The sequence below is a fragment of the Adiantum capillus-veneris genome, chromosome 15 (genome assembly GCF_014529385.1).
Source record: "Adiantum capillus-veneris isolate H3 chromosome 15, ASM1452938v2, whole genome shotgun sequence".
Taxonomy (NCBI): Eukaryota; Viridiplantae; Streptophyta; class Polypodiopsida; order Polypodiales; family Pteridaceae; genus Adiantum; species Adiantum capillus-veneris.
The window spans coordinates 94,520,618-94,664,796 of record NC_140945.1 but is presented as its reverse complement, the minus strand read 5'-3'; the positions used below and the strand labels follow the sequence as shown (position 1 = coordinate 94,664,796).

At 45.7% G+C, this 144,179-nt stretch overlaps 1 protein-coding gene across 10 annotated transcripts; it reads right to left on the bottom strand.

Moving 5' to 3' along the window:
- Nucleotides 1–36,031: 36,031 nt before the first annotated feature.
- On the bottom strand, nt 36,032–116,834 carry LOC147441099 (GDP-mannose transporter GONST1-like). 10 transcript variants are annotated; one of them, XR_015184302.1, is made up of 13 exons: nt 116,677–116,831; nt 116,406–116,592; nt 116,152–116,321; nt 115,907–116,065; nt 99,697–99,913; nt 99,347–99,486; nt 99,123–99,252; nt 46,119–46,217; nt 45,784–45,938; nt 44,801–44,917; nt 36,795–36,892; nt 36,418–36,700; nt 36,032–36,323 (listed from the first exon to the last, which is right to left on the bottom strand). XR_015184302.1 is itself a non-coding variant. In XM_086482817.1 (12 exons), the coding sequence occupies exons 3-12, from the start codon at nt 116,160–116,162 to the stop codon at nt 36,657–36,659; spliced, it is 1,170 nt and encodes a 389-aa protein (XP_086338943.1). In that variant the 5' UTR covers nt 116,163–116,321; nt 116,406–116,505; nt 116,677–116,834; the 3' UTR covers nt 36,032–36,656. The 10 variants fall into 10 exon arrangements, 9 of the variants coding, with proteins under 9 accessions (XP_086338943.1, XP_086338947.1, XP_086338942.1 ...); XM_086482817.1 differs by having other exon boundaries at nt 36,032–36,700; nt 116,406–116,505; nt 116,677–116,834; XM_086482821.1 differs by having other exon boundaries at nt 36,032–36,700; nt 116,152–116,230; nt 116,406–116,505; nt 116,677–116,834.
- Between the last annotated feature and the right edge of the window lie 27,345 nt (nt 116,835–144,179).

Below are 144,179 nucleotides of genomic sequence, written 5' to 3'. Positions count from 1 at the left end.
GGTCATGACCATGTAGTCAACATACTTCAAATGTCACCATCTAGGGCAATAAAGTTCTCAAACCATGAAGTTTACTGCATTTGGCATATTCTATCTATCATCAATTGTCATAATAACTAATATCTAATTCTCCTAAATGATTTTCTCATGTTAAACTGATCATTTAATATGGAAAAGTACAAGGGGAGAAAAAGCTAGAATATTGGTTAAGTTGGCAGACCGATCATAGTAGGGATCCAAAGGAGGGAAAATAGGGATCCAAAGGGTGGGCCATCTGCAAAAGAGCAATGTGCAACAATGGGCTTCAAAGACCCTAAGGTTCAGCCCATTAAGACTTCCAAAATGTTAAGGTTCCAAAATTCAAAGGTTATGTTCAATGGTCAAACTCTAGGTAAATTGGATGCTTGTGGGAAGACTCAAAAGTCTTCCCACATCCCTATCCTTGAGGGGGCAAGCCCTTTTAGTAGGGGATGAGAGAGAAACACACACACACTCTTGCAAGATTCCTTTACACAAAGGGCATAGTGGCCACATGTCAGCTCCCTAGGCCAATTGTCCCCAAGGTGCATTCAAATCCTATTGGATTGCCATAGAGGTGGACCAATGAGAATTAGGCTAGAGTACATTTAGTTTAATTCATTTAAAAGCACTTGATAAAAGAACCAATAGAAATTAAGCTCTCTAGAAGACTATTGGACAGTCTCCCAAGGGATCCAATGAGCATTGAGCAGCCCAATGGCTTGCCTGATTCCTATTGGCCAGAAGACTAAGGGGTCCAATGAGAATTTAATTACATTATTTAAATACCTAAATCTCTCACAAAAGGGGAAAGGGAGACACATGTCACAAGGCTATCACTTATGCTTCTTAATTATCATTGGCTAAGCTTTGCAGGGTCCAATAGGATGCTAGCATGAGTAAAAAGCAAGAGGGGTCGACCAAGAGAGAGAGGGGGCTGATTTTGGCAAGGATTATCACAAACACACTCACACAATCTCATGTGTGGAGTAAAGAAGACTATCTCCTTCTCAAGCTTTAATGGAAATCTCATCATCTACTCCAAGCTTCTAAGAAAGGAGACCTACACCAACAACTCTTGGCTTTGTGATGCAAATCCAACCAAGAGCCAAGCTCTAATGCATGCTCATCTACTCTGCCATGCTAATTACTAAGCTATGCTAAGCCATTATAAGTGATTATGGGAGGAGACATACTTTTTTCTCATAAGAATACTCCTTCTTCCTCTCGATCTAATCTCATACCCCGCTAGCTCTCACCATCTTTGAATGTGTGTGAGGTCTTGGGTTTGAGAATGTGAGGGAATGATCTTGTGTTTAACAAGTGTGAGCTTGGTGCTTGAAGCTTCCATCTTCATTTCATCAGTAAGTTATTGAAGGAACACAAAGTATTATATTGTAAAATGTCTCCCTTGATGGGGGAAACCTATAATACAAAGCCTTTTGGAGGGGGGACCGGCTCCATGTAAATCCGGTCCTGAACTGTTGTCAATAGCTATAATTTCTCTCTCTTTTTGAAGTATTATTCATGCCTCTCTAGCTAGGTGTTATGCTTTTGTTGCTCTCTCCATCCAAGCACTATTGCTATGCTCATTAGGAATCTATTCTAATGAAATGCTCACTATGTCTATGTTATTTTTCGTTACACAAGTTATTAGACCATTAAATGTTACATCAATGGTACTTCAGAACACCACTTTGAAAACTCGACATGCTTTCGCCCAAAAACCTAAAAGAATCATATCTATATTGTGCTTTTCTCCTAGTAAATGCAAAGCATCACAACATCCACCCCCTCTGAACCTGCACATCCTCCGATATGTTCTAACCATCTTCAAAAGTCTGCAAGCATAAAATCTAACACTGTCCACTGTAAGCATGTTGTGAATAACCTCTCAAGAATTTGACTTCAGGTAGACATAAACCTCCAAGATCGAAGGGAAAACTCAAAATTTTTCCATCAATGCAGTGTAACCATCCATCATTGTAAAACCTGTAAACCAACTGCCATAATCTGTTAGCATCTCGAACTCTACCAGGATCATGCGGCATATAGATCAATTTCCATAGGGGAGATACATAACCATGTCCTCCTGGATCAAATGGCTTCAAATCCTTCTTAAACATGCTGATCATATCTTTGTAGCATCCCATATAACCACATGTATCACTGCTTGATAGGAGATCAAAACTACTATCCATGGCATAAATGGTACTAAATTGACATCATCCCCTCTAGCATGGGAGGTATAAGCATGTAATAAGAAACCATCTCTATCCATACCATTCGTATGTATCTGCAAAATTGTAGGTATGTCATCTCCAGTAAGCTTGAAATCCTCTAGAGCTTAATCAAGTATATTCACAAGTTCTCTATCATCTGCTTCTTTTTGTTGATCCATGCCTTTTTGGTCATGACCGTGTAGTCAACATACTTCAAATGTCACCATCCGGGGCAATAAAGTTCTCAAACCATGAAGTTTATTGCATTTGGCATACTCTATCTATCATTAATGGTACTTGAGAACACCACCTTGAAAACTCGACATGCTTTCGCCCTAAAAACTTAAAGAATTTTATCTATATTGTGCTTTTCTCCTAATAAACGCAAAGCATCACGACAATGTAATGCATGATATCCTCAAGCTCTGACATAGTATCAACATAAGAAATCTCTTCAAAGATTCCTAAAATCACATCATCTGATTCAAGCACATCACATCCTTGCAATTCACTTTGAATACTTGAAACGTATTGTTAGGTAAATTATTAAATTTTCAATAAGATACTGAACCCTCAGATGTCAATCCCAAAAAACCTGAAGATAAGGTTTATCTTGCGAGAACTTCTCCTCACTTGTGCCACCATAGTCTCACTGCTTTATAGTGGCACGCCAAGAACATCCTGAGCAAATCTGTGTTCTTTGAACTCTTTGCGTATCTTTGGCATTGGACGATCACGTAAACTGTCTTTGTTCCTGGCATGGTCAACACATATAGTTAAAAATTGAACCGCTTTCTTACCATCTCGGCTCCAAAGCATGGCATAGGCCGAGCCATCATCTAGCACCTTGGTTTCCATTCACACAACCATAATGTAGGGCTGTCCCAAAATCAGTGGGTAGGAGGAATGCTCCTGTATAAAGAAGTTTTTCTCATCATAGACATCCCCAATAGTTACTTTGACATTTGCACATGCACCGTAAAGATCGCTTGGAAGCATGTTGGCAACTCGAATCTGCCACCCATGGTCCACATCAATAGGCCACTTCCACTTCTTGTGCAAATTCTTCGCCATCAGATTGATTTTCGAACCATGGTCTATAAGGGCTAAGACCGGCTCCTCAATGTCTCCAAGCTTTACCACAATTTCAATCGTTGCTCTTGCCCAATGAGTCCTTGAAAAGTGACTTTTGGGTATAGTTTCTTCGTCTTCCCCGTCATTAAAATGCATGTTTCTTACCTTGGGTACAATCGGGTTTGAAACGACCATAGGCTTTGACTCTTCTTCTTCAAGATCTGCCAAACATTCTTCATAATCATCCAGAATTGCTTCAATGTGTTGAACCACTTGGCTCTTAACTGATTCTGGCTCTTGCTCACTCGGTATCTGTCGCTTTCTTTTTATAAAATCGATGATCTCCTCATGGAACTCGCACTTGGCAATCCCCAGAATATCCCCCAATGTGAGCTCCACTTTACTATTGCGGATACGCTCTTCAAAAACCTTCTTCAAATCTGTAGCCAATTCAATATCAGATTTAAGTTTAAACGACGGTCCCTTAGGCTTATCTTGCTTTGTCCTGTCGAGTCCTCCAGTAATTACACCAAATTCTTTTGAAATCATGGATTAACAGCGTGAATAACAATTCCACCTTCTGATCCTTCAAGGAACGTTGTTCTGTTGATAAAAACTGATCAAACTTCTTTTCAAATTCTCGTAACGGCTCTCGTGCAGATAAATTTTTACTCTTCTTCTGCACCCACTGTCATAAAACTCTGTCTGGTCACCCTTTGAGAATCTTCAAGGAAATATTCCTGTTGCAACGCCTTCTTGAAGTCCTGCCAATTTGGTCTTTGAGCTGCTTGAATTTCTTTAATCCCGGCCCTAAGTTCTAGCACTGCAATCAGATGAAACCCTTCCATTGAGTTTTGGTCTTCAATTCCATTATCTTCCATAGACTGCTCATAAAGATTGCAAAATTTTGAAATATCTCGGCCTTCAAACCGCTGCAACTTATCTATAACAGTTTACCGAGCTTTACGTTGCAGATTATGTTGTTGTTGGGCAGCCTGTTGCTGCTGCATGTACGCTGCAAACTACTGCATCATTTGCTGCATGGCTGCCTCTTGTGGTGTAGACATAGCCTTTAACTATTTTCCCACCCCGGCTCAGTTTTGAGTCAGGTTCACCAGGTTGTCGAGGGATATGGGTTTGAAATGTGAGCCAGGTCAGTGTCAGGCTACTGGCTGTGGGAAAATTGAGAGCCAAGAATTGTTGGGGGATATGGGTTTGAAACGTGAGCCAGGTCAACACCGGGCTACTATGTGTGGGAAAATTGAGAGCCAAGAATTGCCGCACCGCATAATATGGTAGTATGGTAGTTATAATTTACTTGGTAATGCTAACGATGCACAACAATCGCTTGTTGAAAATTGATAACACTGACAAAATTGATGCACAATTATTGAGGCACCTGTTACTTAATTCAAATGATGGTTTATGAGTTTAAACTCCTCTTACAATTTTCCCTGGGCTGTTAACGGCTCCGTGATTCTCCAAAACAGGTTATTTAAATCTAAGTTGATGTTGATGATCAATATTTCTCCTATGTTGGGCTTCTAGATTCAGTCCGCTTAACTTCGTCCCGTCTTCTTGAGTCCTGGCTTATCGAGCTCCCTTCAATTTGCTTCTTCAACTGAGTGCCCTTCCAATTGCTTCTTTAACTCTCCTTGCTTAGATCCGAAAGTGAGATCGAGAGAGAGAGAACTCCCTGATTAATTTTGAGAATGAGAGAAAGAGTCTCCCACTTGCCCCCTCTTCTCCGACTCCTTGCACCTTGAGATGGAGAGATAGAGTTTCTTGCTTGTATTCGAGAGCAAGAGAGATAGAGGTTTCTTGCTTGTATGTGAGAGCAAGAGAGAAAGAGTGTCTTCCCCTTGCTCATGCACGCCCCTTTTGTCTTCTCCTCCTTTATGTCTTGCCATTCCTCTCATTCTTGCTCAAGCACAAGAGAGATAGAGTTCCCTTTCCTCCCTTGCTCGTCCGAGAACAAGAGAGAGAGCGTGGCTTCCCCTTCCTTCTTCAAGCACGAGAGAGATAGAGATTTCCCGTCTTGCCCAAACAACAACTCATTGAGTTCTTTTTTCTCCTCAATAATCCCTCACAATACTCTTGGCTCCTTCCCCATATTCACTGCTATATATATCCCCCCCTAAGATTATCTTTCCCCCCTCCCTTAGCAACAATGGCACCGTCGTTGCTAGGGAGCATAAAAACCATCCCTCGATGATGTGGCAGCAAGTCAGGTGAGCAGCACGAAACCGGCCGGGGACAGGGTCCAAAAGGGGGCGCAATGGGGTGTTGGCGACTTCACGCTTCTTGGGCGACGTCAATGGAGCAGCACAACGCCCAACGCGAGCTCATCACTCCCCCTCCACACTGCCTACGCGTTGGTTGACGGCATAGCTTGTTTTTTCTTCCCTTCTTTCACAGTAAAAACCCTTCCTTTTAATTGGGTGGGCGGCCACTTTCTTAGGGCGGCCGTTTGGCCTTGGGCATCCTTTGGGTATGGGCTTCGACCAAGGCATTTCTCTGCTTAAAAGAAGCATCACATTTGGCATTCATAGTAACCAAGTCAATGCCTCGCATGACATCCTTCTCGAGCATCCCCTGTTGAGCAATCTCATCAGGAATTCTCTCACCCACAGCCTATTGGGTAAATCCCGCAATCAACACGCTCTAGGAGACGAAATTTCAGACAAAGAGCTCATCAAGAACTTTTTGTGCTTTCGTAAATAACCACTTCATTTGACATGCGAACAATCTCAGCATGAATTTTACTACGCATATCAGCATCTCGTATAATGCCATAGGCTTTTAAGATACATGTATAGGTGATGCATTTGTCGGAAGGCATTCCCTTCGCATTTGGTTAATTTCCCTAGAGCTTCCTTACCGCAACCAGGTTGGGTATATCTTGCAATCATTGTTCTGCATAAGATGACATTCTGAACAAACCTCACCGTTAGTCATTGTCGCCGAATTCAAGCATCAATTTCTTACAACTCCGGACTCCGATTGGCAATCTGTAAATTCCTTTAGCCTTCACTCATCATATAGTCTCCATAAAACCCCTTGCTAGGCTGTAAAATTCCCAGATGGCACACCGGCCAAGGCATCTGACCTAGCACGGAACTAGCCCTCGGGGAAACTTAAACTGGTAATAACTTGGCGACCACATCTCCGATTGCTGATCTGAAAAGACCGACGTGCTCCACAAAGTGAGCACCTCAGGCCCATGCATTCACTTCATCTCTGATCCTTTAGTTGCACTTGCCCAATCTGGTACGGATCTACATCAACTTAAACTTCAAACTGCAATAAGTTTTTCACCGTAGCTCCAATCGACAAGCCGTAAAGATAGGTTAGTAGAGCACTCCAAGCATTTCAGTTCTAGATTATAAACTCCCATATGTGCTTACTTTTGAAGGAGTACTAGCGGAGGTGCGACGCGAGAGAGAGAGAGTGCGAGAAGAAGAGCACGACGATATGGTGAACTCGCTCTACTGTTATGTGTAGAGCATAGTGAGTTCTTATTAGGTTTTTACAAAAGAATATGTGTACATACCTGGCGGCCCGCCCACTTACCTGGGCGACCACATTGGGCTTTATACCCCAACAACCTCCCACTTAAAGTCCAATGTGGTACTTTAAGTGTGAGAGAAGCTACTATACAAGCTAATATACAAGAGATGTAGAGAAGTGATGTACTACCCTACACCTAACTGCTTGCGAAAATGCGCAAAGCTCTCTAAGGGAAGTCCTTTTGTAAGTAGATCAACAAGATTTTCTGTGGTGTGAACTTTGACAAGCTGAAGTTGCTTATCCTCGAGCATTTCCCTGATGAAATGATGTTGGGGTATAGGCGCCTGTGCCTTGCCCGGCCGCCCAGAGTCTGGGCGCCCACTGACTTGTATACCTTATACATAGCATAAGTGTATAGGGGGCTGCTCACTCTTTTGAGTCTCCCCACCCATATCTGTGTGTCGTGTGTCTCCTTCTCTCGCTCACTCTCAGTCTGTGGTGCTCCCCGATCCCCTTCAATTGGTATCAGGGCTTCGCGACAGATGGAGTGCTATAGAGAAGTGAGCTTTCGGCTATGGTGAGCTCGCTTTTGGTGGAAGCTTGAGATCGGTGAGCAAACACCAGATATGTGCTCATGGAAGCTTGAGGGGAATTCCCAAGGTTGAGGGAAGAGTGTATTGCAAGTGTGTATGGTTATTTGCAGCCATACTTGTAGGAAGAATGCAGATTTTCATTTCCGCAGGTCATTTTTCGGGCCCCAAAAACAGTGTTTTTTGCATAACTTTTGCATACGGAATGCGATTTATGTGTGCGCTCCTTGCCGCACTGTCGAAGCAAGGGACTTGCCAATGCACCGTGTGCGAGCCACAAACGGCTCCAAGCACACAACAAGCCTAAACTAGCAAGCTCAAGGAAACAAAGGGTGTGTCACTCACCGCTCTACGCTCGCCTTCGTGGTGGATTCCTCGCCGCGATGAAGAAGAAGCTGCAGTCGTGCCGCGCTCAACCGCTTCGCCGCCGTCGTGCCTTCGTAATGCTCGATCGCACACACACTCTCCCTCTCTCTCTCTCTCACACACACACACACAAGGAGGTGAAGAAGAAGAAGATGGAGATGGAGCAAGAGCACTCTTCTATTGCACAAATGAGAGAATGAGTAAAAATTAGGTTTAGTTGGCTTTTATAGGAGCTCACCCCATTCACACTTGGGCGCCCATGCTTAACCAACTAATCCCTTGAATGTCCAAGTTAAAGTGCGCCTCTCATCGACGATCACTCTACCTTTCCCTATTGGTCCGACAAGCCCGGTACCTGACTCTAAATAATACAACGTTTATAGATCATAGGGTGTCCGTGTGCCGTGAGGGTTAACATGCCCCCCTTCTTGATGTAGATTCCGTCCTCGGAAGCTATTGAGTTGAAGCTGGTTCGTCGAGGTGGAAGAGCATTTGAGATGAATGCCCTTAGCCTGCTTTAGTCACTGCAAAATCAAACAACATTGGCACAGTAATTGCATTCTCTTAAAAAGCATATGCAGTTTTAGGTAGACAAATTGATTGGTCAAAGAATTTCAAACAATTTGTTAGCAATGAACATTAAATTGCAATCAAATGCATAAACAGATGTAAAGGTACTAAGAAAATTAAACAAGTCTGGGGTCGCTAATTTGACGGTCGAAAGGCACTAGAGATCGAATATTAATACCATGGGTAAGCTTCTTAATTTTCTGTGGTCAATTAAGTTGTTTAATCGCGAGAGCCAAGTATTCATGTTCGAGGGCTGACTAGAGGCTATATCTAGAAAACCTTGTAGTTAAGCTACCATAAAAGGAATTTCTCATGAAATCATCACCTGACTGATTACTTTTTCTTTGACCCCTCAAAGTCTTTTCACATTGATTCAATTATGATGTGTGTGCTTATTTTGTATGCCTTGGGTTTTTTTGCTTTTCAAGGAAAAGCGCCCACACTGGGAACCTCTAGGGCTCTAGTACCATAGGCAATACATGTGAGTGAAGTACCAATTTAAGCAGGGATTTCTCTTCCAGCTTAAAATTTTACATTGTGGCACTATGATTTTTTGTTTGTTCATTTTCAACATTTTAATTTTGTAACTTTGGGGGGTCATATAACACTGTTACCCTCCCCAGGCTCATAACATTAGTAAACTCCCTTTATAATACTTAAGATAAAGGTCAATAGGGTTAAGCCCACTAGAAAGCCCTAGTACATTTCATACAATGCTGCCTAAATCGGATTAAGAACCTAAGTAACCATTGCTTATTAGGAAGGCATTCCCCATGGTATTAAGAGAAGATTTCTAATACCTAGCTTGGTCAAACTAGCTTAGTCGGACTGCTTGATTTTTAAACCTTGACAAGTGATTATGACAAAACATTACATTGAATTAAATGTTTGATAGTAAGCAAATGCGCTGAGTATTAGGCTACCAATCACAATCAAAGCAGACAAACATGGATGCAAAAAGATAAGGGCAATGCTAATGGACATAAAACACCTGTTTGTGTTGATGGTCGCGCTTGATTTGAAGGTTCCATGAAGGTCCAAATCCTAACCACAGCACGTTCCTGTACACACTATGAAACACAAACAATACCTCTAGGAGGAACATTAGTGGGAAAAGAGAACTTCGCTAATCTCTCGACTCTAAAACAGAAACACTCCTATCGTACTAATCTTACTTACCCTCCATCACTCAAGTGATGAGGATCAAAGGTGTTTTATGGCATAGGTTTCTGTTTCACTGTACCAGATGTGACATGTGTAGGTCTGAGTCAATGTTTTGACTTTAATGTGCATACTCGTTTGCTAATTGCTCTTGCTCTTTATTTTTTTATTAAATTTTTTTTTTGTGAGTATAAAGCTTTATATGTACATTCCCTAAGATCGGAGATTAAGAGGTCAGGGAGAAAGGTTGAGAGGGAAACAAATGAATGATGACAGTCAGCAAACACTCCCCCCTTCCTTGGGTAGATCATACCATTTGAAATGAGCTTGTCACCCTTTGAAACCAATTGTTCCAGTTGGTAATAGGTGAGGATTTTTGCCAGTAGTTTTCTATTACCCTAGGTGCCTCGTCAAGCTGCAAGGGTGGTAAGGTACTCTCCCAGGATTGAACTTGAAGTGGTTCATCAGGTGATTCTTGAACACTGGGAGGTGTGGATTCTTTTGTAGCTTCATGGAGGTCCACTACTATAGATGGAGGCTGTGTAGAAGCTTTTACCTCTATGGATGTATTACATGAGGAGCTAGAATCTTCATGGGACTCCCCCCTTCCTGAGCTAGGTGGAACAAATCGTTCTTTCTTATGTACCCAAACTAGCTCGGGAGCGGGTGTGTAGCATTCTGTGATTTTTTTCTTTCCACGATCCTTGATTCGTTTTGGAGCTACGGGATTGGGCTCACTTGGGTCAGGTGATAGGTAAGAGCACAATCTACGTTTTGGCACCCAGATTTGATCATTTCCTTGATAGTAGCCTTGGGCTTCCAATAGTCGTTTAGGGATCCATCGCAACATTTTCTTACTTTTCTTGGAGCGAGTGGTACGTTTCTTACAAGGCTTCTGTTTTTTTAGCACTAGATATGGTCGCTAAAGAAGCTTTAGGGACCCACTTGTATGTTTTCTTCGTTACATTAGGATGAGTCTTGTCGGAAGCGATATGCATTGCTTGTAGCATATTTAAGGGTATAGGCATTTCATCCCCCTCAGGTGTTACCCAGGTCGTCCCCCTATTTCCCCAAGTGTCTATGGTTGATGCTAGGTGGACCCAATCCACATTGTCCGACTCAGTCATCCCAGGTAGGATATCCATATAAGGAGAATCTTGGCCAATGTCTCTATCCTTCTTACAAGTGTAACAATATTGTAGTGGGGCCGAGTGAACTGTGGTGTCAGAGCGATGATCAATAATGGTTTTACTCCCTAAGGGGTGTACCTTACCAGTCACCAAATCCACTCTAAGGACAGAGTCTTGGAATTGCAAATAGACATGATTTTTAGACCAATCATGAACCATTTGTGCTTCCCTCATGAATGGTCGTCCTAAAATCATTTCATATGACATAAGGTGTTTAGAGAAATCCATTACAATGAACGTATGTCGTACCTTGTGTCCTAGAACTTTGATCTTAAGATCCTTGAGCATCCCCATAGGTTTGGCTATGGTACCATTTGCCATCTTTACCACAATGTTAGTAACACTGAGGCGGGGTTTTCCCATGGATTCCCAACAATCTTTTGTAACGATGCTAACTCCTGCACCACCATCAAGAATTCCCTTTATAGTTAATCCCTTGGTAGTGATGGGTAGGGTCGCATTAGACTCGTCGCCTTCAAAATACTGCCCTAATTCGTTAATGGGTACCTCGATCACAGACTCGTGTCCATCTAAGTCAAGTGATTGCACATGATTTTCCTCATCAATCATAATCGAGTCAGGCCTATTTGGTTGCGCAAACTGCGGTAATCCCGTTCGTAGCTCTCCGTTAAGGAATGCTCGAAGTGCAAGGAATAACTCAGGATCTCCATACAGCTTTGCTATGATCGTGGTTCGGACCTCAGCAGACATGAAGTCCACTAGTTTGGCAACATTCATTGGCGTTTTGCAGGGTGTAGGTCCTTGACTAGGAACTGGTGAGGATGGAATCTCATATTCCTCAATGGGATCAGGTATTCCTTCGTTAAACGTCCTTTCCAACAAGAAGGGTGTATGCTCACTTTCTGATGTCCCGTCCTCACTCCCTTCTTGGATGATACTAGATATGGCTAACGGTCTATGGTTCATGTGGGGTGGATGAACTTGCATGGGAAACACTGTGTCATGAATTTTGACATGCATGGGTTCTGGTTCTAGTTTCCTTTGAGTCTTCTCCACTAAACCTCTTAGATGTTTCACCTGCTCAATCTCGTCTACTGGGTTTGGGTACGTCCCAATCTTCTTTTTATGATTCTTCCCTTTTTGCCCCTGCGGTTTATCTTGGGGGTCTTGGATTGGATTTGGAAACACTTGTGGTGTTTTCAGAGGCTCTTTATGATTTTCTCTTATTCGGTTTTCATTTGGTTCCATGTTACGGTTTTCTTTTTCGGTCTTTCTCTTTGTGGTATTGGTTCTAGTCTCCATTGTCTCGATTGAATCTGAATCATCCTCGAGGTCATTCATATATAAGGGGTCATCTCCTGTTCCTATGTTTGTTTTGGAACTTGGCTTTGAATTTTCCGTATTCTGTGACTTCTTCCTTCGTGTCTTCTTTTTCTTTGCTTGGATAACTGACGCGGTATCTCTCTCTTCGAGGATATGGCCTGGCCCTTGAAGCATGGACCGTGTAATCGCATAAGCGGGTGCGACGGGTGGTATTGGCGATGTCACACTAGCAATTTCGACCAAATTCAGGGGTGTGATTTTAGGCGCATTTGGGTTATAGGGGCATTGGGCAATCAAGTGATCTATGCCACAACGATTACATGTGAGTATTGGCATTGCAGACGTGCTCCCTTGATTCATTTTCATCTGTGCAGCATTCTTTTGCAGCCTAATAGGGCACTCCGCTGCTCGATGTGGTCCACCACACTCGTAGCATTGAAGAGGTGGCCTCCTAGCCTGGGTGTTGATATTTTGACCTCTGGATGCGACAGCAGCAGCTTGATAAACCGGCTTGACTTGCCCCCAACAATCTTCCATGTAGTATATAGGACACTCTTCCAATGTATCAAGACCGTAGGCAATACTAGTGTCTATTTCCTCCTCACAGCCATCTGCATAAGCATTTGATGGCTCGCAACCCACTTGGTTCATAGGGGCGACTCTTGGATGCGGGGGCTGCGGTCCTAGCACAGGAGGTGGTAGCGGTGTAGCTTGTACAACATTTTGAGATCTAGGGACCATGTGTTGCGGTAGTTGCTCAACAGGTGGAGTAGGCATCAATACAGGAGCTCGAGGCGCATCCGTTCAGGCTACAGGTGGTCTATTTGCCATCATACGTTTGATCATTAAACAATCCTTAGCTTGGTGACCATACCTACCACATGCGTTGCAAGTTCCATTAAATTTTACTCTAAACGTAGGGTACTCACTAGTGGTATGTGGACCTAAGCAAATGGAACACCATTGTTGCTCCCTTCTTGGATACATGTGACTATTTTGAGGGGGTCGATTATCCTTAAGAGACTCTTGGATTGCCTTGGTGAGGTCTGTCAAGAATGTCTCAAATACCTTTGGCTCATTGGCAATGGGCTTTGCAGTCATGGGTTCATACTCAATGGCTTGTGAGCTAGTGGATCTCGTGTCAGTAGACACCCTCATGCCTGCTATCATCAAGTTGTCCTCTAATTGGATTGCATTGGCAGTGACATCTTCCCAGGTTGTGATACCTCTAATCACTAGTCCATTATAGATTCCTTCATTCCTCAACCCTCGAATGAATCGATCAAGCAGTTGGTTATTGTTGAAGCGCTCATTTACAGGGCAGCGAGAGTTTAAGTGCTTTAGACGACTAATGAAGTCCCTTACTGACTCTCCTTCCTTACGTTCGGCCTTCTGTAGCTGAGATGCTACACCCCAAAGCACACCTTCTCGTATGTACTCCTTTAGGAACAACCTTCGAAGGGTAGGGTAGATTGTTTTCTCGTCCACCCTTAGGGTCCTATACCAATCTCCAGCCTTCCCACTTAATGTCAAGCTTAAGGCATTGCACTTATGTAGTTCGTTGCGTTCCCCTAAGGAATCACATACTTGTTCAAACACTTCAATGTGTTTCCTAGCATCTTCGTCCCCATTGAATTTTTGCATGAGTTTGGCAATTTGTACTGCCTTACTTCTAGGCTCTCTATCAGATGCATGACGCATATTTTCCGCGATAGATCGACCTATGGTTTGAGCAAACGCTGCCAAGTCACCTATGTGAGGAGGCAGGGCAGGTGAAGGTTCTCTTGGAATCATATGTGGGAGAGGGACGGGTGCCGGTCTTGGCATATGTGTGGATGATGCAGGATATGGAATATAACCGGGCATAGGTCCACTCGGATAAGGGCTAGGGAGCGGCACTCGAGGAGCGTAAACAAGTGGTACAATTGGAGGTGTGGGGGCCATGTGTGCATAAGGGGCTAGAGGCACATATGGTCGAGGCCCCATATTAGGTACTACGACACTAGGTAGTGGCACTGCGCTAACCGTAGATGTCATCGGTAATTCTCTGTCAGACTTATCCCTGGAGTGAGCACTGTGTTTTCCTTAATAGAGGGTTGAGCCAAGTTAGGGAAGCTAAAGTTTTCGCTCGGAGGCTCAGATTGCATAGAGACCCCAGGTGAAATGACGTAAGATGGGTCCATGGGGCTCATTAGAGGAGTCTCCATTTGTGATAGAGTAGGCTGTTGAGCCTTGCTCGTATCCAGAAATCTCATGGGGCCAGTTGAGAGTATATTTACCCCTCGGTTTTGCCTTTCTGATTGAATAATGCCATGGATAACATTACAGATCATTTTCTGTTGATCTTCGATGCTCATGGCACTAGAGGTGGATTGTACAATCTCTATCCATCCTACATGGTAGGCGTGGCCAGAGTGTAGATCCGTCAACACCTCAGTGTGGAGGTCGTATGTCCAATGATCATTAATGAACAATCCTTCTAGAGTCGACGTGTTAACAGTTTCTTGTGAGGTAGAAGCAATGTTGCTCCCCGTGGTTTTACTTGTCACCAACGGTACTCTAGAGGGAACTTCTGAAGGAGGCAGCTCAACAGGGCCTTCTTGGTAAGAAGTTGGTAGGATATCCACATGGACACTCTTTGGGGGTGTGGGGTCCACGTGCGATGTGAAAGGAGAGTCCACTTCCCCACCCCCTTCGTGTGCTTCATTTGCATCAGGTTTCGAGCGAGTAGCTCTACCTAATGTTTCCATGAAACGGCTAAACATACTAGTACTAGGCTGTGGAGCTTCGGGAGGTGCATGGCCTTCTCTCTCAGTGTTTTGGGTAGGGTATGCTTCCATGATTTCTGAGTCGGAGGAGGAATCACTAGCGGCTATTTTAGGGTCTTGGGTGGTGCTACCTTGTGTCCCCGCTGAGGGTCTAGAGCTTATCGTGGATGGGTAATGGGTGTCCGTATGAACAGAGGCACTACCAATGTGATCGTGCTCTAACACTCGTCCAGAGCGTAAGTGCATGTGCTTTTGATACCCTAAGGTGTCAAAAAGCTGCTCTAGGAGGCCTTGTGACTAATTTTTAGCGTGTTTTTTGTTTTTTTTTTGCTAGATTTTTTAGAGCGTGTCGTGGAATGGGCCGTGTGATAGCTCAAAACGAGCGTATCGGTCAGCGGGTCGTGCTGTGCTTTACAGCCCTCCGTTTGGTCACTCTATGCCCTCGGAATCCCTAAAACTGTCAATTTCCAGTAGGGAACTAGGCCCAAACTAGAAAGTCTAAGGGTGCAAGTGGGAAGAGAAAGGAGGAGAGTGGAGGACTTGTCCCACATGCTCTCATTCTCTCTTGAGGGAGTAGGGTATATATATAAGAGTGAATCCAGTATATATCATAAGACTGAGGACTGAGGCTTGGGCTTGGGCTTGGCCGAGCTTGGGCTTGGGCTTGGGCTTGGGAAAATGATCTCGATCCCGATCTATCTTTTATACAAACCAACCCGGGCTTAGGCTTAGGCTTGGGAAAATGATCCTGATCCCGATCTATCTTTTATACAAACCAACCCCTCCGTTTTAAGAGTCACGTTTTTTATTTTCGAAAAATTTCGCCGCCCGCTCACTCGCGTTTTTAATTTTCGCTTTTTTTTCTCTTTTTTTTTAAAATTATTTTTTTTCCGATGCAGAAAATACAGAAATTGAAAACGCAGAAATTGAAAATGCAGAAATGCAGAAAATTGAAAAAACGCAGAAAAGCAGAAAATTGCAGAAATTGAAAACGCAGAAATGCAGAAAATTGCAGAAATTGAAAACGCCGAACTTGAAAATGCAAAAATTGCAGAAATTGAAAAAACGCAGACAATAGCAGAAATTGAAACTTGACATCAAATGCAGAAAACGCAAAAAACAGAAATCTCCATACACTCCTTCCCTGCCTTTCCTATGATAGAAATTGCACCACAAGAAAGCGTAAAGTGCTAACCGAGCTTAGTGTAGGGCATATCCCCGGCAGCGGCGCCAAAAATGTGCGCTCCTTGCCGCACTGTCGAAGCAAGGGACTTGCCAATGCACCGTGTGCGAGCCACAAACGGCTCCAAGCACACAACAAGCCTAAACTAGCAAGCTCAAGGAAACAAAGGGTGTGTCACTCACCGCTCTACGCTCGCCTTCGTGGTGGATTCCTCGACGCGATGAAGAAGAAGCTGCAGTCGTGCCGCGCTCAACCGCTTCGCCGCCGTCGTGCCTTCGTAATGCTCGATCGCACACACACTCTCCCTCTCTCTCTCTCTCTCTCACACACACACAAGGAGGTGAAGAAGAAGAAGATGGAGATGGAGCAAGAGCACTCTTCTATTGCACAAATGAGAGAATGAGTAAAAATTAGGTTTAGTTGGCTTTTATAGGAGCTCACCCCATTCACACTTGGGCGCCCATGCTTAACCAACTAATCCCTTGAATGTCCAAGTTAAAGTGCGCCTCTCATCGACGATCACTCTACCTTTCCCTATTGGTCCGACAAGCCCGGTACCTGACTCTAAATAATACAACGTTTATAGATCATAGGGTGTCCGTGTGCCGTGAGGGTTAACATTATGCAAGGTTAAGGTGTAACCTGGGGTTTTGGCACGCTCCGGACGCAATGGTGATGTCCATTTGAGCTGATTTTGACCTCTGAAATTTCTGCAGTAGCAGCAAGTTTTTGCTGCGTTTTTGGGCTGAAAACAGTGTTTTTGGCATATTTTGCACACTCGGACTCGGATACATGTGATCCAGGAGTCTACCTTGGGGTTTTGGCATGCTCTGGACGCGCTCGTCATATCAGAATTTTAAAATTCTGAACGCTGAATTTTCTACGGCAGCAGTTGTTTATTGTGTGTCGAGGATTTCACACATGGCTTGCTCTCAAATGTGAGAGTGATATTTGCTGCAAGTTTCCTCACAGGTGGGAGGATACGATGTATTCCTTATGTGGTTTGATGCTCAGGGAGACTAATGTGATTGCATTTTGAGCTCGACAATGTATGTCTCGAGCATGTTTTTTGGCAGTCATCACAGGTAGAGCAGATATTTGTGTACTAGATTTGCAGGTGTTTGCAATGATGTATGCAAAGTGTGGAGATTGGTGCATGCATTTGGAGTGCGGTTTGATGCGCTTTGGTTGCTCATGGTTTTGAGCGTGCAGTCAGTTTGGTTACTGGTTTTGTGGCCGTTTTACTGACGAAACTCTTGCGAAATTTTCCCAGGAGTTTTATGCGTATCATTTATGCGATCTAGGTAGAGATTGCGGGTTGCACTCAGCATTTGCATGCGGTGTTCTCTGCAGGTGGGAGATTTGTATGTGTGTATGCATCGATACCGCATAGTGTGGGCTTGGTGATTAGCTCACGGTTTGACAGGCGTACAGTTATCTTGGCACACTCACAGGAGTGAGTATTGTGATGTATGCTTGTGTGGCTACGAGCTAGGTAGCCGGATTTGAGCACTAATGGCTTGAGGTTTTTCAGCAGGTTTCAGCTACAGGTTTACAAGTTTACAGGCAGGTTTGAGGGCTTATTTGGGTGCTGAATTTTCAGCCATTGTTTTCTCTTTGCAGGTGTCCATGTATGGCTCAGTTGTAGGCTGATTTGGGACACATTTGTGACTTGTATATGCAGCTGTTTAAGAGCTGAATTTTGGGGCTGATTTGCAGCCATATTTGCAGACTTTTGTTGATGCGATTCGAGCCAGTTTAGGGCTGATTTGGTTGACATTTGCTACTCATTGTTGGTTGCTCTTTTGCGAGCATTATGGTTGATTTTTCATTTGACTTCCAGCGTTATGGTCTGACACAGTTTGATGGTGCAGATTTTGTTGCTTGGAAGGAACATATGCTTGTTGCATTGGCGGATTTGGGGCAGGATAAACCCTTGCATGGTTTATCGGCGAAGCCCAAGTCTATGCGTGATGATGATTGGCAGGATCTTGATGAGTTAGCAATGTCTACGATTCGTTTGCATCTGGTTGAGTCTGTTGACTGGCAGGTCTCGAGGGAGACTACAACTCATTCTTTATGGCAGAGTTTACTTGCTATGTACGCGACATCCATGTCTACAGGGGAGTCTAGTCCCACTTCTATGTCCATGGGAGAGATTGATCCCACACGCAAGTCTCGATGGCATAGAGACTTGACATGTTGTCATTGTGGACATAGAGGGCACATTAGGCGTCGATGTTTCAGGCGTTTGAGACAACGGAGGCGACAGATTCGTGATGCAGATTTGGGCATGACAGATGCTAGTGAGATCAGTACGGTGGTTACTGAGTATGCTTGTGACGGCGATGTCACATTTACATCTAGCTTGTCTTCAGACGATCTTATGTCTACGGATTGCATATCGGATTGCACATTGTCTTCACATTGGTTACTAGATTCAAATGCTACTTTCCATGTCACGTCGCATCGTGAGTGGTTTAGCACGTTTTCTAGTGGGAGACTTGGTTGTGTGCACATGGCTGATGGTGCTGTGTATGACATTGAGGGTACAGGAGACGTATGTTTGTCCTTGCCCAGTGGTATGAGATTTACCCTGCGTCATGTGCATTATGTGCCAGATCTGAGACGGGATTTGATCTCAGTCAGACAGTTACGGGATAGTGGATGTCAGATTTCGCTACGAGAGCGAGATTTTGTGATGCATTTGGGTTCGCTAGTGATTGCGAGAGGTGCCAGGAGTGGTACAGGTTACCCATTGCATGTGGATCACGCGAGAGACGGTGTTGTCTCTGTGATCATGCAGCCAGGTAGAGAGCGAGAGAGCAGGCGAGTCTCTTTTGCTTGTGGGTTGCAGGATGCTTTGCATGGAGTGCAGAGTAGTGAGATCGTTGTGCACACGGTTGGGGCACGACTTGAGCAGTCACACAGAGAGGTGACAGAGTCAGACATGCATGCTTTGCTAGTGACTGAGCAAAGCAGAGAGTCAGTTGTGCGAGATACTTCTATGCAGGATGGACAAGTAGAGCGGTCTTGCTCTAGTGAGTCACAACTGGAGGACGTTGTGCAAGAGTCTATGCATACGGAGTTAGAGCATGAGAGCTCTAGTGAGTCACAGCAGATTGAGTGGTCATGTTTGCAGTGGATGATTGCAGAGGAGACTGAGATGTCAGCGATTATGTAGTCATTCCTTTCTATGCTCGACAGTGAGCATGGGGATATAGTTGTGCAGGATATGTCTTCCAGCAGACACCTAGAGCAGTTGGTTTGCTCTGAGGTTGCACGACAGGTTGATGCGTCTTTTGCGGATAGTCAGGAGATGCATGTGGCTGACACACCTTGTTAGTCAGAGATGCCTATTGCCAGGGATATATATGTTGATGCATGCTCCGTAGAGCTAGCAGGGCCCGCTAGCATTGCATCGGCATTCGGTGGTCTAATGTATGAGATGCTGATCTTGAGACCAGATATCGCAGCTGCAGTGGGAGCATTTGCAGTTGGGGTTGTCAGTCGTCTGTTGACTGATGATGGCATAGTGCACGAGGGAGATATGCAGGTATTGCGTACATACTTGCAGTACGTGTGCGGTACGTCTGGTGGTGTATGGACTTACACGGGAGCAGGACAGCTGGATGCACACGATCACAGCCAGCCAGTGGGCATCGGTTGAGAGCGGTTTCTCTCGCCTTTTGTAGTCTTTAGACTGATTCTCTTGCTTAAAGGCACAATCGCCTTTAAGTGGGAGGTTGTTGGGGTATAGGCGCCTGTGCCTTGCCCGGCCGCCCAGAGTCTGGGCGCCCACTGACTTGTATACCTTATACATAGCATAAGTGTATAGGGGGCTGCTCACTCTTTTGAGTCTCCCCACCCATATCTGTGTGTCGTGTGTCTCCTTCTCTCGCTCACTCTCCGTCTGTGGTGTTCCCCGATCCCCTTCAAATGATACTTCACATCCACATGCTTTGTCTTTGAGTGATAAATTGGATTGCGAGCCAATTGTATAGCACTTTGACTATCACAATATAACACAGGCATCTCATCTCTTCTTTGATTCCCAAATCTGTTACTAGTCGATTAAGCCAAATTGATTCTTTGCATGCCTCTGATGCTACAACATATTTAGCCTCTGTAGTAGACTAAGTAACACAATCTTGTAATCTAGAACGCCATGATACTGCTCCACCAGCCAATGTAAAGACATACCCTGACGTAGACCTTCGGTTGTCTAAGTCACCTGCATAATCTGAGTCCGTAAAACCCTTTACACTTAGCTCCTGACTCCCATAGCATATACGCATACTCTTTGTAGCTTTCAGGTATCTCAATATTCCTTTCACTGCCTCCCAATGTTTCTTGCCTGGGTTTGACATGTATCAACTTACTACTCCCACTGCAAATGCAATGTCTGGGCGAGTAGCAATCATTGCATACATCAAACTACCCACTGCAGACGCATATAGAATCTTATCCATTTCAGCCTGTTCTTCCTCAGACACAGGACAATCTTGTTTGCTAAGTTTCACATATGGTGGCAATGGAACACTCAGTGCCTTTCCCTTCTCCATATTGAAACGTTGCAAAACCTTGTCAATATACTCTGTTTGAGATAACCAAATCAACTTCTTTGATCTGTCTCTCTCAATGCGCATACCAAGTATATGACTTGCCTCACCCATGTCTTTCATGTCAAACGATTTTGCCATCTTTGACTTCAAAGCTGAAATTTCTTCCAAGTGCTTGCCAGCAATCAGCATGTCATCCACATACAAAATAAGGATCAGCCAACTACCATCCTTAGCCTTCTTTGTATATAGACAGTGATCGAACTCACTACGTTTGTAGCCTTGAGAAAGCATAAACTTGTGGAATTTATGGTAACATGCCCTCGGTGATTTTTTTAAGCCATAAAGGCTCTTTAACAACTGGCATACCCAATCTTCCTTGCCTTTCTCAACAAACCCTTCTGGCTGCTGCATGTAAATTTCCACATCTAAATCACCATGCAAGAACGTTGTCTTGACATCCATTTCGTGCAACACCAAATCTAATATGGCAACCAATGCAAGAAAGCATCTCAATGTAGTCATCTTGACCACCAGAGAGAAGACTTCATCAAAGTCAATGCCTTGTTCTTGCTTAAAGCCCTTGGCAACAAGCCTTGCTTTGTACTTTGGCTGACTATCATGAGCGGTGATCTTATACCTGTAAACCCATTTACAAGGTAGAGCCTTTTTGCCCTGTGGTAATTTAACTAGCTTCCATGTCTTGTTTTTATGCAGAGCTGTCATCTCTGACTGCATGGCCAATTGCCAATTCCCGGAGTCCTTCATTTGCACTGCTTCCTTGTAACATGAAGGCTCATTGCAATCAGTCAACATGACATAGTTCATAGATGGAACAAACCTATCAGGAGGTCGCGTGACACGTCCAGATCTACGCACAATAGGTGGCTCAGGCTCAGCCACAACCTATGGTTCCACTCTATCTTGTCCTTGCTCCTCTTGAGCCCTGACATTTTGTCTTGCACGTGCAGGTCCATCTTCTTGGAAGACAACTCTTCTAATCTCCTCAACCCTCTCTGGTTTAGAATGATATTTGGATTCATTAAAGTGAACATCATTGCTGCGGACAACCTTTCTGGATTCGGGATCCCAAAGTCTGTACCCCATCTCACCAGAATTACCATAGCCTAGAAAGATGCACTTTCTACTCTTTGGCTCAAGTTTGTTCCTAGATTCCTTTGGAACGTGAGTATATGCCTCACAGCCAAAGACTCTGAGATGTTTGTATGAGGGCATTTTTCCTGACCATACCATCTATGGCACTGAATCCTTCTGCAAAACCTTGCTAGGAGATCTATTTACAAGATGAACAGCTACTGATACAGCTTCAGCCCAAAACCCATTTGGCAGCTGTGCATTAGACAACATACTTCTGACCTTCTCTTGTATGGTCCTATTCATCCTCTCAGCAACACCATTTTGAGGAGGATTGTAAGGAGCAGTAAGTTCACGTTTTATACCTTTTGACTCACAAAAGTCCTGAAAGGACTTTGAAACATACTCTCCACCATTGTCAGTGCGTAAGCATTTAAGCTTCTTGCCACTCTGATTCTCCACAAGTGTCACAAACGTTTTGAAAACACTAAACGCTTCATCCTTGTGCTTGAGAAAGTAAACCCATACTTTCCTCGAGTAATCATCTATAAATGTCATAAAGTAAGAAGCTCCCCCTAGAGATAGGTTAGGCATAGGTCCACACAAATCACTATGAACAAGTGCCAACTGTGTATCTCTTCTACTGCTTCTATGCTTATGTGGCTGCTGTGCTTTCTTACCATACAGACAATGTTCACAGAATTCAAAATCATTGAATGAAAAGCCAGGCAAATAACCAGAACGAGACAAGATTTCCATTCCCTTCTTGGACATATGTCCTAACCGGCTATGCCACAAAGAAACGTTCGGCTGCTCGGTTACATTGATTACATTTTTAGAGACATTTGATACATAAATCATGTAAAGTCCTCCCGACTTTACTCCATGTGCTACTGTCATAGAACCCTTGGATATCTTCCACATGTTCTGTCCAAAAGTGGTGACGTAGCCAGCATCATCAAGTAAACTTGTGCTGATCAAGCTCTTTGTAATTGCGGGAATATGTCTCACATTCTTCAGCATGAAAGAAGAGCCATTCTGAAACTTCAATTGAACATCTCCAACACCTAAGATCTCACATGTCTGCCCATTGCCTAGCCGAACATGATATTTAGTGGTCACATAAGACGTAAACCACTCCTTGTTTGGAGACACATGAAGTGATGCCCCTGAGTCTATAATCCAGTCACTCAGTGCATTTCCATGAGATGCTGTAAGAAGAGCTGAGTCCATTGTATTCTTCAAGAAGTAGATGTCTCCTGACACTAGACTGTCATCCTCTGCAACAGTGTTGGTCACATTTATTTCTTGGATCTTCACTGAGGACTTGTTCTTCTCACCATGGTCTTCAGCTTTCTCTTTGCCTTTTTCTGCTTTCCATTCTCTGCAGTCTCTTTTCATGTGACCCTTCTTGCCACAATGGTAGCATTCTATGTCACTCTTGCCTTTAGCACTGCGGGACTTGCTACGAGACTGATTCCTCTTTCCACCTTTGTACTTTTGTTTGGTCCTTCCCCTGACAACTAAGGTTGTTCCTTTGCCTTTGTCCATTTTCTTTCTATTGGTTTCTTCAGTAAGCAGACTTCCTTCTACACCTGCTATGTTCAAACCATCTGGAGGTGCAGAATTACTCAAAGCTGTGCGAAAAGTGTCCCAACTTTCCGGCAATGTGATCAACAGGAACATAGCTCTAACAGGTTCATCAAACTTGACACCTTGAGCTGACAACTGACTATAGATTGTGTTGAATTCATTCAGATGATTGGACATAGGTGTCCCTTCTTTCATCTTCAAGTCAACAAGCTTCTTAAGCCAGTATACCTGTGAAGCTGCACTATGCTTCTCATAAAGATCACTCAGCTTTAACCATGCTTGATAAGCCGACATCTCATCTGCTACATTGAAGTAAATGCTTTCTGCCAAAGTCAGCATAATGGTAGAAAGTGCCAATTCATCCATTTCTCTCCATTCATCTTCGTCCATATCTTCTGGTTTTATCCCCTTGAGCTTTATAGGTTTTATCTGCTTCTTTTGTACCAACACGTGCCAAATCTGCTTCTTCCACAATGGGAAATTGGTTCCATCCAGCTTCTTGATATTGTAAAGAGCAGTGTCCTGTGATCCAGCCATAGCTACGCTTCACAGTAGTTTACTTTCCTAGGAAAAATTCGGCAGAGTTTTCCCTGTAAACTGACCTGTGAACCAATATCAACCTGTCAAATGAACCAAGAAAGCTTCAGATTCTGCAGAAATTTTGGCAGAGTCTCCTTTGTAAAATGGCTCTGGTGTACTAAAAACAGACCAAAAAACAGCTCAAAAAAACCATTGTCTCTCTAACACTGTAAGCTGTGGGTAAACATGTCTTGCACCTGTACTGTCTCTGACTGTCCTGTCACTGTCCTGTAAGCATAGACTGCGACAATGCCTCAACGGCAGTAAAGCAAAGATGCAATCCCAACTGTCTAACTCACAGTCAATACATCCTAGCTGCCTATCTAAGGGTGCTCGAGGGATCGCTCCAAGACCTGTATCACCGAAAGGATCTCAACATTTGAGAATCCCCCAGCTCAATAAAACCTCACTCGACCCTCAACAAAGGCTGCAGTAAATCTGACAGTACATAGACTTCCCACAAAGTCATACATCCACAAATTTCCCACTGTATGCTGTAACCGCTGCGGCGGTTGTTTGCTGTGTGACTCACAGCCAGCAAACCCTCAACAGACATACATCATCTCTGACAATACATCCCATGTGGAAGTACCTGCAATGTCAGGATGAAATGTGAAATATCAAGCAGCAAACACAAGCTACCTGATGAACTAGTGGATGTCGCCTACAGTCTGTGTGTAGATGCGCCCGTGTCGTATGTGACACGCCTCCAAGAACTGTGAGCCGTCCTTCGATGTGTAGACAGCCACAAATCAACACTCTGGGAGTGTCGATATCCTCAGCACCTGCAGTCGTAGGCCGTAAACCCCAAATTTGCAGAGTCGGATTTGCACCCGCTGAGACCACGTAGTCGAAAATGGCCTGCGCAGACCTTTGTCGAAGCCGAACGGTGGCCGAGATGACCTCAGAATGAAATTCTGAGCACACCAAGCCTTACGGGATTGCCCACAAGATTTGGGGCCGTGTCTTTGCCTATCGAATTTCACTCCAATCTGAGTTGGTGACTCTAGCCTCCTGCAGTGCTGCCCCGAGCCTCGATTTGAGCTCTGATACCAGTTGAAGGAGTACGAGCGGAGGTGCGACACGAGAGAGAGTGCGAGAAAAAGAGCACGACGATATGGTGAACTCGCTCTACTGTAATGTGTAGAGCATAGTGAGTTCTTATTAGGTTTTTACAAAAGAATATGTGTACATACCTGGCGGCCCGCCCACTTACCTGGGCGACCACATTGGGCTTTATACCCCAACAACTTCAAGCATACTCTTTTTTAGCATCATTAAGGAATCTTTTGCTATTTAAGCCGCATCTGGTATACATTACTCATAAAGGTAGCTTGTCACTAAGCCTTGAACAGTGATTATCCATCAAGTAAGCTTCAAATAAGTTCGACGTGCATCTTTCTGGTATCTTTCCTAGCATGGGAGAGGAGCTGCACGACATCTAGATTTGACCTGCTACTCTGGAATCAATATTTACACACAAAGTGGCTACATTAGCTCTAAAAAATAACAGAGTACAAATATGGTGTTTGGTTACATGTCCAACGAGGTGGATGCCAGTTCGGTCAATCCACTAACATTCCCCCCTTCCTAGCTCATATTATCCCTTGGACACGATCATGTGCAGTCTTGCCTTTAGCTTTGTCTTCAAGGTTGATCTTTAGTTTGGGAAGTTCTTTGTTGTTGATGACGCTCCCCCCTTCTCCATGTAGGGAGAGCTCCCTCTACTTCATTGGGCTAGAGATGGGTGCCACCATGAAACCATTACACAGAGCAGGTTGAAATTCCATGTCCCTCCCAATCCCCAAGGGGAAAGGGGGGGAGAGAGGAGATGTAAGACTGCCACTTTCTAGAGAGTGAATGAGGTAGGATAAGGATAGAGAGTGGGGCGAGGAAGTCGAGGAGGCCGTATGAGGTCATAAACAAGGGACAGAGCCAAAAAATGCCAGTCCTTCCCCTTCCTCTTTCCTTTTACAAAGCACCTCTTACCTCTTCGTAGCATAGCTTGTTGTGGTGGATAGTGCTATGCTCTCTCCTGAGTCCTTTGACCTCTCTCTCCCTCTCGACTCTCTATTGTACACACCACATACTACCTACATAGTCCAAAAAAAGGACATATCTAAAGCCTCCCATTTTTTTAGTCAACATTTAAAGGATTTTTTTATTTTTGGCCTGCCCCAAAGGGGTAAGGCCTTAGTGATGTCTCCCCTTTTTGGTAATAAAAAAGGAGAGTTTTTTTAAAATGCAATTTTTTTTAAATCGGTGAATAACCTAGTGGACACTCATTGTTGTAAGAACGTTGTAAAGAAAATGATGAAGCATTGATCCGGACTCTAAAAATGATGCGAATGTGGAATTAGCAGAGAATTATGTGAACGTGGAATTATCCTGGTCACACTACGCGATGCAAATACCTCCCACTTCTTTTTTCATGCCCAGTGGCAATTGCGCGCGCACACACACACGCCTAAAATTGGAGCTCCACATGAACTAGAGGTCAACTCTATATTCTCTCTCTCTCTCTCTCTCTCTCTCTCTCTCTATATATATATATATATATATATATATATATATATATATAGATATAAAATAGTTAGGCGAGTGTATGCATGTGCGGTTAAGTCATCAGAGAAGTGAGGAGCACGAGTTTGATACGAAACACAAAAAAGCCGATACTTGTATGGTTGCTAATGTGAAATAACTTGTTTAGGGAGTAGCGATCCTTTAATAGACTTTTGAAAAGAGGAGATGTAGGGATAGGTACCAGCAAAAGGCAAATGTCCGGACTCTGAAAGAAGCCAATGTTGGACTTTTGGTGAGTTCACATCACCAATGCTACTTGCAATTACATAACCACTCTTTGACCTGTTATCATTCAAGGTAGTGATCCATCTTTTGGTGGTTTTAGAGGTCATGAAATTGGAATGAAGTTGCCTCCATTCACCAACTTTGGCATCACTATTGTGTACCAGCGTGGCTCCACACCGGCAGAATGATTGCAAGAGTTGCTGCGTTCTTTCATGGGCCACCCTCAACACTATCTCACACGCACGTGGGTTGGATGGGATCAATGGCCCATGCGTTTTTTGGGGAGCGCAAACATCGTGGACCGTTGATCTCGTGGCGCGTCCCGAATTTACCCATTTGCTTGAATTTACATAAGCCGCTTCGAATTTACACAAAGACGGGTTTATTATAAAACTCCCCCTTCTCCCATTGCTTGCAACGAGCACACGCATGTGAGGTGGTTAAGGTGATAGCCTTGCAAAGGTGGCATCCGGATGAGAGGGGGAGGGGGGGCGGAGGCGCCCGAATTGACAAGTTTTGGTGCGCTCGAATTTACCTGTTTTCTCGAATTTACATAAGTCGCATTGGACGGCTCATATCGCACCCGATCTCCGAAATGGGTGTGAGCCATTGATCCCATCTAGACCATGCCCGTATGAAATAGTGAGGAGGATGGGCCACCAACATTGAGGGAAGCTCTTGGAGATGAGCACCACCCTTTTGATGGCGGCGACGTTGATTTTGGGGGGGAGTTTTGGCCCGGAGGCAGGCTGACGTTGTGTTTTGTATCCAGAAAGTTGTTGAAGGTGGGCTTCCATGATTGCAGAGATGACTGTTGAAAAAGGGCGAAACCATGGTGGCTCATGTGCATGTGCGAATCCAAGGAGAGGAGTGGACGGCAAATGCTCGCCAGCTTGAGTCACTTAGTTAAAGTGAAAATCTCTCTACTAAGACCCCCCATCTATACTAATAGATAAAAGCAGAGGGGATTCCGCCCCCCCCCCCCCCCCGCCACGCGTCACTGTTTGCTTCATCCGGCGCCCTCGCGGCAGTGGCGTCTGAGCCAAACTGAGACAGCGGGATCGGCGCAGGCGGAGAGAGAGGAGAGAGAGAGAGGCGGCGAAGCCGCCGGCCACACTAGTGCTCTTAAAATTTTAGCGAATTTAAGGCTTAGCGTGTTTTCTTTCTTAGTCCCGTTATACTCTTGTGAAAACTAACACTCGATTTAAATAAAAACAAAGGAGAACGTGGGCTTTCACTTTTTCTTCAATTTAATGGGAATCACACTAGATCCCTTGAGTTTAGGCAAAGAGGAGAAGGTGTGCCTTGCGAGTTGGCATGCAAACAGAAAAGGGGATGGAGGCGCTCTCATGTGTCGTGCGAAGTTGGAATCGAAAAGGGTGATTTTTTTTCTATGCAGAGAGACTCGTGTAGGGTGCAAGGAGCTGAATGCGATGTGCGTGGGAGCATCACAATCTCTCTATTGCGCTCATCTTCAGAGGAATCTGCATATGCATGTGTGTCTGTCGCTCTCGTCTAGAGTAGCACAATCTCTCTCTCTCTCTCTCTCTCTCTCTCTCTCTCTCTCTCTCTCTCTTTTGCGAGGCAAAGTGCATCAACTATGGGAGTTGGATTTGATTTTGGGTTGCCAGTTATGGCAATTTTTGGGGAGGCGGTCGATTGCAGGAGATTGAGCCTACACGAGATTGAGCGTGCCCAAGTCGAGTGGAGTGCAAGTGGGATGGACTGCAAGGAGGAGGCGAAGACCAGAGAGAGAAGAATGATGGAGGGCAAGCGATGGTGGGTTGTATCTGCGACCAGGATTTCAAGCAAGCGATTGGGGAAGAAAGGCGCAGCTAGTGAATCAATGCTCCTTGAGGTCCAAGGACGAGGATAGACATGAGAAGGCGTGGAGGAATGGCTACATCCAAACGACTGAGGGTGTGAATGTTGTTGAAAACGGGGGACAAAGGGACTTTTGCTTTTAAAATTGTTAAGAGATATGGAATCTTTTTGTAACGTAATTAATTAATGGATTCAATGTAGACCAGTAGATAATCTTGGAGAGCTTTCAAGTTTCTAAATCTCATTGGTTGATCATGGTAGTATCTTTGATACAAAGAAAAATGTATTATATCACTACTATTTTCTAGGGTGTTGTCCCTTTCATATTAGTAATATCATAAGTAGGTGGTGACAATTTTGGACCTATTGCTACTATGTGGAATCTTAGAAGATATCTTAAGTTTTATGGAAGAGAAAGGATCATAAAAGCTTAGAAGATATCTTAAGTTTTTCTTGGGGTGCATTTGAAAGAAAAGTTAAGTTTTCCTTGGAGGTGCATTCAAAGGAAAGGAAAATACGTTGATTCAAGCACATAGTATATCTTTAGGATTTGCGTAGAGGTCTGGTCTACAGATGGGAGTGAGGTGGGGAGAGTCCCCTGCTATAGGGGTGCCCTCGAGGGAGGGAGCTTTTGTAAACGAGACACTACCATACACTACACACATACACACTACACTCACACACACACACACACACACACACTATACCCCATATGCACACTATCCCATACCGATACACCTACGATACACTACACACCTACACATACACACCCTTGTGTTACATGCTAGTAGCATGAACCCTAATCACATAATCACAACACCATCACCATCACCATGCACAAAAATGAGCACCATATCTCAACACACTTGTAATGAAGGATTGAAGGCACGATTTCAAGAAGAAGAATGATAGCTACACTCATGATATTCCTCGCCATCAACTCCCATCCCTCCATTATGCATCCTACGGTCTTGTCCCCTTCTCATCTTCTTGCCCATGCTACCTATTGTATTCATCTTTTGCAAGCAATCAACACACTCCATCTTGGTGCCATACCTTATGTCGTTTGGGATTCACTTCGTTGTGAGTATGGTTTATGCTTTTTCTTTCCATTTTGCTTATGTTGAGGTGTGCAAATTCTCCACTATACACGCACTCGCTCTCTCCCTCTCATATTCCTATCATCTTGCTACTTGCATCTTAAGGTGTGTAGATTTTCCACCTCTGGTATGAGAAGTGAGCATACTTGCATGTTTCCCTTACCTCATTATCTTCCTTACTACATGCACGAGTAGCAAGCCCATTCTCACTCACTCACCATTCCTTTCATTTTGTTTTCTGACCACCCCATCCTACACTTGGGCGTGGATCTTGAAATTGTTTTCCATGGCATGTTTGATTGCGTATATGTATGCGTCCTAACCGCATATCTTGCTAGGTGGTGCCTCTATTGTGTACCTCCCATAATGAGGCCATCGTGCATAGTCTTGGTGTAGAGGCCACCCGGTCTGTTTTGCACTTTCGCTTCTTAGCATCATTGATGCATTGGGGCTAACCATTGAATTCAAGAGCATCAATGATTAAAGCACAATCTTCAAAAAACATTACACATCAAAAGAAGTTTTTGACATTTCTCCATGTGGAAAAGGGTTTTTCCAATCACTTTTCCTTGAATGTTCACCATCATGAACAACTTCTTAGGATGGGCCGTATACCTAGTGAGTGCTTACCTAGGTGCCATTGGGATAGCCCCCCTCCAACATTGTAGATCTATGTGTTGGATCTCAAAAAATCAATTAGTGCTAAGTTTTGTTGAGGAGACAAGTTGGAAAATTTTGTTCAACTTACTAAGGGAGTAGGAATTATTGTTGGTTGTGAAGAAAGTCCAATGGATTTGCTCCTCGCTCATGAGGAGTGATGTTGAGTATGTGAGTGAGGAGAGAGTAGGCGTGCCCAATTTTGGAAAAGCGAGAATCTGGGGAGATCCTCTTGAGATGTTTGAGGAGAAAAGAGGAAGGGAGGACACCTGTGGAGAGAGAGAGAGAGAGAGAGAGAGAGAGAGAGAGAGAGAGGATTATATTTTTGGCATGTCGGCAGCGAAGGCGAGGGAGCGGGGATTTTTCCAAGTCTTCCTCCGTCGTCTGCGCAGAGAGGGACGCACTGTGCAGGTTCGGCAGTGTACAGAGGTGTATGCAGATGTGCAGAGCTGGTCTTGGGGGGGTGTCTGTCCTGCTCGCGATGGAGCTGCGCAGCACACGTGGAAAGAGAGAGAGGAGAGAGGCAGGGTATTTTAGCTTTGGCGAGGGTAGGGGGGATCTGCCAAGATTCAGGTTAATTCCGACGTAGACCCAGTAGATCGAGTATAATATGTTTGATAATACTACCTTTGCTATGTGAGTGAGGAGAGATTATGTGACGAGTGGACTTACAAAGACTCTTAGTAGTTTCTTGACTTTTGGACAATAAGAATTATGTAAAAGAAAAGTCAATGCCATTATGAACTGATAGCAATTGAATTCAAAATACAATGCAGCTTCCAATTTTGTCTCATTGCTTTTTGGCATACATTCACCTAGTACACCATTCAAGGAAGAGATAAGTATTATCCTCACACAAAGTCACAAAGAAGTAGGCCATCAAGGTAAATGTCAAATTTTATTTGAAATGCTTAAAGGAAGCTACTAATGGTCGTCTCTTGTTAGAGATGCCGTTCCGTTGGTTCAAAACCTATCACAAATGCCAAGCTTATGCAAATAGGAAGCTTAACTCAAAACCCCAGAGAAGTTTATGCTCTCTTTTGATGCTTTATTGACATGGGGAAAGGATACCATTGTCTAATTTCCAAGTCTAGTAATGGAAAAAGCATTAAATTGTTGTTATTGACGACGTTACCAAATGGCAAAAGACAAGGCCTTAAAGGAAATTATATTGAATAAAGTGGATTCTCTCCTCCTTGAGAATATCTATTGTAAATTTGGTGTGTTTATGGTGTAGGGAATGGTCGCCTACTGACCAGTCCCGTTAATCATGGACGATCGGCGGAGGCCGGGAGCCTAATTACGGGAATGGTCAGTAGGCGACCATTCCCGCCTGTCAAAGTCCAGGGGAGTAGGGGCCAGTAGGGATTCAACATATGGTAGGTATGAGAGTACTGATTGTGCAGACGATGTTGAGAGTGTTTGTGCAGGTGACAATACTGATTGTGCAGGCGATGTTGAGAGTGAGCACATTCGGGCTCGCTGCACTGATTGCATGCACCCTCTGCAAATTCTGCACGTTGATGTGTAACACGCTCGATGGAATTCCTGTTGCTGACATGCTCTGCTATCATTGGACAAAGCGAAAATTATTCTCCATGCTGATGTGTCACGCATCCAGGGCCTACAAACTCGAGTTCTGCAAAATAATGTGCAGTGGATGGACGACAGAGATTGCACGCCCCCCGACCCTGGACTTTGACGGTTATTATCTTTGATCTTGGTCTCAGTTTTTGCGAGGAATTCATGGAGACTTGCTTAAAACTATTAAAATTTGAACCCATATTTTCATCTCAATACTATCTTCATCATATTAATTTAGTGGAAAGTATAAATTTGAAGAAGCCACACGTTTTTTATTCTAACTATTGTGCTTTCATACATGGGTGCACAAAACCCGGTGCATGGGAGGCACTAGAATTTGCTAAAATATGTAACTCTCTAAGCTTACAAGATATTGCTAGTCTTGTGGATAGGATAGTAAAGCATAGTCACCAAATTCACTTCCATAAGATGTCACTAGTGTATATATAGGTGAAAAATAGCAAAAGTTATAAGTTCCTTACCTGAGCTTTATGAAAATCTTGTCACCTACACTACAAGAGGTAATCAAATCACTCTAGGAAGAAGAAAAGCTGAAAAAGAAAGCCACAATCAAGTTCAAGGGGAGGAGCACTAGTTACATCCACTTTATCACCAAGTGAAGACATTGCATCCTTATCTAGTGGGACTAGAAGCGTTATGAGTGCAGCTAGCAAGGACATCCTAGCAAAGTATTGTGCTAATAAGAATTGTAGTCGTTGGGCGACCGAGACCACCTAGCAACAAAATGTTAGTTCAAAGAAAAAGGACCTTGGAGTAGCCATAAAAACCAACAAAAAAAAAACAAGAAAAAGAAAAGAAAAATGACGACAACCATGTGTATGACAATAAAATGCTGTATTGTAAAAGACATCACCTAAGTGGTGGTTCTCTCTACCGCTTTTGGGAATCAATTTATAGCCACCCATTGTGTGTGTACGTGCTAGCCCATCTACATCCTTAGAATTTTTGGACAAGTTTTTCCACTTGGAATTTGAGAGAATGCCAGTCATAGATGCCCAACTCATCCTTATATGAGAAGGTTGTATGTACTCTTTTTTCAATGTTGCAGTATTATGCTCTCTTTGTACCAAGAATGCTTCACTTTGCTATCCACAACATGGCACCAATATGATGCATCATGTAAAAAAGTGTGGCTACCCAACCCTTGGATAGCCCCAAAGTCATTCTGTTTTGCTCAATTACAAGCTCCTCAATTTGGTTGGCATTTTGCATCTGATTTTCTAAGCCCCTCGCTTTTCTATCATTGCATGGATGTGTTTCAGTAACTGAATCTTCTTCAATCTATCCATCATTGATATACACTCTTCAGTTGGGCCTCTTTTGAAGGGAGTTACGATGAAATGAAAGTAAGGAAGCACTTCACTTAAAATCATTTCCATACAATTTGCAAAGGTTTACTACTAAAGACCACATCACTCAGATTTTGTCATTTCTTCTAACTACTTGGTGGATGTTGTCACTCATTTTGTCATTTGCTTTTAAGCTTTCAATTGGCTTGTGCTTAGTCAAGTTGCCTTTATCATTTCTTTGTTTTGTCTTCTATTATTGCTATTCTCTCTCTCTCTCTCTCTCTCTCTCTCTCTCTCTCTCTCTCTCACACACACACACACACACACACACACACAACAACAACAACAACAACAACAACAACATTTGGAAGATAATGCCTTACAAATTAATTATAAAAACACACATTGAGAGAGAGTAGAGAGCACATGGACATGCGCACCTCTGCAATTGGAGTGTTGTACATGTACGTGATGGAGGTGAGAGGTAAAGAAGATGAGGCCCAAGGGCTTAGTACAATCTCCCCTTTGTAGAAGTGAGATTCTTCCTTCTACGCATATTTGATTTACAATCAAATTTGGGTAGAATTAAAACTATGCTTGACTCTATTTACACCAGAAATATAACTTCATTTGGATTCATGATACAAAATGTCCAATGCGATAAAAGAAGAACTCGATACATGCATGTTCCAAATGTTACATTTTGTAGCGAGCCAAGTATGCTTATACTTAGCTACTAAATATATGCCCAAGGTGTGGTGTAGATACATATCACAAAGATCTTATATAGCTACATGCACTACACAAGATTTTCTGCGACTTTTCACTTGTCCCTTTCCTAAAACATGACACAACACAAATAATCTCCTCTATTATATGGCTAGAATTTACTCAAGAGCTTAGGAATTTTTAGCTTGGCTTGGTTGGGATTGGCTGCTATCAATCCATTCGGGCAATGATCCATATGTTACGATGTTTAGCCCATCATGGTTGTCAACCTCAACATTCTACTATGAAATGAAGAAAAGATAATATTCTTTAGCTTGCTCATGCCAAGTCGCAAAATATGGCTATCTGTCGTCTCCCTTTAGTAAAGGAGCTACAATAACTTTGGGAAGGATGTAGAAGGTTTAGATACAAGCCATCATGCAAGTTGACAGGTGGGTCTCATTTTAGGCATACTGCTCATGTGAATTAACATATCTTGAGATACTAAAAGTGCCTATGTAAAACATTAATACATCAAGGTTAAATGCGCATAATTAAGGATGTGGTTTTGTCTCTATGATTCGTAGTTAAGAACTTCAATGCGGTTTTTGCAGCAATGTTTGTTCTCCACAGATAAGACCCACGGTTGTTTCCACAAAAATTCTAGGCCATAAAGATAATGTGCACAGAGTCTCTAAGCCCTAAAGAATGTGGTCTATGAGGAAAATCATGCATTTCTTATAGAGTCCACCCTAGATTGCTGAATTTCTCCTTGTCACCCTTTTAAATGCTCAACAATGTCATGTCATAGATCCAATCAACTGTATGTGTCGACACTTGTATAGCGGCCCAATATCATCACTCTCGCTTACAACCAAGACCCCCATTGACACATACTCATCTTTGTACAATCCTCTTATGCTCCTGCAAATATCATCACAAAGGGTCAACCCTGCAAGGGACACCATAAGACACACCCATTAATACACCTGGATATCATTAAGTTGGAGGGTTTTTTTTTTAAATGATTGATCACAGGATGCATGAGGGTTACATAGAAAGTGTTGCTTGCTTCAATGCACAAGTTTTTTGGCATATCATTCTTGACTCTTGGAGAAGGAATCATAGCTATTGCTGTCAACCACTAGCTACCTCTCAACATTAGATAATGCATCGTATGCGTGACTACATGAAGCAAGGCAAACTCCGGAGTCTTCACATCACATGGGAGTAGCAACATTAGCTAGGTACCTTTGAGGAGGATTTTGAAAATGTGTTCTTGATCATCCACCAAATCAAAATCTCTCTCGCTCTCTCTCTCTCTCTCTCTCTCTCACACACACACATTTCTCGATGTCACAGATGAAGATCTAAGAGAGCAGCCACTGAGCTTATACGAAAACTATCTCTCTCTCTCTCTCTCTCTCTCTCTCTCTCTCTCTCTCTCTCTCTCTCACACACACACACACACACACACACACACACACACACACACATATTGTTCTTTGTCAAAATTCAGGTTTAAGAGGGCACTCGCAAGGCCGCAAGAACCCACTCGACACACATCTTGTGTATGAACACACTCGACACGGTACGACTAAGCTTATCTATCATCTCTATTTTCAGCTTTGCCTCCTTGTGCACGAAATGCCCAGATTACCCTGTTGATCGCCTTGTATGATTTAATAAGCCCTCTCTTCTCTACTTTTAAAGATGCACTACTTGTTCTTACACCAATATTCTTTTCACATGTCGGTTGGCCTTCTAGTCACCTCTACATGATTTTTAAAAGACACCCACGTTTTTTGTGTAAATTTCTAGAAATTTTGCGTCTGAATTTTCCAAAATATACTGGTATGAATTTTGATGAATTACTCAAGTTTGACATATTTTATTCTTTTTATAATAAAAAAAACTACCTTTAAGAGCATTAGATGAAAATGTTCACCAAGAAGCTCCCTAGTAGTGCCATTCGTCTCTAGTTTTAACAAAACCCCTTTTTCTTTTAAAGAGACAATACCATCCAAAATCATGATCTTATAATCTTCTATCAAGAGAAGAAAAGTTAACACACAATGTCTCAAGATAACTTTATGAGATTGACAAGTGGGCATTTTGGGAATGTTTGAAATTTGAGGAGTATTTTGGGAATTCCCACAAATTTCAAGGCCATTTTGGTAGCATATTGTAGGAATGAATTTTAATGCATTCAAAGACGATGTCTACGCAATAATTACTTCCCCATAAGTCACGGGATGACAAATACAATGCCATAGATTCCAATTAATGACAATCTCTATGCCACAATCTTAGTAAACCAACTGCCATCATTTTCCGTAAATATACTCTTGCAAACATAATCTCTTAGCTCTCGAGTATTAACCAAGAGAAAATATAGAATGAGTGAATGAGTTCTAATGTACATGACAATGCTCAAAATTAAGTGCATAGACCGAGATTCTCCCTTGCACCGCAATTGTTCCATAAGAATTTGTTTGTCAGTATAAGCTTTTAGAAGAGTAGAATTTGTTTCTCCAACGCTGGTTCATGGAAGTGTAAAAACCCTCCTGTAATCAAGATTTGGCTCAACTTGAACTACACAGCTTTCTGTGTAAAAAAATGCCAACATCGACACGTTTTACTCAAAATTGGAGGCGTCACCTTGACTCATGGTGATTGGTTTCGCCCAAATTTTGAGGGAACACCCTTGTTAATGGTTAGGGTATTCACTTAGAAGTTCAACCTCGAATATGAACATCAACATTGCAACATGCTGCAGTCCCCCATTCTGCAAAAAACTTGTCATGTACTGACAGTCAGCAGCTTTATGGCATACTGGATGATTACCCACAAGGCTTTGTTTTGACCATTGACAATTGAGCAAAAAGACTCGCCAAAAGTCAAGACATTTTTGCTTTGGCAAACATCACCCCCGCAAATAACCCTGGATATATTACAAAATTAAACTGACAAGTTTAGTTTACAGGCAAAAAAATAAAATGAGAGGGCAAAAAGCAAACAACTGTCAAGGCACTCACCAAAAAATATACTCAAAAGATTTGTTGAACTTGTTGGCACTTTAAACATGAGAATGCCAGCAACTGATATAGGGATTTTGTTTAAGGATCCAACCAAGCTGTGACACAAAGAAACAGGTTGTCGAATCACGTTAAGGAGAAAAATTTGATGATTTGTGATACACAATTAGGGCTCGGTTTACATGCAAATGATCGACATATGAAAGAAGAACTGTAAGCAACAGGTTGTAGTAACCTGTTTACATAAACCAATACGGTTCTTTATTTTGAAGATATATTTAAGAGCCCCTTAACAAAATATGAGTAAACACGCTCTAGGGCCATCGGCAATTCATCAGCAGATTGTGACTTTGACCATGCTTAAAGAGTTGATGTTTTCTTTGTCAGGAGTGACATCCAGCCAAATGGATGTCAATCATACTTTGGTTGTTGGACATTTGGGATGTGCTTTGCATGAGTCTACTCAAGGATTTCTACAGATTTTTTATGTTGAGATTATGCCATCGACATGTTCACGTATCTTGCTAATACCTAAAGGACTTCCATTCATGAGAGGCAACCTCAAAGGTACTGTCAACACCTCTGTTATGGAGCTCTCTCTCTTTCTTTTTTTGGTGGCTGTATACTGTGCACAAAAGAGACCTTTGCAGATGCTCAATGGCCTATTATCCAGAGGATGTACAAAACCGGGATCACAAAGTGCAGGCTAATAAAACCCTAAACCTGCCAAAAAATTACAGCAATCTGTAATTCTCTGTTTTGGGCTCCGTTTTGCATATTGAATGCACCTGTAGGAAGCCCTTGAGTTTCTGCACCTGTAGAGCTACTTGCCCTTTGATGTAGACGAGATTTCTCGGGAGAAATCTCTCTAAATCAACCTATACCTGCTTGGGATAAGCAGTTAGCTAATCCAGTACCTGTGCAAGAGGCTCTTGCCTCCATAACCGAGCATAATTCGCCCACAAGTGTACAAGAGGGTAGTTGACTTGGTGTGCGCACTTGACCACCTCGACATAAAGAAATCCTAGCATGGATATTTGCAGTCATAAATTCTTCGACAAGACAAATCGCATCATTGAAGACATGCACTGGAAACATGAAGATATTGCGGTTAAACATAATTGCTAGAAGCTCTGCTAGTAGATCTCTGGCATGCATGAAATGCTCAGCCACTAAGCCTTCATGATCATATGCTCTCCCAGTCCTCATCCTGTCAATGGCCTTCTTCACCATCTCAGCGGTGAAAAAAGCACGTGTGTGTGGACATGGATGGGGGGGGGGTTGGGAAGGGGCGGCTGTCCAGGGACTGTGTACAAAGATGATGCGTACTGACCCAAGGTCTCTGTAGAGGTAGTGGCGGGAGTGGGGGGGGGGAGGGACTGCTCATGAAAGAGCTGCCATGCCTCACGCGAGTCCTGACTCAAGAATAGCTGGTATAGATCTTGCTCTAGTCGAGCCAAAAATGCCCTCTTCTTCAGCCCCACTAGGCGTCAGAAGTCAAATTGTGACTGTCTGTGAGTGATGTTCCCCAAAAGCACCTCCCTCTGAAGTCTAGCTCTAGTCTGGCGACATTCCTCATCATACTAGATGTTCTGAGGCATGCCCCCAGAACGGCGTCTCTGCTCAGGCTGGGTGTGTGGGTATGCCTCTGCTGCTGCATCATGTAATGTCTGTGTCAGTATAGTAGTAAGCTCCTCCAGAGGTCGCCCTGGCTCCTCAGTGCATAGGCGTCTGTAGATCCCGTCTATGTATACAGAATCCGTCTCCCGCGTGAAGGTGTAGCGAGTAGGAGCTGCTACCAGTGGCCTATGTGCTACATTGAACTGGAAAGAGATGGTCAACGACACAAGAGCATGATCCACTGCCACTCCAACAGGTTTGGGCCCAACTATGAGATCCTCAATACTAGAGATGAGGCTCAGCTGTGCCATGACATAATCCACTGTGCAGGCTCCATGTCTGTGTGGAAAGCATGTGAAACCTCTCGCAGGGGGAAATCTCTGTAGGCCATTCAAGATGGCCAATCCATGTACAATCCCAATGTCTATCAAGTGTCGTTCATACTCTCAATATGTTCCCCATCCTGTGATAGTCTCGATAGGCCCATCTCTGCAACATCCAGCTCTCTCAGCATCTCCTCTGAAGTATCATAAAATACTGTCTAATGATGGGCAATCCTAGCATTGAAGTCCCCTAGAATGATAATGTCACCATCTCTAGAGAACTCACATATGTCATCATCCAAAATAGAGAAAGGGGACTGTCCTCTGCAGTGATCTTGCTTTCTTCGGCCAAAACGCGATCTCCGACCATTTTTATTGTCCCTAATAGGTTGCGGTTGATCTTGTTAATGGTTTCGGTCATTTCTTCTTTTCACTTTTGAACTGCATCTTGTAAGGGGTTGGGTTTATCATTCTGCTTCCTCATGTTTGGTGGCTGCCAAAAACTAGAGGAATTTTGCGGCAAAAGGAGACCACACTACACGCACAAGTGCTTCCACATTATGCATACATGTTCTCCCACATTAAGCATACATGGTATTTTCTGCAATTTCTGCAAATTACAAGAAATGCCCGCTTTCTACAATTTCTGCAATTCCTGGTGTGTGTGCCTTCTGTCGACTACATGTTCTCTGCACCCTACGCGCTCTGTTACTGTTGCGTGTTCTGCACAGGCTGGGAACCCTGCACCTCTTGCTCCTGCAGGAGCTGCCTTGTGCGTGCGTGTCAGCCCTTGCGCAGTCAACCGTCAGAGATTGCTCTCACAACGTAGCAAGTTGCCTTTGCACAGTCAACCAGCAGAGCGCGAGGGGGACGGGGCTGGGGGGCTGCAGCACAGAGAGAGAGAGAGAGAGAGAGAGAGAGAGAGAGAGAGAGAGAGAGAGAGAGGGGGATGGGGGGGGGCAGCGCGAGAGAGAAATGAAATGAAATGAAATGTTATATTAACGTCTTCAAAAGGCCATAATGACCTATGAGACCCGAAAGTTACAAAGTGGTGGATCTGATACAAAGTCAGAGTAACAAAATAACCTAACATCAGTACAAAACAAAGATATATACTATGGGGTCCTAAGTTGATCGATGTGAACCAAGCAAACGACTAAGCAAAAAATGGGCGGCTTGTTGGGATAGCTGAATCACAAGAGATCTAGCATCGGTCGTTGGCGAATCTCATCAATTTCCTCCATGGTTAGTAGTCTGACCGGGCGTCGTGCATGCCTGGCCAGTGTGCTCCGAATTTTTTGTCGTAGCCTCCGTCGATGCTGTGTAGTTCTTCGCAATCGCGGGCGCCTGGATTTCCCAGTTCAATCGCTCGGTCAATCAGTGTGCCTCTGGTGTGAGACGAGGGGGAGCTCTGCTGTGGGAGTGGCTCTTGTGGCTGTCCCGTGTCTGCTCTGAAGAAGTCTGTGATCCGTCTTTGAGACTGGCTAGCCTCGTCATTCATCAGGCTATCTCTGTGTCTGCGTAGCTCGAGCAAGAACAAACCCAGACATCTCTGATCTTCGTATCCCATGACTCTTGAGAGTGGTCCAAAACCTTCTCTGAACAAGCAATGGAAGCGGCCTCGTATCTCGTAGTAGACGGGGCAGCGACGTGTGTAGCTCTGTCTCAGGTTCCATGTTACACAAGGGGCATGTCCTGTCCTCTGCTGGTACTCCGCTGTACTCCCAGTCTCAATCCGCAACTAGTGAGAAGATGTGCATAACTGGCCAATAGCACATCGTATCCCATGAGACAAGTGGGTATCCATGTATCTGGGTCTCACCACAAAACCATCTTCCGTAAGCTGGAGAAGGTGGTCTTTGTAAAAAGCCATCTTCATGCCCAATTCCTGTGCTGGTTGTATCCATGTCCTTCTAGTGTCTAGCTGGGTCAGGTCTTGGCGTATGAGCTTGGTGATCTCTGAGTAAGGGTGAGAGATGGTGCATCCAATGAGTAATGGAATGGTGGCAGCCGGTCTATGCTGAACCCATGTGCCTGAAACCATGATGTCATCTCCCCATACCAGCATGTTGTATCTCCTTGTATGGCTAATTGTCGAGAGGATTCAAGTGCTATGCGAGCATATCTGTCTCTAGGAAGTGCCCATGTGCGGTTTATGAAGGAGACTGATCTGGTGAGCGCCTCCACCACAAGTGGGGGGGGTGCTAGCTCTGCTCGGATAATGGCCTGGTACTGATGCCTTGGCTCTAATGAGTTGCGAGATCATAGAGACGAGAGGTTTCTCCATGTTCCCCCATCCGTCTGAGCGACCCGTCCTCCCGTGGTGATCCAGTGAAGGTCCCCATATCTCGGTTCCATAGAGCAATGCTGAAGCCACCAAGGTGTCAAAGAGCCAGAGCTTCGTCCGGGGCTCCTGAAACTGAACCTGCGAACACATCCTCTCCAATCTACCCAATGCTGCGTGGGCTCTAGTAAGTCTGGTTTCTGCTGCTCTTCTGAGTGAGAATGTAGGTCCGCTAAAAACCACTCCAAGGTAAGTGTAAGCGTCTGTGTACTCCACAGTCTCCTGGCCGTATGTGAGTGTAGGTGCTAACCTCCTGATCCACTGTGGGGTGGTATTAAAGTTTAAACACCATAACCTTGGTTTTACCCAGGTTGACAGATAAACCACTTTCGTGGGCAAACGTATGCAGAGCATCCAATTGACGTTGCATTCCCTCTGGGGATTCGGAGATCAACACTATGTCATCAGCATATAACAAAAGTGGAATCCATGTCCCTGCCAACTGAGCACCTTTATCCCCATCGTTGTCAATGTAGTCAGAAATCTCATCCACATACATACCGAAAAGAGTGGGAGAGAGCGGGCAGCCCTGCTTCACCCACCCCAATAGTGGAGTGAACCGGTGTAGAAAGTCCCTCCGGGGTGAGTACATGCCCTACTACTGATCTGTAAAATGCCATGATCCCCCAAATGAGTTATGTGGGTACTCCCAGTTCCTGTAATCTGCGCATCAGTCTAGCTCTGGGTACCGTGTCGAAAGCTTTGCGGAAGTCCACAAAGCTACAATAGATCCGTCTCCCATGAGATCTCCCTTCCTCGATGATAGCCCTCAATGTTAGGATATGGTCAAGAGTAGAGAAGCCTCTCCTGAATCCTGCCTGCCCAGTTGCACGTATTCCTTCCCTCTCTGCCCATCTACTCAGCTGTTGCTCAAGAATGGATGCATACAACCGTGCCAATGTGTGCCCAATCATAATAGTGCGATAATTCCAGGCTCCATGGGGTCTCCTGATTTGAAGATAGATACGATTGTAGATAGGCTCCAAGTGTCCGGTAGGCCCTCACACATGGCACGGTTAAACATAACTGCTAGAAGCTCTGCTAGTAGGTCTTTGGCATGCATGAAATGCTCAGCTACTAGGCCCTCATGATCATATGCTCTCCCAGTCTTCATCCTATCAATGGATTTCTTCACCATCTCAGCAGTGAAAAAGACACATGTATGTGGGCATGGGTCGGGGGGGTTGGGGAGGGGCGGCTGTCCAGGTACTGTGTACAAAGATGATGCGTACTGACCCCAGGTCTCTGTGGAGGAAATAGCGGGGGGGGGGGGGGACTGCTCATGAAAGAGCCGCCACGCCTCACACGAGTCTTGACTCAAGAATAGCTAATATAGATCCTGCTCGAGTCTACCCAAAAAAGCCCTCTTCTTCCGCTGCACCAGGCGTTGGAAGTCCATCTGTGACTGTCTGTGAGTGACGTCCCCCAACAACACCTCCCTCTGAAGTCTGGCTCTAGTCTAGCGGCACTCCTCATCGTACGAGCTGTTCTGAGGCATGCTCCCAAATCGGCGGCTCTGCTCAGGCTGGGTGTGTGGGTATGCTTCAGCTGCTGCCTCATGTAATGTCTGTGTCAGTATAGTAGTTAGCTCCTCCAGAGGTCGCCCCGGGTCCTCAGTGCATAGGCGTCTGTAGATTCCGTCCATGTATACAGAGTCCGTCTCCCTTGTGAATGTGTAGCGAGTAGGGGCTGCTACTCGTGGCCTGTGTGCTGCACTGAAATGGAAGGAGATGGTCATTGACACCAGAGCATGATCCACCGCCACCCTGACCGGTCTGGGCGCAACTGTGAGATCCTCGATACTAGAGATGAGATTCGGTTGTGCCATGACATAGTCCACCGTGCTGGCTCCATGTCTGTGTGGGAAGCATGTATAGCCTCCCGCAGCAGGAAATCTCTGTAGGCCGTTCGAGATGGCCAATCCATGTGCAGTGCCCATGTCTATCAGGTGTCGCCCATACTCAGTATATTCCATATCGTGTGATAGTCTGGAAAGGCCCGTCTCTGCCACATCTATCTCTCTTAGCATCTCCTCTGAAGTATCATAAAACACTGCCTGGTGATGGGCAGTCCTAGCATTGAAGTCCCCGAGGATGATAATGTCACCGTCCCTAGAGAACTCCCATATGTCATCATCCAAAATAGAGAAAGGGGACTGTCCTCTGGGTGGTGCATAAACTGATGTACTCGGGGGAAAGTAACAAATAGCTAGATAGAGGTATCTGCCTGTCTCTGCTTTCAATCTCACCCACATGTACCTAGCCTACTCGTCCCACGGGCTATATGTATCAGTGGCTACAGATCCTCTCTAAATAACACTGCCACTCCTCCCGAGCCCCGCCCTCTGTGCTCTGAGCGTGTCTCCTGTCAGCAGGCTATCTCCCACCTATATCCACTGATGTGAGGCATGGATTGCCCAGGGGCCTGGTGTGTCTCAGAGTAGAAGATGATGTCTCTTCCAGTAAAGCTATCCTCAAAAGCACCCACATCAAGACGCATAGATCCATTGCAGTTCGAGGCAGCTACTTTGAGTGTGGTCCCATAAGTCTCGCACCGTCATGTGGAGCGTCGCTCAAGTATTACCACTTTTCCGTCTCGGTAAAAAGCGATCTTGCCTTTTTCCCTTGCCGCTCTAATCTCCGGCATTACTTCTTGCATATGAGCCATCTGCGAGAGGGTGAGATCGTCCCCAAGAAAGATGCCAGTCTCTTTAAGAGTTGGTCTTTTCTTCAAGAATGACTTCTTTGCTTCCATGGAGGGAAAACGGAGGATGAGTGCTCTTTCTTTTGAGGTTTCTCCACTGCCTCCATTTTTCTTTATGTTGCCCATTCTCCATGCCCTTGTGTGTGTCGGCTCATGAATCCCCATCAAGGCTGTGAGTTCTTTTACTTCTTCGTCCACATTGCCTTTGTCTTTAAGACCGCAAATTCTCACATGTAAAGCGCGCACCCTTCTCCTCTGCTCCTCCTCTAGTGTCTGGTTAATGATGTTGTTGGGTGTGGACGTGGGCGTTATCTCCTTGTCTTTTCCTTTCTTGGCCACCTTGATCCATTTCTCGGCTTCGTCCGCCTTCTGTTGGGTTTTGGTAAGAACATCCACCCAAGAAGTCGTCATTTCTTTGTGTTGTTCTTCTCCCTCTTTGATGGCCCGTACTTGTTCCTTGATCATGTTGATTTCTTCAATTACTGATGGTTGCAGTTCGCCCTCTTCCAGTGTGTTTCTTGATCGGGCTTCAGCGAGTTCTTTCTTGAGTGACGTGATCTCTTCCTCTTGGGTCGTCACTCGGTCTTCCAGCGTGCTTATCTTGCTCTCTTGGATGAGCACACCTCCTTCGAGAATGTTTATTGTGCCCCAGAGATTGCGGTTCATCTTGGTGATGGTCTCCGTCATTTCCTCTTTGCATTTTCGAATGGCATCCTCTAGGGGGTCGGCTTTTTCGTTCCTCTTCCTCATGTTTGATCGTCGTCCGCAAGGGGGTTAGATGCGCGTGTGCACCCACCCTAGCAGCGGGCGCGGCACTGGATGTACGTGTGCACCCACACTGGCGGCGATCGCGACGAGTGGCGGAGCGCGAGGCGGTGTGGCCAGGTGCCCTCAATATGTTCAGCTGTGTGTGTGTGCCTCGAAAACAAAAGTGAAGGAGAGAGAGAGAGAGAGAGAGAGAGAGAGAGAGAGAGAGAGAGAGAGAGAGAGAGAGGATCCAACAAACAAAATGTTACCTGTATGTGGTGGGACCTGTCTGATGTAGAAACCACATGGATGTGAAACTAATTGCAAGCCCAAACAATCCGCTCAGTGTTGACAGAACCCAAAACATTGGTAGCTTAAGGACAGGGCTGCTCATTGATCAGAAAAAATAACAATCATTAGCAAAGATAAGACATATCAGTTATTTTTACATGTCACAAGAACAAAATAGAAACGGAGGCAAGGGAAACCCAATCGTCAATAAATCAAAATGTTTCAGTCGATGCCCTTGCAGGTTGATGCAGTGTTGGCTTGACTTGACAAAAGTGCTATCTACATGCATTCTATAGCTGGATTCATTTAACAATACTCAACCAATCAGACATCAGCCAGCAGTCAACCTTTGGCAAGCAATAATCCAATGGCACATCTTGTTCACAGAAAGTACACTAACTTAGTCGAAAGGTTTATTTACTCGAGGGCACGGGCAAAAATCCAAATGTTCAAATCCAATCAAAGATCGCAAGTCTTGCCTCTGTGTTGCTACATTTGCAATTCCTAAATATAGCTAAATTGTTATGACAATATAATTGGTGGTATGGGCATATTGGAATTAATAGCTAAATTTGTGAATCAACAAGCACTAGAAGCCAAAGTTGCGGACTTGCTGGGAAATCGGGTGCTAAGAAAGTGTAGGTGAGGGGTGAAATGACAAGGAGGTAGTTTGCAGAAATAGGCACCAGGACAAAGAGGTCAATCTATGACCACATGCAAATGCAGAGGCAATATCATAAGCATTAGAACTGTAAAATTAAATGAGTAGTCCACTAATTACTGGCTTACGAAGGAACTGGATAAGAAGTGAGAGAAACCTTGCATAATTTAGTTAATAGCAAAACATCTTTGTATCGATGTACCTGAAATGCCTAGATATTTTAAGCGCAATGGGTTCAATAATGCTTTCAACTGGGAAAGAATAGCAGAGATCAGTTAAAAAGAAAATGTTGAAACCTACGAAGTACGCAGATAGTCTGTCTCTTTGAACAGCAAGATCAAGGCCAGTCCAAGTGGTAACGAGAGGGAATTGTTTAGCAGAACCATGGAGAACTCACTCAGAGTTCCTGATTTAGAGGCCTGCTTGGCTAGGTCCATCACTTTCCTCAATGTCAACTGTTCCAGAAAAGGAGCACAGTGTCACTCTAGAGATACCTTGCAAAACAATTTTTTCCACATGCCCAAACATAAACACACCCATAGACTACGTGCCTTTGCAACAGAACATTCAATGGTGAGAAAAGGTGAAGAAAAAAGTATTTAAGGAAATTACTGTGGCTTTGTATTTTCACCTACCGAGTAGGCTGCAGTTAGAAAACAATTCAGAATTTGCCATGTGTAGCCTGTACTGTGGAAGGAGAGATCCGTAAATCCTCCACATATTGCAGATACCACCTGCATTAAGACCAACAGTATCTTAACGCTCTTGAAATGATTACTCATTCGGTATATATACATATACCTTCATTATGTCAGAAAAATCTGAACTTAGAAATTATAAGAGTAATTAAAACACTTAACACAAAAGCAACACAAGCAAGAAAATGCATAACAAAGAAAAATTAAATCACCTTAATTTTTCACCAACAAAACAGATTTAAAAACACCATTTTTTACTTAAAAATTCTTTTAGAAAAGGCTTAGGCAAAATACATGAGAGGAGCTTATTTGATTGCAATTTGAAACAAGTGCTCATCTTTAAGGATAATCACAACCAGGATAAGCCAGCACCAAGACTCTATCCTACTGCATTTATTTTGCTCAGATCAAGAAGCGGCCATCCATGTCTTCCATGCACACTGTTTTCACTCTGGCACATCTAAAAGAAGTTAAATCATTTCTTGTGAACCAGAAAATTCTACAAACTCTTACTGAGCAGCTGATCAGAGAAGCCTAGCAAGAAATTTATGGGGGTTTCAGGAGACAGTCAGGCCACTTACTGGAGTGGTAAGATAGATTTTACATTGGCACCTGAGCAGCATCTCATGGTGCGACACTTACGATTCGGTCTGCCATAGTGCTCTCTGATCATGCCCGAGTTTCTTTGCATTTGAGACCACCTGAGACAGTTATGATTTTGCATGCCACAGTGCTCTCTGATCATGCCCAAGTTACTTTGCATTTGAGATTTGAGACTTCCTCTATGTCTAAACAATGGTCGTGCATCCCTGACTTGGTGTTACAGGATGGTCCTTCATCTCAAACAATTAAGGATGTTTAATCACACACTAGTTATGCACATCCAGCGACCCTTTCTACATGCATCTTCTCAAGTTTGTCGACGAGCAGCTGCAGAGAGGCAACAAGCTTGGTTTCGCACAGAACGAGAGTTACAAGATCAATTATGATGCATTCGCCATCAACTTGAGGAGTTCCCAAGAGACGAGTTCGGTGAGCGCAAGGTTGACACCAAAGAGACTCCTAATCACATTCTGACTGAGAAATCCGAATTCATCTGTCATACTTCGGTTTCGATATAGATATCCAAAACGGATATGATGAACAAGGATTTCTATGCACATTTCAGGAGCGTTCCAAGGGGACTTCCATTAGGACTTTACGAGATTTTGCAGATAGGTTGCACACAGATCTTAATGAGGTCCTTGACATAGCTGCACATTATTTTGAGCATTGTAGATCAACTAACTCGTGAAATTGTGCATGTCAAAGAGGAGGTTTGTCTCATGTTCAGCCTGTGGTTACAGAGAATGTGTGTCACACTTTACTTGCCCCCTTCACTTTGCTGGAGATGTGTGATGCTGTTGATGGCCTCAATGGTGCCTCTTGCCTTGGAGAGGATAGGTTAACTCAATAGTTTTTCTTTCAGTTTGGGATGTACTCAACCCAATTATTCTTTCTAGCTTACAACACATTTTTGGCACAGGAGAGCCCACCTAAGATCTCATGCCTTCCGTGTATAAGATCTTTGCCTGCATGATTAGTATGCATTTGAGACCTTTTATACCCGACCTCATCCATGCTTCTCATACAGGGTTTGTACAAGTTCGATGCATTGTGGACAACATCTTCACATTCTATCAGGCAGGTGAGTGGGCTCCCTAGTCAGAACAACCGATAGCTATCAGATTCTCGGCTTTCAGAAAGCTTATGATAGAGTAGATTGGGGTTTCCTAAAGGGGACTATCCAAAGGATGGGGTTCACCTTACAGTGGATCAGGGGTGTAGCTGCATTATATCATACTGCTTCCAATGCTCTCACTATTAGAGGACACAGTATTCATAGATCCAAAACGAGGAGAGGCACGTGACAACACATGGTGCAAAAACTGTTTCCAAAGCTCAGCCCCAGGAAACAATCTCCGAACCATGAGCTTAGCAAGCAATGCCTTGCTCTGCATCTCTGCATCAATGATCCCCAAGCCTCCTTCCTTTCTAGGCTATATAACCGTGTCCGAATGAACTCGTGGACGTGAGAGCCATCTAAGCCATCCCACAAAAAGTTGGGCACCAAGCGTTTCAATTGTGCCATGATGCCAGAGTGAAGAGTCATGCAAGCTGTGGTGAACCAAGGTATCGAAAGAACAAATGCAAGGAAGACCAATGGCAAAGTTTCCTCCTGATAGATTGTAAAAATGGCTCAAACTGTTGCTGAACTGATACATCAATGCCAACATGAAAACCTAAATATCTGCAAAGTTGTACTCTAGGTAGCCAAGAAAAATTATCCTGCACAACCCACTGACATTCCTTATCAAAAAAACCAAAAGACTTGTGCTAGTTGATGAGTGCACCATTGGCCAAGAAAAAGGTAGCGAGAGCATCCCGTAGATTGTCTAAAGTGTGTGTCTCATAGCGTATAAAGAGCATAGTATCATCTACATATTCCTGGATCCAAAGAGTCTAGCGTAATAGCTAAACTTCTCAATTGGTGTTGCAACGCAGAAGAGAGACAAGGCCTCAGCAAAAAAGAAGAAGTACGCTGCCAAGGGACATACTTGTCGGACTAACTGAGATAAATGAAAACTCCGTCCAATGTCCCGGTGTACGGTGCTCGACCATAACATTCATCTTCAATGATGCACCTTTGGAGATGGCTCATTTGTCACCTTTTATGTGCTGCTTGCTACGAATTTGGAAGGAATTACGCCTTTCTTGTATACAGAAGCTAGCAAGGTAGCCACTAGTTTGGAATGCTTATGTGACAGATTCACAGGGGCACAGCTAGGCGAGAGGACACACGTTGACTTGACTAGGCGGAATGATGGCTCGGCAAGGTCTTTATGTAGTTGGTCAAATGCTTCCTTGGTTGGTGCACAAATCATTCGTGTTACCTATGAGATCTGCAGGGAACTTTTGTATTTACCATTGCACAGACTGGCCATCATGAAAAGCACATCAGATTAGAGTTTCAGGGTGAGGTCTCCCATGATCAGCAGCTGGATTCTAACTTGCAGCTTGTTAAGAGTGGTAGGCTCTTTCGAGAGGCGCTCCTATGTTGCCCTGGTTTCACTTCAGCGGAGGCACCGCATTGGAGGTTGTGGATATAGTAGGGAGAGCCTTTGGTTGAGTTGGACTGGGATCTAGGTGAGCGGCAGTGGCCTTCCTTGCAAGTTGACAGGACCCCTCTTTCCTTTTTTGAGCATATTGCTTTATTACGCCTCCCACCTACACCAGTACACCTCATGTGTATTGATATATATGATACTCTTTAGTGTCAGAGTGGGCAACGGAAGGTGAGAGAGAGAGAGAGGAGACAGATGGTGGAAAGGCGGGCAGCCCAATAACTCCAGATGGCTACATGGTGTGAGACAATACAATGAGAAAGAGGGTGCCCCCCCCTCCTATATATAGGTGAATAGGGGCTGGTCGGGCAATAATCCTCAATATAGTCCAATGACCTAAAAATATGACCCTCCAATATAAATGGGGGAATATGTGACCAAAACAGGTATAAAGTGGGAAATGTGTTGAACAACCCTAAGTGTGCCTAGGATCCCTGTCTAGCAGGTGTACGGGTGGCCAACCCACAACCAAGGGCGAGTGCACGTGAGTGGAGAGGAGCCTGTAGACAATGTGCGAAGCATCTGGAGATGAAGAAAATCTAACACCCCCCCTCAACAACATATGCGGATAAGCTGTCGAGGAGAATGCAACACGCTTGGTAAATTTGGAGAAGATGTAAATCCCGGGAGGAAAGGATGAGGAGCGCCAGCCAAACAACACGACAATCCGTACAACACCAATGTGATGATGCCAAGGGTGAGGAAACTCCGATCAAGTCGCACAAGGAAGCTAATGGAGTCACTGAAGAGGATTTACATGAGGAAGTAACCTAAGATGAGCGTCCAACAGCCCATCGGTGATGATCACCACTGGGATGGAGGGACCCAAAGTAGCAACAGGAGACAAGACATGGGGACCCCACCTGAAGAGGAACACTTTGACCACGAGGAGCGGAAATTGCCGAGGTGGGAAACCGGTAGCATATCCAAGTCAAAGAAGCTCGAGCAGAAGAGGGAGGAAGAGCAGGAAGAAGAGGCTCAATAGAGAAGGCATCGTCCACCATAGTAGACAAGATGACAAGATAAGCAATCCATCCATGTAAAGACCGCAATATCTGCAATCTTCCGAGAGAAGAGTCGTCTTGGGAGTATAAGCCAGAGTTACCGGGGAACGCCCCCTAGCCCTCGTTCTGACGTTCCAGGGGGCAGTTCCCTTCCCGAACGTTCCGAAACGTCCCGGAACGTCTGATGTTCCGAGTGGCCAATTCAAACCGGAATGGCCGTTCCGGAACGTTCCAGAACGCCCCTGGAACGTTCCGGAACGCCCCTGGAATGACCAACGGGTACAAACAAATTTGGCAAAAATTGAAAAAATTGAAGTAAATGTTTGGGCTTCTTTTTGAAGTGTGCAAGGCCTCAAGGACTCATAAAATGCACCCCCCTCCCCCTTTCTCTCCACAAGCTAATCCTCAAGGCTCAAGCTCTCTCCCTCTCACACTCTCAAGATCTCTCCCTCTCAAGACTCACTCTCTCAAGGCTCAAGGCTTCAAGCCTTCAAGCTCTCTTCCTCTCCCTCCCACTCTCTCAAATCTCTCCCTCTCCCTCTCTCTCTCTCTCTCTCTCTCTCTCTCTCTCTCATCATCTAGTCATAGCAAGGTTGAATGGTCTTCAAAACGAGTTTTTTGTGAGTATTAGAGTCAAAGCACTCTAATACTCCTTGTATTTAAACACAAGGAGCTAAAAAATGCACTATTTGGGTGTTTTTTATACCTCCCGTTCCGCGCCGTTCCCGTTCCGGACCCCTAGCCATTCCCCCGTTCCGCGGGGATCCCGTCGCCGTTCCCGTTCCGCGTTCCGGGTAACTATGGTATAAGCTGCAATATGATCTGTCGTTTCATAGCAGACACACAATATCGGACAAAAGAGTCGGAGGAGATCCTACGGAAAGTCAACCTGTGGGAGCACATCCACCACCGGGGTCTGAACAAAAAATCCAAGAGAGAATCTGCAACTGCAAGTCGTGAAGACACGCAACATAGGAGCATTCCCCCCCGGGAAAGTAATGGACTGTGGTGAGGTAAAGGACGGCTGAGAGGATGCATCGGGAAGAATGACCAGTGTTGTAGAAGTCATAGCCTCGGCGTAAGTGACGGGAGACCTGAAGGGATGCTGAAGGGGCAAAGTAGAGGTGCTGTCCAAAACCTGAAAACACAGCAAAAGGGAGCTCGAAACACCGTGAGAACGCAGGGGTTTGAGCAAAAACGCCAGGTGATGAAATCACCGGATGCCGAGAGTGTAAGGTGAGGGCTGTAAACAAGCGGGAAGACCAAGGGGCAAGGAGCGGGGCTCCGGCTGTCCAAGATCGGCAAGGAGGAAAGGCTGAAGTCAATGGTAAAACGCTGGTCTATCTGCTGGCTGTCCTGCTGCCAAAAACGCTAGTGCAACTCGCTGCTATCCTGCCCAAAAAACGCTAGGGATTAGGGCTGAAAATTGCAGATCAGTGGCTGCCTTCCTGCAAAGAACGCAAGATCAGAAGCTGGCTGAAAAACGCTGATGCAAGGGGCTGAAAACGCAAGGTCAACACGTTGCCCTCCTGCAAAAACGCTGATCCAGATTTGGCTGAAAAATGCCAGGCAGATCATGTGTATTGATGTATATGATAAACTGTAGCTCTCATCTCCCCTACCCTGTTCACCATGTTTAATCTAATACGCCTCCCACCTACCTATCGACGCATGACATACCTAGACTTTAGATTTTCTGTTCATTTTCTATTTTCATAGCTTTTCAAACAAAGTATTAGATTCTATTGGGATGTAACTTTTGGTCTCATGCATCATTTTGACCTTTTGAAGACGATTAATATAACATTTCATATATATATATATATATATATATATATATATATATATATAGAGAGAGAGAGAGAGAGAGAGAGAGAGAGAGAGAGAGAGAGAGAAGGGGCTCTATTCTGTGTACATAAGAGACCTCGGGAGAGGCTCAATGCCCTATTACCCAAAAGTAGTACAAAAGAGAAGTTACAATGTGTAGACTATGTAAACATCAACAAGGTGGTCTGTACAATGAATATATAATGAGCCAGTTTGGAACCACCGCGCCCATGTGTGAAGAAAGATGCATCGACGTTGCTCCACTGCCCTCGAGGAGCCAGCTGAAGAATCCCACTCACTACGAAGAGTATGCAACAGCTCTCTCCAGATGGCTGTCAAAATGATGGACGTAGGGGAGGACTGTGAGCCCAGAATGTAGGCACATCGAGCCTTCCACATTTTCCAAAGCGTAATGCTGCATATCGTGGTGAAAATTGTGTCGCCGACAAAAATGCAACTGGTGACCTGCATCTGGAATCATCTGTAGAGTGCCCAGTCTATAACCGAAGGGAGTAAGCAGGAAGACTAGACCTATTGGCAAGCCCTGAAAAGAGGTGTGTTACCCTGGAAATTGCAAAAGTTATGATGCGGCAGCTGCCTCCCACGTCACAAACCCATCATGGATGCCCACTCTAATCAATAAACAACAAACTGCCATCCACAGACGCTGTGCTTAAGGACAAACCCACGACCAGTGCCTCAAGGACCCATGCTCTGAAGTACATCTGTGACAAGTTGGATCATGACGAGTGACCGCCAACCAATTACCAACAAGCAATCCTACATGTGCTATGATCCACATGAAAAAACATATCCTACAACTGATCTGGAGGGTCCATATGCATGACCAAAACTCTCTCTCAAAAGTGGGGTGGATTCATTGATCCTGCCATATCTCTGACTGGCGTGGACGGTGTAGAGGGTGGCGAGTCTGCAAAAGAAGCCTCCAAAAGACAGCGTACTCAAAAAAGGATAGAGGGGCTTTATCGTCGCTCAACGAAGGCCACTGCCACTCATTAGGATCCTAGTGGCTTTCCCTGCCAATCCATAGTCTTTAGAGTGTTGCCTCCTCAGTAGTGAAAACAGGGTCAACACATGACCTCCTCTGGAAAGAGCCTACCACTCTTAACAGACTACCAATGGGCAATCAATTGCTGATCCGACGAAACCTCACCTTGAAACTCTAGTCTGATGTGACGTCCATGATGGCTAGACGCCGCAATGCTAAGGACGAAAGTCCCCTACTAAATAACAATGAGGGCTCCCAAGTGAGGATCGAAGTAAACCAACCATCCGTAATGAGAAGGTAAGAGAGTCTGTCCCCTATTGAGGACATGACAGTCGAGTGAAATAGCCTCATCAATCTCTCTCATACCGACAACAGCACCTCTGCGGATCCCATAGGTAGCTCCAATCACCTGTGCCCCAACCAAGGAAGCATCTGACCCACAATGTAACGAACTTGTAGGCCAATCATCCCATCTAGCCCGTCAATGTGTGTCCTCTCACCTAGCTGGCGGCCTTCTGAATTTGTCACATATGCATTCCATACAGTTGGCTCCCTCGCTACCTCCTCATCACACGAAGGCGGGTGGAGAATCAAAGCAAGAGGTAATTCCTTCCAAATCCGCAACAAGCAACGCATAAAATGACAACAAATGGGTCGTATCAAAGGGTGCATCTGTGAAGATGAATCTGATGGGCGGGCGCCAAACACAGTAGTATCTAGAGATCCAAAACAAGGAGAGCCAGAGGTATGTGACAAAGCATGATGCAAAAACTGTTTCCAAGGCTCTGCCCCTAGAAAAGCATCCTATGAGCTTCACAAGCAATGCCTTGCTCTACATCTCTGGATCAATAATCCCCAATCCTCCCTCCTCTCGAGGCAGAATGACTGTGTCTCAATAGACTCGTGGTGGAGTGTCAGTAAAGCCATCTAGGCCACCCCACACGAAGTTGCCAACAAGGCGCCTCAAGCGTGCCACGATTCCCGAGGGAAGAGTCATGCAGGATGTGGTAAACCAAGCCATTGCAAGAACCTGATGGACCACAAGGGCTCTGCTAGCCAGAGGTAAATGCAAGGATGACCAATAAAACAGTTTCTTCCAGATAGACTGTAGTATGTGTGCAAACAATTGCTCAACTGACACATCGATGCTCACACTTCAACACGGAAACCAAAAGACTTGTGCAATTTATGAGAGCACCACTCGCCAAGCAAAAGGAAGTAAGAGCATCCCGTAGACTGTCCAAGGTGGGTGTGTCATATCGTACAAAGAGCATAGTGTCATCTACATACTTTTGATCTGGAAAATCTGGCAACGTCGGCCAAAGGCGTAGTAGGGCCTCTCAATTATGGTGTCCTCCAAAAAAACAGAAAGAAGTAGGCTGCCAAGGGACATTCCTATCGAACTGAACGAGATAGAGGAAAAGCGCCATCCAATGTGGCCTCTAACAATGACAGCGCTAGAAGAAGTATGGTATAAACTATACACATATGATCCACTGCAAGGGGGAACCCATCCTTCAAATAGTGCCCTCCAAGAAACCCCAATCTACTCTATTAGAAGTTTTCTCAAAATAAAGAAGCATGAATGCTATAGGCTAATCTATCTGACGAGCCCATTCAATTGCCTCATAGAAAGTGAAGAGGTTATCCAAATACGGTGGTCCTTCACAAAACCTATAAGGGAAGCATTGATGAGTTGGCATACCGATCATGCAAGCAAGGATCTTATACACGGAGGACATGAAATTGATCAATCTCCACTGTCGCAAGGACGATGTATCTCCGCCTTTCGGTATAATAGAAATAAGTCACGAACACATAGAGGCAGGCATCTCTTGTGTGTCAAATATGTGCTCTTAACCAGAAAGCATAGGGCAATTGAGAGCATCCCATAACTGCAAAAACAAGTGTCTAGTCAACCCACCCTCCCCAAGATAAGAGGCACAATCGGGGCCATGCATTGCATCATGCATCTCCTGCATAGAGAAAGGGGCTAGCCCCCAGACATCAGGATGGGCGCCTGCAGTATGTCGAACCAGTGAAATCCCGGCCCTTTGGTTATGAAGTGGTGTGAGCTTGGTGGTATGGGACATCGATCCTTGCGGACAGAGCTACCAAAATCCAAGTGTGATGATCACACAAGATGTCTCACAAATGTCACGTACACATCTAACCCTATGTGCATGTGGACAAGCTTCTTCAGGTCTAGGGTTCAGGTCAGCTTAGGAAGTGTTCTGGCACCTTTGTGGGCCTATGAGCAGGCCGTGCATGTCCAGGCACTTAGAGTAGTTTCGTATCCTCTGGTTGCACACAGCATGATCATCAACATGACATTCAGTACCCATCATGAGCATTTTACAGTGCATAGAACCCATTTTCCCAATTTACTCATTTTTCACTTATTATTTAATAAGTAACTTTGTTGGAAAAGTGAGTAGGGAAAATTTGCTAAGTACTATAAAAGAAACCTAGCGCTAGCACTTTCTAGCAAAAGAGGCAGAAGAAGTTCCAAACTTGCAGTGCATCTTCTCAGCAAGACCGACAGGAGGCCTAGCGTTTCCAACCAGCAAAGCATATAGCGTTTTTGCTACAGATCAGCCTAGCGTTCTCAGTTTGCACATTCAGCCTAGCATTTGCAGATTCCGGCGCCAGACCAGCCCCAGCACATCAACGTTTTCAATTTTCAGCACTTAAACACCGCAGATTCAGACATTAGCCTCACAGATCTCACCTACCTGCAACAGATCCTCGTCATACCGTCGAGTCAACCAGCGTTTCACATTCAGCCCGCTATCCGCAGATTTCAGCATCTGCATTTTCAAGGCATCATCGTCGCGTCGTCACCATCGCCGTCCTCGCTGGCACAGTGTCAGAGATCAGCAGAAAGTCAGCGTTTTGCAGATTTCAACAGTTCAGCCATAGCATTTTCACATTTCAGCCCGTCCTTGTCGTCGTCATCATTGTAGTCCACATCGTCGGCAAGCCCATTGCATCTAGACCATTGTACGAGATTTGTGCAATCAATAGCATAGACCTCTCTCGCCATAGAGAGGGGGGGGGCCCTTGGAGGAGGGTTTGAGAAACGTTTGGTGTCGTATTCAACTCCTCGTCGGCTACATTTTTAAGGTCTCTTGGGATAGTTTCCTACGACGTTAAAACTCTCTTCTTCTTCTTCTTCTCTCTCTCAATCTCAGCACCTTTATCCACAGTAGCATTCACTTTGTTTGTGATCATTGCACTCTCTCACTAAAGGAACGGAAGGCTCTCAGGAACCCTTCAGCACAATTCGGAGCACTCATCTTGAGCCAGATCAACATTCACTTCTGTTCCACCTTACATTAGTATCAGAGTTTTGGCGGTGGTCTGTATCACTCAAGGAAAGAACCGCAAGAAATATTTTGCTAGTTGCGGTCGCACGTAAACCAAATCCACTTGGGCGTGTCAATTCCTGATCGTGTTTTTGATGAGTGACACGTAACCCAAGAAAAAAGGGCTTGTCTAGCCACCCCTTGTTCCTCTTTTCACTCGTTGAGAGCGGACCGTGCACTTAGCGGCCGGCCAATCAACGTGAGGTTGGATATGACAGTAAGATGGATGCTAATGTTATTCATTCTTGGTTGCATCAATGTAATGTTTACTTTGCAACAACTAAGAAAACAGGAAATAGCAAAGTTTTGACGGTAGCCATGTATCTTGCCGGTGATGCCATTAATTGGTATCACGCATGGCAAGAGGCACAGTTGACCGCGCACCTAGAGGAAGCTGAAGAAGGCGTGCCCCTTTTCTTCAATTGGGCCGACTTCCAAGATAAGCTCAAGGCGCGGTTTATGCCACCTCAGTACTTAGCGCGGTTGAAAGAAGATTGGCGCAATCTCAAGCAAAAAGGTATGTCCGTCATGTCTTTTTCTAACCGTATTTTGCGGCTCAGCACTCAATTACGCAAATCGGATGATGAGCGCAAAGAGGCATTCCTTTTTGGATTGGACGAGTATATCAAGTTTGATATCGAAGTACTCGATCTAGTAGATCTCAACCAGGCGGTAGCGATTGCTCTCGCACAGGAGATGAAGCACAACAAAGGAAAGCCTAAGGAGAACAAGTCTTCTCACAGTACCTCTCAAACTCCACAGAACGGTAAGAACGGTAAGAATGGTAAGAACGGTAACTCTTCTAGCCAATCTTTCTCTAATCCTTCGAAAAAGAACTCTCAAAATGAATCTAAGGGTAAAGCTAAAGCACCTGCTAAACCTAAGCTAACCCAGGATGAAAAAGCCGCACAAGGAATTATAGGGAGATACATAACGGCAGAAGAACAAGTCATTTATGCTAAGGAAGGTCGATGTTATCAATGTCACGTCAAGGATCACATTAAGAAGGCTTGTCCTAAGACAGCACCACCTAAAGAACCCAAAGCACCAACAGCTACCACAAGCAGGTTAATGAACCAATCTGAGTCTCCACATGTTTCTGGCACACACATTGATGAGTCTCTCTTTAAATGTTATGGTCATGTGAAGGGTCAACCTTTTGTCAGATTGTTTGATTCATGCAATATGCATGATGTGATTGGTGCCTCTCTTGTAGAGAGAGCTCGCCTAGAGGTTAGCCAGACAACTCCTCTCGAGGTGTCAGGCTTCGCTTACGATATGGACTCTCTCATTACGAAAGAGTGCCTTGCTGTGTTATTCACTGTTCAACAAGCTTCCTTCCGCAAAAAATTTGTCGTGTCTCTTGTCTCAGGATGTGCTTTGATTTTGGGCATTAGATGGTTTCGTGAGCATAACCCTCTCATTAATTGGGCGGAAAATACTCTTCACTCTAAATGCCAAAAGTGACTCTCCCATGATCATTGGTGGTGAGAAGGGTCTACATTTTTTACCTCTCATTTCTTATGTGCAGGCGAAGCATGAATTACAAAGAGGAGCACAAGCGGCATTCATCTATGTCTCTCTAGTTACACTGAACATTCAACTCCAAACAGGTAATCAACTTTGTTTACCAAGTATGAGCACCTCTTTTGCAGGATGATCTTCCACCCCGTCTCCCTCCTGAGCGGCCGGAGGATCATCGCATTGAACTCACGGAGGGGGGCACAGCAAGTCAATAAGGCTCCCTACCGTTTGAACAAGACTCGAGAAGAAGAGTTAGAGCAGCAACTCACGGAGTTGGTGGCCAGAGGATTCATACGTCCTAGTGTAAGTCCTTTTGCTGCTCCTATTTTATTTGTCCGCAAGAAGGATCATTAGTCTCGTTTGTGTGTTGATTACAAGGCATTGAACAAGATGACCGTCAAGAATAAGTTTCCGATGCCTCGCAGCCTCTTGGGATGACTCCTTTGAGGTATGTACGGATGCGAGCAATGTCGCCATTGGTGCTGTGCTTCAGCAGCATGGCGGTCCAGTTGCATTCCTTAGTCGGAAGTTAAATAGTGCAGAAAAGAACTATTCGGTTTATGACAAATAACTTTGTCTGTCATTCACTCTCTTAAGCATTGGAAGCATTTTCTGTATGATAGAGAGTTCACAGTTCGCACAGATCACCAAGCCCTCAAGTGGCTCCAATCTATGCCTAGTGCACATTGGAGTGATCGCCCAAGCACGATGGTCACAATTTTTTGAGCAATTTGTAGGCTTGATTGAGTATGTGTCTGGTAAAGGTAACCCTATTGCAGATGCGTTAAGTCGCAAAGGACATATCCTGGCTCTTGAGTCAAGGTCCACAGTTTCTCTTCAAGGTGTGTCCTTCGACAGCATGAAGAACCATTACGTAGATTATGAGTTTGGTAAGCACTGGTTGCAGGCTCTTGCTTCCCAAGGGCCGAGCAACTATCTCATTCGTGATGGTTTGTTATATTTTCATCACCGTCTATTGCCCTCTCTCAGGTCAACCGTATTGCACGATGCACATGACTCTCTCACGGGTGGGCACAGGGGAATGAACACTCTGGAAAAAATAGATTATTATAGGTAATTGGCCTTGACCTTAGGTTAATGTAGGTTCATTTCTCATTAGTCCTAGACTCTTAGTGATAGTCTTAATACTCCATTCATTTTTAACATGACCTAGGGCTATGATTAGGCTTTAGTCCTTAAGTCCATTTGCCATTAGCATCTCATGTGGGAAGAAATAAAAAAGTGCTAAAAAATGAAACAATGAAGCAAAATAATGTCAAGAAAAAGTAGCAAAAATGCTACTAAACACATGAAAAGAGAATTTCTATGTTATATTGTGTCCATGTGAGGCCTAGCGCCTTATTGGCACTTTGGCACTTGGTAGGCGAGGGGAATCACCTTGGCTCGCTTGGTCAAGGCACTAAACCGATGCCTTGGGCTGATAGGGGTTAACCGTCGCCTTGGTAGGCTAGTAGATTCTTGGAACACCTTCTTGAGGGTTCAAGGAGCCGAGAGTCGTACCTAAACTTGCCTTGGGGTGGTAGCCTTGTATTGTGCTTTACTTTTTTCAATGAATTAACAAACACAAAACTTCCATGAGCTTCAAAAAGTTGTGACAATGTACTAATAGATTAGGAGCTTTTTTATAGCCTGTAGACATGATAGACTTGAATGCCTTATTAAGATTGTTCATATAGTTTTTAGGCTAGTAGATTTATGAACTTGCATTGGCCTAGGGTGACAATTGATGGCAGAGTGGTCGTTCAGAATGTATGGTCCATTTTTTGTCATTAAAAAGATCAATGAGGTTTCGATGAAATTGCAATTGCCTAACTCATGTCAATGCACAACGTTTTTCATGTTTCTTAGTTGAAAGTGTTTCAAGGTTCACCTCCAAAGGACATTTCCAAAGAAGAAGAGCCGGAGATCATCGATGAAGCTGAAGTCATGGAGCCGGAGCAAGCGTTGTTGCATCGGTTTCGCCATGGCTTAAAGAGGCAAGTCAGACAGTACTTTTTGAAGTTCAAAGATTGAGGAACCCACGATCAATAGTAGACCTAGACCACTCTCGCCATAGAGAGTGGGGCCTTCGGAGGAGGGTTTGACAACATTTTGGTGTCGTATTCTTCTCTCTCTATCTCTCAGTCTCAGCACCTTCATTCACAGTGTTTACCACTTTGTTTGTGATCATTTACACTCTCGCACTAAAGGTACGGAAGGCTCTCCCTTCCGTAAGTGAAAGGAACCTTGAGCACAATTCGGAGCACTCATCTTGAGCAAAGTTCAACATTCACTTCCGTTGCACCTTACATTGGTACAGAGCTTTGGCAGTGTTCTATATCACTCGAGGAAAGAACCACAAGAATTTTTTTTGCTTGTTGCGGTCGCGCGTAACCCAAGTTTACTTGGGCGTGTCGATTCCTAATCGTGTTTTTGAAAAGTGACAGGAAGCCCAAGAAAGAAGGGCTTGTCCAGCCTCCCCTTGTTTCTCTTTTCACTCATTGAGAGCGGACCGTGCACTTAGCGGGGCCGGCCAATCGATGTGAGGTGGGAAAAAGCAACCTTGGTGTGAGCGCAAGGCCGCCAAGGATGTGTCCGTGGGAAAGAGAAGAGCTCGGGTAAGAGAAGATCCTTATATTGCAAGCTAAAGAAGAACCTCAAGAACTCAAGACCCTCAAGAACCCAAGAACCACAAGAACCACAAGTTCCTCGTGAACTTAAGAACCCAAGACTTCAGTGTATGGTCATTACCCGAAGTGGAATGGATACTTTGCATGGAGGTGATGAGCATGAAAGTGGAGAAGAAGAATTTTCCCCACCAGGAGATTTTTCCGACCCTCCCCCTTCCCCATCTACGCCAAGGATTGCACCAAATCCTATGGAGGCTTTGGGCAACGATGATGGACAAGAAGAAGTTGACGCGAGGGCGAAGAAAGAAAAGCAGAAAGAAAGGCAGCATTTGATCGTGAACACAAAGAAAGAATGGCAGCCATAGCACGTGACCACGAAGAAAGAATGGCGGTCATAGAGCGTGAGCACAACGAAAGGAAAGCCGCATTGGTCCTACTATTTTCTAATGTGCAGGCGCAGATCGAAAAGAATAAAGAGAAGGAGACTCTCGGTCTTTTCTTCTCCCAAGCACGACACACATGATTTGCATGATGATTTGTATGATCAAGATGTGATTATTCACGAGCATGATGAATTGCATGATAAAGATGTGATTATTCACGAGCATGATGAATTGCATGATAATGATAAGCATGATGATTTGCATGATAAAGATGTGATTGTTCACAAGGATGATGGTTTAGTTGATACTTTTCCTAGTGAAGCTAACCTCATGGTAGATTCAATCGATCACGAAGAACCGATCTTGGCTCTCGAGTCGAGGTCCAAAGAACCCCCACAGAAAGTATTTTGTGTTCAAATGATTAGTCGGCATGCATTGTTCGAGTGTTTCATTCGTAATGCTTTCTTGTATTTAGTCACCGTCCTTATGTGATCCCTTTTCATAGGCATGCCATATTGCACAATGAACACGATTCACTCATGAATGAGCACGGATGTATGCAAATTACTCATGAAAAGATGAAATGTTTGCATTCAAGGAATTCACATTCCATGTCTCTTCCTTGGCAAGACACAGTATCCGAAAGAGCACAAGAAGGATTGAGCATCCGATGCATTGTGATTTGCCACAGTTGATAGATTTAGATCAGAAAGACAAGTTTCGATTCCATTGTTTGCGTGTGTTTGATGAACGGTTTGGCACTCTGTCTATATGTTCATCTACATTGCATGCACAATCTATAAAGAAGACTAGAATTTTTCCAGTCACTTTACATGGAATGGGTATGTTCATGTTTTTGTGTTGGAAGTGGTTTCAGGAATTTTCATCCTCGGAGATTCTTGAAGAAGGTAGACACATGACTATAGACGAAGTTGAAGCATTGAAGGAGCCACAAATGACTTTGTGTCGCTTTCGGCGCGGCTCAAAGAATCAAGCATTGCAGACCTTTAGGAAGTTCAAGTATCGCATGACCCACACATAAGAGTGGGCCGACGAAGAGTCCTTCCCAGGATTCATCCAGATGTTGGCGATCTCCCTCGACGCCATACAGTTCGGTACCAGTACCTCACTTTGAAAAGGAGGGGATGTCACGTACACATCTAACCCTATGTGTACGTGGACAAGCTACTTCATGAAGAGGGTTTAGTCAGTCTAGCTTAGGAAGTGTTCTGGCACTTTTGTGAGTTTGTTCGCAGACCATGCATGTCCAGGCACTTAGAGTAGATGCATATCCTCTAGTTGCACACAGCATGATCATCAGATTTCCATCAGAACCCATCAAGAGCATTTTTTACAGTACATAGACCTATTTTCCCTTTTTTAGCCAATTTTCACTTATTATTTTTAAGTGACTTTTGTTGGGAAACTGGATAGGGCAAATGAGTAAGGATGTATATAAGAAACCCTAGCGCTAGCACTTTCTGGCAGAAGAAGCAGAGGACCACCGTCAAGTGCAACTTCTCAGCAAGAACAGCAAGGAAACATTAGCGTTTTCAAGCAAGCAAGAGCAACCAACGTTTTGCTTTTGCAGATCCAAACCGGTGACACCATAGCAAAAACACCTAGCGTTTTGGCATCAGATCGCAGATCAGCCCTAGCGTTGGCAGAATCAGTCCTAGCGTTTTTGCATCAGCAGGACTCCTAGCGTTTTGCAGCTTCATAACGACATAGCCAGCAGATAGATCAGCGTTTTCAGTTTTCAGCGTATACACTCCGTACCGCAAGTCCCGAACCTCGTAGATCTCACCTTCCCGCAACAGATCCTCGCCGCACGGTCAGATCCACCGAAGTTTGCAGATTCAGCCCGGAAAATGCAGATTTCAGCATCTACGTTTTCAAAGCGTCGTCGTCGCATCGTCGTCATCCCCGTCATCGACATAGAGTCAGAATTCAGCAGATAAAGATTTGCAGATTTCAGCCCTTTGCGTTTCAAATTTCAGCCCGTCTTGTCGTCGTTGACATCGTCGGCAAGTCCATTGCATTGTAGAGATTGTTGGGTTAAAGGCCTAAATAACCCCTTTTTGTACATTTTTATACTTTGTCCAGGTTCAATATGAACCTGGACACATTTTTTAAAGGTCACTTATAATAAAAGTGGGAAAACCCAAAACTCACTTATTGAGTTTTCCTTAAAAACGTGAGCTCTCTCTCTCTCCCTCTTCGTTCTGCTAGCGCTTCCCTTCTGCAGCACAGTGCCTCCGCTTCAAGCCTTAAGGCCTGCACATCTTCGCGTGTTCTATCACTTGCACACACCGCCGCGCTCATCAACTGGTATCAGAGCCCAATTAGGGTTTGCTCCCAAACCTGCAAACGCTGATTTTCAGCCAAGGAGGTCAACTTTCACGCGAGATTTTGCAATTTCATCGCCAAAGGACTCGTCCTCGGACACTAGAAAGCTCCCGACAAGTCAAATTGACCTAAAACAGGCTGAAATTAGGTCAAAATCAAAAAATTACAGGTTATGACAGCAAAATACAAGTTTTGCAAATGATGTATTAAGGTGTGGGAACACTTTTGCTAAGTCCCCGCTACCCAAAAACACTTAAATTGCCGAAAAACAGGTCCTAAAACAGGTGTTTTCAGCAAATTTCAGATTTACGCAGGTTTTTGCAAGTATTCTTTTTATGCGACTACATTCGGGAAAGTGCAAATTAAAGCAATCTACGCACGTTTGACAAAGTTTGGCTATATATGACTATTTGTGGCTCAATTTCATACAATTTGATACTACAAATTGGGGCTTTTGCTCTTACATGCTTCTAAAGGCTGTGCATTAGCCTTATGTATGTTCTGCGAGGTTAAAAACAACTAAAATTGTTGTTTTTGAGCACAAATTCGCTCGCTGAAATTTCCTGCGCATAAATTTCAGAAATTGATTTTTGTGCCCAAATCGACCTATTTTGCCCCAAATTGCTCCTGTGACCACTTGGAGTTGTAGTGCATACTTCTGTGAGGCTATACTCCGGTTTTTGTGCATTTTGCCCAAAAAATTCAGCGTATTAGCCCTCTTATTCGTGCAACTATGGCCTCATCTTCTTCGGATGTGCAGAATCTCTTCGAGATTAGGAGGTTCGATGGAACAGGTTTTGACCTTTGGAAGACAGGATCCAGGGAATCCTATTTCTTAAGGATTGTGAAGGGGCACTTGAACAGGTAAAGCCACAGAATATGACGGATGAAGCATGGGTTAGTCTAAACAGGAAGACTCTTACATACATTAAAATGGCCATGACCAATGAGACAATCATTGATGTGAAAGGTCTCACAAGTGCTTTTGATGTGTGGGAGAAGTTAAAAGGGAATGTATGAGAATACAACGCCCGTCAACCAAGTGCATTTGATGCGAAAACTTGTTGGCATGCAACTAGATGAGTCCAAAAGCGCTGCAAAGCACTTGCGTTGTTCGCAGGTACTTTGTCGCAGTTACAGGATTCAGGCTTGCCTCCTTTTGATGATAAGTTGAAAGCTATCTTCTTGCTTATGACCTTACCCAAGTCATGGGAAACATTGGTGGTTTCATTGTCCAATAACCCCAATTTGACCTTTGATGGTGTTAGGGGTTCTATCTTGAATGAGGAAATCAGGAGGAAAGCAAGTGGAGAGGGAGACAGCTCTGCCGACATGGTTAGAGGCAGGACAGAAAAGAAGAATGCCTATGCACAAAGGAGTAAGGGTAAGAGTAAGGAAAGGGGAAATGCCAACAAAGGCAAGGGTGATGTGACTTGCTATCAGTGTGGCAGGAAAGACAAGAAACCCGATTGCAGATACTATAAAGCCGAGTTAGAACGGAAAAAGAATAGCGGAGACAAAAAGAAAGAGAAGAAGGAAGTCAAGACAGATGCACAGGATAGCTCAAAGGACAAAGAGAACGCCAATGTAGCTTCTAGTGTTGTGATTGAGGAGCTGTCAGATGTAGAGGACATCTCGTGTGCCACTTTGTCAGATGATGATGCTTATGACATTGATGCCTCTCTTAATGTTCATTCACAGGACATGCAGATCACCAAGAGTGATCTTATTGATGCTTTGTTGACTGTCAATGATGCATTATCCCAGACTTGGATTGTTGATTCCATCATTCCGGTCCTTCATTTCATGTGACTCCTATCAAGGAGTGTTTCTCTACTTTTGATGCAGGCAAGCGTGGCCATGTATACCTTGGAAACAATCATGCATGTTCCATCGAGGGTATTGGCACTGTGCATCTCTCCATTGATGACACAAATGAGCTTGTCTTGCATGATGTTAGATATATGTCAGGAATCAAGAAGAATCTGCTTTCTGTTGGTCAGATGGATATGCATGGTTATAGCATCTTGTTTGAGAGAGGATCATGGAAAATGACTAAAGGCTCAAGGTTGATTGTAAAGGGCACAAAGAAAGGGACACTTTACTGCATGCATGGAAAGGCCGTGTTGGGCAAGTTTATTGCATTGGCTGAAATTAACTCTCACATGGAGTTGTGGCACAAGAGGCTTGGCCATATGAGCCAAAAGGGTCTTTCTAAGCTTTGTACTTTGAACAAGCTTGATGCTAAAGACACAAAGCTTGACTTTTGTAATGAATGTCAATATGGCAAGCAAGTAAAGCGTTCTTATTACTCTGGTGTCTCTCGTAAATCTTGTGTGCTTGATCTTGTACATTCTGATGTATGTAGCCTGCCTACTAAGTCTATGGGAGGTGCATGCTATTTTGTCTCCTTTGTTGATGATCATTTTAGAAAAATTTGGGTTTATTTGCTTAAATCTAAGGATGAAGCCTTTGCTGCGTTTAAGAGATTTCATGCATTTGTGACCACCCAAACAGGTAGAAAGCTAAAATGCTTGCGTACGGACAATGGGGGGGAGTTCACAAGTGTTGAATTTAACAAATTTTGTGAAAATTTGGGCAATTAGAGGGAGCTTAATGTGCCATACAGCCCCTCTTCTAATGGTGTGGCTGAAAGATTCAATAGGACACGTTGTGAGAGGGTGAGATGCATGCTGTCCGCAGTTAATCTCTCTCATGGATTTTGGGGAGAAGCTTTGAAAACTGCAGTCCATATATGCAATCGATCCCCTCACATGTCTTTGAAAGGTGACATCCCTAAAGAGGTTTGGTCTGGCAAGCCTGCTTCATATGATCACTTACGCATTTTTGGTTGCGAGGCTTTTGTGCATGTCAGACCCGAGTTGAGGAGTAAACTAGATGCCAAATCCATTAAAGGCCTTTTCATGGGATATGGTGAAGAAGGCGAAATGGGTTACAGGATTTGGTTACCTCAGCTCAAAAGGGTTATACGCAGCTGGGATGTTGTTTTTAATGAGGCAATGCTGCTTCAAAACAATTGTGCCTCAAAGCATGACCATAAAAGGGTCAAATTTCAGCATGACCAGCCACCTGTTAGGCCTATTTTTGACCCTCAGGATACACCACATATGGCTGAAAATGTAGATGATCCAGTGGTGTTTGAGCCAGATGATGTTGGACAACAAATTGAGACTCCTGAAGGGTATTTGCAGCCACGAAACAATGCTGAAAATGGTGTACAGCAGCCCATTGTTGATGATTTTATTATGCCACCTGATGTAGACCCATTACCGTAGAATGTGGATCATTGGGTGAGGCGGTCTACTCGTCCAAGACGGACTGTGAGTAGATATAATCGATGAGGGAGAGCCTCTTACGTATAAAGAGGCAAAGACATGTGAGTCAAGCAGTAAGTGGGAGCTTGCAATGCAAGAGGAAATGAAATCCTTGTATGCAAATGATACTTGGTATCTTGTGCCATTGCCTAAAGGGAGAAAAGCTCTTCCTAACAAATGGGTATATAAGATTAAGAATGTGGATGACAAACCCAAGTACAAGGCAAGATTGGTTGCAAAAGGATATGCACAGAAAGAACGAATTGATTTTCAAGAAATCTTTTCTCCCGTTGTAAAGCTTACACCTTTACGTGTCCTTTTTGCTCTCGTTGCGGTGCTTGATTTGGAATTGAATCAAATGGATGTAAAGACAACGTTTTTGCATGGTGACATTGAAGAGGATATATACATAACTCTTTGACTCTGTATTGACTACAGAGGATTGAACCAGGTTACGGCGGTAAAGAACAAGTATCCGATCCCTCGCATCCGACGAATTACTAGATCAACTTCACGGAGCTGAAGTCTTTACAAAGATAGACCTAAGGTCAGGTTACTATGAGATTCATGTTAGGGAAGAAGACATTCCAAAGACAGCATTTAACACTCTCTATGGACATTACGAGTTCATTGTTATGTCCTTTGGATTGGCAAATGCCCCAACAACCTTCAATCGTCTTATGCAAGATATATTCAAAGAACACCTAGATGATTTTCTGATGTCCTCGTATTTTTTGATGATATTCTAGTTTACTCAAAGGACGAAGAGCAACATGAGGGTCATGTATGAAAAGTTCTAGATATCCTATGCCAGCATAAGCTATACGCTAAGGAGAGCAAGTGTATCTTTTCATCCCCAAAGATCAAATACTTGGGTTTTATATAGCATCAATTGATGGAATTTCAATGGATCCAGGCAAGGTCAAAGATATTGTGGATTGGCCACATCCCCGAAATGTTGGTGAAATTAGAGGATTTCTTGGTATAACAAGCTGGTATCGCAGCTTCATCAAAGATTATGGTGCAATTATTGCCCCCTTTGAATAATATTCTAAAGAAGGGAACAACAATTCAATGGAATGTTGAACACCACGAGAGTTTCAAAACTCTAAAACGGCAGGTAACCTCAGGTCCATGCTTAAAGTTACCTGACTTCACAAAGCCTTTTGAAGTGGTTACAAATGCCAATGGTATAGCAGTCGATGGAGTGCTTACACAAGAAGGAAGACCCGTTGCTTTTACCTCTTGAAAGCTGAAGATTCATGAACAAAATTATCCAGCTCATGATCTTGAATTATTAGTAGTCATTCATGCCTTAAATCTATGGAGGCATTATCTATTGGGCTAGAGATTTACTTTAGTGACTGATCACAAAATATTGAAGTGGATTTTTACTTAACCTCTACTCAATATGCGACAATGACGGTGGGTTGAATCACTCTAAGAGTTTGACTTTGCAATTGTCTATAGACTAGGCAAGGAGAATTCAATAGCGGATGCCTTGAGCCCTAAAACCTTTGTAAGCTTAATCTCTATGCCTAGTAACCCAGTTTTGGTCAAGGTAAGGGAAGCTACACAAATGGACCCCGATTATTAGAGGGAACCTGCTATCATGAAGGATAAGACACCTCAGAATGAAGCATCATTTACAACATTATGATGTTGAAGATGGGTGCTTATATTACAGACATACATTGTGTGTGCCGAAGAATACAACCTTAAGAAAAACTATCCTTTATGACGCTCATGATAGCCCAACATCTGGACATCCAGGCTATGCCAAAACTCTCTATGTAGTAAGGAAGAGCTTCTATTGGCAAGGAATGAAAGGAGATGTACTACGGTATGTTTACCAATGCTTAATCTGCCCGAAGAGTTAAAGCTGAAAGGGTTCCTAGGGAAACTTCAACCTCTGGATATACCTCAAATGAAGTGGGAGTGTATTAGTATGACTTTGTATCCGGCTTATCCAAAGTTCAGGGAGAATATGGCTCCGTAAAGGTAGTCGTGGATACTGACTAAAGTTTCCCACATCATCCCGGTAAAGACTATCTATACTACCTCACATGTAACCCGACTCTTTGTCAAGGAGATTTTTTGACTTCATGGACTTCCAAAATGGATAGTAAGCGACCGAGATACTAAGTTCACTTCCAACTTTTGGACTTCACTGTTTACAACCATTGGTACCACGATCAACAAAAGAAGTATGCAGACCAAAGCAGATCAGAAAGGACCTTTAAGCATGGAGATCAAGTTTTCTTAAGAGTAAAGCCAAAGAAAAGTAATCTATCTTTGGGCAAGAATAAGAAGCTTAGCTACAGATATTGTGGACCCTATCTGATAGAAAAGAAAATAGGGAGTCAAGCCTACAGACTCAAGCTACCCTCTCATCTCAAGGTTCATAATGTATTCCATGTTAATAAATTGAAGCAATACATCTCCAGCACAGATCATGTTCTTGATTATGAACAAATTGTAATGCTTGTATGCAAACTAAAAAGGGCTCTGTATGGTTTGAGACAATCATCACGGTAGTGGTATAAGAAGTTTGACACTTTTATGCTGTCTCAAGGCTTTAAACACAGCCATGCAGATCATTGTTTGTATACGAAAAGGGATGAAGATGGTAGTCCCATCATACTTGTTCTCTATGTTGATGACATGCTGCTTGCCGGGAAACATAAGACTAGTCTTGATGCTCTGAAACGTAAGCTAAATTCAACATTTGCTATGAAGGATTTGGGTGATGCAGAGCATATTTTGGGCATGTGTATTAAAAGAGATAGAAAGCTGAAATTGCAGTTTTTATCTCAAGAAAGGTACATTGCAAAAGTACTTGACAGGTTTAATATGGCTGATGCTAAGCCTCTTGGAGTACCTTTACCTCCATACACTAAGCTTAGCAAAGCAGATTGCCCAAAGGATGAGGTGGCATTGAAGGGAATCCCTTATGCATCAGCTTGTGGTTCTCTTATGTATGCTATGGTTGCCACTCGTCCCGACATTGCTTATGCAGTGGGAGTTGTTAGTCGATACATGTCGAATCCTGGCAAAGCGCATTGGGAAGCTGTCAAATGCATTCTGAGATATTTGAAAGGTACACAATCAAAGTGTATCTGTATGGCAAAAGTGACTTAAGGTTGCAGGGATATTGTGATGCAAACATGGCAGGTGACATGGATACCAGGAAATCTACCAGTGGATATGTATTTGCCATTGTTGGTGGTGCAGTCTCTTGGTGTTCTAGGTTACAGAAAATTGTGGCATTGAGTACTATTGAGGCTGAATATATTTCAGCCACAGAGGCTTCAAAAGAGGCCATTTGGTTGGGCAGACTTGCAAAAGAACTTGGCATGCCTGCTCATACACCCGTGTTGGGTTGTGATAGCCAGAGTGCTGTCTATTTAGCCAAAAATGCCATGTTTCATGCGCGTACCAAACACATAGATGTGCGGTACCACTTCATACGACAGGTATTGGAGGATGGTCGAGTCAGCTTAACTAAGATCCATACACGGGATAACGCTGCAGATGTTCTCACCAAGAGTCTTGCTAAGGCTCAACATGAGCATTGCATACAGCTGGTGGGAGTTGGTTAACTTAAAGGCGTCATTTATGCCTTTAAGTGGGAGGTTGTTGGGTTAAAGGCTTAAATTACCCCTTTTTGTACATTTTTATACTTTGTCCACCTTCATATTGAACCTGGACACATTTTTTAAAGGTCACTTATAATAAAAGTGGAAAAACCCAAAACTCACTTATTGAGTTTTCCCTAAAAACGTGAGCTCTCTCTCTCTCCGTCTTCGTTCTACTAGCACTTACCTTCTGCACCACAGTGCCTCCGATTCAAGCCTCAAGGCCTGCACATCTTCGCGTGCTCTATCACTTGCACACACCGCCGCGCTCATCAGAGATTTGTGCAATCAACAGTAGACCGCTCTCGCCATAGAGAGTGGGGCCTTCGGAGGAGGGTTTGACAACATTCTCGTGTCGTATTCTTCTCTCTCTATCTCTCAATCTCAACACCTTCATTCACAATGTTTACCACTTTGTTTGTGATCATTTGCACTATCTCACTAAAGGAATGGAAGGCTCCCCCTTCCGTAAATAAAAGGAACCTTGAGCACAGTTCGGAGCACTCATCTTGAGCAAAGTTCAACATTCACATCCGTTGCACCTTACATCAACACTCCGGGCCAAGCGGGTTCCAGCACACGACGATGACAATGCAAGTATTGCAATTTTCAGCTCAAGATTCGTGTCATCAAGTACTTGACACACATTGGCACGACCAATAATTGTGGAGGGTGCAAAATGGTACCAAAGCATATTAGGGACAAGCTGATTGCAGAGAATTATCCGGAAGTACTAGATGCTCTTCATGATGCTCTTATTGGGGAATTTGGTGGTTCACCTACCGAGGTTGAAGAGGAGCAACCCGTTGCTGGTTCTAGTAGAAAGAGGGCTCGAGCCTTGCAGGAGGAGGATGAAGGCGATATGCATGCACCTAGGCAAAGCACCTTGCCTTCGTGTGTGAACTCTCTCTTGGATGAAGGAGCGTCAAAAGGTGGTGGGATGGAGATTGATCAATGCCTGCACTCTTATCGAGTGCAACATCTCCTTCAATGTTTTGAGGACTGAGCAGTGGAAGATGATGGTCAAGGCTATAGCTGATGTTGGCCACACGGATTCATGGTTAGGGGTAGTATGGCAAGATATATTGTGGCTCTTGAAGATAGCTAAAGCTTAATGTTTTTTGCGGGAAAAGGTGGTCATCTTAGTGGCATTTGTAACAATAAGCAATACCCAAGGCAACTTGCCTATATCCTTCATGAGTAAGTTAGGACAATGCGTAGCACATGGAGTCCAAGAAATCCGAGGGTAAGCCCTCAAAGACGAGGTTTGCTTATATGTATTTCAAAAAACATCAAGATTTAGCTATCTTCAGTCCCTCGAAGACCGGGTTTGCTTATATGTATTTAGTGTAGCAGAGACTCTTCAAATTGAGGGATCCACTTCTTCAAACAGTCGTGTATCCGAAATGGAGATTGATGCTCCACCTGCAGACAAAGCCCACTAAATACATATAGCGACCAGTACTCGATGAGTCTTTTCGGACACAAGTTCAGAGTTTGAGAGTGGCATTGCAGCCAGTGTATGTGCTTCTATGAGTCACAGACATGGAGGGCTCTACATTGGGCTTAGTCTTTCATCTTTTCATGAAGATAAAGACACACATTAAAGAGTGCAAGTCTTTGACACATGACTAGTTAGTACTTGTCTTTTGAAATTCATTTCATTGCATTCTTTTTGTTGTCATTTCAATTTACGCCTTGACCCAATTCAACTTTTGTTTCATTGCTAAAATTTACAGCCAAGATCACATCTTGGCCATTGTAGAAAGGTGATGGACCTTTATGAGTCGTCCCAGTCATGGGATGGCTGCATTGCTTCATCCTTTCTTCAAGACGCCAGAGCTTTTCCATGAGAGGAGTTTGTTGAAGTTGAAGGATGATTACATCAATATCATCTTTGACATTGATGACTGGAGATTGATGCAGAGATGACATGAACAATCTAGGATGCTAGAGCTGTGGTGTTAAGGCAAGAGGCTACCAAGTTTCCTCTTACATGGTGGCAGAATTATGAAAGACAAGGTCTTCCAAAGCTTACGCATCTCGCTTTACGAGTACTTTCACAGGTAATTGAAGATCTTTTTTTTTTCGAGAAAAAGATCCTTTTAGTAGTTACTGAAATTGCCCATAGGGCTACAACCACATCTTCAAGACAGGGCTACAACAACCATGGTGGGAGACTCTCCCAATGAAAAAACCAGCATATGTACAATGGGGCTAAATCAAGAAATGGGGGGAGGGAAATGCCACACAAGTGGTCGGTAGTGCCATCGGAGTACACCCTAAACCATGGTGTAGAAAGGCCCAGGGCGCCAGAGTCGAAGGAAAGCCTCTCTGCGCTCCCGCATGCGGTCGGAGCTGCCCTGTAGTCCCTCGAGCTGTCCTCTGAGAGTGTGGATCAGCTCTAGCCAAAAATCGCGAACAGTCTCTGCTGGTGGCACAGGGCGAGCCTCAAAGATACGGAAGCAACAGGCCCGCCAGATGAACCAAAGTGTCAGGCCACTGATGAGCTCCCAACACTCCTCTCTCTCACTGCACCACTCCAGTAGAGTAAGCTTTGTAGCAGGCTGGAGTGTAGGTCGCCCCTCTTGCATCACTATCATCCTGCTGGTGGAAGATAGCTCGAACTGAAGTGCCGGGCCGGTGAGGGTGGACCAACCCGCTGCTCCCCAAGTGTATTGTCGAGCCGTGGAGAGAGCAGGCATCAGCCAAAGAACTCGAAGCCACACCTGTTGTGCCGAAGGACAGTCCCAAAGACAGTGACGCTGACTCTCCACAAGATGGTCACAAGCTGCACATGCGGCCGAGATACCACTATGCACTAGCCAGCTCCCAACTGCTGTAGCTCTATGTGCGACCAGCCACTGAAACAAGGTGACTCGCCTCGGCTGTCTGGAGTCCCACAACCTCTCCCAGAAGGCTGCCAAGAACTCAGTTGTGAGACCCTCCTCCTGCCAATGAGGTGTTGCAGCGAGGCGGGCCTCTCTCTGTGCTGCTAATATATGACGTCCCAGTCGAACAGTGTATTGAAAGAACGGGACGCCTGGGTGGTTTGCAGAAGAGAAAGGGTCCCTCCAGAGCCACTTACCAAGATCCCACTGTACTCGTGCCAGTGGACAGCACTTCCAAGCCCACAGCCTCTAGTGTCCAATCTCAAGAGTTGCTCGGTCAGGATCGATGACAAGTCCTCCCATAGTTGTCCACTACTCGGATCCTCTGAAAACAGCATTGTGCCACCTGCGGGGCCTCTACTGCAACTCGCTGTAAGCGTCCCCCACCCTGAAGCTCGAAGAAAAGGGATGGAACAGTCTCTGAACAGGCCCTGACTGAGATGAGAACCTCCAATCGTGTGAAGGCTCCCATCCACCTGGGTGCTACTGGCTCCAGAGGCATGAGCCACTCCGCTGGAACTGCCTCTGAGATGTCCTGACACATGCTCTGCACCCCTCTCATGCCCTGTAGCTGGAAACCCTACACCTCCTCTGACAAGCCTGTGAACTCTAACCAGTCACCTAAAGAGCGCACTGGACCCGCTGCCATGGGACCCCAGGAAACATGAGGCCGACTACCAACCAAGTGGCCTCTCTGAGTGCTAACCATGGGGTTCCAGACAAGGGGCTCCCGTAGGCGCTCCTCCGTGCAAGTAGGTTGTCTCTGCTCCAGGCCTCACCGCAAGAGCTCCCAAAATCGAAGCAAACTCAGAGCAAAGCGGTCCTCCAGTTTCCTGCTCAAACCAACTCTGCGCATCTCTGTGAAGATCCATCTAGTCGAAGGTCGCCAGGGGCCTCCAGCCTAAGACACCCTAGCACGAAGCCGCTGTAGCAAGAACTCCTTCCAGGGCTCCTCACTTGGAAGAAGTCCTCTGAATATGAACTTCCCAAGAAGGGCTCTGCTCTGCTGTGCTGGGTCAATGATCCCAAGCCCTCCCTGTGAACAAGGAAGAGTGATGACCTGCCAAGCCACTTTGGCTCGGGCTATCTGAGTGTCACGTCCTAGCCAAAGGAAGTTCCTGATCAGCCTCTCTACCTGGCTGATACAAGAACTCGAGAAGATCCAGCAAGAAGTGATGTACCACATTGTCGCTAACAGCACCTGGTTGGCCACTACTACTCTGCCAGCCAAAGAAAGTCGTGCTGAGCTCCAGTGTAACAACTTCCTCCTGATATACAGGAGGAGGGGAGCAATCTGCTGCTCGGGAGACAAGTCCAAACCAACCTCACAGCCCAAGTACCGAACTGCAGTCCTTGGGGGAATCCACCTAAAACCCTCTCCTGGCATCCAATCGGGCACAGCAGCACTACCAACCGAGAAAGCCACTGTCTTTCTCCAGTTGATCAGTGCGCCCGATGCACAATAGAAGGTCTCCAGAGCCTGCTCACACCTGTGAAGGTTGGCCTCCTGGCCATCTAAGTACAAGGCTGAGTCGTCGGCAAACTCAGCGTCCAGTAGCTCATCTCCCTGAATAGGGAGTGCTAAGCCCCATAGACCAACCTGCTGCAACACCAAAAACCTGCTCGTCGCCTCCGCATAGAACAAAAAGAGAAAGGGGGCAAGAGCACAGCCCTGTCTGATCGAACGTGTGAGCATGAAGTGATCACCTCTACCTCCTGCCAAAAGTACGTGACTGTGAGCCTGTCTGTACAAAGCTGACACCCCTCTGATACAAACATCTAAAAAGCCCATCCTGCGTAGAGTGCCCTCTAGAAAGTCTCAGTCAACTCTGTCGTATGCCTTCTCAAAATCGAGAAGAAGAATCACTAGGTCCTCACCACGAAGCCGTGCTAGGGCAGTAGCCTCCCAAAAAGTAAAGATGTTGTCAAGGATACTGCGTTCCTTGATAAAACCTGTCTGAGTCCCATGTATAAGGCTCTTTAGAAGTGGTTGAATCCTCAAACTCAGAACCTTGGCAAGAATTTTATAGGTTGAGTTGAGGATGGTGATGGGGCGCCACTGTCGAATCTCATCCAAGGAGCCACCCTCCTTAGGAATGAGGTAGATCAATCCCTCAGTCACGCTGTCAGACATCACTCCTGTGTGCAAAATGTATTGAAAAGCACTCCAGAGATATGGGCCAAGCAGGTCCCAGTACTCCAAGAAAAAACTGGGAGTCAACCCATCCTCACTTGGACAGCTACCATGAGGGAGGGCCCTAAGAGCCGTGTGCAACTCCTCAAGCTGAAGTGACAGCTCAAGTCTCTGACGCATCTCCTCAGTCACAAGACAAGGCATCTGTGCCCAAACCTGCTCCCTGTATGCATCCTGACGCTCTGACTGAGGCTCTGCAGACAGTAACTCATGGTAAAAGTCAGTAGCAACTGTACGCATATCACCAGGCTCAAAAGCAACTGACCCGTCGGGCCGCCGCAACTGACAGACCTTGGCATGCGAATGCCGAGGTCCCACTGCCTCAAAGAAAGCACCAATCACTCTGTCGCCCACCTGTGTCCACTGAGATGCCTGTCGATGGAAAGCAAACTCCTGTCGCCTCTCCTCTGTGCTAACAAGCTCCTGTGGAGCCTGCCCTGCAGTAGCTGCTCCTCCAACCAAGGACTGTCTGGATGCTGCTCCTGCATCCTTTGTAACAAAGCAATGCCCCGTCTAAGATGCTGCTCCTACTCTCTCTCTGCAGCCCGACGAGCCAAAGACTCCTCGAGAAAGAAACGGCTAATCTGAGCTAGTCCTGAGGCCACTCTGTCAGCATGAGAATCTTGCCTGTCCAAGCTCTCAGTCCAGAGAGCCTCTAACTCGCTCTTTGAGAGCAGAGTCCAACAAGACCCTCTCTGGGATACGAAGCATCGTGCTCCCTCTCCTCTGCCTGTCTGCCACTGTGAGGATCACTGGTGCATGATCCGAGAAGGAAGTCCTTGACAGAATGCCCACTGTCCCTCCCAAGTCACTGAAATGGTCCCTAGTGTAGAAGCGATCTATCCGCGATAGATTCACTCCTCCCACTCTGCAGTCCGAACGAGAGAAGGCAAGGCTGTCTGGGGGTCTCACAAAACCAGAGTGCTGTCAAACATCCGAGACCCTCAAAGTCATACAAAACCTCTCCCAAGCTGCCAGCTGAACTCCATGCACAGTAGCATGGCTACCACCAATCCTGTCAGAAGGGACCTCCAACATGTTGAAGTCCCCTCCTATGCACCAGTGTTCTGCCTACGGCAGAGACTCAACTATCTGTGACCAAAACTCTGCTCGAGCACTCGCCACATTGGACGCATAGATGTTCAGGAAGCCCACCAGGCAACCCTGAACCTGCATAGTAATCCATTGAACCCTGTCTGGCACAATAATCCCTCTGCCAACAATGGCCTGCTGCAAAGAGTCCGCAATAGTCATACATTACCCCTCCCTGGATGCCTCCAGGTCCAACAGCAGCTGGCCAAAAAGTATCATATCGTCCACGCAAGAGCTGACCACAACGTCTAATGCAGCTCTCACACAGATGGTGCTCCTAAAGCATAAGGAGATCAATCTCTCCTCCCACAAGGCAGCACTGAAGCTCCTGACGCAGTCGGCCCCGTTGATGCTGAAACTGGGGCCCACCAAGTCCCTGCACGTTCCATGAGACGATCCTCATGGGGAGCGAGAGAGAACAGATGATGCCGCAGCATCTAAACGGGCTATCTTCGAGGCTTGCTTGGATGGGGAGTAATCCGCATCCAAGCGTCCTCTAGATAGGCGTGACTGCAACGAGTGTCTGGCCCAAACCCAAGCAAAGCGAGCCGTACGCAAAGCAACCTCCTCTGTCCAAGAGTCCTCATGAATGTGCACATAGCATGGCAAGCACTGTGTATCGGCAAAGAAGTAAACCACAATGTGTCTACATCCTGCTGTATCTGGAGGTGTCACCGCAAACTTAGCCAATGGTCACAAAGTCTGAAGCATGTCTGTAACTCCTAGTTCTCCCATGTGGTGAGAGAACTCTAGGACCTATGTGTGCAACCATCCTCTCTCGAATAGGTGGGGTTAATACCACCTTCCTATCCTCTATTGTGAATTTCCTATAGTGACCCAACACTGAGTCGAGAGTCCACTCAGTCTGGTCCCTGCCCCGCAAAGGGGAAAGGAGAGTCCAAGGCCTCTGTCCCCCTAGCTGCAAGGAACACAACATGGACCCTGAAGCAGGCTGCCTCATGGTCTGCTGAGGGGTCGCGGAGAAAACGAGTGAAGTTGTAGTCGAAGAAGTCCCATCGGCGCCAGATTTTTCAAACCACGAGGGATAGCTGCAAGGCGAGATGTCTGTACCTGTAGAGGGGGTCGCAAGAAAGGTTGCCCTCTCTCGCCAAGCAACTCGTGGCAAAGGCGCTGCCAAGAGATATCCTAGCAGCCGGAGAAGGCCCTGCCCCCTAGGTCGATTGTGAAACAAAAGCGGGAGGGGGGGGAGTAGGAGCAAGGGGGAACGGTGGAGAAGAGGGGCGGGGGGGAGCGGCAGAGGTAGAGGGGCAGGGGGAAGAGGCGGTGGGAGCAGGAGGCGGGGGGGAGGATGATGAGGAGGGGAGGGAACTTTGGGGGGGGAGGGGCTGTCGAGGGTGAAGCTGGGATAGGGGCTGGAGCAGGGACCTCATCCTGCTCCAGAGGACCGAACAGGTTTCCCGTGGGAACCCACTGCTGCTGGGTAGGCGCTTGAGGACCACTCTTGAGTGCCAGGCTGTCGCTGTGGCCCCTGCCGTCGTCGACCACGGGCCTGGTGCCATCCCTCCTCCGCTAGAGCCCCAGGCTCAGAGGGTGGCTCTGCATGTGTGCGTTGTGTCTCTATCTATGGCTGCTGGCCAGCCCTTGCAGGCTGGGGCTGAGGCTGTGGTGTAGGTCGAGGCCTCCTCCGTGGACAGGCCTTCGCAAGATGGCCCATCTGTCGACAAATGAAGCACTGGTTCGGGAGGCCCGAATACTCCACACTCTGTCTAAACCAACCTCCACTCACCCGAGGCAGAAGAATGACCTTCGGGAGCGTGTGAGTGTCTCTGACCAAAACGCGAACTGAGGCTGCCGTGCGAGGTGTCTCTAGGACAGTCCCAATGGCTGAGCCGATCGTGGACAAAAGTGGTAAGTACTCCCTCCGCGAACCCGGAAAGCAGACGGAGATGGGGTTGTCTGTCTCCTCTACCAGAACATACGAAGTAGAGTCGAAACCATGTCTCCACTGTCTAAAGTAGGCTCGTGCTGCTCGGATGGTCAATGGACTCATGGCGATGACCTTGGACGCCATCTCGGAGGTCTCAAACTCGATCTGATAGTAACCTCGTCCGAGTATCTGTACGTCCAAGATCTTGCCCACCTCTGCGAGAAGGCGGGCCTGGAGAAAGTCACGCAGCTCTCCTCTGCTAGGTCGGGTGCCGAGAATCTTGCAGATGACAGAAGTCGCCTGCAAGCGCTCTACCTCTGCGACAGAGCAAGCGAGCCTAGCCGCAGAGGTAGAGCGCTTGCAGGCGACTTCTGTCATCTGCAAGATTCTCGGCACCCGACCTAGCAGAGGAGAGCTGCGTGACTTTCTCCAGGCCCGCCTTCTCGCAGAGGTGGGCAAGATCTTGGACGTACAGATACTCGGACGAGGTTACTATCAGATCGAGTTTGAGACCTCCGAGATGGCGTCCAAGGTCATCGCCACGAGTCCATTGACCATCCGAGCAGCACGAGCCCACTTTCGACAGTGGAGACATGGTTTCGACCCTACTTCGGATGTTCTAGTAGAGGAGGCAGACATCCCCATCTCCGTCTGCTTTCCGGGTTTGCGGAGGGAGTACTTACCACTTTTGTCCAGGATCGGCTCAGCCATTGGGACTTCCTGGAGACACCTCGCACGGCAGCCTCAGTAGCTGCCAAGGCAACTGGCATTCCCTCAGTTCGCGTTTTGGTTAGAGACACTCACACGCTCCCGAAGGTCGTTCTTCTGTCTCGGGTGAGTGGAGGTTGGTTTAGACAGAGTGTGAAGTATTCGGGCCTCCCGAACCAATGCTTCATTTGTCGACAGATAGGCCATCTTGCGAAGGCCTTTCCACGGAGGAGGCCTCGACCTACACCAGAGCCTCAGCCCCAGCCTGCAAGGGCTGGCCTGCAGCCACAGATAGAGACACGACGCACACATGCAAAGCCACCCTCTAACCTGGGGCTCCAGCTGAGGAGGGATGGCAGCAGGTCTGTGGTCGACGACGACAGGGGCCAGAGCGACAGCATGGCACTCAGAGTAGCCCTCAGGCGCCTACTCAGCATCAGTGGGTTCCCACGAGGAACCGGTTTGGTCCTCTTGAGCAGGATGAGGTCCCTGCTCCAGCCTCCACCCCAGTTTCACCCTCGACAGCCCCTCCCCCCCCCCCCCCCCAGAGTTCCCCCCCCTCTTCCTTATTCCCCCCCCCCCCCCCCCCCCCCTGCTCCCGCCGCCTCTTCCCCCCGCCCCTCTACCTCTGCCGCTGCCCCCCGCCCCTCTTCTCCACCGCTCCCCCCTGCTCCTCCACCCCCTCCCGTTTCAGTTCCACAGTCGTCCTAGGGGACAGGGCCTTCTCCGGCTGCTAGGAGATCTCTTAAGAGCGCCTTTGCCACGAGTCGCTTGGCGAGAGAGGGACAGCCTTTCTTGCGGTACCCTCTACAGGTACAGACGTCTCCCCTGGCAACTATCCCTCGTGGTTTGACGAGCATTAACATCCGGCACCGCTCGGACTTCTTCGACTACGACTTCACTCGTTTTCTCGGCGACCCCTCAGCAGACCATGAGGCAGCCTGCTTCAGGGTCCATGCTCTGTTCCTTGCAGCTAGGGGGACAGAGGCTTGGACTCAGCAGTTGGCTTCTCCTTTCCCCTTTGCGGCAGGGACCAGACAGAGTGGACTCTCGACTCAGTGTTGGGATGGTTGCACACACAGGTCCTAGAGTTCTCTCACCACATGGGAGAACTAGGAGTTACAGACATGCTTCAGACTTTGTGGCCATTGCCCAAGTTTGCGGTGACACCTCCAGATTCAGCAGGATGTAGACACATTGTGGTTTACTTCTTTGCCGATACACAGTGCTTGCCATGCTATGTATACATTCATGAGGACTCCTGGACAGAGGAGGTTGCTTTACGTACAGCTCCCTCTGCTTGGGCTTGGGCCAGGCACTCGTTGCAATCACGCCTATCTAGAGGACGCTCGGATGCCGATTACACCCCATCCAAGCCAGCCTCGAAGATAGCCCATGTAGCTGCTGCGGCAGCGCCTGTTCTCTCTCGCTCCCCATGAGGATCGTCTCATGCAACGTGCAGGGACTAGGTGGGCCCAAGTTTTAGAGTCAACGAGGCCGACTGCGTCAGGAGCTTCAGCGCTGTCTTCCGGGAGGAGAGATTGATCTCCTTATGCTTCAGGAGCACCATCTGTGTGAGAGCTGCATTAGACGTTGTGGTCAGCTCTTGCGTGGACGATATTATACTTTTTGGTCAGCTGCTTTTGGACCTGGAGGCATCCAAGGAGGGGTATGTATGACTATTGCGGACTCTTTGCAGCAGGCCATTGTGGGCAAAGGGATTATTGTGCCAAGGAGGGCTCAGTGGATTACTATGCAGGTTCAGAGTTGCCTGGTGGGCTTCCTGAACATCTATGCGTCCAATGTGGCGAGTGCTCAAGCAGAGTTTTGGTCACAGATAGTTGAGTCTCTGCTGTAGGCAGAACACTGGTGCATAGGAGGGGACTTCAACATGTTGGAGGACCCTTCTGACAGGATTGGTGGTAGCCATGCTACTGTGCATGGAGTTGAGTTGGCAGCTTGGGAGAGGGTTTGTATGACTCTGAGGGTCTCGGATGTTTGGAAGCACTATGGTTTTGTGAGGCCCCTAGACAACCTTGCCTTCTCTCGTTCGGACCGCAGAGTGGGAGGAGCGAATCTATCGCGGATAGATCGCTTCTACAATAGTGACCATTTCAGTGACTTGGGAGGGACAGTGGGCATTCTGGCAGGGACTTCCTTCTCGGACCATGCACCAGTGATCCTCACAGTGGCTGACAGGCAGAGGAGTGTGAGCACGATGCTTCGCATCCCAGAGAGGGTCTTGTTGGACTCAGCACTTAGAGAGCAGGTAGAGGCTCTTTGGACAGAGAGCTTGGACAGGCAGGATTCTCATGCTGACAGAGTGGCCTCAGGCCTAGCTCAGATTAGCCATTTTTTTCTCCAGGAGTCTCTGGCTCGCCGGGCTGCAGTGAGAGGAGGAGCAGCGTCTCAGATGGGGCATTGCTTCGCTACAGAGGATGCAGGAGCAGCATCCAGACAGTCCTTGGTTGGAGGAGCAGCTACAGCAGGCTGCACAGGAGCTTGTTAGCACAGAGGAGAGGCGACATGAGTTTGCTTTCCACCGACAGGCATCTCAGTGGACCCAAGTGGGCGACAGAGTGACTCGTGCTTTCTTTGAGGCAATGGGACCTCGGCATTTGCATGCCAAGGTCAGTCAATTGAGGAGGCCCGACAAGTCAGTTGCTTCTGAGCCCGAGGATATGCGTGCAGTTGCTACTGACTTCTACCGTGACTTACTGTCTGCAGAGTCCCGGTCAGAGCAAAGGGATGCATGCAGGGAGCAGGTTTGGGCACAGATGCCTTGTCTTGTGTCTGAGGAGATGCGTCAGAGGCTTGAGCTGCCGCTTCAGCTTGAGGAGCTGCACACGGCTCTTAGGGCCCTCCCTCGTGGTAGCTGTCCAAGTGAGGATGGGTTGACTCCCAGTTTTTTCTTGGAGTACTGGGACCTGCTTGGCCCAGATCTCTGTAGTGCTTTTCATTACATTTTGCACACAGGAGTGATGCCTGACAGCATGAATGAGGGCCTGATCTACCTCATTCCCAAGGAGGGTGGCTCCTTCGATGAGATTCGACAGTGGCGCCCCATCACCATTCTCAGCTCAGCCTACAAAACTCTTGCCAAGGCTTTGAGTTTGAGGATTCGGCCACTTCTAGAGAGCCTTATACATGGGACTCAGACAAGTTTTGTCAAGGAACGCAGTATCCTTGACAACATCTTTACTTTTTGGGAGGCTTCTGCCTTGGCACGGCTCCATGGTGAGGACCTAGTGATTCTTCTTCTCGACTTTGCGAAGGCATACGATAGAGTTGACTGAGACTTTCTAGAGGGCATGCAGGATGGGCTTTTCAGATGCTTGGATCAGAGGGGTGTCAGCTTTGTACAAACACGCTCAGAGTAAGGTACTTTTGGCAGGAGGTAGAGGAGACCGCTTCATGCTCAAACGTTCGGTCAGACAGGGCTGTCCTCTTGCCCCCTTGCTCTTTCTGTTCTATGCGGAGGCGATGAGCAGGTTTTTGGTGTCGCAGCAGGTTGGTCTGCGGGGCTTAGCACTCCCTATTCGGGGAGATGAGCTACTGGACGCTGAGTTTGCCGACGACTCAGCCTTGTACTTAGATGGCAAGGAGGCCAACCTTCACAGGTGTGAGCAGGTTCTGGAGACCTTCTGTTGTGTATCGGGCGCACTGATCAACTGGAGAAAGACAGTGGCTTTCTCGGTTGGTAGTGCTCCTGTGCCCGATTGGATGCCAAGAGAGGGTTTTAGTTGGATTCCCCCAGGGACTGCAGTTCGGTACTTGGGCTGTCAGGTTGGTTTGGACTTGTCTCTCGAGCAGCAGATTGCTCCCCTTCTCCTGTCTATCAGGAGAAAGTTGTTACATTGGAGCTCAGCACGACTTTCTTTGGCTGGCAGAGTAATAGTGGCCAACCAGGTGTTGTTGGCGACTATGTGGTGCATCACTTCTTGCTGGATCTTCTCGAGTTCTTGTATCAGCCAGGTAGAGAGGCTGATCAGGAACTTCCTTTGGTCAGGACGTGACACTCAGATAGCCCGAGCCAAAGTGGCTTGGCAGGTCATCACTCTTCCTTGTTCACATGGAGGGCTTGGGATCATTGACCCAACACAGCAGAGCAGAGCCCTTCTTGGGAAGTTCATCGTCAAAGGACTTCTTCCAGGTGAGGAGCCCTGGAAGGAGTTCTTGCTACAGCGGCTTCGTGCTAGGGTGCCTCAGGCAAGAGGCCCCTGGAAACCTTCGACCAGATGGATCTGCACAGAGATGCGCAGAGTTGGTTTGAGCAGGAGACTGAAGGACCGCTTCTTCTTTTTTTCCGAGAAAGAGATCCTTCTATTAGTTAATGAAAGCTGCCCATAGGGCTACATCCACCTCTGCAAGAGAGGGCTACAACAAACATGATGGAGAGACTCTCCCAATGAAAAAACAGCATATATACAATGGGGCTAAATCAAGAGATGGGAGGAGGGAAAAGCCACACAGGTGGACAGTAGTGCCATCTGAGCACCCCCTGGACCATGGAGTAAAACGGCCCAGGGCGCCAGAGACGAAGGAAAGCCTCGCGGCGCTCCCGCATGCGGTCGGAGCTGCCCTGTAGTCCCTCAAGCTGTCCTCTGAGAGTATGGATCAGCTCTAGCCAAAAGTCACGAACAGTCTCTGCTGGTGGTACAAGGCAAGCCTCAAAGATGCGGAAACAACGGGCCCGCCAGATGAACCAGAGAGCTAGGCCGCTGATGAGCTCCCAACACTCCTCTCTCTCACTGCTCCACTCCTGTGGAGTAAGGTCTGTAGCAGGCTGGAGTGTAGGTCGACCCCCCTGTATCACTATCATCCTGCTGGTGGAAGATAGCTCAAACTGAAGTGCCGGGCCCGTGAGGGTGGACCAAGCCGCCGCCCCCCAAGTGTACTGTCGAGCCGTGGAGAGGGCAGGCATCAGCCGAAGAACTCGTAGCCACACCTGCTGGGCCGAGGGACAGTCCCAAAGACAGTGTCGCTGACTCTCCACCAACTGGTCACAGGCTGTACATGCGGCCGAGAGACCACAATGTACAAGCCAGCTCCCTACTGCTGTGGCTCTGTGTGCAACCAACCACTGGAACAAGGTGACGCGCCTCGGCTGTCTGGAGTCCCACAACCTCTGCCAAAAAGCTGCCAAGAACTCAACTGTGAGACCCTCCTCCTGCCAATGACGTGCTGCAGCGGGGCGGGCCTCTCTCTGTGCTGCAAGTATATGACGTCCAAGCCGAACAGTGTACTGAAAGAAAGGGACTCCTGGGCGGTCTGCAGAAGAGAATGGGTCCCTCCATAGCCACTCACCAGGATCCCACTGTACTTGTGCCAGTGGACAGCACTCCCAAGCCCATAGCCTCCAGTGTCCTGTCTCAAGAGCTGCTGGGTCAGGGTCTATGACGCAAGTCCTCCCACAGATGCCCACAACTCGGATCCTCTGGAAACAACACTCTGCTACCTGCGGGGCCTCTACTGCAACTCTCTGTAAACGTCCCCCACCCTGAAGCTCGAAGAACAGGGCTGGGACAGTCTCTGAGCAAGCCCTGACTGAAATGAGAACCTCCAGTCGTGTGAAGGCTCCCATCCACCGGGGTGCTACTGGCTCGAGAGGCGTGAGCCAATCAGCTGGAACTGACTCTGAGATGTCCTGACACATGCTCTGAACCCCTCTCATGCCCTGTAGCTGGACAACCTGCACCTCCTCTGACAAACCTGTGAACTCTAGCCAGTCACCTAGAGAGCGCGCTGGACCTGCTGCCATGGGACCCCAAGAAACATGACGCCTACTCCCAACCAAGTGGCCTCTCCGAGTGCTAACCATGGGGTTCCAGACGAGGGGCTGCCGTAGGCGCTCCTCCGTGCACGTCGACTGTCGCTGCTCTAGGCCACGCCGCAATAGCTCCCAAGACCGAAGCAAACTCACAGCGAATCGGTCCTCCAATCTCCTGCTCAAACCAACTCGGCGCAACTCTGTAAAGATCCATCTGGTCGAAGGTTGCCAAGGGCCTCCTGCCTGAGGCACCCTGGCACGAAGCCTCTGCAACAAGAACTCCTTCCAGGGCTCCTCGCCTGGCAGAAGTCCTCTGACGACGAACTTCCCAAGAAGGGCTCTGACTGCTGTGCTGGATCAATGATCCCAAGCCCCCCCTAAGAAGAAGGAAGTGTGATGACCGACCAAGCCACCTTGGCTCGGGCAATCTGAGTGTCGCGACCAGACCAAAGGAAGTTCCTGATCAGCCTCTCTACCTGGCTGATACAAGAACTCCAGAAGATCCAGCAAGAAGTGATGTACCACATAGTCGCCAACAACACCTGGTTGGCAACTACTACTCTACCAGCCAGCGAAAGTCGTGCTGAGCTCCAATGTAGCAGCTTTCTCCTGATGGACAGGAGAAGAGGAGCAATCTGCTGCTCGGGGGACAAATCCAAACCAACCTGACAACCCAAGTACCGAACTGCAGTCCCTCGAGGAATCCACCTGAAACCCTCTCCTGGCATCCAATCTGGCACAGGAGCACTACCAACTGAGAAAGCCACTGTCTTTCTCCAGTTGATCAGTGCGCCCGATGCACAACAGAAGGTCTCCAAAGCCTGCCCACATCTGTGTAAATTGGCCTCCTGGCCCTCTAAGTATAAGGCTGAGTCGTCGGCAAACTCAGCGTCCAGAAGCTCATCTCCCCGTATAGGGAGTGCTAAGCCCCTCAAACCAACCTGCTGTGACACCAAAAATCTGCTCATCGCCTCCGCATAGAACAGAAAGAGAAAGGGGGCAAGAGGACAACCCTGTCTGACCGATCGTGTGAGCATGAAGCGCTCACCTCTACCTCCTGCCAAAAGCACCTGACTGTGGGCCTGTCTGTACAAAGCTGACACCCCTCTGATCCAAGCCTCTGAGAAGCCCATCCTACGTAGCGTGCCCTCTAGAAAGTCCCAGTCAACTCTGTCGTATGCCTTCTCAAAATCGAGAAGAAGAATCACAAGGTCCTCCCCACGGAGCCGTGCAAGGGCAGAAGCCTCCCAAAAAGTGAAGATGTTGTCAAGGATACTGCGTTCCTTGACAAAACCTGTCTGAGTCCCATGTATAAGGCTCTCCAAGAGTGGCTGAATCCTCAAACTCAGAGCCTTAGCAAGAATTTTGTAGGCTGAGTTGAGAATGGTGATGGGACGCCACTGTCGAATCTCATCCAAGGAGCCACCCTCCTTTGGAATGAGGTAAATCAGGCCCTCACTCATGCTATCCGGCATCACTCCTGTGTGCAGAATGTACTGAAAGGCACTACAAAGATTTGGGCCAAGCAGGTCCCAGTACTCCAAGAAGAAGCTGGGAGTCAGCCCATCCTCACCTGGACAGCTACCACGAGGGAGGGCCCTAAGAGCCGTGTGCAGCTCCTCAAGCTGAAGAGGCAAGTCAAGCCTCTGCCGCATCTCCTCAGTCACAAGACAAGGCATCTGTGCCCAAACCTGCTCCCTGCATGCATCCTGTCTCTCTGACTCTGGCTCAGCCGACAGTAGCTCACGGTAAAAGTCAGTAGCAACTGCACGCATATCCTCTGGCTCGCAAACAACTGACCCATCGGGTCTCCTCAACTGATTGACCTTGGCATGCGAGTGCCGAGGTCCCACTGTCTCAAAAAAAACATCTGTCACTCTGTCACCCACCTGAGTCCACTGAGATGCATGCCGGTGGAAGGCAAACTCATGGCGCCTCTCCTCTGTGCAAGCAAGCTCCTGTCGAGCCTGCTGGAGCTGCTCCTCCAACCATGGACTGTCTGGATGCTGCTCCTGCATCCTCTGTAGTGAAGCAATGCCTCGTCTGAGACGCTGCTCCTCCTCTCTCGCTGCAGCCCGTCGAGCCAAAGACTCCTGAAGAAAGAAGAGGTTGAGCTGAGCTAGGCCTGAGGCCACTCTGTCTGCAGGTGGAGCCTGGCTATCCATGCCCTCTGTCCATAGAGCCTCGACCCTCTCTCTGAGTACTGAGTCCAACAAGACCCGCTCTGGGATGCGAAGCATCGTGCTCCCACTCCTCTGCCTGTCTGCCACTGTGAGGATCACTGGTGCATGGTCCGAGAAGGATGTCCCTGCCAGGATGCCCACTGATCCCCCCAAGTCACTGAAGTGGTCACTAGTGTAGAAGCGATCTATGCGCGATAGATTCACTCCTCCCACTCGGCGGTCCGATCTAGAGAAGGTAAGACTCTCTGGAGGCCTCACAAAGCCAGAATGCTGCCATGTATCCGAGACCCTCAACGTCATACAAAAACTCTCCCAAGCTGCTAACTCGACTCCATGCACAGTAGCATGGCTACCTCCGATTCTGTCAGAAGGGTCCTCCAACATGTTGAAGTCCCCTCCTACACACCACTGGTCAACCTGTGGCAAAGACTCAACAATCTGTGACCAAAACTCTGCACGAGCACTCGCCACATTGGGCGCATAGATGTTCAGGAAACCCACAAGGCTACCCTGAACCTGCATAGTAATCCACTGAGCCCTGCCTGGTACAATAATCCCTCTGCCCACAATGGCCTGCTGTAATGAGTCCGCAATAGTCATACATACCCCACCCTGGATGCCTCCAGGTCCAAAAGCAGCTGACCAAAAGGTATCATAGCGTCCACGCAAAATCTGACCACATCGCCGAATGCGGCTCTCAGACAAATGGTGCTCCTGAAGCATAAGGAGATCAATCTCTCCTCCCACAAGGCATCGCTGAAGCTCCTGACGCAATCGGCCCCGCTGTCGCTGAAACTGGGGCCCACCTAGTCCCTGCACGTTCCACGAGACGATCCTCATGGGGAGCGAGAGAGAACAGATGCTGCCGCAGCAGCAAGACGAGCTATCTTCGAAGCAGGCTTGGATGGGGAGTAATCCGCATCCGAGCGTCCTCTAGATAGGCGAGACTGCAGTGAGTGCCTGGTCCAAGCCCAAGTAGAGCGAGCCGTGCGTAAAGCAACCTCCTCTGTCCAGGAGTCCTCATGAATGAATACATAGCAAGGCAAACACTGCGTATCAGCAAAAAAGTACACCACAATGTGTCTACATCCTGCTGAATCTAGGGGTGTCACCGCAAACTTGGCCAGTGGCCACAAAGTCTGCAGCAGATCTGTAACGCCAAGTTCTCCCATGTGGTGAGAGAACTCGAGAACCTGTGTATGCAACCATCCCACCACTGAGTCGAGGGACCACTCTGTCTCAGTCCTGCCACAGAGGGGGAAGGAGAAACCAACTGCTGAGTCCAAGGCCTCTGTCCCCCTAGCGGCGAGGAACAAAGCGTGGACTCTGAAGCAGGCTGCCTCGTGGTCTGCTGCGGAATCGCCAAGAAAACGAGTAAACCCGTAATCGAAGAAATCCCAGCGGCGTCGGAGGTCAAAGCTCGTCAAACCACGAGGGATAGCTGCAAGAGGAGATGTCTGAATCTGCAGTGGGGGCCGCAAGAAGGGCTGACCCTCTCTCGCTAGGCGACTCGTGGCGAAGGCGCTGCCAAGAGATCTCCTGGCCGCCGGCAAGGGTCCAGTCTCCAGAGCCGACTGTGGTACTGAAGCAGGAGGAGGGGGAGAAGGGGCTGGGGGGGGGCGGGGGAGAGGAGAATCGGGGTGGGGCGGCAGAGACATGGGGGGGGCGAGGTGGGGAGTGAGCGGTAGCAGAGGGCGGGGGAGGGCATGAGGAGGAGGAGGGGAGATCGGAAGGCGGAGCGGCTGACGAGGGTGAAGCGGAGGTGGAGGCTGGCGTAGGGGGCTCCTCCTGCTCAAGAGGACCAAAGCGGTTCCCCGTGGGAACCCACTGCTGCTGAGTAGGCACCTGGGGGCCACTCTGAGTGCCAGGCTGTCGCTGTGGCCCCTGGCGTCGACGGCCACGGGCCTGCTGCCACCCCTCCTCCGCTGGAGCCCCAGGCTCGGAGGGTGGCGCTGGATCTGTGCTCTGCGTCGCTGGCTGTGGCTGCGGCCCAGCCTTGGCAGGCTGGGGCTGAGGCTGCGGTGCGGGTCGTGGTCTCCTCCGTGGACAGGCCTTCGCTAGGTGGCCCATCTGTCTGCAAATGAAACACTGGTTCGGGAGACCCGAGTACTCCACACTCTGTCTAAACCAACCCCCACTCACCCGAGGCAGAAGGATGACCTTCGAGAGCGTGTGGGTATCTCTGACCAAAACTCGAACTGAAGGGATGCCAGCCGCCTTGGCAGCTACTGATGCTGCCGTACGAGGTGTCTCCAGGACAGTTCCGATGGCGGAGCCAATCCTCGAGAGAAGTGGAAGGTACTCCCTCCGTAAACCCGGAAAGCAGACTGAAATGGGGATGTCCGCCTCCTCTACTAGCACATCCGAAGACGGGTCAAAACCATGTCGCCACTGTCGAAAGTGGGCGCGTGCTGCTCGGATGGCCAATGGACTCATAGCTATGACCTTGGAGGCCATCTCGGAAGTCTCGAACTCAATCTGGTAGTACCCCCGTCCGAGAATCTGGACATCCAAGATCTTGCCCACCTCTGCGAGGAGGCGGGCCTGGAGAAGATCTCGCAGCTCTCCTCTGCTGGGACGAGTGCCGAGAACCTTGCAGATGACAGAAGTCGCCTGCAAGCGTTCTACCTCTGTGGCAAGGCTCGCTTGCTCTGCCGGCGTAAGAGCAAGTCGAATGGTGGGCTCAGTGGGGTCGGGCGAGGGGGCTTCAGGCGAGTCCCTCTGAGGTGGAGCTAGAGCCTCCATTTGTGTCTATTGCTGAGTCGAAGAAGCGGGCGATGAAGAAAATCTGCGAACGAGTACGCCAAGCACTTGTCCGAAGAGAAAGCGTTGCCGAGCCAGGTGCAGAAAACCTTCGGGAGCAAAGAGGACGGGGGGGGGGGGGGATGGGGGGACGGCGAGGGCGAAGTGGGCAGCCAGGAATGTGCGGGTGCACAAGCGGCAGCGAGCGGGGGGGTGGGGTGGAGATGGCAGCGCGAGAGGAGGGCAGCGGGCAGCCTTTGGGGCAGCGCGAGAACAGGGGGGGGTAGCGGGCGGGCGGCAGCGCGCAGGGGCAGCGGGAGGGGGGGGGAGAGGTTAGCGCGCAGGGGCAGCGTGTGGGGGGGGGGGGGGGGGGGGGGGGGGGGGGGGGGGAGGGTAGCGATGGCGCAGCAAGGGGGGGGCGAGCAGCAGTAGCGAGCGTCCCGTTCATTGATCATTCTTGACTGAAGGACCGCTTTGCTGTGAGTTTGCTTCGATCTTGGGAGCTCTTGCGACGAGGCGTGGAGCAGAGACAGCCTACTTGCACGGAGGAGCGCCTACGGCAACCCCTTGTCTGGAACCCCATGGTTAGCACTCAGAGAGGCCGCTTGGTTGGTAGTCGGCCTCATGTTTCCTGGGGTCCCATGGCAGCGGGTCCAGCGCGCTCTTTAGGTGACTGGTTAGAGTTCACAGGCTTGTCAGAGGAGGTGCAGGGTACAGGGCATGAGAGGGGTGCAAAGCATGTGCCAGGACATCTCAGAGGACGTTCGAGCTGAGTGGCTCACGCCTCTCGAGCCAGTAGCACCCAGGTGGATGGGAGCCTTCACACAACTGGAGGTTCTTATCTCAATCAGGGCCTGCTCAGAGACTATTCCATCCCTTTTCTTCGAGCTTCAGGCTGGGGGACGCCTACAGCGAGTTGCAGTAGAGACCCCGCAGGTGGCAGAGTGCTGTTTTCAGAGGATCCGAGTAGTGAGCATCTGTGGGAGGACTTGTGTCATAGATCCTGACCCAGCAGCTCTTGAGACTGGACACTGGAGGCTGTGGGCTTGGAAGTGTTGTCCACTGGCACGAGTATAGTGGGATCTTGGTGAGTGGCTCTATTAAGTGGCTCTTGAGGGACCCCTCTGGAGAGTCAGCGTCACTGTCTTTGGGACTGTCCTTCGGCACAACAGGTGTGGCTTCGAGTTCTTCGGCTGATGCCTGCTCTCTCCACGGCTCGACAGTACACTTGGGGAGCAGCGGCTTGGTCCACCCTCACGGGCCCGGCACTTCAGTTTGAGCTATCTTCCACTAGCACGATGATAGTGAGAGAGAGGAGTGTTGGGAGCTCATCAGTGGCCTGACACTCTGGTTCATCTGGCGGGCCCATTGCTTCTGCATCTTTGAGGCTCGCCCTGTGCCACCAGCAGAGACTGATCCATACTCTCAAACGACAGCTTGAGGGACTACAGGGCAGCTCCGACCGCATGCGAGAGCGCAAAGAGGCTTAGCTTCGACTCTGGCGTCCTGGGCCTTTTTACACCATGGTCCAGGGAGTACTCCGATGGTATTACCGACCACCTGTGTGGCTTTTCCCTCCCCCCATTTCTTGATTTAGCCCCATTGTACATATGCTGGTTTTTTCATTGGGAGAGTCTCCCGTCATGGTTGTTGTAGCTCTCTCTTGAAGAGGTGGTTGTAGCCCTATGGGCAGTTTCAGTAACTAATAGGAGGATCTTTTTCTCGGAAAAAAAAAACCCGATTAAGGTGTTGTAGCCTCAGCGAGACTCAATTGAGGTGATTAAGGAGCAGCTCTCGCATCCCAGCATTGATGCCAAAACTTTGGGAAACAACCTCTAAAACCAGATGTTGTGGCAATGGAAAATATTCAAATGGTGCCAACAAGCTTGTCGAAGCTATGCAGCAGTCACAGCAGGTCATGCTGAAGCAACAGAGCTAGGGTTTGCATTACAATGCAACACGTAGGGTTCAGGAGTGAAACACAACACACAGATTGCAGACAGCAACATGGATTGTGTGCAGCCCATGAGCAGTAAGCAGGGTGGATACAAGTAGCACAACAGGTAGGTGGAAGGACGCAGCACTCAGCAATAAGCACAGGAGGCCGTGTGCACAGCAGCAGGTTCCACAGGTGACAACGGCAGTTTCGCACGACAAGATTCGTACAGCAATTTCCTACAACGTGACCAAGGCTCTCTCTCTCTCTCTCTCTCTCTCTCTCTCTCTCAGGCTGATTCTATTACTTGAAAATCCCCCAAAACGCCTAAAATGGTGCCTATTCTGAGGGCAAGTACATCACTGTTTACATAGCAAGCCCATAGGCATCAAACAGAAAGCTGAAAAATGAGATACAACTAGGCACATAGCCAAACGGTAAAGACTCGAGGCCAGGGTTAAAAACCTCTCCAAAAGAAAGTAAAAAGTGCCCTGGCAAGCTAAGTGGAGAGAGGATGACAATAGCCTCTAAAAGACACTTCAACAAAAAGCCTTGCCGCAACAGCCGATCAAGAACAAGAGCCAACAAAAGCCATTAGTGGTGAACATGACACTGAGCAACCACTAGAAGCTCGGCGTCGGAAGCCTGCCAATTGGGAAAATCTGACAGCCAGAGGTGATGGAGGGACAGAAGGGGGAGAGCAGTTGGTGACGAAGATGAGGGTACACAGGCAACTGACATCACCAAGAAACCACAGGAGGATAGCACAAGGTGGGTAACAAAGCGCTGCACCGAAGTTGGCATTCATCCATGCTTCGACTTCTTCGGTGGCAGTGGTGCAATCACTGCCTTTTTCATTTGGAGATTCTACCCTCAAAGGACTCTTCATGGACATCGAAGGTTGTGTTGACTCTTGCGGTTCAAGATGATCATGATTGGATTCTAGATAGTGGTGCCTCACGGCTCATGACACCTTCGAAGGATCTTTTGTCCAACATGCGCGACGACATTGTGGTACTATCTTTATTGGCGACAAATCTGAAATTCATATTCACATCGAGGGATCTACAGAGTTGATTCTCGATAGCAGAGGGGGTATGCATACGGTATTTTATGCTTTGAAGCTCGGATCTCATCTTATGTCTGTGCACAAGGTGTGCAAGCTTGGCAGAGGATGTGGTATCTAGTCGGGAATGTGAATCAAGGAAGGAGGTCAGAGGAGGCTCAATGGAGAATGAACTCTACAGGCTCCATGCTCTTTCCTCAGCAACACGGATGCCTACAGGTGATCTTTGGCATTACAGATTTGGTCATTTGAACAATGATGCTCTTCGGCTTGCTTTTCGTGAGCAAATGCTTACAGGCTTACCAAAAGTTGGGAGTAAGCATGGCAAATGCATTACTTGCATTCGTGGGAAGCAACATCGAGAATCTATTTAGAGGTTTGCTACACGCCCAGCCATTGCCATTTTGGAGTTGATTCACACCGACCTTTGTGGACCTATGCATTCTCCTTGCATTGGCAAGGCTCCCTATTTCATGTTGCTAGTGGACGATTACAACCCCTTTACTTGGGGTTTTTTTTTTTAGCACAAGTATGAGGCATTTGGCCTCTTCAAGAATTGGCGTCGCTTGTGGAGAAGAAAAGCAATCAAGTGTTGAAGACTGGGAGTTTACCTCCAAAGCATTCATTCAGTTTTGTGCGGACAATGGCATCAAGCGAGAGCTTTCGAATATTGGATCCCCTTCAGAGAATGGAGTTGTGGAGCGGAAGAATAGGACAGTGGTAGAAATGGCACAGACCATGCTTGAGCATCGAGACTTGCCAAAGTCTTCATGGGCAAAGGTAGTCGCGACAACGGTTCATAACATAAACCGATCTCCAACCCTCTTCGAAGCTTATTTTGGTAAGAAGCCCGACATCTCCCATTTTAGATCTTTGAAAGCGATGCATATGTCCACGTACCAAAGGAGCAAAGGGGGAAGTTTGACCCCAAGTCCAAGATAATGATTTTTGTGTGCTACATACAATACTCTTTTAGAGGGATATAGACTTTATGATCCACAGAAGAAGGATGTTGTACTCAACAGTGATGTTGTCTTCAACGAGTTTTTACCTTCAGAGGGGGCTTCCGCTCCCAAGTCTTCCACGACGACACCTGATTTGTCTTACCTCTTGATGAACCCTCTTCTCCCACATCTATCCCTCAAGCTTCGGAGGAGAATGCACCCATTCCAAATGATGCAGATGACAATGGTTCTCATCATACTGCAGAGTTAGAGCCAGATACACCATTAGCTCCTCCCTTGGGGAGCAAGCCACACAAGTTACCGAAGTGGCTCTTGGAGACCTTGCGAGATGCAAGGACTTCAGATTTTCCACCCGACTTGCGTGAAGGTGGTACTACACCGGCAGATTCCGTAGACATGGTTTGTAGGTTGCTAAAGGCTCTCTATGGCCTGAAAGCCCTCGAGCGTGGTACCAGAAGATAAGACTCTTTCTTCCTACGACACTCTTTACGACGATCTTTTGCAGACCCAGATTTATACATTTACCGTGAGAGAGGATTGGTGGCACTTGTTATCCTCTATGTGGACTATCTTGCGATTACAGGTAGCCATGTTGAGCACATCCGCAGTACTATGGAGACCTTGGCTAAGGAGTTTGAGATGACAAATCTCGGCTTGCTTCACTACTTTCTTGGATTGGAATATGGCAGACAGAGGGGGGCATCTTTCTCTTTCAGGAGCACTATATCCAAGAATTGTTGAAAGCATTTGGTATGACTGAGTGTAAACCTATCTCAGCCCCTATGGATCCCAATCAAAAGTTGTCACAGTATGACTCCCCAAATATAGAAAATGCTACAAAATATTGGAAACTGGTCGGTTCTCTTATTTGGGTTCAGTTTGATGTCAGTTTCCATGTGGGACTTCTAGGTTCTTTCATACAAAAACCCACCAAGTCACATTTGGAGTAGGCTCTTCGAACTCTGCGGTATTTAAAGGCAACCAAGTCATTAGACATTCACTATGCGACTGGAGATACAGACCCCAAGATCATTCTACAAGGATGGAGTGATTCAAATTAGGGTGGAGATCCAGATGGACAATGGCCGACAACAGGTCACACCTTTTCTTTTGGCTCAAGATCAGTATTGTGGAGCAGCAAGAAACAGCCTACACTTGCCTTATCTTCCACAAAGGCAAAGTACAAGGATGTTTGCAGTGCTACATGTGATTCAGTGTGGTTACGGAGGCTACTTTCCAAGATGGGATTTCCCCAACAGATGACCATCATGTACTCTGGCAACCAAAGTTGTATAGCCATTGTGAGGAATTCAATGTTCCAATCCCGGACCAAGCATAAAGAGATACAATACCATTTTATTAGTGAGAAGACCTAGGATGGCTCTATCCGACTAGAGTACATCCCAACTTCAAATAACCCTGTTGTTATCTTCACCAAACCTCTTCCACAGGCGACATTATTCTCTCATCCCTGCCATAGTAACAGGGGCGGAGGGGACGGAGCCTAGAGACGGGTGACACCCCGTTCCGAGACGGGGACGGGTGGGGACGGACGGCAAACGGCCTGCCAGGTGGGAACACAGCCCAAACGTCCTGGGGACGGCAAGGGACGGGAGAGGACGACAGTCAACTTTTTTAAAAATTTGAAAAACTGATCGTTTCTAATGGCTAGTTTCTCTCTAACAGCCATATGCTTGAACTTTGAAGCACCCTAATGGCTATAAAAGCCACCCTTTGGGTCCTCATTTCTCGATGTTTTATTAGCACGTTTGCGTCTATATGACTCATGTTCTTTGGTCTATTTAGTGTAAATTTGTGGTCAAAGTGATGCTCTATGTGTGTGGCATGTGTGTAGGTCAAAAATGCCAAAAAAACTCTGTTTTTTTCTTGCCATTCCGAACCCCATCCCCGTTCCCTAACTTTTGTCGTCCCGTCCCCGTTCCAGACCCCGACCCCGACCTGCCGTTTCATGTTACTATGATGCCAGCTCTCTTGGACTTGTTTCCCGTCTAGGAGCTGAGAGGGGATGTTAGAGTTTAGATTCATGTCTAGTGGTGGGTCCACTATCTCCCAAGAGCAGTTTAGGGAGTGAGGGTTGTTTTGTGGCTGTGCCCGACAGTATCTGAGGTAGACGTACCTTTTCTCGGCGATGCACTCCACGGTGTTGCTCTCCCGATAGGGTTCCATGAGACGTGGCCCCTGTTCCAAGGGTTTCCCGAGGTCACAGTCTCCAATTCTCTGCAGTTCTGCTACTCAATATGTGTAGTAGGATTTGAGTGAGTTGACAAACTTATTAGCATTTTTCCCAGTTATTAGGATCATGGGGTTTTCTGTCAGCAGGTAGGGCAACAACCCTCTACGGTGTGACATTGTCTACAAGTGTTCCCGTGCCCGTACGATGGACGGTTCGCACTAGGAGCTTGAGTGCGAGGAGATCTATCGCAATAGATCCAAGATTCATTGGCTGCCCGGTCCCGAGAGGAGGTTTTCTCGTGGTTGTAGACAAGTTCATCACCCGATTCACCCTTTTCCAATGTACCTTTGACATATGCACCATCGTTGTCTCTTACACAGGTGGAGATTACTAGACTCATTCGTCAGGACCTGACCCAGTTAGACACCACGAAGACATGGATAGAACCGACATAGGAGTTTAGCATGAAGATGGTTTTCTATAGAGAGCATCTTCTCCAACTCACAGGGAATGGGTTTGTGATTCAACCCAGCTATATAGATACACATCGATCCCATGGGTTACAGTATGCCATTGGTCAGATACAAACATCTTCACACCAGTTTGAGATCGAGATTGGTAGATTCACAAGGATACCAGCAGCTAGCAAGATATGCCACCGATGCCATACAGAGCCAGAGACAGAGATGTGTGATATATGTCAGTGTACAGTGTATTACGAGATACGGGGTCACTTCCACTGTCTACTCAAAGAAGGCTTCGACCTTCTCCAGAGTCAAAATCTATCAAGATCAGAGATGTATTGGATTGTGTCTACTTCAAATACAGAGATAGTTCACTGAGGAGATCTGGAGAGAGACAAACCCAAAGACAGGTTACTAATTTCTTTACACCAGACACTCGACAGAGAGAGGAGCAACCACCACTTCAAAGATGAGCTTTGCTCCATCACTTCAAAGATGAGCTCATACTCAAACCTATGGTACTCTCGTTGACCGAGCATTGGAGCTAGGGAGATCAAGACACCCACGACTCAGGAGAGGAGCTTCACAGCATCGACGGAGACTACAACGAAGGCTCAAGCCATACTATCTTGACATCCAGAGTACAAATGAGGATGGATTCATCACCCATCATATAACCGATTGTGTCAATGATCACACATACCCCTACATTCATTTTAGTATCTCTTTTTTTGTATCCACACATGGTATCAAATTCATCAGTTTGTAACAAATTGGTCTCATATCTCTTTTGACCTTTTGAAGATGTTAATATATCATTTCATCTCTCTCTCTCTCTCTCTCTCTCTCTCTCTCTCTCTCTCTCTCTCTCTCTCTCTCTCTCTCTCCCTCCCTCCCTCTCTCTCTCTCTCTCTCTCTCTCTCTCTCTCTCTCTCTCTCTCTCTCTCTCTCTCTCTCTCTCTCTCTCTGTGTGTGTGTGTGTGTGTGTGTGTGTGTGTGTGTGTACACGCGCGCGCACGAGAAAAGGGGTTGTATTCTGTGTACATAAGAGACCTCGGGAGATGCTCAATGGCCTATCACCCAGAGGAAGTACAAAAGAGGAGTGACAATGTATAGGCTATGTAAATATCAAGGTGGCTTGTACGATGGATGTAAAATGAACCACTATGGGGGTGCATAATGCAATGTGATGTGACCTTGATCTCGACAGAAGAACTAACGACCACGCCCATGTGTGAAGAAAGATGCATTGACGCTGCTCCACTGCCCTGGAGGAGCCGGCTGAAGAATCCCACTAACTGTGAAGAGTATGCACTAACTCTATCCAGATGGTTGTCAAAATGGTGGACGTAGGGGAGGACTGAGAGCCCAAAATGTGGGCATATCGAGCCTTCCACATTGTCCTTACCTTGTTCTCAGAGGGGGTTGGGGATCATTGACCCAGCACAACAGAGCAGAGCCCTCCTTGAGAAGTTTGTGGTCAGAGGACTGCTTCCAGGGGAGGAGCCTTGGAAAGAGTTGTTGCTTCACCGGCTTCGAGCTCGAGTCCCCCATGCAGGCGCCCCACTGGAGCCCTTCCAACACGTGAATTTTTAAAGAGGTGCGCAGAGTTGGTCTAAGCAGGAGTTGGAGGATCAATTTGCTACGAGCCTACTTAGGTCTTGGGAGCACTCCACCATAAATCTTGGTCAACATGAGACCAATCATGACAATATTGTAGTTGGCAGGTACAGTCGGACACTGCCTTGCGTAACGGCACAATAGTATGCAAGAGTGTGGAAAGCCCTTAGCGATGGCATTGCGTGCTGCGACGAAGACTATGAAGTGCTTTCCTTGAAGGTCAGTGTGATCAGCTGCTCTCCCATGCTGTAATCTCTCTACCATCCCCTTTGCACTGTTCGGGGGGGGGGGGGGAGAGGAGAGAGAGAGAGTGAAGCAACCAGATTAGTAACAGAGAACCAAGAAAACCAGAACATCACCAAACACACGCACAAATCCTTGGATAAATGGTGAGAGCCAAAGAATGAAGAGGTAGACAGCTTTGTGTGATAACGTGGATACTTCAAGAATCTACCCGCACATGGATGTTTTCTTTGCCAGATTCTGGCGGTAATATGTGGTTTCAATTTTTTTTAAATACAAATTGACATTTGCGTAAGCGTGAGTAGATGTATGTACCCATGTGTGGATAACTGTGAGCCCTTAGATTAATGTGGTGCCTCATTCTCCACCTATACTTCATTCAACACTCTTATCATTGTCCACAACAACCCATCAAGGAATAACCACCTAAAAATCTAGTTTTTTCATCCAAAAACTGGACGCGCACACAGTCAAAATTGGACAAGAAACTCAAAATGGCCTGAAAAAGGAGGGTAAGGCCAATTTGTACGAATCATCCTCTTTATATATCAAAACAGCAAAAAAGATTTCCCTACATCCAGAATAGCTGGAGTAGCAGTTGCCAAAACTCAAGCCCTCTGACAAATGAGCTCAAGTGCAACGGAGAGTAGATGACAGCTCAAAGCAGTAGAGAGAAAATGATTACAGAGATGCATGTGCCAGATGAGCAAAATCATGGAAATAAAAGTTGAAACTTGATCGACCCAAGGCATACCATTAGAAGAAGCGAGCCCCAAACTTTGCTGTTGTGCCGCTTACTAAAAAGATATACCTCACCTACAGCTGTTATTAGATTTGTGATGTTCTTCAATATTGTAACCATGGCGACGTTCATGTACTTGAGGCTGAAAAAGCACACTACCAATTGAGAAACTAATGATGTGGATTATATTAAAAAGAACTAATAAGAATGCCAAAAGCAACAATGCTTGAAATTACCTGAAAATACTGGAGACGAGCATCCCCACAAAAATAAGGTTCACTGGAAACCAGATGAAGACAAGTTTCCAGCTTATCGGTTCAGTAGTAACGACCCCAGAGATACTCAAAGCATATACAATCACCACACTCACCAGATTCTGATAAAAAGGCAAGGCAGCACAGGTGAATACCTCCAATATAAACCTTACACAAACTAACTAACTTTGCTCTGCTTCAGGCTCTTTGGTCATTCCAACCATCCAAACAACGATTGAAACAAACATTATCAAATAAACAAGAAAGGAAATGGAGAAAAAAGGCCTTTTAGGGAAAGAAGCTTACGTAAAGCTGATGAAAAATCTACTGACCTGATAGCACATCAGAGATATCCCAGCTTCGAAATTGTAGCTTGATAAGACTATTTTGTTGAGCAAAATCATACTGCAGGAACAGATGCAGTATGCAAGCCCTGATATCAATGCTTGATTTCGCCATTTTGAGAAGATTCTATCCTTGATTGGCCGGTCACTTGTTCCACTTTCCAGATCATCAAAAGAGGCTACACCTCTACCTCCTAAAAAGCCCCTACATAATGCCATGGTGTTACAAAAAACACCATAATACAATCATGGATTTTTTTTGGAGAAAAACCAGACAGGATAAAGAATACAAAGCTCTTTAGACTAAGCTTTTCAGCTGGACACAGAATTTTCTTCAGAACTTTGGCAGGAAAAAGTGCAAGAACATTCTCAGATGCCTATAATAGTTTCAGCCAGTTAAAGATGGCAAAGAAGCCACATATATTGAGAAAAAAATCACTTAAATTGTTAAAACAATCCCGTAAGGGCTGGTTTTGTCAAAAAAAAGACTCATAAGAGCAAAGGCTCCCAAGCCTATGCTGGGCTACACAACCCCTTCTTTTATTTTTGTGGTTGAAAAGTCAGATAAGGTTGCATGTTTTCTCCTTGTTTCTTGGCTTTCGCCTTGTTGCTACTTCCTTCTATAATAGGCCATGCAAGAGCTTAAAACAGGGCCCACACACAACAAACACGAGAAGGCATATAGGATTACAAGGATCCATTAGAATACCAACAGCCTATGCATGAAAATGAATTCCTCTCTTGTATATGTGTAATGGATAATTATCCATTCAATGCTTTGTGATCTTGAATCGACAATGCTTGAAGGAAAATAAATGGGCAGTAGATGAGGTCAGAAGGCTGAAAATATGAACATGACATACCCCATTCCTAAAAACAAGCACGCAAGAGGCAGAAGGAATGGCAAAGACCATGAGACAGGAAGAGAATGCGAGAGAATGGCCAAAGAGCAATAACTCAATGACTCACAAGAATGCTCATATATGGACATAACGAGAATGAGGGTCAAGGGTCACTTATAGCGGTATCAATGGCCTCATAAGAATTATCCAGCCTCCTCTTTGTCAGAGTCCTGTTTCCATGGGATGCATGGAATGCATGGGACCCTTGGTTGTTACCAGTTGTGTCCAACTATTTGGGCTTTTCTCCCTCGCTCATATATTTTGCAAGAGAAGGATTCAATGTTTTTACAACCAACCCACAGTGGTTTTCGACAACAAGCCAGCGTGTCATCTACACACGAGGCTAGCAAGGCAAAAGCAGGACGGCGACAACGGCTCATTGCTTGGAACAGAAGAAGAAGGCTGCAAGTCCGGTGAACTGGATGGGAAGTTGCATCCCACTCCAGTGAATGGATGGTGGCAAAAACCCTACAATTGTAGATCTGAGCCACTGATTGGTTTATGTCTGGCAGATGACCATTCAGATTAGGACACAGGCTAGAGACATGAATGTCTCTAGCCATCAGGGGAGGGCTACATGATGCATGCTCCCCCCCCCCCCCCCCCAAAGGAGCAGCCACTTGTTCATAACTAGAAGGTGTGCGGCACTCTGCGTGATGCCAATGTGGGTAGAAAAAATATTATAGCTAGTCCAAAAGTTTGTGGAGGATAAGTGCTTGGCGATGCTTTGGTTGATGCATGCTTTTCACCACCCCCCAGGAGCAAAATTTAAGCAAACTAAAAAATTAATAAAATTCCCACCTTGCATCTGGATGGTGTAGGAAAAAAATATTATAGCTAGTCTAAAATTTCATGGAGGAAAAGTGCTTGGCGATGCTTTGGTTGAAATCTATGCCCGATGTGGTGAATTAAGGAAAGTACAGAGGAATTTTAGTCCGCGTTGTCATTCTTTTGGAGCACTTTAATTGCAGGAAGCCGCGTTACCAAACAAATCGAAAAGTTACTGGTAGGAAACTGTCAAAGGATTGATTCTGGGAGGCATTCAACGGGTTTTCGAGTCTTCCGCGGACAACGGCTGCTCGAAGGTTCAAAGTTTCGCATAAAATCTTTTGCAGGATTAGGAGAGCTTGCCATGAGAAAGATAGTCAAGTAGTCACATTATTGTCAAATGAAGGTGGAGCCACGAGCACCTCTTTTTCCCAAGTTTCTTCCCTATGGGGCTCCGCCCTTATTAAAAATATTATTAATGCATAATATTTTAATTAATAAAATTAAAGAGTTGAAGTGCACTACTGACCTCGTAATCATGTATAGGTGTCGTCCAAGTTTGCAAGGCAGAGGACGTTGTTTGTGTTAAGCTACATAAAAGCAATGTGAATAGTTAAACATTTTGTCACGCTGTCATGTCGCTTTGTTGGCATGGGATGAAAGATGTCTTATGATTTATGTCAGATTCTGTTATGACACCAGGTTGATTGAAATGTATGCTAACTGTCGGTTTTGGGGCCATTGAATGAGGTTTTGCATGTAGGCCAGGATGAAGAGATGCTGTCAAAATACGGTTTGATAGGCCAAAAGTATAGTTCTTGAGACGCGATGAGTATGCCCAATATGCTCATGAAGCTATGGATAAGATGAAAGAGGAAATTTATGCTCGCCATCAACAGCTTCATAATCTACATACACGTTTAATGAAGCATACCAAGAGGCCATTGATGTACAAAACAAGAAACCAGATGAGCTAACTACAAAATCCACAGCAGAGTTGGAAACCCTAAGGATAAAGAACTAGCTACAAGAGTAGCAGCTTCAGGAGGTGACCACCACGTTACGAGACTCAACATCATCAGTTCAACAGTTCAACGGCTACAGGTATGGTTAAGCATTGCAAATGCTCAGTTGGCCCAGTTAGAGTCTCGCTGCCAAGAACAGAACCAACTACTGAACTAGCTCAGAAATAACCCCACTGAGGCTACACTACAAGGCATGGATGAGGCTTGCAAAGCCCTTGGAGCAAAAAGTTAAGACTTTGAAAATGGAGTTAATGCTAGAACAAATGTAGTGCAGAGAATTCTCCATTGGGTTTATGCAGCGAGAAGAGAGTAACCAGAAGGAAATTGCACAGATAAAGGAAGAACTTAGCAAAGCTCAAGAAGGCACCATGAGCACTCTAGCGCAACAAGCATCAACTCCATTCTACTCTTGTCATCGCTCACGATACTGGCCCCGTCCCCATTGTCATGATGTTCCCTGTACTTATCTTGCCACTAATCTTGATAACTCTGGAGATTGTCATGCACCATCGTGCACGCCCTGCATCACGAGCTCTCTCCCTCTCTCCCCCCCCCCCCACCCCCCCCCCCCCCTTTCGGATGTTGGTGTCATCTCATGGTCGCCATTGTAAGTATCATTAAGAAATAAGTTTGATCTTCTCATGCTTTTGCCTCAATTCTCTCTCCCCCCCTAGCTCTCCATTTAGGGATATATTCGCTAGTGTTTCCGCATGTCACGTTGTCCGGGTCTTGTCCGTTTTCTCTCTCCTTAACTCTGCATTCGAGGGTATGCTCGCTAGTGTTTTCGCATGCCACTCTGTCTGGGTTTTGTCAAGTGTCCCACGCCACTATGCCATCACTAGCCAGTTGTTCCTGTCAACAATCTGCGACATAGACCACTCACAGGTGCCGCCTACACCTTTGTTTTGAGTGTGTACCCTTTCTGTTCCATGTATCATTGTTTGTTTTCTCATTGGCTTAGCTAGGCGGTGTGTTGTATCATTTTGGTCGTCTGTATTCGAGTCCTAGCCGCATCCCAAGCTAGGTGGTGCCCCTATAGTATACCTCTCATGATGAGCATGTTGATGAGCATGTAGAGGCCACCAGGTGTATTTTGCACACGCCTCTCATTTGCTGCGTGTGCAAAATAAACCTGGTGGTCTCTACACCAAGACTATGCACGATGGCCTCATCACGGGAGGTATACAATAGGGGCACCACCTAGCTTGGGATGCGGCTAGGACGCAAATACATACGATCAAAACGAAAGAAACACCACACCACCTAGCTAAGCCAACGATAAAACGAACGATGATACACGGAACAGAAAGGTACACTCTCAAAACAAAGGTGTGGGCGGCACATGTGAGTGGTCTATGTCGCAGGTTATTGACAGGAACAGCTGGCTAGTGATGGCATACTGGCGTGGGACACTTGACGAAACCCAAAGAGAGTGACATGCGAAAATACTAGCGAGCATGCCCCCGAAAGCAGAGCTAGGGAGAGAGAAAACAAACAAGACCCAACAACGTGACATGCAGAAACACTAGCGAACAAGGGAACCAAGGACTGAAAGACACCATGCATGGTACTCCGCTGAATGGAGCACCGGAATTCAACCGAAGAGAATAACCTGGAAGCCCCCTCTCAAAGAGAAGTATCCTCAAAAGTACGCTCTGAGGTAACAACTAACTCAACCTACATCGAGACAGAGCAAACACTGTCACTGAAAGCTACAAAGCTAAAGCTAAGAACTCACCCAAAGATAGTAAGTCCCTCTCCCGCTCAATCTTGGGAAAAGAGAATAAGTACTACCATAAAGAAATCTAAGATAACCTGGAGTAAAATTGCTTCCTCTATAACTGAATAGCAAAGCCTGAATCTCACGAAACTCGAGACTCAAAGAGAATGACACCATCAGTAAACTCGGACTGCTAAGAATAGGAATACCCCTCCAGAAAGAACCTAGCTACTCAAGCAAACTCCCTGAGATCGAACCTGTAGGTACAATCCAATACAACATGCCAAACTACAAACAGACTCGGAAGAGCACATATACTCCCACTGTTGTAACTTGCTTCCTTAAAATCTTCATCAAAAACTGTCATTTGTACTTGTGCTGAAGAGAACATACCCACAACTGAATTGTGCAATCAATATCCAATACAAAACATGATACCAATACTCACAGGGAGAGTAAAGGAACCGGCTCGGGGAACAAGCCCGTGAGAAACGTTTGGGCTGATTTGTAACATGCCAGAAAGCTGGGCAAAAGACTGCAAGGGAAGAACATGCTATACTAGCCACCTGAAGAAGGGATGCACCCAAGGTTGGAGCTCTCCAACGAGATGTATAGCAGAAGCATCCAAATGTTGTTGACTGCGGGAGTAGGAACTACAAGTCCCCACCAATTGTCGACACTATGTGCAAACCTGTCATCCAAAGAATCTCGACAAATTTGTTGTCAATCATCAAGAAAAACTGCCCATAGAAGGTTGCAAACCTGTCCCGCAACTGATGCTGACAAGCTCACAAGAAGTCGTAAATTGTCCCAACACTGGTATTGACAAGCTCACAAGCAGTAAACTATCCCACAACTGGTACTGACAAGCTCACAAAAGGGCAAAGAAGTGACCAAATCTGTAGGACCATATTACCACCGGGCAAAGGAGAGAACATGGAGAAAGGAAAGGTCCACACAAACAAAAACCTCCTCAAACTGTTGTCATTGTTGGCTAAGGGTCTCACACCACATGCTCCACCTCTAAACCTCATCCAAAGCAATCGGATGATCAAACAAGAAGTGCTTATGGAGATAAAAGTGTCCCCCTTTGCCTGTCAAAGCCAACTCCAACACATGCATTAGAACATGCACCTGAACTGCTGCATACCGGATAAGCAAGAGTCAACTGAAGCCGGAACTGAACAATGGAAAATCAAAGAACATCCTCTGCTTCTAGAAAAGGAAAGTTATCCTCAATCCGGTATCTGGTACAAAAGTGGAATTGAATTGTCAACCTGCTACCCATCAGATAGGTAACTCCATCGGCAATTCCAAGAAAGACGTGCATTTGCAAAAGGCATAGCAAATCTGCCAATCCATCTCCTCGAAGAAAACACAACCATAGAAAACTCCTCCTAAAGTGAGGAGGAAGATCCTATTGCAGTCCAAACACTTCTCTTTGAAGAAGAAGCTAGAAGTGAATAGCTCCCCCTTTGGATCCAACAACCGCATGCTTACTCCACTTGCAAGAAGGCACGGTAACATGACTCCATCTGGGAAGAAACCAAAGCGATCCAGCACTGCTACACATCCTGAAGCCTCCATCAGGTTTCCCTCAATGAAGAGAGGTCGGGGTAATCAAGGGTAAAGACAGGGAAGTCGTAGACGAGGATCCAAGGCCTCCAAATACCAAAATCTGCCCCAAACTTGGAGAAAAACAGGAAAAAGCAGCAAGATTCTTCTCTCTCAATCATGTCCAAAACCGCACCGGATCAGCCACATCCAAGCATCCAGGTGGTCGTATCACCAAAGGGCTCTGATACCATGTCAAATGTAAGGTGCAGTGGAATGAATGTTGTATTTTCTCAAGATTAGTGATCTTTATTGCTCAAGGTTCCTTTTAGTTCTTAGGGAAAAAGAGAGCTTTCCGTCTTATGGAGAGTGCTATGATCACGAACAAAGTCAGTGGATTGTGCGTGCAAATGAATGAGATTGAGAGAAGGAGAGAGAAGAGATACGACACCGAGAGGTTTGTAAAACCCTCCTCAAAGGGCCCCACTCTCGTCGGCGAGAGTGGTCTACTTTGATTGCACAAAGGTGTACAATGCTTATGCAATGGACTGATGCAAGTTGGACTGTAACCGGCCCGTAGGGCGGTAGGCGTTGGCTTTCACCCGAAATTCTTTACTTTATACACACACACAGAGCACTTTGCAAAGAGAACCTGTAATGGGAATTAACACTTCAACTCACACACGGCTCGGAAGCTAGAATGCTCTGAGCAGACGCCGACAACCTGTAGGCCCCAAAATTGGCGCCCCTTTCGGTATTTCTTTATTCTTTAGGAGGGTAAATTACAAGGTAAGGTCCTGGGAATCCTTCACGTGTATCCACCTAGATACCATTTGATTTGGCCAAATTTCGGCAGCATAACAGCCCCAAAACTTGCGCGAAACCAATTCCCCTGCTAGAACTCGCTTGCACTGGCGTATACCCTCTGATTCCTGTCCAAAAACAGTAAATTCAGCACGCTGTATTTACTGGTTTTTGCCCTGTTTTCAGCCCCAAACAGTCCCCTAACTGTCCTTTGCCAGTGGGGCACGATTCCCAGTGATCCTGGCGTCCGTACGGCTGAAAAACAGTGAATTTACAGTGCATACACAGCGCTGATTTTGCACCTGTTCGGTGAGGTTATGACCCTCACCAGTGCCTGCTTTGGAGCAGCAGTTAGCTATCCCTGTTCCTGCTCAAGGAGGCTCTTGCCTCAGCACAAAAGCATGAACCCACACATCTGTACATCAGTCAAATGAGTAGCCCTCTTGTGGGGCATCACATAACTGCACGTAGGGGAGAGAGAGAGCAGTGTGTAGTGTGCAGGGCATCACTCCTAGCACCACACTGTACATGAGAGGGAAAGAAAGCACTCCATAGCTCTTAACCTGTGACAGGTTGCAAATGAGGCTTCTCCCAGCTTAAAAATCAGCGCCCATTTTTCTGGAAGAGGCAAGTCCCTGAAAATGTGACACTTGGCGCATTTACAAGCATTTTCCCGTTTCGGGTTCGCCGCTTAAAAATATCCCAACCGACGCGTCAGTTGACTTCGCGGCAGAGTTATAAAGTGTTCCCCTAGTCATACCGAAGGTAATGACGCGAACACATTTCACGGCCCAAAATAGCAGTTCCCTAAATTTTAGGAGATGCTTCCGTTGGGCTCCCACTGGTCTTCTGACCATCTATCCTCATTGGGACCGCATCCAAAAATGCAATGTGGCCCAACTGTCGCATACTTTTTGTTGGAAGTCCCACCTTGACTTTACGCCTTAATTGAGTTCACTTCCTAGCATCCACCAACTTGCTAAGTGCGACGGGGGGACCTATATGATCTTGCTCTGAGCCTAGACATCCTCTTACCATACGAATTCCAGTGCCGACCACTTCCCGTCTGCGGGTGAATCTACCGTTCACATTGGCCATACAATGTCCGACCGTTTGCTACTTCAAAAAGAGGGTCTTAAACAAATAAAATAAACCCCATTGGAAAGAAACCAACAACCAAGGTTAGCAGTTGCCACATCTCTGTGACATGGTTAATAACTGCCACGTCCTCGTGACATGGACTATGTCGATGACGACGACGATGATGACGACGGCGACTTGATGGCTAAAATCTGGGATCTTCTATTGGCTGAATTCGGGAATGGTTCTAGGGCTGAAAAATGACTGTTTTTGGCTATCCTCAAGGGCTGAAAATGATGGGTATGACGGGGGTCAAGCTGAGGTCAAATCGTTGACTATTGTACCTGTTTTAGCTGTGTTTTCCGCTGATGATGAAGGCTGAAAAACGCTGGTCACTGCAGGTTTATTCAATGCTGAAATTCGCTTCAGTATCATGCTACAAAAAACGCTGAATCATGCTGGCTACCTAGCGTTAGTTAACTGCTGAAAAAAACGCTGGTGTTGGCAGTTGAAAAACGCTAGGCAAGGCAACTGGATGGCGATGCTTCACTGTGGGGGAAAAACGCCAAGGGAAGCTTCATGGCGATGGAGATCTGCTGGAAAGTGGGAAAACGCCAAGGGATGGGAGAGGTATGGCGCTAGGGGGTCATAGGGGAGGTTACTGCTGAGAAGTTGCATGTTGAGCGGGAAGCTCCTGCTGCCTCTTCTGCCATAAAGTGTGAACTTTGGTTTGCTTATATATTAACTTAGCAAAATAGCCCTACCTACTTTTGTAGGAAAGTCACTTAAAAATAATAAGTGAAAATCCCAATAAATAGGAAAATAGGCTAAATGCACTGGAAAATTCCCCTAACTGATGCGAAGGATTCTGATGGGAATTCCGATGATCATGCTATGTGCAACCGGAGGAAATGCATCTATGCTATATATACCTTCATAAGTTCAGAATAGTCTGAACTCACGAATTATAAGAGGGAATAAAGCACTCATAAAACTTTAAAAGCAAGGCACACAAGAAAAGAAAAGAAAACCAAAAAAAACTAAAAAACTAAAAAAAACAAACAAAACTAGAAATGCATCTATGCTAAGTGACTGGGCATGCACGGTCTACGAATAGACTCACAAAAGTGCCAGATCACTGCGATTCTAAACTGATCGGACTGACTGAACCCTGCTGTGGTGTAGCTTGTCCACGGACACATAGGGTTGGGATGTGTCACGTGACATCCCCTCCTTTTCAAAGTGAGGTACTGGTACCGAACTGTATGGCGTCGAGGGAGATCGCCAACAACATCCGGAATCCTGGAAGGGACTCTTCGCCGGCCCACTCGGATGTGTGGGTCGTGCGGTACTTGAACTTCATAAAGGTCTGCAACGCTTGCTTCTTTGGGCCGCGCCGAAAGCGACACAAAGTCTTCTGAATCTCCTTTCTTGCTTCAACTTCGTTGAGAGTCCTGCTTCTTTCGTCTTCAAGAATCTCCATGGCTGAAAATTCTTGCAACCATCTCCAACACAAAACCATGAACATACTCATTCCATGTAAAGTGAAGGAAAAAAATCTTGTCTTCTCTAAAGACTGTGTATGCAATGTAGATGAACATAGAGACGGAGTGACAACACGTTCATCAAACACATGCAAACAATGCGATCGAATCGTTTCTGTTTGATCGAAATCAATCAACTGTGGCAAATCACAATGGAAATGCCCATGCGTGGTACTCATACAATCATGTGCTCGTTCAGAAACTGTGACATGCCAAGGAAGAGACATGGAATGTGACTTCCTGACATACAAACTTTTCAACTTTTCATGCACAATCCGCATACATTCGTGCTCATCCATGAGAGAAACGTGCTCAACATGCAATATGTCATGCCTAGAAAAAGGGATCACATAACGATGCTGACTAAAATACAGAAAACCTTCACGAATGAAACACTCGAACAATGCGTGCGTATCAATCATGCGAACACATAATACTTCCTGTGAGGGTGCTTTTGACCAAGGCTCAAGAGTCAAGATCGGTTCGTCAGGGTCTATCGAATCTTCTTGTGGGGGATCTGTGGACCTCGACTCGAAAGCCAAGATCAATTCTTGGTGATTGATCGAATCTGCAACGAGGTTAGCTTGGCTAGAAAAAGCATCCACTAACACCTCATCCTTGGGAACAATCACATCTGCTTCATGCAAATCATCATGCTGGTCTTTATCATCCAAATCATCATGCAAATCATTATCCTTCAAATCATCATCATGCTTCACACAATCATGCAAATCCTGTGTGTCATGCCGTGGAGAAAGAGAGACTGAGAGAATCTCCTTATCCCAAATCTTGTCCTGCATATTAGCAATGAGAGATGGAGAAGGAGAAGTATCCACTACATGAAAGACAGTAGGAGAATCACTTTTGGCATTGAGAGTTAAAGTGCTAGCCTCCCAATCAACGAGAGGGTTTATTTCACGAAACCATTTCATGCCTAAAATCATATCACATCCTGAGAGAGGAGAAACAACAAATCTTCTAGTGAAGGCAGTCTGTTGAATTGCAAACAACACATCAAGGCACTCCTTCGTGATGAGAGCGTCCATACCAGGACGAAAGCCAGAGACCTCGATAGGAGATCTCAGACTAACTTTGAGGCGGGCTCTCTCAACAAGAGAGGGGCTGATCACATCATGCATACTACCTGGGTCAAACAATATGACAAAACGGTGCCCCGACGTACGACCATAACATTTAATGAGAGAATCATCAATGGGAGGGTCCTGAGAAACTTTGGGCACAATCGTGTTATCATTCATTGCATTGACAGATGTAGTGGGTGTTGTGGGTTCTTTAGATTCATTCGATTCAAGCTTAGGACATGCTCTTTTTATGTGACCCTTAATGTGACAATGAAAACAACGACCTTCTTTAGAATAAGTGCTTTGTTCTTCCGAAGTGAAGTAACCTCCTACAATTCCTTGTGCTACCTTTTCATCTGGAGTAAGCTTAGGTTTAGCAATTGTGTTAGCCTTACCCTTAGATTCATTGGAAGAATTCTTTGATGAGATACTGTTGGAAGATTGGTTAGAAGAGTTATCATTCTTACCATTCTTACCATTCGTACCGTTCTGCGGGTTCTGAGAAGTCTGCGAGATACTTGTAGAAGTCTTGTTCTCCTTAGGCTTTCCTTTATTGTGCTTCATCTCGTGGACGAGAGCAATGGCTACCGCTTTGTTGAGATCGATTGGATCGAGTACCTCGACATCATACTTGATATACTCGTCCAATCCGTAAAGAAATGCCTCCTTGCGCTTCCGCATCCGATTTGCGTAATTGAGTGCCGAGCTGCAAAACCTGATTAGAGAAAGACATAACCGGCATACCGTTTTGCTCGAGAGCTCGCCAATCGTCCTTCAGTCGTGCAAGGTACTGAGGTGGCATAAACCGCACCTTGAGCTTGTCTTGGAAATCAGCCCAACTAAAAGAGGGGCGTGAAATCGTCGGCTGTCTCTAGGTGCGCGGCTAGCTGTGCCTCTTGCCATGCGTGGTACCAATTTATGGCATCACCGGCAAGGTACATAGCTGCCGTCAAAACTTTGCTATGGCCTGTTTTCTTAGTTGTCGCAAAATAAGCATTAAATTGATGCAACCAAGAATGAATAACAATAGCATCCATCTTACCGTCATACTTACTGAAAGTCAACTTCTCTGTGACTGGATTGTGTGAATCCGCATCGTGGCTTGCGCCACTTGACGAACTCCCACGATCTTTGGGTGGTTCGGTCTTTGAGGCTAGGATTTGGGCGATAAATTCTTGATTGCGAAGCTCCCTTTGAGCTTCACGCTCGGCCTCCTTTTCTGCTTTGCGTTCTTTTCGTTCAACGCGCTCGCGTTCGAGAGCAAGTCGCTGTTCTTCTTGTTTTGCGGCAAGCGCAATGCGCTCACGTTCCTTAGCAAGTCGATTTTCTTCTTGTTTTGCAACAAGTTTGTCGTTTCTTTCATCGCGCTCGAGGTCCTTGGCTTCTTGTGCACGGTCCTTTGTTGCTTGTTCTTCTGCTTTGCTTGCGAGTTGTGCCAAGGCAACTCGATTCGTTTCTTGTTGTTGTGCCATCATGTCCAACATCGACTTGACCATCATCTCCATAGGAGTGAGGACAACTCGTGGCATAGATGGCGAAGGGGGAGGGTTGGAAAAATCTCCTGGTGGGGAGAATCCTTCGTCGCCTCTCTCATGCTCATCACCTAAATGCGAAGTATCCATGCCGCTTCGGGTGACGACCATGCACTAGGATCTTGGGGTCTTAAGCTCGCGAGGAACTTGGGTTCTTGAGGGTCTTGAGGTTCTTGAGGTCCTTGATTCGTGAGAATCCTGGGTTCTTGAGGTTCTTGAGTCTTGAGGGTCTTGGGTTCTTGGGGTTCTTGAGGTTTTCTTTCGCTTGCAAATCGCGTTGGAGAAGGATCTTCCCTTCACTCGAGTTTTACTCCTTTTTGCGGGCGCACCCCTTAGCGGCCTTGCGCTCACACCAAGGTTTCTTTTTCCCACCTCACGTCGATTGGCCGACCGCTAGGTGCACGGTCCGCTCTCAATGAGTGAAAAGAGACACAAGGGGAGGCTGGACAAGCCCTTCTTTCTTGGAATTCCTGTCACTCTTCAACAAAACACGATTAGGAATCGCCACACCCAAGTAAACTTGGGTTCGTACGATCGCAACAAGCAAACAAATCCTTGTGGTTCTTGTGGTTCTTTCCTTGAGTAATGCAGAACACCTCCAAAGCTCTGATACCAATGTAAGGTGCAGCGGAATGAATGTTGTATTTTCTCAAGATTAGTGATCTTTATTGCTCAAGGTTCCTTTTAGTTCTTAGGGAAAGAGAGAGCTTTCCGTCTTATGGAGAGTGCTATGATCACGAAAAAAGTGGGTGGATTGTGCGTGCAAATGAATGAGACTGAGAGAAGGAGAGAGAAGAGATACGACACCGAGAATGGTGTGTAAAACCCTCCTCCAAAGGCCCCACTCTCGTCGGCGAGAGTGGTCTACTTTGATTGCACAAAGGTGTACAATGCTTATGCAATGGACTGATGCAAGTTGGACTATGCCGATGACGACGACGATGATGACGACGGCGACTTGATGGCTAAAATCTGGGATCTTCTATTTGCTGAATTCGGGACTGGTTCTAGGGCTGAAAAATGACTGTTTTTGGCTATCCTAAAGGGCTGAAAATGATTGGTCTGACGGGGGTCAAGCTGAGGTCAAATCACTGACTGTTGTACCTATTTTAGCTGTGTTTTCCGCTAATGATGAAGGCTGAAAAACGCTGGTCACTGCAGGTTTATTCAATGCTGAAATTCGCTGAAGTTGACTGAGGTATCATGCTACAAAAAACGCTGAATCATGCTGGCTGTCTAGCGTTAGTTAACTGCTGAAAAAAACGCTGGTGTTGCAGTTGAAAAACGCCAGGCAGGGCAACTGGATGGCGATGCTTCACTGTGGGGGAAAAACGCCAAGGGAAGCTTCATGGCGATGGAGATCTGCTGGGAAGTAAGGGATGGGAGAGGTATGGCGCTAGGGGGTCATAGGGGAGGTTACTGCTAAGAAGTTGCATGTTGAGCAGGAAGCTCCTGCTGCCTCTTCTGCCAGAAAGTGTGAACTTTGGTTTGCTTATATATTAACTTAGCAAAATTGCCCTACCTACTTTTGTAGGAAAGTCACTTAAAAATAATAAGTGAAAATCCCAATAAATAGGAAAATAGGCTAAATGCACTGGAAAATTCCCCTAACTGATGCGAATGGATTCTGATGGGAATTCCGATGATCATGTTGTGTGCAACCGGAGAAAATGCATCTATGCTAAGTGACTGGGCATGCACGATCTACGAATAGACTCACAAAAGTGCCAGATCACTGCGATTCTAAACTGATCGGACTGACTGAACCCTGCTGTGGTGTAGCTTGTCCACGGACACATAGGGTTGGGATGTGTCACGTGACATCAAAGGTGGCAGCAGAAGATGCGATGAAGACAAGAACTGGCTCGTGATCCAGTGGGTACCTCAACTCCGATCTAGAACACTTGCAATGCCAAACACATGAACAAGGCACACCTGTGGAGAAGAGACATCACTGAGGTGGAAAGAGACATGACATCTGAAAAGAGAGAGAGAGAGAGAGAGAGAGAGAGAGAGAGAGAGAGATCTGGGAAAGGCTCTCCATGCTGATAACAAGTCTGCTCATACAAGTGACCATGGGGTGGTCCGGCATAGAACTAACATGCCCAATGGATAGACCCAAGGCACACAACTGGGACTGCTACTGACACTGCCAACTGCTCCTTCACATGGACATGCTCTGAGAGCATAAATCCGGTGCATCTCCCTCTTGGCTAGATCTAGATGTGGATCTAGATCTCGATCAAGCAAACCTGCTACTGCATGGGCACAAGGCCTGTGAAAGGCTGCTTGAGGTGGTACTGCACCGTAGAGATGATCTCCCAGAACTGCATCTGCTACCCATGAAAAACGCTGGGGCTGATCTGCTGAGCAAGAAAACGCTGGCTGATCTATATCAAAAACGCTCGTTGCTCACCCTCTACCAAGCCCCTCTAGGGCACCCAAGGAAGGGCGCCCCCCTCAAGGCACAACTGCGCACTGCATCCTAGGAGATCCCCCCTGCTCCCTATATAGGACCAACTCTTGGCTGCCGGACCCAACCCTCGGTCCCCCACGACCATGATAAATGGGAACAATTAGGGATAGGGTGGAAAGTGGCACCAGATTAAAACACTAGCTGCTCACCCTCTACACCAAGCCCCTCTGGGGCACCCAAGAAAGGGCGTCCCCCCTCTAGGCACAACTGCGCATTGCATCCAAGGTGACCCCCCTGCTCCCTATACAGGACCAACTCCTGGCTGCCGGACCAAGCCCTCGGTCCCCCACGACCATGATAAATGGGAACAATTAGGGATAGGGTGGAAAGTGGAACCAGATGCCCATGGGGCACAGGGGAAAAATATCACAAGGCTAGGGAATAATATTCCCAGCCCACAAGAGCACAAATGACCATGGAACCAAGCCAAAACCCAAAGCTAAACAGTAATTTCAGCCTAGTGTTTTTTCAACAACCTAGCGTTTTGTCCGATTCAGCAAGAGTTTTGTGCATCTGTAGCCTGATGTGCACTCCCAAGTCCTAGCACTCCCTTCCTACAGCAGAACCGCACCACACCGGTAACAAAAATCTGCTTGCGTTTTTTGCAACACCTAGCGTTTTTGGACAAATCTGCTTTTTGCAGATCTTGTTGCGTTTTTCCGTGTTTTGCGGCGTTTTACACAAAACGCTGATCTTGTGCACCTACGGGAGTGGCCAAGGAACACCCAGGACTCTTCTACACTGCCTTGAACTTGCAGATCTACACCTTGGACAGGTATCTACACCCAATTGACACCATTTTCGGTACTTATTACTTGCTGTTTTTTCTCTGTTTTCAGCCCCTCGACGGCTGAAAAGTCCGAGAACCCTCTCCTCTGACACTCTGCGACACTCCCGCACCGACCGGTGGAGTACAAGCACGCTGAAATCTCTATTACAGCAGCGTTTTCAGCACCCTTTGCAGTAATTTGTAGATCACTGCCCCTACCCCCCCCCCCCCCCCCCCCCCCCCCCCCCCCCCCCAATAAAGGAGGCACTCTAGGCAACAATGGCCAAGGCGGATGGAGAAGTCAAATAAGATAGGTTAGAAGCAACAAAAAAAAGTGTTATGATATTGACACTCAACTCTAAACCATAATATGTTAACTACAAATAACCATCAAATTTATATTTTTATTTATTTATTTAGAGTCACGCTTTTATTAGAAGAGCATAGGATTGGCTGTCTCATATTGTCCACCAGTCTAAGAATGAAGAGAACTCCGATTTCTTTTCAAATGCTTCAAAAAAAAGGCTTGTCATGCAAGGATCTCGATGACTCACAATTGAAGATGGCATCCACAAACCTTAAAGGCACGCACGAAGAAATATGTGCCCTAGCTACGTTCATATTCTTTTAGACACATGTACAGTGAGCCGATGTACTATATCACTCCCTTAAGGACTCGAACAGATAAAAAGTAGGTCACTGCCATATACCATCCCCAAAAATTAAGCGATAAAATATCAGTCGCATCCTTATATTTTTGAGGCGTTAAAAAAATATAAATGGCTTCTAAAATCCTCTATAGCGAACAACTTGTGTATGGAAAAAAATTTCACACATAGTTTCCACTGCAAACTCTCCAAAAAACACAGGCACAGCTCCAGACTTCTTGAGCTGACAAACAACCACATTCAAAAAATAATAGATAAAGCTAACGAAATAGACCTATTGCTTTTTGATCTTCTTGGGCTAGGCAAGTTTCCGTTAGCTCCTTGTGAAAGAGTTCCACCCCCAAACTGTGCTCCATTTTGTGAGAGCAATGGTGCATCTTCCACTCCAAAGTCAGAGGACTCAGCTGCAGAGTTGGGCCATGATGGTGAATTTCTAATAACAACACACAAAGTAATGTGAAAATGAGGGTTTTGTTACAAATTTGCAATGCCAAAGCGACTTCTTTCCATAAGGCTTACCTTGAGCCCATTCTTTGTGGCCCGTTTTGACAGTCTTAAATAACACCTTTTTGATGATCTGGAGTTCGTAGCTAACACACTTGACGCCAACAATGCAGAGAAGCCACCCAAATCTTAATTAGAAAAGATCTTATCATTTCCTCTTTGAGCGCACAATGCATGTTTTATTCCTGTTAAATACGTGAAAGAGTCACTCAACTTCACATTGGAAAAGCCTGAATTGGTAAGACAACACACAAATAGGAAGTGCCTACATGTAATGTTCAATGCTCCGTGCTGCTCCAAGTTTGGAGTTAATAAGGAAAGCTCAAAGCCATTCATCACTTGGATATTTAGCAGCTCTAGTTCAAAAATCTGCATGAAGAACCAGCTAGATAGATAATCGACTTATGAGCAAGAAGGCACAAGCTTGGAACAACTCTGGGCAAGGAAGTTGCAAACCTGCAAGCAGCGGCTTAGCCTATCAACTCTTCGCACCTCTCTCTCTCTCTCTCTCTCTCTGTGCGGATCTCAAAGAGTTTATACCTGGTTGACGGTTGTAGTAGAGGAACTCGCTGCGACGAAGCCGTTGGGCAACTAGTTGTCGTGGAGAGAGAGAGAGAGAGAGAGAGAGAGTTTCAGCACAGGTGTTGGCACACGTTCTTGAGTACATGGTGAAAAGGTCGGCTATTGTCCAAAAGGACTTTTATTCTCTTAAATTAACTAGGCTAAGGCTTTGAAGTTTGGAGTGTTCCAACGTGGTGCCAACATATGGGGATTGGATAGTAGCCCGTAGGCCTAGTACTAGGGATGTACTCCCACTTTAGGCTGGGTTCGAGCCAAGGGTGGCGGTAGCCCACACTCTTTTGAATGCATCTAGGCTCCACCTTGCCTAGTTCAAAGGAGGAGACAGCACTGGTTGGAATAACAACTTGTGGCTATCCGGCTAAAGTGTCCAAGTAATAAGAGTGATTGGTTGGTAGTGTGTTGGTTCATGTTCGGCTCATCTTGATCGCATTTTTGCCAAAGAACAGGCAAAAATCTTCATCTTCCACTGGGAGAAAAGGGAGGGGGGGCTCATCCTATCTAATGGTGGGTCCAGATCATGAAGCTTCCTTTGGCTGCCAACATATTTACACCCTACAATGCTCGCTCCTTCCATTTGATGTTATGCAGGCTCATATGGACCCTGCCATAGTAATGTATTTACCACATGATGAGTGATATGTATCCTATTGGTGATTCAGTGATAGTTGCACAATAGCCCAATGGTGAATTGTCTGTGTGGGTGCTTGCTTCACGATCGAGTCATTTTCAAGTAGCTTGTTTTGTTAGTGTAATTATGTAATGCTCTCATTGTTGAAGTGTTTATGTGGATGTGTACTCACTTATTAGACTACAATCAAGTTAGGAAGGCCATTCTTGAGCCATATCCCCATCCCTAGTGCTAGACCTTATTTGTGTATGCACAAAAGGATCGTGAAGCTATGAAGGTGTTTGTGGACTCAACCCATGGATTGGTGACTCTATAGTGTTGAGCTTTGACTGTGTAGCTTTCCCTTTACCTCGTGTTGCGTGGCAATACTCCTAGCCCTTCAAACAAAAAAAAAACTATGTAATTCTTGCTCAAAGAAAAAACCCTTTGCAAGATGCATGGTTGATTGATGTAGGTAGTAAGTTTCAAGCATTTGCATTGATTTGTTTGATTGAAAAATAAAGAAATTACTTGCACATTTGGTTGCTTGATGTAAGGTCCAAGTTTGAACTCTACGAGTACCTCAGGAAAGAAACACTTTCAATTGTTGAAGTCCCACATAGTAGCCCCATTGTAAAAAACGATGCTCATATCATATCACTTTCAATTGTTGAAGTCCCACATAGTAGCCCAGCCAAGTGTTCTACTTTTGCCGTGGGGTGGCCCCCCTATTAGCCAATGTAAGGATGGTTGCTGGAAGATGTTGTGGCTCGACATAAGCATGACTAGTAATTGTAATTTTTTTGCGTTGTTAATATAATCCACTCACGATTGTGAGTTTTGCCAAAGAAAAAAAAACGATGCTCATATCATATCACTCCACCTATGTTACTTTCTCCTATTGGTTCGTCTTTATTTCATTTGGCAAAATTTTGTTCCACACTCCTCAATCAACCCTTATGTGTGTGCCAGCCAAAAACTCCCTAGTAGGTTTCGATCTTGAGTGTGTGAGTTTTGAAGACTATCAGCGTTGCGGTAACCACCTCACCCCATGCACTCCATTGCCTACAGCGTGCCCACATATATATTAAAAAAGCAACCCTTTGCAACTCCTCAACACACTCATTGCTCTGTAGCAACTATCTCTCTTGCACATGGCCCTTACCCCCTACCCAACACCTTACACCCCTTCCCTCATCTGGTCTCTGCCTCCGCCTTTGCTCAGATCAATTTAATTCTATCTCGCGTGACGCCTGTCCCTCTGCTCGCATCAACTGAGATTTTCATTTTTCTTTGAATTCTTTCCAACTGGTACTCCCTACTTGCAAAGCGTCTAAAAGATGGTATGCATCATTAGAAAGCACTACTTAAGTGTATGCATCATTTCTTGTTTGGTGTCCTGTGTCGTCTCATCTCGGTTGGGGTGGTTCCCTAATGTTAGCCAGTGTAACTTTTTGAGTTAGTCGATACTGTTCTGTGGTGGGTTGTGGTGGTCATGATCTGTGAGTTGTACCTAGTCTGATTTGTTGTATCTGCGGTCCGTGGCTCGTATGAGCACGGAATGACATGTAATTCTTTTTAGTTTAATGTATATTTCACCCACATATTGCGGGTTTGGCCATAAATAAATAAAATTGTATCCATCATTAGGAAGCACTACTTTTTTTTTTAAAGCACTACTTATAACGCAAATTTGCTTTACCAAAAGAGAAGTTTTACTTCAAGATTTTATTTTGTCTTTTGGACTACCCTAAGAAACTTAACAAAAATTGAAGGTTTAAGTTTTACATGATCATAAAGAGGATACATTTTAGCTTTTGCAAGTTTAACTAGTACGGAGGTACAAGGTACAATTCTAGAACGATTTTATTGCCAAGAATCTGGCGAAATATCGCTTCGGATGGAGTAGGGAATGAACAAAAAAAGAAAAAGAAGGGAAAGACGAGGCTTAGTTATCTGTAAGCCTCGACAGGCCTAACGATGGCAGATATGACAACTCAGAAGGTGATGGGGAAGCGCAAGTAGTTAGAGAGAGGTTGAGGCACAACGAGGAGAGAGAAACAAAGGGCACACCGGCAAGCAACGGGCATAGTTTTTCAACTATGCTGAAAATGGAATAGTAAGCTTACTAATCCGGTGGCCTACTGCAAAAAGCTGCGCAGCGTCAGATTTTGTCGGCCTAGCTTACGAAAAACTAAGCCTCGTGTGACCATAGCCTTATTGAAGGCCTTGCTATCCTTTGGCTAAAGGCCATATGAAGATGATTGGGTGATGGCTTGACTATCCTCAGCACTAAAGGGCACGGGGCATTAAATGAAGCCCAAGAGGTGGGATCTACGGCTGAGAAGCCCGCGCACAAAAGCAGAGGCGCGCAGGGACGTAGGATGCACCAGCAGTAAACTAGGACGCCGAAAATGGGCACACCCTGTCCACGTTGACTTATCATGCGTTTGTTGCCCACCATGGTCAACATATGCGCACGGGGGGTTGGATAAGCCATGCCCCTTGCCCAGCACCCACCAGGGTTCAAATCCCGCGTGCAGCACCCCACACCCCATTTTTTTGAGCCCTCAAATCTCCTTAAGATTCGTGCACGCACCCTCAGCCGTAGATCCCATCTCTTTGCTCCCGTGCCCTTTAGTGATGAGGCTTGACTATTGACATGATGTTCTGCTGGATCAAGCTCATTGTCGTTTTGCAGCCTGCGAGGCCTCATATCAAAGGGGGGATGTGGCAGGGCGAAGTGGTGGTGGTGTTGGTTGGAGGGTGTGTGCGGTGATGTCGGAGGGCGGTGGTGGCTCTTGGGTGGGCCGCTAGGCTGCCCTATCTCGCCGTCAAGTTCTCTCCCTCGTTGGCGTCCCTTATTTTTACCTCTCCGAAAGTGGTTGTCCCTCCCACCTCCTCTTGGGGAGGAGAATGGACACAGGATCTGCTCGTACCCAACTCGATTCTACTTAGGGTGGATGCATGTTGGTGGTGCCTTGCATTTGTCTGCGGGACTGTCAGATCTTTGGGATACGGCTTGCAGCGATGTTCTTGGTGTTGTTCTCGGTCATGTGGCCTAGCTCTTCCTGATGTTGGGTCGTTCTTTGAGCCTGGGCTGCTTGCATGAAGGCGATCGATCTCTTATGGCTCTGCTTTCGTCTGTTCAATCCTCAATGGGCATGCAGGCTGCCTGTGGCAGCGGTGCCAGCATGATGGCACCTTGTGAGGCATCTTCAAATGACGGGGACTATGGGCCCCACCCGTTTGGCTAGCTATTGGGTATGCTTTATGCTCGACTTGGTTCTTCTTCTTTTAGAGTTGGGGTTGGCCTCTCCTGTTAATAAATTGAAAAGAGCAGACTTTCTATTTTTTCCAAAAATGGAAAAGCGGAAGCAACCGCCCCCCAAAAAAATATCCCCCTCCCCCCCCCCCCCCCCCCCCCCCCCCCCCCCCCCTCTTTCTCCAACACGCGTTCTCTCTCTCTCTCTCTCTCTCTCTCTCTCTCTCTCTCTCTCTCTCTCTCTCTCTCTCTCTCATGGTAGGCAAGGCAGCAACAACTGCATCTCAGTAGAGGAGGAGTGTCCCTCTCGCTCTTGCGCCGCTGCGTGCGTGCAATGGCCTCTCTCTCTCTCTCTCTCTCTCTCTCTCTCTCTCTCTCTCTCTCTCTCTCTCTCTCTCTCTCTCTCTCTCTCTCTCTCTCTCTCTCTCTCTCTCTCTCTCTCTACCTTGCTGCCGTGTGCCGCCGTTGCTACGACTGCGACTACGCTCGCGTCCCCTTCACGTCGTGGTCGACCTGCAGAAAATGCCACGGCAGTGGCTTTTTTTGCTAAGGTCGTTGCTATTACTAACCAATACTAACTTTTGTGTGCTATAAAATAAAATAATTAAATTATAACTATATAACTAAACTTATCGTCTGTATGGTCTAATCACGCGATCAAATATTTTAAATTTTTACTCAGACGATGAGTTTAGTTATATAGTTATATAGGTTCATTAAATAATGCCACTGACGTGGCATTCTGTAATTGCCTCTGCGCACAAAAGGTCGCAAGTGAATGATGTCGACGACAGCCTGCTAGGCTCTCCCACGACCTAGATGTCGGCGCCGTTGCACGCATGCCTGGCCACACCCAAGCCCACCCCCGTGTCCAACCTCCTGCGCAGTGCATCCTCAGTGCGCTCTCTCACGCTTATGTGCGTGCATGAACACACACACACGCACACACGCGCACACACACAAGTCTTTGGGTAGCGAGCAACCTGCTGCCGTTCGTCCGCCCCCAACCTTCTGCCTCTTGCCCGTCTGCCTGGCTTTCGCTCCCTCCTCGCGCCCCCAAAGTCAAAGTTTCTATTATAATAATAATAGAAACTTGCTATTATAATAAAATAGCATTGCCTTTCCTGTCAATTCTGAAGCGTTAAATAACGGGATCTTTTGCTTTCGTGGGGAAATAAATACAAACCCAAGATTTGGGTGCTCTATTATGGCATGCTCTTTGTTTTTTATCAATGTGCAAGGTGGCTCCCTTGTTAGCCAAATTCTATGCCTTCATATTGTTTTGTTGCAATGCTAGATGTGATGGTGTATTCAGTTAGGCCTCCATGTAAAAGGCCATGATTTGGTTTTTGACTTGTTATGATACGGTGATGCCATGGCTCATTTTGAGCATGGTTATTCTTGTAATTATTTTTGCTATGATTAATATATGCACTACTCACAATTGTGAGTACTGCAAAAAAAAAAAAAAAAGACATGATGTCATGCTGAGCTTCTGAGTGCACTCTTCAAATTGAAGCAACAAGCTACAACTGTCTCTCTCTACTCTCGAGTGTCACTCTATGAGCACAACATGATCTTTCAAGTGCAGCCTTTGAAGCTACATCAAGCTATGGTTCACATCCTAGTCTCTCAATAAGAGCACAATGTGACTCTAAAGTCAAAACAAGCAAGAAACCTTGGCCCAAATTGGCATGAAGCTTTTAACAAGTGTTTGTCTTGAAAGATAAAATTCTATTATGCTTGTCCAATTGCAGCCTTTTCATGAAAAAGCCAGGGATGTGCTAGGGATTGGTTGCACATGTTCATTCAACAAGAAATAGAAACTCTACTTTTGGACGTGTCATAGAGATGCATGGTGGTGGGATCAACTTCACGCTCATATGTAGTGCCAACTTCGATCCAAGGAGTTTGAGGATCATCTCAATTTGTGTGCATGACTTTGTTTAGACACGTGGCATTGTAAAAATATGCCATACTCTTTCAAAATGAAAAGTTATCGGTTTGTATATATTGGGTCAGTATTTAGGCCCGTGTCACACACAGGCAATGGACAGACACAAGAGAGGTCTATGTCCTCTAACCAGGTTTGTATAGGATGGAATATCTCTAAGACACCTCCTAAGAGCATGGTGATCAAAGTTGGAGTTGGGTTGGTAACTGTTTTTCTCAACTTCGGGACTTACTGGTGATCAAAGTTGGAGTTGGGCTGGTAACTGTTTTTCTCAACTTCGGGACTTACTTTGGGACATGTTTTGAATGTAAAAAATTTGGTCACTTTGCCAAGGATTGCCCCATGAAGGCTAAAGTGAATACACAAGTCTCAACTGAAGAGGGCACCAACCATGCTCCTTCTAAGGAAGCCACAATGGAAGGAAATGAGAAACATCTAAAGATTATCAAAGGAGCAAGTGGAGGGGATGAGAAAGAGGTTACGAGCTGCAACAAGGTGGACACCAAGATGCAGGATCACACTCTAGATAAGCAAGACTTCACGCTACAAGCCCCCAAATGCCCAAGCAAAGAAAAAGATTTTTTTTTTCCATGGCTCTTCACCTAGGTTTACAACAATGACAACTTTGTCGGTTGTGCAAATCCCAGGCTTAAAGAGGGCCAAAAGGAAAAAGGAAATGGCAAGGGATTCCTCGTCGCTTGCGACTACAAATGCTTTGAAAGAAAAAAGCTTTGCCCCAACACCCGCCCTACCAAAAGGGAGGACGTCTGTAGTACCGCTTCACAACCCCTTTGCAGTTCTACAACAAAAGAAACTCCCTGATTTAGATCCCCCGGATTCTCTTGGTACCAGGGGCATGGAGACTGGCAGATGTTGAAGAATTTGTCCCTCTCCCAATGAACCCCGCTCTTAAGTTGTTGTCCTGGAATGTGAAGGGCATAAGAACGAACGTAAAGCAAGAAAAGCTCTGGCAATACATGAAGAGGAGGAATAATATCAATTGTTGGTGTATACAGAAACACCACCTTGATGCCTTAGTGTCGAGAAAACAAAAGCTTGGGGAACTACTTTTCTTCTACGACACTGCCCCTGATGGCTCCAGTGGTGTGATGACAGGAATTCACAGAGATCTGGAACCTAAAGTTGTTTTTCAACACCCATCTGGAAGGGCCCTTGAAGTGTCTATTAAGGTACATAATAACCTCCTCACTATTATACGCGCCTAACAATTCCAAGGATAGGAAGATGTTATGGTATTCCATCTCACAACTTCAATTAGAAGGGGAGTTTTGTTTGATGGGGGACTTTAATATGGTATGTTCCCGACAAGATAGATAGGGCCCTTCCAGAATTCTTGTTGGGGGGGGGAGCGTAAGAAGCGGTCCTCCCTGGAAAAAAAATGGGCTCTAGTGGATGCTTGGCAGACCAACCCTTGGAAGGATGACGCGGGATTCACTTACCACTGTCTCCAATCTGCCCAGTCAGCCTCCAGACTTGACAGATTCTATTTCTCTCACAATGATGATTGGGTGTGTTCCTCATTACTTGTGCAAGTCCTCGTTAGTGAAAATCTCTCTAATCATTTCCCTCTCCTTGGAATCCTCATATTTTCTTAAAAGAAGATTTACATCATTCGCAGGGTGCCAAGAAACTTCTTATCAGGTACCCTAATCTATTTAAAAATGCTCACTTCAAGGCCGTGTGTATGAGCCATGGATGAGCTTTAACCAGGACATCATCAAGGAAGGACCGACTCATGGATGAGATTTAGTTAAAAAATACAATTTGCAATCAAGAGAGTGGGTCCAATGCTGAAAACGTATATCAATCACACAATATCAGTCTACAAATCTAAATTTGAAGATCTTGGCTGAAAAACAGTGCAAGGGAAAGCCTTGGACTAAGAACACACTGAATGGCTAAAGATCAAACAGACCTTGCATGAAAGGAAATGGAGGAGAAGAATATCCTTAGGCTTTAAGCCAAGGAAAGCCACCTCAAAACTAAAGATGTCAACAAAAGCACCCTACTCCGAGCGATCAAGGTAAGAAAACGATAGACTACCATCTCCTCCTTGATCGACCAACAAGGAGCCTAGATCAACAACCCTTATGAGATGGGCAAGGTTATGTTAGATCACCTCAACCAAATCATTAAAAAGGAAGATTTCCGCTCTCCCATAATCAGAGAAGCCAGAGCGAGGATTTTCTCGGCCACCCCAACTTTAGTTGGTCCTAATCGAGTGAACTTTCCTTTACCCTGAATGAATGTTGGAGCACTCTTAAAAAACTGAGTAAAGAGAAGTTGCAAGGGTGGGATGGCATCACGATAGAGTTTTGTCAAGAATTCTATGAGGCTCTAGGTCAATAGAGCATTTACAAAAGGTACGCTTGAATCAGGGGTGAAGAAAGGGATGATTAAACTCATCCCCAAGCAACTTGCTTGCTCCCAACTCAAACACTGGAGACCAATCACTATGATGAGTGTGGTGTACAAGGTGTTAGCCAAACTCATCGCTGAACGGATGCCCCGAGTGTTGGCTGGTGCTATCTCTCCTCATCATCACGATTTGATTAAAGGTAGATCAATCTACGACAACATCCTGGAAGCCATGATTGGTATGGAATATGCTAGGTTCAAGAAACATGAATGTGTCCTTATCCAATTGGATCTTGACAAGGCTTATGATAGGATAACCTGGTCTTTTGTGCAAGAAACACTATGGAATTGGGGTTTGTTCCACAAATCTGTCAAGTTGTTAATACTCTTGGTGAAGGGAGCTCTTCTAAACTCCTTTTCAACTCAAGAATAGTTGGCCGTTTTTAGGTCAAGAGATCCATTCGTCTTTGGTTTGCTGCCTGCACTCACCCGCTTATCGCAATGTTAGAAGATCCGACAGTAAGAGGGCAGATTCAAGGGCTGCAAATCTAGGATGAAAAACAATTGATTGTCAAAATGTTTGCAGATGACTCACTACTCTTCCTACAAGCAGATGATAACAATGTTAGGCTAGCCTTGGAGATTGTACAAGTGTTTTCCACAACGTCAGGGTCTCAATGCAACATAGAAAAATCAAGGCTTCTTTCTTTGACGAAAGGTGACAATTTTGATGATGCTAGTTGGAATGGAGAGGTTGTAAAGAGAGGCAACAGTTTACACCACCTTGGTATACCAGTTGGTGAAGGAATTACTCACAAGACTGCCTTTGACTGGGTCTAGGAAAAAATAAAAAATAAAATGAAGCGTTGGGAGTTCATCCTGATTCTTTTCCACTGCAAAGCTACGATAATTAATACCTTCTTCATCCTGTATTTAACATACTCATCACCACTCCTACAATTATCCCAAAAAAACTTGAGGTCGTTTTTGAAACCAATTAAGGAATTCTTATGGAGGAATAAACTGACTGATGGTAGAACCTAGCAATGGGGTAAATGGACAGCTATCATCAAACTGAAAGCCCAAGGTGGACTAGGCATAAATGACCCGATTGCTCATGACCTAGCTCTATGTGCTAAATTCTTTTGCACCCTCGCCAATTTTAATGAGAGTTGGGCTATCATGGCAAGGAAAATGTTAATGGAAGCTCGCATGAAATCCAAAGGCGGCATATGGTCCAATCTTAGCCTCCAAAATAGACTTCTTGCCCCCTCTGGAGTGAAGGATCAAGTAGGTGGCTTTACTGGGATTTTTATTGAAAAATTTTGTAAAGTTGTCGTGGCACTCAAGTGGGAAGAGGAAATTAGATGCCGGAAAGGGACGGCTAGGCACTAGTCTCCGTGGGGCCCAATTGTTGAAGATTTGAGCCTTGATAACCATTGGGTGGAAATTGCTAGGAATTTGAGTAACAAGGGCCTTGGCTCTTTGGATGCTCGGTGGAATGAACAAAAAGGGGATTGGCAAAACTTAGCGCATCTAAAGATTTGTTGTAACCTAACACTCCAAGAGGAAGTCCTCGTCGGAAGGCTTCTAGAAAAAGGTTCAATCCTAACCCTTCCTCCCTATTCAACACCGCTAGACTGGAAAGCGTGGAAGTGGCCAGGAGAGAGACTGTTTAACTTGACCAAGACTAAAACTATTTACCAAAAGCTATTGATCACCTCAACACGATCTGGTTCAAAAAATGGGCGGCAAGGGAATATCTGGAGGGCCAAGTGTGAAGAAAAAGACAAAGTCTTTCTCTGGAGGGTTTTGCTTGGATTCATTCCGAGCGGTGACAAAGACAAATCTATGGGCCTTTTTGAAGAGTCTTGCATCAGATGCCAGCACCCGAATGAATCACTCACGCACCTATTTTGGGGATGTTTGAAAATCACTGATTTCACGGGCGCAATTTGCAGGAAGGTACACTCACATCTGGGAACTCCTTTCTTTAGGCGTGACCTCGCTATGGGCTCCAGGTTCATTGATGATTTGGATCTTTTGACTAACATATGCCTAGTAAGAGCCACGATTTTGAGATCTATTTGGCAATCCAAGAATGTGCTATTGTTTCAAGGAAAGTGTGAGCCCCTGGACTCTAATGCTGTTCTAGAAGCGTGTTGGTGGAGAATACATTGTAGTAAGGTTAAGATTTAAGGTTGGTCGGATCACCTCTGATGTATTTTTTCTTGGATAACCCTGTGCAAAGGATATGCTAGGGCTCTTTGTAACTTTCTGGTTTTTATACAATTCAAGCTCTGTCGAGCACTTAAAAAAAGGAGTAAACCATAAGCGATGCATGGGAGACAATCCTTACTTTCTCAAATTCACGATTCACTCAAAGCATTCTATCGACAGCCACAATACTATACTTGCTCGATCATTATTTCATTATGTGGAATCTCGAATGATTCCACGTCATTTGCAAGGAACTCAATCATCAAAAGCGAAAGCACCCATGCATTCAAGCAGAGGAATCAATCCATCACCTCAACTGTCGAGTAGAGGCTTCACACCTAACCAATGCACCACATGCAGCTCCTTGTACTCTTTGCGGCCCCATTTGTATTTTAAAAAAGGCCTTCTTCCCTTGCACATTCCCTTTCTAGCTTTGTGTGACACCTGCCACTACCTGCATCCTCATTCCAGCTTCGCGTGCCACTTGGTAGGCCCTTTGCAATTTCACTTTAAACCATTGAAAGAATATTTTTTTATTCCCACTAATAACACAACTCAAGAATCGTGGCCACATACCTTGGTCCACCTCTATTACATGGAACCTTCGTAGACTCCATATGCTCTTTGAGACGTCCACGGGAATTTCCAAAGCCTTTGCTCCTTCTGCACTGCAGCAATATGCACGCGAAGGTAACGATCGACCCCAACACAATTCAGCTAAGAGCGAATGCCACTTGCCCTATGTCACTACACTGGGGGAGGCAATGTGCTCACTATATGCAACCTTGTGTTAAAAAAAAACTGCAAGGAGCTCCCGTGCATGCCGCCATCTCCCGCCCAATGTGTGGCCCCTAAAGGAGTACGAGCGGAAGTGTGACGCGAGAGAGAGTGCAAGAAGAAGAGCACGACGATATGGTGAACTCGCTCTATTGTAATGTGTAGAGCATAGTGAGTTCTTATTAGGTTTTTACAAAAGAATATGTGTACATACCTGGCGGCCCGCCCACTTACCTGGGTGACCACATTGGGATTTATACCCCAACAACCTCCCACTTAAAGTCCAATGTGGTACTTTAAGTGTGAGAGAAGCTACTATACAAGCTAATATACAAGAGATGTAGGGAAGTGATGTACTACCCTACACCTAACTGCTTGCGAAAATGCGCAAAGCTCTCTGAGAGAAGTCCTTTTGTAAGTAGATCAGCAGGATTTTCTGTGGTGTGAACTTTGACAAGCTGAAGTTGCTTATCCTCGAGCATTTCCCTGATGAAATGATACTTCACATCCACATGCTTTGTCTTTGAGTGATAAACTGGATTGTGAGCCAATTGTATAGCACTTTGACTATCACAATATAACACAGGTATCTCTTCTTTGATTCCCAAATCTGTTACTAGTCGATTAAGCCAAATTGATTCTTTGCATGCCTCTGATGCTGCAACATATTCAGCCTCTGTAGTAGACTGAGTAACACAATCTTGTAATCTAGAACGCCATGATACTGCACCACCAGCCAATGTAAAGACATACCCTGACGTAGACCTTCGGTTGTCTAAGTCACCTGCATAATCTGAGTCTGTAAAACCCTTTACACTTAGCTCCTGACTCCCATTGCACATACGCATACTCTTTGTAGCTTTCAGGTATCTCAATATTCCTTTCACTGCCTCCCAATGTTTCTTGCCTGGGTTTGACATGTATCGACTTACTACTTCCACTGCAAATGCAATGTCTGGGCGAGTAGCAATCATTGCATACATCAAACTACCCATTGCAGACGCATATGGAATCTTATCCATTTCAGCCTTTTCTTCCTCAGACACAGGACAATCTTGTTTGCTAAGTTTCACATATGGTGGCAATGGAACACTCAGTGCCTTTCCCTTCTCCATATTGAAATGTTGCAAAACCTTGTCAATATACTCTGTTTGAGACAACCAAATCAACTTCTTTGATTTGTCTGTCTCAATGCGCATACCAAGTATATGACTTGCCTCACCCATGTCTTTCATGTCAAACGATTTTGCCATCTTTGACCTCAAAGCTGAAATTTCTTCCAAGTGCTTGCCAGCAATCAACATGTCATCCACATACAAAATAAGGATCAACCAACTGCCATCCTTAGCCTTCTTTGTATATAGACAGTGATCGAACTCACTACGTTTGTAGCCTTGAGAAAGCATAAACTTGTGGAATTTATGGTACCATGCCCTCGGTGATTGTTTTAAGCCATAAAGACTCTTTAACAACTGGCATACCCAATCTTCCTTGCCTTTCTCAACAAACCCTTCTGGCTGCTGCATGTAAATTTCCACATCTAAATCACCATGCAAGAACGCTGTCTTGACATCCATTTGGTGCAACACCAAATCTAATATGGCAACCAATGCAAGAAAGCATCTCAATATAGTCATCTTGACCACCGGAGAGAAGACTTCATCAAAGTCAATGCCTTGTTCTTGCTTAAAGCCCTTGGCAACAAGCCTTGCTTTGTACTTTGGCTGACTATCATGAGCGGTGATCTTATACCTGTAAACCCATTTACAAGGTAGAGCCTTTTTGCCCTGTGGTAATTTAACTAGCTTCCATGTCTTGTTTATATGCAGAGCTGTCATCTCTGACTGCATGGCCAATTGCCAATTCCCGGAGTCCTTCATTTGCACTGCTTCCTTGTAACATGAAGGCTCATTGCAATCAGTCAACATGACATAATTCATAGATGGAACAAACCTATCAGGAGGTCGCGTGACACGTCCAGATCTACGCACAATAGGTGGCTCAGGCTCCGCCACAACCTGTGGTTCCACTCTATCTTGTCCTTGCTCCTCTTGAGCCCTGACATTTTGTCTTGCACGTGCAGGTCCATCTTCTTGGAAGACAACTCTTCTAATCTCCTCAACCATCTCTGGTTTAGAATGATATTTGGATTCATTAAAGTGAACATCATTGCTGCGGACAACCTTTCTGGATTCGGGATCCCAAAGTCTGTACCCCATCTCACCAGAATTACCATAGCCTAGAAAGATGCACTTTCTACTCTTTGGCTCAAGTTTGTTCCTAAATTCCTTTGGAACGTGAGTATATGCCTCATAGCCAAAGACTCTGAGATGCTTGTATGAGGGCATTTTGCCTGACCATACCATCTCTGGCACTGAATCCTTCTGCAAAACCTTGCTAGGAGATCTATTTACAAGATGAACAGCTGTTGATACAGCTTCAGCCCAAAACCCATTTGACAGCTGTGCATTAGACAACATACTTTTGACCTTCTCTTGTATGGTCCTATTCATCCTCTCAGCAACACCATTTTGAGGAGGATTGTAAGGAGCAGTAAGTTCACGTTTAATACCTTTTGACTCACAAAAGTCCTGAAAGGCCTTTGAAACATACTCTCCACCATTGTCAATGCGTAAGCATTTAAGCTTCTTGCCACTCTGATTCTCCACAAGTGTCACAAACGTTTTGAAAACACTAAACGCTTCATCCTTGTGCTTGAGAAAGTAAACCCATACTTTCCTCGAGTAATCATCTATAAATGTCATAAAGTAAGAAGCTCCCCCTAGAGATAGGTTAGGCATAGGTCCACACAAATCACTATGAACAAGTGCCAATTGTGTATCTCTTCTACTGCTTCTATGCTTATGTGGCTGCTGTGTTTGCTTACCATACAGACAATGTTCAAAGAATTCAAAATCATTAAATGAAAATCCAGGCAAATAACCAGAACGAGACAAGATTTCCATTCCCTTCTTGGACATATGTCCTAACCGGCTATGCCACAAAGAAACGTTCGGCTGCTCGGTTACATTGATTACATTTTTAGAGACATTTGATACATAAATCATGTAAAGTCCTCCAGACTTTACTCCATGTGCTACTGTCATAGAACCCTTGGATATCTTCCACATGTTCTGTCCAAAAGTGGTGACGTAGCCAGCATCATCAAGTAAACCTGTGCTGATCAAGCTCTTTGTAAGTGCGGGAACATGTCTCACATTCTTCAGCGTGAAAGAAGAGCCATTCTGAAACTTCAATTGAACATCTCCAACACCTAAGATCTCACATGTCTGCCCATTGCCTAGCCGAACATGATCTTTAGTGGTCACATAAGAGGTAAACCACTCCTTGTTTGGAGACACATGAAGTGATGCCCCTGAGTCTATAATCCAGTCACTCAGTGCATTTCCATCATATGCTGTAAGAAGAGCTGAGTCCATTGTATTCTTCAAGAAGTAGATGTCTCCTGACACTAGACTGTCATCCTCTGCAACAGTGTTTGTCACATTTATTTCTTGAATCTTCACTGAGGACTTGTTCTTCTCACCATGGTCTTCAACTTACTCTTTGCCTTTTTCTGCTTTCCATTCTCTGCAGTCTCTTTTCATGTGACCCTTCTTGCCATAATGGTAGCATTCTATGTCACTCTTGCCTTTAGCACTGCGGGACTTGCTATGAGACTGATTCCTCTTTCCACCTTTGTACTTCTCTTTGGTCCTTCCCCTGACAACTAAGGCTGTTCCTTTGCCTTTGTCCATTGTCTTTCTATTGGTTTCTTCAGTAAGCAGACTTCCTTCTACACCTGCTATGTTCAAACCATATGGAGGTGCAGAATTACTCAAAGCTGTGCGAAAAGTGTCCCAACTTTCCGGCAATGTGATCAACAGGAACATAACTCTAACAGGTTCATCAAACTTGACACCTTGAGCTGACAACTGACTATAGATTGTGTTGATTTCATTCAGATGATTGGACATAGGTGTCCCTTCTTTCATCTTCAATTCAACAAGCTTCTTAAGCCAGTATACCTGTGAAGCTGCACTCTGCTTCTCATTAAGATCACTCAGCTTTAACCATGCTTGATAAGCTACATTGAAGTAAACGCTTTCTGCCAAAGTCAGCATAATGGTAGAAAGTGCCAATTCATCCATTTCTCTCCATTCATCTTCGTCCATATCTTCTGGTTTTATCCCCTTGAGCTTTATAGGTTTTATCTGCTTCTTTTGTACCAACACGTGCCAAATCTGCTTATTCCACAATGGGAAATTGGTTCCATCCAGCTTCTTGATATTGTAAAGAGCAGTGTCCTGTGATCCAGCCATAGCTACGCTTCACAGTAGTTTACTTTCCTGGGGAAAATTCGGCAGAGTTTCCCCTATAAACTGATCTCTGAACCAATATCAACCTGTCAAATGAACCAAGAAAGCTTCAGATTCTGGTGAAATTTTGGCAGAGTCTCCTTTGTAAAATGGCTCTGGTGTACTAAAAACAGACCAAAAACAGCTCAAAAAACCACTGTCTCTCTAACACTGTAAGCTGTGGGTAAACCTGACCTACACCTGTACTGTCTCTTACTGTCCTGTCACTGTCCTGTAAGCATAGACTGCGACAATGCCTCAACGGCAGTAAAGCAAAGATGCAATCCCAACTGTTTAACTCACAGTCAATACATCCTAGCTGCCTATCTAAGGGTGCTCGAGGGATCGCTCCAAGACCTGTATCAGCGAAAGGATCTCAACATTCGAGAATCCCCCAGCTCAATAAAACCTCACTCGACCCTCAACAAAGGCTGCAGTAAATCTGACAGTACATAGACTTCCCACAAAGTCATACATCCACAAATTTCCCACTGTATGCTGTAACCGCTGCGGCGGTTGTTTTCTGCGTGACTCACAGCCAGCAAACCCTCAACAAACATACATCATCTCTGACAATACATCCCATGTGGAAGTACCTGCAATGTCACGATGAAATCTTGAATATCAAGCAGCAAACACAAGCTACCTGATGAACTAGTGGATGTCGCCTACAGTCTGTGTGTAGATGCGCCCGTGTCGTATGTGACACGCCTCTAAGAACTGTGAGCCGTCCTTCAATGTGTAGACAGCCACAAATCAACACTCTGGGAGTGTTGACATCCTCAGCACCTGCAGTCGTAGGCCGAAAACCCCAAATTTGCAGAGTCGGATCTGCACCCGTCGAGACCACGTAGTCGAAAATGGCCTGCGTAGATCTTTGTCGAAGTTGAACGGTGACCGAGATGACCTCAGAATGAAATTCTGAGCACACCAACCCATTCGAGCTTTCCCACGAGATTTGGGGCCGTGTCTTCGCCTGTCGAATTTCACTCCAATCTGAGTTGGTGACTCTAGCCTCCTGCAGTGCTGCCCCGAGCCTCGATCTGAGCTCTGATACCAGTTGAAGGAGTACGAGCGGAAGTGCGACGCGAGAGAGAGTGCGAGAAGAAGAGCACGACGATATGGTGAACTCGCTCTACTGTAATGTGTAGAGCATAGTGAGTTCTTATTAGGTTTTTACAAAAGAATATGTGTACATACCTGGCGGCCCACCCACTTACCTGGGCGACCACATTGGGCTTTATACCCCAACATCCCCATGACGGCATGTCCACTATCATCTATCGCGTCCGTCGGCTTCCACCCATTGCCACCCAATCAGATTGAACTTAGCTCAGATGTATCACATTCTTCGCTGCAAATCATAAACTTAAAAAAACAGCGTCTGCTCGCTTCCCGAGTCCCAACTTCCACCTATGCGCATCAAGGTGGTCCCACATGCGTGACATTGCTTGTCTGCACTAGACCTTCCAACACTGGCCACTACAATCACTCTTTGTTTAAAGGTAAAATCACTAAAGCACCCCTTAAATTTCAGAAATTCCCCCATATTTTGTCATAAATTCCCAAAATGCCCTTCAAATTTTCCAAAATTCCCTAAAGACCCCTGGTTGCGAGAGTAATTTCTCCAAAGATAAAAGATTTTGTAGCATTTCATAAGTGGTTGTCTATCATACAAGATGCTAAAAATAAATTTACCGTCGGTTATGTAGGCTTTGGAGATGAATTGGTTCATTAGTTTTAAACATGATTACCTTTTTTGCCTCGTAATTTGACAAATTACTTGCTAAACACTCAAAATAGATACAAGGGTATTTTGGGAAATTTTGAAATTTAAAAGGTATATTGGGAATTTCCACAAATTAGAGGGGTATTTTGTAATTTTCCCTTTTAAAAAATACTAGCTCCCCTCTCTCCTACCACTTGCACAATAACTAGCACTCTCCTCCATCGTGTGCCAGCTCCACCTACCATCTGCCTTGCTGCTTGTGCTTTTTGCATATACATCACCCCATTACTTGCACCTGCAGTCAACAAGAATCGACGGCCTAAGCTAGTCGGCCATGCGCATAAGGTTGCAATCATCGGTCTCTCTTCCTTGCTTGGCAGCCCGGGACTTGCCTTTGTGACTCACCCCAACTAGGCATTTCAATTATCCTCCTTTAATATTTACTTCAACTTTGAGCACTCCTCCACGAGCTTAACTTATCAAATCAATAAAGGAGCTGTTTTTTTCCTTTCTCTTAGCCCAAGGGATCTTTCAATATTCATATTAAAAAGACATGGGTGCAGACCTACCACCACAAATACCATGAAATTACTAACATCATTATAAATACTACAAACGGTGAACCTTAGAAATTTATATTGTGAACTTTAGAAAGCCTTTGATGGCTCTATTTGAGATGTGATACATCTAAGTGAAGGAGCCATAACAAACCTACTTGTGCAGCTTCTAATAATGTTAAGAAAACAAGCTAGGGATCGAGTGGGCAAGGAGGCCTTGGTCATCCTGTGGCAAGGTGGATGTTCGTTCTAGAAGCTGGACTAGATGCAGAGCATGGGGGCGTTGCTTGTCATGGAGAGAAATTTCTGTGAGGAGGTAAGGTCTGGTTGCTTCGCCCACGGCTTTTGGGTGCTCTCACGTGCCTCCCCCATTATTTGTGGACCCGATGGAGTTCGCCCCTCCCTAGCCCATGCATGCTAAAATAGCGGACGGTGTTCGGTTGCAGATCTGTGCTTTGGTGGGTTCTTGAGGAGGAGGGGGACGGTGGTAGCATTTCCCCTTTTTGTGGCAGTCAAGGCCCTGCTCCATGTTTTGAAGGTGCTTGGCTCACCTCTAATAGCCTGGTCTTTGGGTTCAAACTTTGTTGGCTTCCTACTGGCAGTTGATGGTGACTCGTGATGCCGTTGTTTTTCTCTTTTTGGGATGTTGGTTCTCGTGAGGCACATTTGTGGCTGATGGCAACAACATACGTGTGGTGGCACCTCGGAGTTCCTTGCGGGTGATGGGGACTCTATGCCCCGCCCATTCCTCATTGGTATGTCTTCTCGTCTTTTTTGAGGGTGGCACCCTTATCAACCAATGTATTTATCAGCTCTCCTTGGTTTCATGGTGGACATCTTGGATCTGTTGGTTGTATTGAGCCAATGTGTTTATGAAGCTATGGTCTGTTTGGGGGTATCATGGCCCGATTTGGGCATGGCATGATTATGTAATTTTTTTGGTTTTGTTATATATATTACACTCACAATTGTGAGTTTTGCAAAAAAAAAAAAAGACAAGTTAGGGAACAGATTTTGTTTATAAATATTGTTACCATATACATGTGGTAGTGATGCGTGTGAACACACTTAGAACCGTCCGTGCATTTTTTCCCTCACTAAGAGGTTCCCCCCCCTATGCATTGTATATATGCCCATCACTCTAAGGCTTTCTTATCTTTCCATTACACACTAAGTAATACACTCTCTATTGTGTGCCTTGAGCTTCCTTCATCTTCTCCAAGCTATGTGTGTTTTCTTGCAACACTAATTCCTCCCGGGCTTAGTCGTCAACATCGCTAGCACACACTTTCTCACTTTCTTAGATTTCAGTGAGGTTTGGTGAGCGACAAAAGGTCTGCTCAAATTTTCGATTCAAGCTCATTTTGGCCTCTGTTTCCACTACAGGCAGTGATACGTAGGTAATTTTTTCATTTTGTGCAAAATTTTGTTCGGTGTCGTTTTCTGCATAACAGGTCCCTTACAGTCTTCTACGGGTTGTGCTATATAGAACGTGTTGGCCCCACTTTGTTTCTCCCCTTTTTGGGCAGTTTTCACATAAGGTGCAAACATCCGCTTGCTGAAATTAGGGTTGTAGAAAAACACACACATCTTGAAGAAGACGAAGGAAGCTAAAGGCACACAATAGAGAGTGTATTACTTAGTGTGCAATGGAAAGATAGATAGCCCTAGAATGATGGGCGTATATACAATGCACAGGGGAAAAAACCTCCTAGAGAGGGAAAAAATGCCCCGACGGTCCTAGTGTGTTCACACACATCACTACCACATGTATATGGTAACAAATCCCCCCCTGGAGCGATGCGGTGAACAAGAGTTGTCACATGAGTAAAGGGAAGTGCCATGCCCTGAGGACATGATGAGTCCACAAAGGGGAGTAAGCCCAAAGCTTTGCGGAAAGCTTCGAGCTTCTCATGAGACAATGCCTTTGTGAAAAGATTTGCAAGGTTGTCCTGTGTTGGCACATAAGCCAAGCTGATCTCTCCTACTGAGAGCCTCTCCCTGACATAGTGGTAATGCACCTCAATGTGCTTTGTGCGAGCATGAAAAACTGGGTTCCTCGCAACTGCCAATGCGCTCTGACTGTTAGTGTAGATAGCATTGGCAATGTCCTATCCAACACCCAAATCAGCCATAAGGCGTCTGAGCCATACACACTCAACCGTAGCTGTGAAGATTGCCCTGTGCTCAGCCTCACAACTAGAAGTGGCCACAGTAGGTTGCTTCTTGCTCAACCATGATATACATGAACTGCCAAGCATAAAACAAAAACCACTTGTGGACACTCGCCTGTCAAAACAACCAGCCCAATCTGAGTCTGAAAAAGCATGTAAGTCTGGCGGCAATGATCCCCCTTGAGATAAAACAAGCCAAGATGTAAAGCGCCACTGAGGTAGCGGAAAATTCTCTTGACAGCCTGCCAAACATTGGACCTTGGGATATGCATAAATCTGATGACCTGTGAGATTGCAAACTGAATATCCAACCTCGTGTTGCATACATAAATGAGGTATCCAACAACAGTTTGGTAAAGAGTACATATGTAGGATCACCAGCATCATGAAGACTCAATTTTAAACTTGTTTACATGGGAGTGCCAATAGGTTTGCAATCCTCAAGTTCAAACTTACATAGTAATGTCTCTATGTAACTTTTTTGACACAAGGCAATACCACCATCACACTGCTTAAACTGTATGCCCAAGTAATGATGCAACAACCCCAAATCTTTCATCTTGAAAGTAGCATTCAAATCAGCCTTAAATTCAACAATATGTCTCTCATTTGGTCCAATGATCAACAAATCATCTACATAAAGAACCATAATGAGAAGTACATCACCCTCACGCTTTACATACAATGTGCCTTCAGTTGGACTGTTATGAAAGCCTCGTTTGACCAAATGAGTGTCGTCTTTCTCATACCAAGCACGAGGAGATTGCTTCAACCCATACGAAGCCTTCTTAAATCTGCACACTTTGTCCTCTTGTCCTTTTTTGACAAAACCGTGAGACTGCGTTACATAAACTTCCTCAAATATGTCACCATTCAAGAAAGCAGTAACAATGTTTGATTGATGTACATCCCAACTAAAATGAGCTGCCAATGCACATAGAAAATGCACAATAGTCATACGACAACTGGGAGCAAAAGTCTCTTCATAATTTATGCCTTTTTGCTGTGCATAACCCTTTGCAACAAGTCGAGCCTTATGGCGATCGATCTCACCATCCGGCTTGCGTTTCAACTTGTAAACCCACTTTGTACCAATTGCCTTTTTACCAGGAGGCAAATCACATAAAGTCCATGTGTCATTTTCTATAAGTGCATCATATTCTGATTGCATGGTAGCCATCCAATTTTCTAAATTTTGTTCTTCGTTAAAAGACAGAGGTTGCTCAACATCATGTAAGCTAGACACAACCAAAGCATAACAATCTGATGCATATGATGCATGGCCAGAGCCTGAACGAGTACGACTAGACAAAGGTGCATCCAATTTACTGTCAGGAAATGTATGCACTAGCCATTTTGGCATACCTCTAGCCTGCTCATTTCAGTCCTTTCCTCATCAAGTACATCATGTACATCTGCATGAGTAATAGGCTGATCTATAACACTTTCGAGAACCCCCATAGGCTATACATTTGCCTCATTGGAATTCACATTGGAACTTCCACCATTAAAAAGAGGTAACAAAGTGTCATAAATGTCCTGTGAGCTTACATTACTGTCTTTAGTACATGACAACAAGGGCTGAACAAAATCTTTCAGAAACACTACATCCCGTGAAACCAAAATACGATTTGTTTGTGAATGATACAACCTGTAACCTTTGATTTCAACACCATAACCAACAAAAATACATTTGATAGCCTTATCATCCAATTTTCTGTGCTGTGTTTGTGGCACCAAAGCATATGCCAAACCACCAAAAACACGCATGTGCTCAATAGAAGGCTTTCTATCATGCCATGCTTCATATGGAGTAATAGACTACAAAGCTTTCGTAGGACACTTGTTAAGTACATAGTGGTACACATGATGGCCTCAAGCCAAAAAGAATGCGGCAAAACTTGACTTTTGACCATACATCATGCCATTTCCGTAAGTGACCTATTTTTTCTCTCAGCAACACCATTTTGCTGAGGTGTATAAGGCACTGTACATTGGTGTTTTATCCCACAACTAGACAGATATGCATTAAAAATTCATGAGACATATACTCTCCCCCTCGATCGGAACGGAGGGTGCCCATAGTACATTTCGATACATTTTCAGCTATAGCCAGAAATTGTTTGAAGCACATAAAAACTTCGGACTTTGCTTTAAGCGAAAATAACCATGCATGCCTGGAGTAATCATCAATGAAAGTCACGAAGTAAAGGTAATTGCCAAAGGACGGAGTTTGCATGGGCCCACAAACGTCACTATGCACAAGCTGCAACCTGCATATGGACCTATCTGAACCATCCTTTGGAAACTTCGAACGCTGCATCTTACCCAAAATACAGCCTTCACAAACATGTTTGACAGGTGCTTCAAGAGGCGACAAAGAAGCAACCATATCAGATTTCTGCAAACGCGACAAACTGGAAAAATTTAGATACCCAAAACGTGCATGCCACAGTTTTGCATCTGAAACAGGCCTTGAATCCGTAACTACTTTTGCAAAATTTTGTCCACACTTGTCATACAAAGTGAGATTATATAGCCCACGGCACAAAAGGCCAGATGCAACAATTTCATCACCAAAATTGAGATCATGAACTGTATATCTGTCATCCACATTTTGACTACAAGTCCAAGTCTAGCAAGTGCAGATAGAGACAAAAGATTCTTCTTGATCCCAGGTACATAAAGTGCATCAACAAGTGTGAAAGAACTGCCATTTACAGCAGTAAGCACAATCTTTCCAACCCCCTGAACCAGATAAGAGGCATTGTTGGCACAAGTGACTGAATTTCCATGAGGGATAGACTCGAGAGAGGTGTACAATTCACGATGTGAGGTAATGTGCTTTATAACACCATTGTCGAAATACCACACATATGAATCTGCAGCAACTGACATGCATGCATCATGAACAACAGGATTGTAAGTGCACTCTGCACTTAAAGCCCATTCTGCATCAACATCAGCATCTCAGTATCCTTTTACAGAAGACTCAACAATATGGTTACATTTGTAGTGGAACCATCATTTGCAGTGGAACCACCCTCTTTCTTCTTAGCCTCTTTGGCCTTCAACTTAGGACACTGCTTGATCTAGTGATCATTAGCTTTACAATAATGGCAACGCATCTTCTTTTTGCCCTTATCACCAAAATTTCTAGACAAATTGCTACCAGCAGAAGCATTAGGAACATGTGATTTTCCACTCGCAGAAGAAGCATAAGAAGTGGCTGCATTGATGTTACCACCCTTTCTTTGAGAAGCAATAAAAACCTGTTCAACTGCACGCTATCTAGTCTTGCTTTTTTTGAAAAGTGACTCTTGCAACAGTAATGTGCACAATGCATCAAACTTGACAACTTCAAGATTTCCTTGGGTCATAAGTCTCCAAGTACTAGCAAAAGTCTGGTAAGAATCTGGTAAGGCATCAAGAAAAGTTTGCACAAGGGAACTGTCTGAAATGACTTCACATGTAGAAATAAGTTTCTCATTGATATCCTAGACACCAATAGGGAAAGTGTCCATATCATCTTCCTCATGCATAATATTCAGCTCCAGCTCTTTACGCAACAATGCAAATTTAGCCGCATTGTGACTTGCATAAAGACCAGCCAGAATATCCCAAGCTTGTTTTGCATATTTCACTGAATGAATGTGAGGAGTAATGGTGCGCTTCATAGACAACACAATCAATGCATGAGCCTGCGCATCCTTTACATTCCAACGACCTGTAGGCAAAACAACTCTTACAGCAACAATCCATGCTGCAAGACCTGCAACATCCTCAACATCGCCTACATCCTCAGAACCAGGGCGTACATCAATGCCCTGCACAATATTCCAAACGCCCTTTGACACAAGAACATGTTGCATCATGGAAGCCCACATAGGGTAATTGTCCCCATCCAATCTGTCCTCAACAACAAACATCTTAAATACATTTGTGTTGTTGTCAGCCATGGTAAATGGTGCACCTGATGTGAAAACTACCCGAAAAGAGGAGAAATGAAGCAGGAACAACACGTGCTATGTAGCACAAACTGTAGAAGATTGTAAGGCACCTGTTTTGTAGAAAACGACATTGACAAAAATTCTACACAAAATGACAAAATAGCATGTGCAGTACTGCTACCTGTAGTGGAAACGGAGGCCGAAATGAGCCCAAATCAGAAATCTGAGCAGACCAAGCTCTACGAGTACCCCCAAAATATTTTTCGACCTGTGAATGCTCGCCAAAGCTCACCAAAATCGAAAAAAGTGAGTAGGCGTGTGTTGGAGCTGCTGGCGACTAAGCCCGGGAGGATGCAACCTGGTCTGATACCAACTGTTGGAATTAGGGTTGCAGAAACACATACACAGCTTGGAGAAGATGAAGGAAGCTCAAGGCACACAATAGAGAGTGTATTACTTAGTGTGCAATGGAAAGATAGATAGCCCTAGAGTGATGGGCGTATATACAATGCACGGGGGGAAAAACCTCCTAAAGAGGGGAAAAATGTCCCGACGGTCCTAGTGTGTTCACACACATCATTACCACATGTATATGGTAACATTGCCATGGTTGACAACAACACATATGTGTTCAAGATGTTTGTTGTCGAGGATAGATTGGATGGGAACAATTACCCTGTGTGGGCTTACATGATGCAACATGTCCTTGTGTCAAAGGGCGTTTGGAATATTGTGCAAGGCATTGATGTGTGTCTTGGTTTCAAGGATGTAGGCAATGTTGAGGATGTTGTAGGTTTTGGTGGCAGGGTTGTTGCTGCCAGAGTTGTTTTGCCTGCGGCTTAGCAAGCTCGTTGGGATGTAAGAGATGAGCATGCTCATGCATTGATTTTGTTGTCTGTAAAATGCACTATTACTCCTCACATTCGTTCAGCAAAATCTACAAAATAGGCTTGGGATATTCTGATGGGCGTTTATGCAAGTTGCAATGAAGCTAAAATTGCATTGCTGCGTAAAGAGATGGAGTCAAAGATTATGTATGAGGAAGATGAGATGGACACTTTCCTTGCTGGTGTCAAGGATATAAATGAGCAACTATTTCTATAGGCGAAGTTATTTCTAATAGTTTCCTTGTGTAGACCGTTCTTGATGGTTTGCCAGATTCTTATCAAACTTTTGCTAGTACTTGGAGACTTATGACCCAAGGAAATCCAGAAGTTATCGAGTTTGATGCATTATGCACATTGCGATTGCAAGAGTCACTTTCTAGAAAAAAAATAGGGCTAAAGAGCATGCAGTTGAGGAGGCCTTTATTGTTGCTCAAAGAAAAGGTGGTAACAAAAATGTAGCCACTTCTTATGGTTCTTCTACGAGTGGTAAATAACATGTTCCTAATGCTTTTGTTGGCAGAAATTTGTATGGGAATTTTGGTGCAAAGGGAAAAAAGAAGATGCGTTGTCATTATTGTAAGGCTAATGATCACTTGATCAAGCAGTGTCCTAAGTTGAAGGCAAAAGAGGCTGGTTTCACTACAAATGTAGCTATTGAATCTTTTGTGAAAGGAGATTGTGATGTTGATGTTGATGCAGAATGGGCTTTTAGTGCAGAGTGCACTTATGATCCTTTGTCCATGATGCATGTATATCAGTTGCTACAAATTCTCATGTGTGGTACTTTGACAATGGTGCTACAAAGCACATTACCTCTCATCGTGACTTGTTTACCTATCTTGAGGATGTCCCTCATGGGAATTCATTCACTTGTGCCAATAATGCCTCTTATCCGGTCAAGGGAGTTGGAAAGATTGTGCAGATTTCTACAAATGGCAGTTCTTTCACACTTGTTGATGCACTTTATGTACCTAGGATCAAGAAGAACCTTTTTTCTGTATCTGCACTTGCTAGACTTGGTCTTAATGTGAAAATGTGGGAATAATTTTTCAAATGCTATTGTGGATTCTAAGGCTATTTCATATACAAAACTTTGGCATGCACGTTTTGGACATTTGAATTTTGCCAGTTTGCTATGTTTGCAGAAATCTGATATGGTTGCTTCTTTGCAGCCTCTTGAAGCACCTGTTAAGCATGTTTGTGAAGGCTATATTTTGGGTAAGATGCAACGTTCGAAGTTTCCAAAGGATGGTTTAGTTAGGGCTACATGGAGGTTGCATCTTGTACATAGTGATGTTTGTGGGCTCATGCAAACTCCATCCTTGGGCAATTACCTTTACTTTATGACTTTCATGGATGATTACTCCATGCATGCATGGGTGTATCAATTTAAGGTGAAGTCTGAAGTGTTTATGTGCTTCAAGCAATTTTTGGCTATGGCTAAAAATGTATCTAAATGTACTATGGGCACCCTCCATTACGATCGAGGGGAGGAGTATATGTTTCATGAATTTAATGCATTTCTGGCTAGTCATGGGACAAAACACCAATGTATAGTGCCGTGTATGTCTCAACAACATGGTGTTGTTGAAATGAAGAACATGTCACTTACAGAGATGGAAAGATGTATGGTAAAGAGTCAAGATTTGCGACACATCGTTTTGGCTTGAGGCCATCATGTGTGTAACTTATGTACTCAACAGGTGTCCTACAAAAGCTTTGCAGTCTATGACTCCATATGAAGCATGGCATGATAGAAAGCCATCTATTGATCACATGCATGTTTTTGGGTGTTTGGCTTATGCTTTGGTGCCACAAATGCAACGCAAAAATTTGTATGATAAGGATGTTAAGTGAATTTTTGTTGGTTATAGTGCCGAAAGCAAAGGTTATAGCTTGTACCATCTGCAAACAAAGCATATCTTGGTTTTGTGGGATGTTGTGTTTGTGGAAGATTCTATCCAGCCTTTGTTGTCATGTACTAGAGATAGTAATGTAAGCTCCGAGGACATTTATAACAATTTATTACCTCTTTTTAGTGGTGGAAGTTTGAATATAAGTTCTAATGATGCAAATGTATAGCCTATGGGGCTTTCTGAAAAGGTTACATATCAGCCTATTACTGATGCAGATGTTCATGATGGACTTGATGAGGAAAGGACTAGAATGAGCAGGCTAGAGGTATGCTATGGTTGGTGTATACTTTGCGTGATAGGAAATTGGATGCACCTTTGTCTAGTCGCACTTGTTCAGGTTCTCGCCATGCATCTTATTGCTACGCTTTGCTGTTTCCAGTTTATAAGATGTTGAGGAACCTTTCTCTTTTGATGAAGCACATAATTCAAAAAATTGGATGGCTACCATGAATTCAAGATATGATGCATTTATAGAAAATGACACATGGACTTTATGTGATTTGCCTCCTGGAAGCCATTGTTACGAAATGGGTTTACAAGGTGAAGCGTAAGGCGGATGGTGAAATTGATCACTGTAAGGCTCAACTTGTTGCAAAAGGCTATGCACAACCAAAAGGCATAGATCATGAAGAGACCTTTGCTACCACTTGTCGTATGACTAATGTGCAAAGAAGTTTATGTAACTTAG

Coding starts and splice junctions, on each gene's coding strand:
- LOC147441099 (XM_086482817.1), bottom strand. Junction 36,893..44,800: donor ACAGGTCCCACCACATACAG/GTAACATTTTGT, acceptor TTTGTGTCACAG/CTTGGTTGGATCCTTAAACA. Junction 36,701..36,794: donor TCTTTTGAGTATATTTTTTG/GTGAGTGCCTTG, acceptor TAATATATCCAG/GGTTATTTGCGGGGGTGATG.